The following is a 144,179-nucleotide window of genomic DNA, read 5'->3' on the forward strand; positions in this document are numbered from 1 at the left end:
GTCCGTTTATGGGGCGCCTGGGTGGCTCAGTGGGTTAAAGCTTCTGCCTTCGGCTCAGGTCATGATCTCAGGGTCCTGGGATCGAGCCCCACATCGGTCTTTCTGCTCAGCAGGGAGCCTGCTTCCTCCCTCTCTCTCTCTGCCTCTCTGCCTACTTGTGATCTCTGTCTGTCAAATGAATAAATAAAATATTTAATAAAAAGAAAAAAAATAGCTTAAAAAGAAAAAAAAAAACAAAGAAGTCCATTTATTTTATCTCTCCCAGCGGCTCTCAAGCACGGAGGACGTCCCGCACATACGGCTCAGGGCACTTGTGGAGTGTCCAGAGATGTTTCTGATGGTCGTGCCTGGGCGGAGGCGGAGTGGTTCTCTGAGATCTGCTGGCGGGAGGCATGGACGGGCTCCCCACTCTCCGACGCGCAGGACCGCCCCAGGACAATAATCTAGGCCAAAATGTCCACAGAGCGGACGTGGAGAAACAAGGCTAACGGAGAGCCATGACCAAATCAGAGCTCTCCACTGCCACCTCCGGGGTCAGAACCGCTCATGCTCAGATCCTGGGGTGGGTCTTCTTCCTCCCAAGTACAGGATTACAACAGTCACACGTCGGAACAGGGGACGTGTAGGGGCGCGTGATTGTGCTTCTTCCAGCCGAAGCATTGTCGTCCTGCTCACGGTGCCCCTGGCAGAGAAGGCAGCCCTTCACCACGCAGTGATCTGGGTGGGGAGAGTTCCAGAATGCGTACATGCCCGGGGGAGGGATATGCCTGAGAGAACTAACTTGGGCAGGACCTGCGCATGTCTTGGGCGAGCGTTCTGGAGGCCGACCTTCCTCCTTGCCTCCTCTGCTGCACTGCCTTGTGGGGGTCAGCGACCTTCCAGATGCCTTATCCTGTCCTGATTGGCAGCGGGCTCCTAAGAGAACAAAGGCCCCTCTTTAACCGCAGACACAGGCCGCAGGGACTGTGGAGTCTAGCGTGCGTCTGCAAGGAGAAGGGGTTCTGTATGTTTTTAAACTGTGGTGAAAGCAACAAAGAAAAAGTCCACTCAAAAAATACACATGTAAAAAAAGCCAAAATGCGGAACCACCCAAATATTCATCAGTGACGGCTGGTGAGCAAGAAAAGTCTGTCCATGTCACTTAGGATAGAGAGGACGAAAGATCTGACACACCGAGCCGTGTGAATGAGCCTGGAAAACGGGACATTACGCGAAAGAAACCAGACGCCGAGGCCGCGTGTTTTACGATTCAACTAATCTGAAATGTCCAGAGTATGCAAAGCAGATGAGACGGAAAGTGATCAGCGATCCCCAGGGACGGGTGAGCAGGCAATGGGCAGTGAGCGCTGACGGGTTACGGCTTCCCTTTGGGGCAATGAAAATATTCCTCAACGAGGTAGAGGTGACAGTTGTATGCACCGTCCGTGTACTAAAAGCCACTAAAGTGTCGACTTTGAAGTTGTTGAATGATAGATTTTATATTATACGAATTTATCCCAATTTCAAAAAATGAAACATGTTTTGGGACCCTTCACTTGGGAAAATCCGATGAAACGAGTTCTCTTGAACGGGAAGGACGTTAAGTAGGAAACACCATTCAGAGTCTGTTGACTTGTGAAGAATAAAGCCAAACAAACAGGAAAAAATGACCCCAATGCCAGGTGTTTGTGGATGGCAAATGACATCGTCCAGTCTGGGTGCTAGTTTTCCCAGTTCTGGGACAAGATCAAGGAACACATGTCAACAAACATGAGTCGGCCCTGATCAGCAGCCCCGGTTCAGCGGCCCGGCTCAGCGGCCCGGCCTGCTGTTCTGTCTCTTTCATTTGTCATTGCTCCCTGCAGCTTCTCTCACTGGTACTCTGAGGCCTGAGTGCAATCATGGTCATCCCACCTCTCCAAAGGTGACTGCCTGTCCACTGGGACCCTGAGGCCTCCCTCCTCAGCCCTGACTCCTCCACTGGTATCCATCAGTGCCCCACTCTGGAGCTGAAACCTTGTCTGCAGATGGTCCTGGGAGGAGACAGAGTGCCATGAGATGTCACCTGTGAAGTCGACACGACCTTCAGCAAAAAAAAAAAAAAAAAAAAAGCGTATGGGACAGATGGCCAGCAACTGAGTTGCCTAAACCACATTGTGCTTCCTACCAAAACCTGGGTCAGGCTGGAGACCCCAAGAGCTGGCACAGGCAGAAGACAAGATGGAGGCAGTTTTCAACAAAAAAAAGTAGGGACGGACGGGGAGGAAATTCCAAAGGCAGGTGGTGGAGCCCTGAAGGTCAGCTTCATTTTCTCCACCTGTCTGCAGGCCCCACCTTGAGCTCAGTCTCCCATCATCCTGTGGTTGGACCCGACTTTATCTACACACGCTAGCACCTTCTTTCTTTTCTGATATTGCCAGGAAAGGTAGACTTCAGGGTTCCAGGAAGTTCCAGCAATTTAACAATACCACAATCAAATTCACAAGGTTAGTCACTGGAAAAATGTGGAACCCACTTCAAGCAGGACATTCTTTGCAAAGGAGGACAGTCAGACTTCAGACATAGTTCCTCCTGCTCATTGGTATCCCTCAACTGCACATGTTTTTGGCATTTGGCAGTGTTAGAAAGTTAACTGAGGCCTATTAAAATTTTTAAGAATTTATTTGAGCAGAAATCCATTTAATACAGCAACACCCTATCTAGCCAGCTAAAAAGGAGATCCAAGGTCCTGTAAAAAATAAATAAATAAATATTTTTATAGGCAGAGTAAAGCATAAACAAAGAAGTTATACAACAAAAAATCTAAACAAACAAACAAATAAACAAAACCCAGGTTGGTTATTGCCAGGTCAATTTCCTTTAGGGGCTGGAAGGAGCCGTAGAAAAGGGAAAGAAATCTCTCTGCCCTCCAGAACTCTTCCAGCTGGTCTAGTAACTAGATTGACATGACAGAGATTATCAGGAGAAAAAAAAAGACACATAGTTTATTTTTTTCTAATATTTTTTATTTATTTGTTTGAGAGACAGAGATCATAAGTAGAGAGGCAGGCAGAGAGAGAGGAAGGGAAGCAGGCTCCCCGCTGAGCAGAGAGCCCGATGCGGGGCTCGATCCCAGGACCCTGAGATCATGACCTGAGCCGAAGGCAGCAGCTTAACCCACTGAGCCACCCAGGCGCCCCAAGACATACAGTTTTGTTATATGCACTCAGAGACCCACTAATGAAACTGAGACCCAAAGAAATGACCAAGGCAGATGGTTTTTATACTTTTTAGACAGACAATAAATCTGTGAGGAACTGTTAAGGCAAAAATAACTTAACTTTGGGAGCTTCAATTAGTAAGGAATTCTAAAGAGAATTTGGGTTTTTACTCTTAGTAAAAGGTAACAAGAGGTGCTTTTGTTTTCTTCTTTTTTTATTTAAATTCGCTTAGCCACTATATAGTACATCATTAGTTTTTGACACGATGTTCAATGACTCCTCAGTTGCGTATACAACAGGGCTCATCACCACGCGCGCCCTCCTTAAGACCCATCCCCCGGTAACCCCATCTCCCAGCCCCTCAGTTTGGTTCCCGGAGTCCAGAGTCTCTCATGGTTTGTCTCCATCTCTGATTTCTTCCCATTCCGTTTCCCCTCCCTGCCCTAGGGTCCTCCGTGCTATTCCTTATGTTCCACTGTGAGTGGCACCATGTGATAATCGTCTTGCTCTGCTGGGCTGACTCAGCGTCATCCCTCCGTGCCATCTACATTGACTCGAACGGTGGGCGTTCATCCTTCCTGATGGCTGAGTCATGTTCCACTGGCTCTATGGACCACATCGGCTTTATCCACTTGTCTGCTGAAGGGCATCCTGGCTCCTTCCACAAGGGGTGTTTGTACGGCCTTCTGGACTCCAAGTTCCGTATCTCTGAAGGAAAGGTTATCTCTTTATGTTCTGGTATCTTTCACACGGGACATTTTTTCCTGCTTTCTGGAAAGATTGAGGGTTAGAGTATTCTTTTTGTACTGGCTGCTTTTTTTTTTTTTTAAGATTTTATTTATTTATTTGGCAGGCAGAGATCACAAATAGGCAGAGCTGCAGGCAGAGAGAGGGGGAAGCAGGCTTCCTGCCGAGCAGAGAGCCCAATGCAGGGCTCAATCCCAGGACCCTGAGATCATGACCTGAGCCGAAGGCAGAGGCTTTAACCCACTGACCCACTCAGGCACCCTTTACTGGCTGTTATTAAGTATCTTTTAATTAAAAATAAATAATCACTATGTCAAAGTGGCAGTTTGGGGCAGGGCATTGGCCCCTATAGGGTGTGTCATGTCAGGCAGATCACTTGCCTCCTGCAGAAAAGAGGGCATCTGACTGACTCGGTTAAGCTTCCATTTCTGGGAGAGCCCAAACTCGGAGTCAGGTGGTCCTTGGTTCAGGAACGTAGGGCTGAGCGTAAGCAGCTCCACTGCGGGGTTGTTGTCTTGTGTTTAACCAGAGTCTGTGTTCTTTTTTCTGGCTTGGAGGAGGGCTTAGAAATTACCACAGCCCACTGGAAGCCATCCAGCCATTAGGAAAAGGTAGTTTCCATCTTAAGATGGTTTAAAATGTTAACATGGGTTTTGTTTTAAATATTCAAACAACAGCAGAAGGCCTTAATAAAACTGAAAAGAACAACAAACTGACTAAAATATAAAGTTTCAAAAATCATAAATCTCTTTAGGCTCCTCAGGTGTGTGCCCCATGCTTGTCTAAAAACACGCGGGGAGGGGCCACAGAGAGCCGCGTGTGCACCCGGCTGCTTCAGTGACAGGACGGTCACACACACACAGGCGGACAGCTTGCTCTGTGAAAGGCGCAGCCCCGTGTGCCCAGAGAACACAGCCGGGGGCACCCACCCTGCACACACCCCCTGCCTGCGTTCACACGGACCTGGACCCCTCCGTCTCCCTCACCTTCTCCTCGGCCACCTGGTCTGTCTTTAAGCCCGGGACCGAACACGCAGCTGTGTACTGGAACCGGGGTCAGAGCTGCTCCCCCAGGTCAGAGTACTGGACAGTGTCAGTGCCCGCACCCCGGCCCTGGCTGAGGGGGCGTCACCCCGCAGGGTCCCCCTCTGTGATGGGAGGACACCTGCGGCGCCGGGACCCGAAGGGAAGGGCATTGGCTCCGTGTAGGCTGCGGTTGACTCGGCTCCCAGGGTGCTCCTCCCTCTGAGCAAGCGGAAAGGAAGGCCAGCAGGGACTTTGGGGTGCAGGTGGGAGAATTTAAGGATTCCTTTATCCATTTGGAAGATGCATTCAGTGTGTGTGTGTGTGTGTGTGTGTTACACACACTCACGTGCATATACAAGCACACACAAAGACGGACATCTACGATAGAGTCGGCTACAGCTGCCACGCTAAGCACCACAGACCAGGCGGAATAAACAACAGAAATGTGTTTTGTCCCAGTTCTGGAGGCCGGAAGTGCAAGATCAAAGTGCCAACAGGGTTGGTACCTTCTGAGGTCTCAGGAAGAATCTGTTTCCCACCTGTCCCCTGACCTCTGGTTCATGGGTCATCTTTGGCTTTTGTTGGCTTGTGAACACATCACCAGGCTCTGCCTTCATCTCCCCTGTGTGCTGCCTGTGTTCAAATTGCTCCCCCCATTTTTTATAAAGACGCTAGTCCTGTTGGGTCAGGAGCCCACCTACTCCAAGATGCCTCATCTCAACTAAATACACCCTCAAGGACTCTAGTTTTCAATAAGGAAAATACACAATACACAATACACATTCTGAGGTAGTAGAGGTTACAATGTCAACATATGAATTTGGGGGAGGGGCACAATTCAACCCCTAACACCTCCCAACACAATCACATTCGGGCGCACACACATACTCAGGCTTACACACTCCGTGTCCTGTCTGCCGTTATTCTAAGGAGCATGTGTTCCCACCATGGGCATATATCTCTTTCTTCTTGACCCTCTCCGGGTCCCTGCGCTGTGGGACTACAAGGAGCAAATGTCACAGAGAAAGACGAACATGGATTAATCCAGAATACGCAACTCCCTTCTCGCTTTCTTTCCCACTGCCGTACCTCAGTGTGTAACGGTGTGACGCCATCCAAGCACCAGTCCCCGCGGAAACCCAACGAGCCTGGATCCCATGGAGATGGGGATAAGGAGAGCCAAGTTCCAGTATCAGGGCTCCCGCACTCATGCCCTTCCTCTGCTGTGAATTAATGTAAAGAGAGTCATGTTCTAACTTTGTGCTGTGGCTTCTTCTGAATCTTTATGCCTTGAATGGAATTCATTCATTCCTGCGTACATTTGAAAAGCTCTAACATGCTCCCTATCTTCCAGTCACCATGCGAAGAACTGGGCAAAGGGACCAAAGAGAAGCAGCCCTGGGGTCTTGGTCCTCCATCTGCCTTCTTTCTCTCAGACTCAGTAATTCTAAACTGGCTGACAACACGGGCTCACCATGTTTCTGGCCATGCTCCGTACAGTGGACCTGACCAGACGCATCCATGCTTTAAAGCCTGCAGAGATTTCTTTCTGTTCAAAGGCTGACCCAACAAACCAGCCCACACCCACATACCGTGCCAAGTTTGGACTCACTGGGTTGCAGAGAGGCAGGACAAAAGGCCAAGCGTGCCACAGTCCAGCCTCCTGGGCTCATGCTGCCGGCTGTCCACCAGCTTCCCCACCAGGCCCGCTGGGCTGTTGCAGCAGAGCTCCCTGGTCAGCAGGCTTCCCTTCAGTCTCAGCCTGAGGAGGCGCCAGCAGGAGACGAGAGGCAAGGAAAGAGAGGCTGTGTCTCCTCCATTTCCTGTTCCAGACCATGTTTCTGGCAGTGACTGGGGTCCCTTCTTCACCGCTCCCACTCCTGCTGAGTTCTCATAAAATCCTTTCCTCCTTTTCAGTAAAGGGAAAAATTATTCATGACCCTTGGTAAGATGGCAAGACAGACTTTATTCAGAGGGACTCTTCCAAGAGCTCCAGGAACCACCAGCCACAGCAGAGTTTGCAGTAGGAGAGGGAGGTTGGGCTCAACTCTGAATATGAGAAGGAAACGTGGGAGTTTATAAGCGAGGAGGGATTCCGGCTCAGCTGGCCTCTCAGGACTCTCGGTGAAGCGAGGCCCGGGTCCAGCGTCACCAGGACGGTGCGGCTGAGGTACCAGACCAGATATTGAGGGTGACCCTACTGTGCAGGGTGGGCGATTCTGGCTAAACCAACTTAGTGGGACTTTTGCTAAAATTGTGTGATGCCGAGACGGACAGAGAAGTCCAGAAGTCAGGGTCCAGTTGGGAAGGGGGCTCAGAGAGTCCTGACTGGAGTGCGGTGGAGGAGGGATGCTTCGCCACCCGACCCTCCAGGTCTGGGAGTAAAGGTAATTTTCCCTCATTCTTTCCTTCAGAGAAGCCCACGTGTCTGAGAACAAACCTCTTGTCAAGGTCTCCTGAACCATCTCACTCAGATTTTATCTTCTGCTGGGCCTGACGGACCCATGCCTGTGGGCCAGTCCTGTCCGCGGGCCCCACTGAAGTTGTCCTGGAGCCTAACGTGAGTTGCTGTTTTGTTTCTTGTGTCACCATTCAACAGAAATCGGAAGCTCTCCGAACAACAGACAAATCCCTCCTTCAAAATGGAGCATGTGAATCAGGGATGCTCCCCCGTGATTTCCCATGTGCTCTCGATGCCTCCCTAATGAGCGACTTGTGAATAGGGAAGATTTGTCACTGTCATCCCTGCTATTGAAAACAAGTCTGCAGCTCACATCAGAGCACCCCGGCTGTAGAGAGCAAAGTCAGACAAAATCGGACCCTGAAGACAGCTGGAGAGAGGCCTCCCCACCAGAGCTGGGCTTGCGCTCCTTCTTTCTCTCAGGAATGCTGATTGCCTTTAAAGAGAATCTGCTCTGCGCAGTGGTGTGCACACGTCCACTCTGAGCCTCTTTTGTCGCTGAGAACAATGCGAGCCATTAGCCCAGTGTGTGCAGTGACCCGTCTTGCCTTGCTGAGAAAAACCACCATGACACCAGGTTAGGTAAATCAGAATTGGATAAAATGTGGAGGTAGATGCTTGCTGCTTTTTCCACACTCGAAGAGTAAAATGATATCATTCTTCTGCTTATCTTCCTTCATTGACTCCAGAGACCAACAATAGCGGAACTAAGGTAAACACTTTGTATCATAGTTGTTCAAAAAGCAACCTTACAGGTGTGCCTGAGACAGGCTCCACAGTGTGAGAGCTTGGTGGGGCTCCTTCTCCACCCAAACTTAAAGAATACTTTTCCAGAGGATGTGACAGGGACCAAGGGCTTTCTCCAGCCTCTGGTCATTCCAGCTCCTCTTCCAGCCCCATCAGCCTTGTCCCCCGGGTGGCCTGGCTAGTTATGCTTCACTCTCTATAACTCAAAGCCCACCATCTCCCTGCTCTGTGATGACAGCCTCCCTGGTGTCCAGATGAGAAAGTTCTTAGCCCCCGTCCTTGAGCCCACAGAGTGAGACGATGGCCTGCAGAATCCATACTGAGCATCTGAAAGACACACCACCTTGAAAACAAAGACACTTGGAACCTCCTGAGGTTCCTCCATGTTCTAGAAATCCAACGCAAAGCTGAAAGATGTCTCCACTAATGGAAAAAAAAAAAAAAATGTGTTCAGTGGAAGGCTTACATGGATAAAAGCTTCTGGTTCTCAGCTGGAAGCACCGTGTTGGCTAGACGCTAATGCCCTCCCGCAAAGGCTGCCGGTGACCCAGCACTCACACGTCCACAGCGTCTGTGCACCAGACAACGTCGACCAGGTGACAGACCAGAGGCTGGCAAACTACAGCCCATAGTTGTCCCTTGAGTATTTCCACCTGTTTTAAACAATATCTGGTTTTGGTCTTTTGGAAAACTGGTCGAGCATATAGTAGCAGGTCCTGAGAACACGGTTTCTAGATGAAACCATGTTCCACTTACAGAACGTTTCCTCAGAACATAAACCCTATTAAATGTGAGGATGTCTACGGAAGCTTGGGATTTGCTCAGTAAACTACTTACAAATAAAATGTTTTTTGATATATGCTGTATTAGCTTCTCCAGAGAAACAGAATCATAGGATATGTATAGAGAGAGAAAGAGAGATTTATTTTAAGGAATTGGCTCATATAATTGTGAGACGTAGTTGGCCTGAAATCCTCAGGGAGCACTGTGGGCTGGAGACCCAGGGAACAGTTCACACTGCAGCTCAGGTCAGAAGGCCTTAGGCAGACCGCATTCCTTCTTCTTAAACTTCAGTCTTTCCTTCTAAGGCCTTCACCTGATTGGATGAGGCCCACCAATACGAAGTAAGAAAATTTGCTTTAATTAAATTTTACTATTCAAATGATAACTAATTCTAAAAAAGTACCTTAATAGGGGCATCTAGACTGGCCTTTGACTAAACACTGGGTATGGCACAGCCAAGCTGACACATTAAATTGCCAAATGCACATTCACACATATACCGAGGAATGGTTAGTAGTAAAGAATGTCCATGGAGCGAGCTAATTGTCTACCTGCGGGCAGCCATATACTGGAGTTTTCTGGGCTAAAATCCTATGAAATAAAATAAAAGTCAATAGCATTAGACATTCTTCATTCCTAAGAATAAATACCTCGATGGATCTAAGTTGTCCTTTCTGGAAACTGAGGTGATTCCGTTTGTGCAGGGTGCTTTAACAAAGTGGTGCAGTGCAAGACCCAGGGCACAGGTTTTAGACTCAGTCCGATCTGAGTTCACACCTTGGCTCCTTTCTAGGCTCCCTGCATAACCTTGGGCAACTGATGTAATCTCTTTGGGCTTGTTTCCCAACTTGTCCGGTGAGCACAGAAGCATGGAAGTCGCAGAGCAGCGTGAAGAGATGTGCATGAGACCCCGAAGGGAGTTCTCGGAGGCACACGATTGTGGCTTAACAAAGCAGGGCTCAACAAACCAGGGCTGTGAGAGCGAGCCAGAAAGGGCTTCAAATTACTGTCTACCATGTGCAAGATAACAAAGGCAGACTCACACGAAGGCCATAAGGTTACCTGAGCAGTAAAAATATCTGAGCTTCAAGACAGAAGGGGAATTGGCAGTGGCCAAGACTCTGCAGAGTTTCTAGGCAGGTGAGGACGTGGAAGATGCAGCCAGTTGGTCCAGGGCCAGGTGTAAGGGGATGACCGTCTCCATGCTGATTTCACAGGGCAATGAATAGCAGAAAACACAATCAGGTTGGCAGGGTATCTGAGTGTCTTGAACATTCTAGAGCAAAAATATTTCCACACTGTCATGAGAGCTGTCTTTTTTAACATGATCATGGCTACATAGAAGAAGATTGGCAGGAAGGTTTAATTGCTTTCCCATGTATTATATGCAAAATTTTGATGAAATAGATTTACCTAATAAATGGTTAAGATACTGCTGTACAGATGAGTTCAGCTCCACTAATACCAGACTAATCCTTCCCAATGAGAACAACCATAAAATCTGAGAAAATATTGTTGAAATGTATTTAAAATTGTCATAAAACTAATACAGCAATAAAAATAAATTATAAAACTGAGGTTTGAGAGAAAAATAAAACAGGTGAGTCTAACATTTGGGGACTTTTACCCCAGAAGCTTCTTCTCTTGCTGAAATGAGCAACAGAACACAAAGTGACGACCAGAGCCTTTGAGAGACTCCCAAGGATAGAGAAAAAACTGGATCTCAGGATACCCCAGGAACAGAGGGCCGCTCTATAAATATCTAGGCATCAAGTTGGAACATCAAAGAGGTAAAACTTAAGAATAAAGGGGGAGCACCTGGGGAGCACAGCCTGTTAAGCAGCTGACTCTTGATTTTGGCTCAGATCATGATCTCAGGGTCATGGAGATTGAGATCATTGAGATCTCAGGGATTGAGCCCCAAGTTGGGCTCCATGCTCAGTGGGGAGTCTGCCTGAGATTCCCTCCCTCTTCCTCTCTCCCTGCTTACATACTCTCTCTAAAATAAAAATAAATTAATCTTGAAAAAAAAAAACCCTAGGAATAAGGGTAAACTAGAAATAAACAGGCTTTCAAAAATAGACAACAATCAAGCATTGACCCACACCTGTCCCTAAGAGTCAAGGTAACCCCAACTTTGAATTCCTATGCCTAGTTAGGGTCGTCTATGTAGGAAGAGAGCATCACACTGAGTCTCAAATTATTTCTACAAGTTTTCAAATACAATGTCTGCACCAGTCAAAAATTATCATGCAAGAGGAGATAAGAAAACATTATTTAAAATACAGAAAAACCTCAACCCACAAGTGATCCAGACTATGGCATTGTCAGACACAGGCGGAAAGTAACAAGGCTCAATGTGCTTAAAGAAATAAAGGACAGGCGAGAAATTTTGCACAGAACTAGAAACTATTTTTGTAGAGAGCTACAAAGTATTTATAAAAGCCCAAGCAGCTCTTCAAGGACCAAAAATATAATGACACCATGTTAAATGAATTTAATAGAAAATTATGAAGAGCTGAAAACAGAATTAGCAAGCTGACAGGTTGGTCAGTAGGAATTACCCAGATAACATGACGAAGATGACAGAAAGAACACAGGAGAGGCAGGGATGTGGCAAGAAGGTCTCTATTACCTGCAACTGAAGACCCAGACACAAGGAGAAAAATAAAGAAGCAGAGGAAATTATGATAATTTTCCAAAACTAATGAAAGAACTAAAGCCATATGTTCAATCAGCTCCACAAACCCAAACAGGATAATTACAAAAACCCCCACTTACACACAACATCGGAAAATGCAGAAAAACAAGTGAGAAATCAGGCAGAGAGAAAAGAGGAGTGATTGCAGAGTGGTGTCAGTAAGAGTTATAGCTGACTGTTTTCTAGAAATGACAGAAGATAGGAGAGAACCAAGTTCTGACTTCAGAACTTCAGAACAGTAGCAACAAAAACAAGAATTTAAATTAAGATTCTAGGACAAATATATATGAAGAGTGAATGTAAAATTAAAAGATGTTGAGTCAAAAATGGACAGAATCCATCAGCATGAAGACCACTCTGAAGGAAAGGCTGAAGGAAGTCCTCCCAGGGGAAGAGAAATGAGTCCAGGTAAGACCTGAGACAAGAAAGAGAAGGGTAAACTTCAAACTTGCAAGCAAATCTACATAGAAGTGTCCACATCGAGTACAAAAAATACACAAAGTAAATGACAATAACACAAGCAGTGAGACAAGGCTACACACAGTCAGAGCAACCTATCGTTCCTGTTGTAGCTGGAAACTATTGGTAGGTCGGGGTGCCTGTTGCTTTCTCGAGGGTAATCACTGGCTTAAAAAGAGTACATAATGATGAAGATAATAAGAGTGGAGGATGGAACAAATCTTAACCAGTTTAATAAAAAAGGCAATCTTATAAAGAAAACCTATCTTCCAGATAACAGGGAAGTCATTCACCAAGGAACTATCAAGCACTGATCATAGAGCAGGTGTGTAACTGGCCCAGAAACCAGTACCTGGTAAGAAGACCCCATATCCCTCATATAATTGTACTCTGTCTCTTGACCTCTGCCACAGAAGGGTTGCATTGAACTGTGATGATGGTGTCAGATAATGATATATATGTATTATCTGCAGTACTATAAAGGCAGGGCCCAGGAAGTAGACAAAAGAACATGGGCTTTGAAGTCACAACAAATACAGTTTAGACCCAGTGCAACCATTAAATTACATTGTTTTGCCAGATCTTTTGACAAGAAAGATCTGGAAGAAAAAATGCAGAGTATTTATCATTTTTAAAAGTAAAATGAAACATTATAGTTTTATGACCTTACTCATAATATAGACTTTAAGTGAAATGTAGGCGGTCATATAGTCAGAAATCCCATGGGGTTGGAAGTGGATGAACCCCAGTAAAACGAAGACCTGATAAGGAATCAGGTGGTCAAATTCTCCCCAAGAACCCATCCCACATGGTGAATTTCTGAGATATTGGGAGAGTGTGAGGGTCCTCAGAGAGACAATGTAAACAGCCCCAACACATCTTGGAGCTCTAAGCTTTGAGAATAAGTGTGTAAGGTTGGTCCTCCTGGTATCTAGTCAGGAATCACTGCCCTGAGCTTGTGCGTCCTTCACTTTGGTCTGTCAGAAAAAGCTCTCTCCAGTTCAGGAAAGAGCAAAATCATGATAATCAATGACATGGTGCCTTAACACACACCTTCCTTGGGAACTCTGAGAGAGTCCATCTAACCGTGGACGGTGTAAGTGATATTCCTGGTGGAGGCCGGCCTATTCATCTTCCTCCATCTTCTCTCATCTTCCTCTGAGCACTTTGCCTCAGTTGCAACGTCTCACTTCATGGGGCCATCAGACAGGGATGGATGGCATCCTGATTTCAATACCACATGTGTGAGGATAGATCCATGAGAGGGCCCTTCTGTTATTCCTTATTATAATTTTTCCAAAAAAACTATCCCAAACAAGAGGTATAAAACTCCATTAAGGAGAGTTTCCAAATGTACTAACCAGGCTCATTATAATGACTAAATCCTAGGGCTTCAGGCTTAGATTAGATTTACTTAGAGGTAAGCACCTGAAACAGAGTAAGTTCTACAAACAATAGAATCACCATCATCATTCTTGTCATCATCATCTCTCCCATCCTTGTTCTCCATCAACATCCACACCATCATCACCACCATCTTCATTATCATCACCATCAACACCATCATTATCATCATCATCTTCACCACCATCATCACTATCACCATCACCATCATTATCACCATCATGATCATCATCACTATCACCATCACCACCATCATCACTATCACCATCACCGTCATCATCACTATCACGATCACTGCCATCATCACATCACCATCATTACCATCACCACCACTATCACCATCACCATCAACACCATCATCACCATCATGATCATCACCATCAACACCATCATCACCACCACCATCATCACATCACCATCATCGCTATCACCATCACCACCATCGTCACTATCACCATCACCGCCATCATCACATTACCATCATCACCATCACCATCATCACATCACCATCATCACCATCATCATCACATCATCATCCATGCCATCATCACCACCATCATTATCTATCATCATCATTACTATCATCATTATTCTGGAGCTGGAATATTATTTCTTCCCTCTTTGCTTTTCCAGTCTCCCACACTCCTGAGTGCTCCACCTCAGACCTCTGGAATGAAGTGCACCCAGCTATGCCCATATCAGAGGCACTGGCAAAGTGGCATGCTCCCCACTGACCACATGAAAATGGCAGGGATGCATGTCAACAGCCACCATGCACTGTGTGAACCAGGCACACCACAGACAAGCCTGGACACACGGCTTTGAGCTCAGTGGACACCGAGCAGGAGGACCCCAGTCCCAGGAAGTGGTATGACCAGATGGCTAAGAATAAAGATAGTGAGAAATTGGCTGCCTGTGATCTTGAGAGCACAACTGACTCATGGCCATGGGGAGCCTTTTTGGAGACTTTCACCTTGATGTTTTGAATAGAGCTCATTGTGATGCATGCCTGTTCTGCTTATTTATAGTGATGAGATAAAGCCCAGGTGAGTTCTTTGGCAGCAGGGAATGCTGCTGTTTTTAATCAAAGCAAATAAAAAGACAATCTCTTTATTGAAAAGATGTATCCTCAAGGCCTTTTACAGACTGCAGATGTGTGCACCTTAATCTTACATTCCTTTGAAAAATGAACGCTCTTGAAAAGCAATCTATATATTCCTAATTTCACAAGGAAATACTTGAATAGTTCTGCCTTTCTGAAACAGAAAAGAAAAGAAAGGGGTAAAAAGTAAGCCGGCTGTGATACAGGAACCATGCCATGTCACCAGCTTGAAGGCCACATGCTAGGGGAAAACAAAGTTCAAGGCCACCCAGCCTCCGGCTGCTAAGAAGCAAATTCGATTTTGCAATATAAACACGACAAGTCAAGACAATGACTGAAATATGAGGTTGCAAAGGATGAGCACAGCAGCAGAACCCAGACTCTCCGGGGTGATAGCTGCAGACGTACGTACTGTCAGAAGACACGTCACACCCACAGTGAACGGTGAGGCTGCACGTCACCCAGTGTCCCCTACATAACAACCACAGCTAGTGGGGTGTGTGGATCATCATGCTAAAATGCAATAAAGGACACATCAACCTCCGTGTGGAGGGGTCAGAGTTTGGGGGAGACCAGCATGTGCATGGCCCTGTGTCTCCTGCACGTGGTTTGCATTTGTTTGTCTCCAGCTGAGGCAAAGCCAACTTTGGTCTTGATGGAAATTTTATAGTTTCCTATAAAATTCCTATAGTTTCCTAGTTTTAACATCATCCAATCTCTTTGTATCATGTAGAAGGAAACTGAGGTCCAGCAAGGTGAGCTAGAGGCTCATTCAGGTGATGGTTCAGAGTCAAAGTGGGCGTTGTGATGTGCTCGTCCTGGGGAGGCCGATGGCCTGCTCAGTCACATCAGCCCAGAGGCCATGTCCACCCATTTGAACCAGCAGGTGTTTGGCATCTTGGAGTGCCGAAACCACACAGCCATTGGCATGAGAGTCCGCAGTCAGTCTGGCTGCCAGAGAGCAGTAGCCCCGGCTTTGGTCCCCTGCCTCTATCTGGCCATCCCATGGATCTGAGCCCATCTACTGGTGCAGGTCTGGCTGCCTCAAAGAGAGTGGGCGGCCCTTGCTGGAAAGGCAAAGGGTATGTAGCGGAAATGGAAGCTTTCCTAGTGGCTGGGCCAGATGCAGGCACGGGAGCATCCAGAGCTGTCCATTGCCTAGGGAGGCGGGCACAGAGCCATTGTGGCTACCAGTGCAGGACCAGAGGCTGTGTGCTTTGCCTCAGCTCTGCTCTTTATTCACTCACAGGAGCCTCAGCTCTGCTCTTCATTCACTCACGGGAGCCTGAGCAGGTCAATTTGCCTCCATCCCAGCTTCCTTACCAGATCAGAAGCCCACCTCTGGGCTCTAGTGAGATGTTCTAATGCAGTGCAGGCATGTGCTCAGGCCATTCCAATGCTGCCTGCCATCACGAGTACTTCACAACTGGTGGCTACTTTTAGGTATTATTATTATGTGTCCGGTCTTGTTTCTCTCTTCTGTTTTTCTTTAGGGAATTCCCTATACACTGGAAATACCGAAGATACAGACACGGAGAAGCTGAAGGCAGAAGCCTTCCCTTACAGAGCACACAGAGGGCCTTCTGTGGCCTAACCTGGTCTGTAGTTTCTGACCCCAACCCCCACAGTGGGCCAAGCCCAGTTCCCAAAAGAGCAGCTCTGTGGGGACAGGGACTCTTTCCCTTGGCCACACACGCTCTGGCTAGGCAGGCAAAGTCAGGACACACAGGCTCCAGGACAGCTCTCACCGAGAGAGGCCCTGGCTAGCGTCAGCATGTCCCCACTAGAAAGAGTTGGACTCTTTCCTCTGAGACTCACCCCATCAAAGGAGGAAACCTAGGCAGGGACCCTCATAATGGATGGGGCTGGGGGACAGGGAAGTGCTGATGCCCAGGCAGGGTAGGGCCTGGGTCAGCATGCTAGAACACAGCACTGGTGGTGTGCAGTGATGGGGGGCTTTGCACTCTGGGGTCCAGCGGGAGTCAGGGTGGGACCCTGTGCACACATAGCACAGTTCAGTCCTCAAATTTGCCAGCTACACCTGAGCCTTAAGATCTTTGCCTCTACTCTTTCCCCTGCCTGGGACACTCCCTCCCATCCCAGACAGCACCATGCCCAGCCTCTGGTCCCTCCCCTTCCTTCAGGGACAGGGGAGCTGGGCAGTCCTGGGGAGGTCTAGCTATCCTCGGGATATATGTTGAGGACACAACTCTCAAGATTTGCTGAGGGACAGGGATGTGGAAGATATGAGAAATCAGTGGCAATTACTCAGAGTTCCCTGGGCCCTCATAGTGGGCAGAATAGAGCTGCTGGGTTCCGTGATATAGATAGCAGGGGACAGGTAGTAAGGGAACACTGAGGGATTACATCTGAACATGTCACATCTAGGACACCCCTTGGACTCACTTGATAGCCAGCCACTTAGAGTTGAAAGTCTGGAGTCAATACATGGGTCATGGCTGGAGGCACAAATTGGGAACCAAAAGTGCATGTATGACATTTAAAATCAGAAGAATGAAGTGACAGCAGAGAAGGGAAGAGGCATTAAAGCTTGGAAAGCAAGGAGGGGAAGAGAACCCACCTGCCCTAATGGAGGACTGGAGCTCCACCAACCCCAAGAGGTGCAGAAAAACAAGCAAGTCCCCTCATTTCAACCACCCTGTGAAGTCTTATTCCTTTTTTAATTTGAGGAAATGGTTTGAGTAACTTGCCTGAGATCACTGAGCTGGAGAGATACTGATTTGGGATTCAAATCTAGGTCCTGCAGACCTGAGACACACTGGCTTTTCTACCACAGTAGAAACTTACTGCTCAATAAAGGATGGTGTATTCTGTATGGATATTATGCCGTGTGTCATAGGCATGGGGTTCCCTTGGCCACTGTATCAGTCACACCACTTCCAACTGCACTGATTTTTGTGGGTATTCTTTGTCTTTTCCAAAGTGCCTTGTTTACAGTTTTTTAAATTAAATATAAGAAAATGAGTCCAGATGTGTACAGTTAAACAAACATCACAAAGTGATAACCATCAATGAGCTTCTTGTATCTGTGAGTCAATATCCTTCATCAGGAGGACATTTGGGAAATTCTCAGCCATCACGTCTTTGAAGATATCTCTGATCCTCTCTTTTCCCACTGTATATTTTTTCCTGTTTTGTCAAAGATTATTTGCCCATAGAGTTGAGGGTCCATATCTGGGCTCCCTATGCTGTTCCACTGGTCTATGTGTCTGTTTTTATGCCAGTACCATGCTGTCTTGGTGATCACAGCTTTGTAGTAAAGCTTAAAATCAGGTAACGTGATGCCCCCAGTTTTATTTTTGTTTTTCAACATTTCCTTAGCAATTTGGGGTCTCTTCTGATTCCATACAAGTTTTATGATTATTTGCTCCAGCTCTTTGAAAAATATCAGTGGAATTTTGATCGGGATGGCATTAAAAGTATAGATTGCTCTAGAAAAAAGACAGTCTCTTCAATAAATGGTGCTGGGAAAACTGGACAGCTATACGTAGAAGAATGAAACTCAACCATTCTCTTACACTGTACACAAAGATAAACTCGAAATGGATAAAAGACCTCAATGTAAGACAGGAATCCCTCAGAATCCTAGAGGAGAACATAGGCAGTAACCTCTTTGATATCAGCCACAGCAACTTCTTACAAGATATGTCTCCAAAGGCAAAGGAAACAAAAGTGAAAATGAACATTTGGGACTTCATCAAGATCAAAAGCTTCTGCACAGCAAAGGAAACAGTCAACAAAACAAAGAGGCAACCCACGGAATGGGAGAAGATATTTGCAAATGACAGTACAGACAAAAGGTTGATATCCAGGATCTATAAAGAACTCCTCAAATTCAACACACACAAAACAGATAATCATATCAAAAAATGGGCAGAAGATATTTACAGACACTTCTCCAATGAAGACATGCAAATGGCTATCAGACACATGAAGAAATGTTCACCATCACTAGCCATCAGGGAGATTCAAATTAAAACCACATTGAGATACCACCTTACACCAGTTAGAATGGCCAAAATTAGCAAGACAGGAAACAACATGTGTTGGAGGGGATGTGGAGAAAGGGAAACCCTCTTACACTGTTGGTGGGAATGCAAATTGGTGCAGCCTCTTTGGAGAACAGTGTGGAGATTCCTCAAGAAATTAAAAATAGAGCTTCCCTATGACACTGTCATTGCACTACTGGGTATTTGCCCCAAAGATACAGATGTAGTGAACAGAAGGGCCATCTGTACCCCAATGTTTATAGCAGCAATGGCCATGGTCGCCAAACTGTGGAAAGAACCAAGATGCCCTTCAACGGACAAATGGATAAGGAAGATGTGGTCCATATACACTATGGAGTATGATGCCTCCATCAGAAAGGACGAATACCCAACTTTTGTTGCAACACGGATGGGACTGGAGGAGATGATGCTGAGTGAAATAAGTCAAGCAGAGAGAGTCAATTATCATATGGTTTCACTTATTTGTGGAGCATAACAAATAGCATGGAGAACAAGGGGAGATGAAGAGGAGAAGGGAGTTGAGGGAAATTGGAAGGGGAGGTGAACCATGAGAGACTGTGGACTCTGAAAAACAATCTGAGGGGTTTGAAGGGGCGGGGGGTAGGAGGTTGGGGGAACAAGGTGGTGGGTATTAGAGAGGGCACAGATTGCACGGAGCACTGGGTGTGGTGCAAAAACAATAAATACTGTTACACTGAAAAGAAATAAAAAATTTAAATAAATAAATAAAAGGAAAAAAAAGATATCTCTGATCCCTTCTCTGTTTTCTCACCTTTGGGCTGTCGATTCTATGAACATCCAACCTTTTCATTATGCTGCTCTGCCCGTTCTTTGCCATATTTTCCATCCCTTCCTCTTTCTGTGATTCAGTCTGGATATTTTCCTTCTCCTACCTCTGGTTCTCGGGAAAAACCTGACTTTTGATTCTTGAACATATTCATCACAATTATTTTAAGTCCGTGTCTGCTGATTCCAGTGTCTGGGTTTGGTTTGGTTCCTATTGTCTGGCTGATTTGTCTCACCCTGCTTGTTTCCATTTCACTAGCATTCTGTGGGGAAGGCTACCTCTCACCTTGGCCTAGTGGTCAGGGTTGGGAGAATGTGCAGTGGGGCTCCTTCCAAAGACCTAAATTGTTTCTGACTTAGTCCTTCTCTTACATACGATCTTGTAAGATTCTCACCTGAAACTCTGGGATAATTCCAAGGACTTCTTCAGGAAGGTGTCTGAGATCCTGTTTCTGTCCTCCGAGGCCCAAGAGACTGTTGAGAGCTCAGCAACCCCTCCGACGTTTGGTTACTACAGTATCTTCAGGGCAGAGTGGCACCTGACCTTAGGGTTTTTCAGCAGTCGTCATCCTGCCAGGGTCCTGGACCTCAAATCCTGTGGCCTTGAAATGCCCACAACCACAAACAGACTGGTCTCTTTCCTTTCTTCTGTGTTCAGTTTTTTTTTACCGTTTTGGATGAAAAGGTTGGTCTGCATTATCTAGACTTCATCACCAGAAATAGAAGTCTTTTCTTCGTTGCTTATAACAGGTTCACAAGGGTCCTTTCAGCTTCATAGTCCATCAGCATGGCAGAGTCCTAGAAAGACACAGTTCACTGGGCTGTCCCCACAGGTACAAACACAAATGACTTTATATAGTGCATTAAGCACACTCATTCAAGTAACCTCCTTAATGAAGCTTCTTTTTTTTCCCTGCCTCCTTTTGTGTCAGAAGGGGCTTAAAGAGTTCATTTTTTATGAAATTAGTAAATCTCTGTTGGGTTTCAGCATGTTGTGTTCTTAGAAACTGTCCACGTCTCATTAAAACATGTGGGTTATAAGTTTCCAAGTAGCAGTTGGGGCAGGATACAGTGTTTCAGGATGGACAACCTAACCTCAAACTTAATAAATATATTTTCAGGGGGAATAAGGAACTCTAATTAAGAAGAAAATGACAGATCAGAGAAAATAGCATCAGGCAAGTCTATCCTACATAGCCTAATTTATTATCCATTTCTTCTTCAGACACAGCATGCAGGATGAGAGCCAGTAATTAGTTTGAGCTGAAGCCTTGCTCACAGTCTGCCTTTGTGTATCCCCCAGACTCTGGGCCTTGTTACACTTGGGACCCCATCTCAAAGCCTGAGGCATGAGGGCTGGGCAAGGAGGCACAGAAGGGGAGCTCACTGTACAGAGTAGAGATGGGGTTGGGGGAGCTGCCCCCGTACAAATGGGCAAAGATATCCTCCCAGATGCAGGTGGGAAAGGAGGGGAGAAGGGCCCACACACCCCTTGCCTTATCACTATTTTAGGTCACTTAGAAAACATACTCCCTAAAAACCTTTATCTCCTGTTCCAAAGCTTACCAATGACCACCGTGTTGAGAAACATTCTGAGGTGGAATCCAGGTCAATGACAAAGGACACTAAGTGTCAGGCTTGCAGGGCACAGATGTTTCTGTATTTGCCACTTCTCCCATTAAAATGTGTGCAATGACCATTACTCCAGACTTGCTGTGGTATGTGAGGGTGCATCATTATTTTTTCTCTTGTTTCTAAATCAACCTCATGATATAGGTAAGGCAGGTATCATAAATCCTATTTACAAGTAAGAAAGAGGCAATATGGAATGTCCCAGGATTTGACCACATTACCCCCAGCTCCTTACTGACTGTTGCTCCCAGTTCTGTTCCACTTTCCCACCGTCGCAAGGAAGACAGCAGGTGCCTGATGACCAGGCATCACATTGGGAAAAAAAAAAAAAAAATGGATCAGGCAAAGATATTCACAACTTTGGTCTCAAAGAACACAGGAAATATTCTCTAAATAGAAAAGGAGTCTATCCTTTCATTTTTTTAAAGATTTATTTATTTATTTATTTGAAAGAGAGCAAGAGGTGAGAGAGAGCACACATGAGGGAGGGACAAAGGAAGAGGGAGAAGCAGACCCCCTGCCAAGCAGGAGCCCCACATGGGGCTGGATCTCACAACCCTGAGATGGTGACCTGAGCAGAAATCGGGAGTCGGAAGCTCCATCAGTGGAGTCGCCAGGCATCCCCTGCCTAGTCATGCCAACAAATTAAACACATAATTCAGAATTTATTATAAAACATAATTAAAATATAAAATTATGAATGATCATGAATATAGTCTTTTTTCTTATCACTGATGGAAGACCACACATGGTTAATGCTCCAAACATATAAGAAAATACAAAAAATGCCTTTAGGATTTAAAACTTTAGGTGCTAGTCATTGTGAATACCCCAAAACAAGGCAGGAAAACTGCAGTTCAATTCATTAAAATAAATATTTAATTGGACCATATGTAAAATGCATAGAATATACTAGAATATAATCTAATATGGATTGGATAAGTAAGTGTACAAATGACTATAATCTCAGACAAGATATGATACATGATGTTGGAGAGACACAGGGAAAATGCCAGGGAGGTCATCGAATCAGGAGATTTGGAAATAAGCATTCAGAATGATGACTAAAGGAGCATGAATTTCATTTTTATAAATATTTTAAATTTACTTTCAAATTCAAGAAGGAAAGAGGGAGAGAAGTATTTCTTTCAATTCTGTGGATTTAGTCCTCTCCTATTTTTTTTTTTCCTCTCCTGGAGTCCTTAGATGGATATGAACAAACCAGGCTGCTAATTATTCATGTTTATGCCCAGGAACCTTTGTAGGATTGTATATAATAAGCATCCAGTAATAAACCAATTTATCTCGGGACTTATGGCATGGCTTTTAATTTCTGCTTACAGATCTTCAAAGGTTAATAAAAGGGAAAACGGTGTCTATAAATGAACCATAGAAACCAAGAATTTGGTGTGATTCCTTCACCTTAAATAGAAATATCTTTAGACTATTCAACATGGACTATTATTACTTTATTTTGTAGCTCTCCTAGAAAGAAGATATGAGAACCCCTAGCGTCTGGTGTTCTGACACTAAAGCCCCTTTGAGTTGTGAGTTGCTCTCTGAAGGCTGGGCACATTTGCACCAGACACATGGGGAGAGACCACAGAGCGGCATGACAGATCCACGGGCAGGCCTCCACAGCGGCATCTCTGTGCTGTTGTCTCCCCTCAGACTGTCCCCTCAAGTCAGGCAGGCCTGTGACTGCTTCAGTCAGTCGATACTGTGGAAACAACACCGCCTGACTTTGGAAGGAAGGTCACAGAAGTCAGGCAGCCTCCACGTGGCCTCATGGAGAGCCACTGCGCCAGCCCTCTCCTCACTGTCCTGTCAGAGCCCAGCCTTCAAGCCACCGCAGTGCAGGCACAGGATGTCTCAGTGAAGAAGCTGCCAGATGCGTCCTGTCCCCAACTCAAGTCACCCCAGCCATTCGAGTCTTTCCAGATGAGACCCCAGACCTTCTACACCCTGTAGAGACTCCAGCCCCGCGGGATCTGCGAACATGATGAATGACTGCTGCTTTAGGCCACTAAGCTGCGGGTTCTTTGTTACACAGCACTCGTAGCTCCTGCACCCACCATGGTTCTGGCCACATCACTGCAACGTGTGCGGTGGCCACGTCACAGTCCTTCTCTTTCCTGAGCTCATGGTCTCTGTCCGTCCTTACGCCACTTTCCCATCTTACCACTTACCCAGTTGTCACTATATTTCTCACGGTCATATTTTGGTGCATTTACTTCCATTTTTAAAGATTTTATGTATTTATTTATTTATGTGCTTATTTATTTACTTATTTTCAAGAGGGGAGAGAAAGCACATGAGAGCAGGGAGAGGGGCAGAGAGAGAAGCTCAAACAGACTCCACACCAAGTGTGGCACCCAACTCGGGGCTCAATCTCATGACCCTGAAAACATGACCTGAGCTGAAATCAAAAGTCAGTCGCTTAACCAACGGAGTCACTCAGGTACCCTTATTTCCATTTTTAAAACCATCCCAATATTTCGTGTAGATTTTTTTTTTTCCATTGGATGCACTAAGGGGTGATTCTATCATGAATAGCTTTGTGTGTGATTTTGTGCTTGAGTGTGGGATTGGTTTTATAAGACAGATTTTCAGAAGTCCAATTACTAGGTTAAAGAGGATTAATGACTTAAGGCTCTGGAGGCATCCTGTCAGATTTATTTTCAAAGAGTTATAACGATTTAGGATGACACCAATAATATATGAGCATGTCCGTATGGCTGTACCCTCACCAGCTAAATTAAGTTTTAAAATTAAGAAAAATATTCATCTAAAGCATCACACGCACTGATTAATTTCTCTCCCAAACACGTAGACCTGGAACAACACGAGCAGCTAGAACAATAGGCACGTTGCCGTGTGGGCGGAAAACCAGCTGAAGCAGGATTTGGAAGTGAGAAAATGAAACAAACAAACAGAAATCGTAGCTGTCAGACCTGAGGGAGCACGGGAAGGCAAGAGGGAAAAATGCAGCAGGAGGGATACTCAGAGCCTGGCCAAACCTCGGTGCGCAGAAAGGGAGAGAGACAGAAACAGAGAGCGCTAAGCAGCTGGGGGCACCATGTGTCTGGTGGGTTTCTGAGGCTCCATGAAAGTCGCTGGGGCTGAGTGTCGGGGCATATGCTGGAGGCGACTCCGTGTCAGTGGGTTTTCAGGACTGCGGGCTCTGCGGAGCAGACCAGGTATTGGAGACACCCAGACAGGGGTTCTTAAGAGAAGGAGGGAAAAAAGTGCTGACTCCTGGCGTCCCTAGAATGGAATTCCCTCCCGGTTTATCACCCTGTGGTTTCCTCCGAGGGCAACTAGACGTTAGAACACAAGGTTTAGACAAATAGCATTAGGGAAAAAATTACCAGAAAAAAATAACAATTTGGAATGCGAGTGCCTTTGGCCCAAAATTGGATTCAAATACTCTTACCATTGTTTTCCAGCCAACAGCGCTCCTCCGTTCAGATAAGGGCTGCTCCTAGAATGAAGATGTTCATGAGATGATTCACAACGGCATTCTAAGGAGGGTGTTTCTTGAAATCCCACTGTTTCACGGTCAGCGTGCTATGCTGTCCTATTTTTTACCGGATACCAAGGGTTTGTGATTAAAAAAAAAAAAAAAAATCTGGTCTATGGGAGCTGGGTTGTGGCAGTAGCACATTATGGAAATCAATACCTGCTTAAGATGCATCACGCCATTGCAGCTGGTGCCGTAGCTACCCTGTTTTCCAAGAACAATATGAAATAAACTGCCAATTAAGCCTCCTCAACAGGAGGGGAACAACAGCACAGTCCCTTCTTCCGGGCTCTGCCTGGTGCTGCCGTCCAGCACCCGGTAATTCGGGACTCCTGCACTTGCAGAAAGAAATGCATCTTCCCCCAGATCACATTCACCTGCGAGGCACAGACATCTCATGTATACAAAATAATCAAAAGTTGGTTTTCTGCATGGCCAGGAAATGGGTAAATTAAATATTCTAGTTTATGATGTGAGCTTTATTTATAGATCAGGTGTGTGCGGATGGTCCATGACCAAAGATCACTTATATTTGTATACTGACCTGTGGTATGCATGGTAATTTCCCGTGTAGTATCCCATTTCGTTAGCACGATTTGACAAAAACAAAACAATGCTAAACTAAACTAAACTAAACTATTAATGTCTCCACTTTTCAAAACTCTGGTCCTGGATGGGTCTTGCCTCCATGTGGACAGCCAGTGAAAAGGGCAGAAATCATACTAGCACCAAAGAATGTGCTTTCAAATATGTGTTCTCCTGTGTACTTGAGCTGTGAGGCCCTTCACCACACCTGGGCCCCCAGACTCCCACCACGCCTGGGCCCTGAGATTCCAGCCTCACCTGGGTCTTTAGACCACCAGGCCTGAGCCCGAGTGGACTCCAGCCTCAGCACCGATTCTGGGCTCTGCCTGAAAGCCCACCTGGGTCCTGCAGCCCTCACCCACTTCTCCACTATAATTATCAGGTGCCCCTATGGGTTCTACCACCTGTAGTTTTCACGGTGAACCTAACACGGGCCCATGATGAATAAAAGAACTTTTAAGGTCCTAGGGGGTCTGAGGACAACCTTCGACATCATTTTCTGGAGAATTCTCCGGTTTACATGGACACTCCTAATGGAACAGAAAGTCCTCTCTCTCAGTCCAGAGCTTTTTGCAGAGATGACTGGTGTTATCCCACCAGCTTTCTGCGCAGGTAGAGAGCATTCATTGTTGGGGAAGCATTGGTTGCCTTTGTGGGCCTTTGAAAAGAAGGGAAAACAACATGGTGGCTTTGAATGCTGTTTGGTGGGAACTCTGAGAGGTGCTGACTGGCGCCAGGCCCCCAGCTGGTCCTTCAAGGGGCCGTTAGAGCATCTCTCCCAGCACCTCAGCAGACTTGCACTGTAGGACCAGAAATGTGACCACATATGGAAGGGGCAGCAGGACAAAGGACAGAGCAGCAGAGTGGTTTCAATCCAGAGTCCCCTTCTTGGAGCTGGACAGCCTTTGGTGATGTGTCCAATTGGGGTCTTGAAAAGCAGACCTAGACAAGGAAGGATGTGCATGTGATAGGAGGAAGGCCATGTGCAAAACAGTGCCAGGGTCAGAGCTGGACAAGGACAGGAAGGAAGCCAAGCGAGGGGTGATGTCCGCAGAGTCCTTCAAGTGCAGTTCAGCTGACCCCACAGGGAGCTCTGGGCATGAGCTCTGCCTTCTCAGAAAAGGCAGCCAGTGCCAGGCGCCCACACGCAGGGACACAGTCAGCAGTCACCTCTAAACTCCCAGCACTTCCGCTCTGTGCAGAAGGGAGGACAGGTCCAGCAGCCCAGGTCAGAGCCTCGAGGAAGAGCCCAGCTGCTCGCACTGAATGGGCAGGGAGAGGGGAGCAGACCGGCTCCAAACAGACTGGTCCCCTGACGACTCACTGCTGAGTTTCTGGGACTAATCCCACGGCTTCTCCTCTCCGCATCCCTCCCATTCATCACCTGCCTTCCTCGGAGCCTCCTGCTGCCGCCTCTCCAAACTGCAGAGCACTTGACTTTGCCTGAGCCACAAGGCACCTCCAGATCCCCCGGGAGCCTCAGCAGACTGCCCAGAGCATGGCACTTCCCCAACGCCAACACCACTGACCTCCTCCCACCTCTGGCACCACCACCACTTTCCAGAACTGGTTGCCCCGGGGACATGCAATCTCATCAATTCCAGCAGTTGCCCCGGGGACATGCAATCTCATCAACTTGGGGGATGTTTGCCAGTATCAGTCAGGATAAAAAAGACCACAACTTTCTCCTCTTTTCTCCTTCCTGTGGTGGTTTTGCCTGGAGCCATCCTGCAGAGCAGGTTCGCCTGTGCACACCTAACTGGCCGCGGCTCTCCCTGGCTCCACTTCCCACCTGCTGTGAACTGACTGTGTTCCCCCAATTCATATGCTGAAGCCTAACCCCAGTGAGATGGTATATGGAGATGGGCTCCTCAAGAGGTAACGAGGTCTCCACAAGGTAATAAAGGTGGAACTGGCATGATGGGATTTGTGTCCTCATAAGAGAAGTCACTAGAGGGATCACTTCTTCTGTGCTCTCTCTGACATGCAAGGATGCAGCAAGAAGACAGCAGTCTGCAGACTTGGAGCAGACCTCCCTGAGTTTCCTAGCACCTTGATCTCCAGACTGATAAGAAATAAATATGTGTCATTTAAGCGGTCCAGTCTGTGGTCGTTTGTCATGGCAGCCTGAGCAGATGAAAACAGCACCCCTGGTGCCTCACGCTCCTCCCTCACTCCCCAACACACATAATTCAGCAGCACATAATCCTTTCCCCAGGCTCTGCTTTCTGGAGAATGAAGGTTTGGTCTCAAGTATTTCATTTGTTTGTTTGTTTGTTTGTTTAAATAGAGACTGGAAGGCTTGCTGTGAGAATGGAATCAAACGTGAAGAAGCCATCATTTCTCATGCATTAGCCACCTCTTGATATGGTGCTAAACTTCCTACAAACAGGATTCTCAGTCCTCAAACAACCTGTGGAGGCAGTCCTGCTTCATGGAGGAGGAAAGTGATGCAGAGAAATTTGCAGAGATTTGGTCAAGGTCAAATTGTGGGGTCAGGGGCTCCCCAGGGCTCCACACTTGCCATTCCAGCCCTGCGACAACACTTTCTTTACCACTGTATGGGATCTGGAAAGCCAGGAGTGGTTAGTAGGTGATAACTTTCCTGCCCCTCCAGCTGTGTTTACCATTATGATAGAACACCAGCTTTCTTTAGTTCAACATTATTTTGTAACATGATCATCCCCAGACGTGTGTTTCTAGCTCTGGAGACCACCATCCGCATGACATCTCCTATAAGCACTGCTACAACATTGGGAATTGAGTCTCAGAAAAAGCAAAGTGAATGGACTATTGAAAGGATGCCATAAAATTACTCTGCACAATCCTTAAACACGCACAAGTAGCCATTTAATAAATATGTATTCCCGGGAGCTGTGTTATTGCTGAAACTACTCGCAGCATATTGATTCTTATCGTAGTACTGAAAAGTTATTCAATTTTATTATATTTGGTTCTTTTTGACTTAATGATTTTGCGAATAACTCTTTGATTCCAGGGAAACAGATGAATTAGAAGTCAACAATCGGGATCGAGTCACGCTTGAGTCCAGAGCCCCTTGTGTTCCTTCTCCGTATTCTCCGCCGCGCACAGCACAAGGGTCGCACGTTGAGCCTGTCCTCTCACCTCTTTCCTTTCAGCCATAGAGGAAATTTGTTACCACTCACGGGAAGCCGGCCTGGTATGCTACTGCCAGATAGTTGGAGAAATCGATGCCGACTACTTTCCGTGTTCTTGTGCAGCTTTTAGGCACAAGCCTAGCCCCGGGACCGGTGGAGAGTGGCAGATCGAAGAAGGAAGCGGCCAAGGGTCTTCGTGCCCGAGCGAAGGGCGAAGGGCAGAGTCTGGGCAGCGAGGGAACCTCCTCAGGAAGGCTGCAGGGGGTGAGGCTTCCGTTGTTGAAATGCATGGTACTTGTCCAAGAGTCTGAAGGGAAGGAAATCCCAGATACAGGTAACATGAGCCAAGCCATGGGGGACAGAAGTGTATCCAGCTGATGTTCACAGTGCACAGTGGTGTGTGAGAAGAGGCTGTGGAAGCAAGGGGCCAGTCATGCCGGTTCCCCATGGGGCCACCAAGTAGCCTGGGTGGCAGGTGAGTGGAAGCAGGTGCCCTGTCAACGCAGTGGAATTAGCGTCCTCACGACCAGCGGGGGAAAATGATTCAAGCCTGGAAGGAGTCTGAGGACTCCCTGTGTGTCATCTCCAAGGCGAGGGGTGCTAGGGGACGGACAGGCTTCCTGGCCTCACCCAAAAGGAGAGGAAGGAGAGGAGCTGGGGCGCCAGGGATAGGACTGAGTGTACCGATCCGGAGAACGGCAAGGTCGCGTCCGTCATGGTCTGAAGCTGGGTGATTTCGTGTCCCTAAGAGGAGCTGGGAGATCGGGTACTGTTGAACTGCTTCTTTCTAAGCTCCCAGGCCTTACCTTCCTTCTGCTCTGGAACTGGTGGCCTATCTCAGTTTGGAGGCAACTGTCTTCTTCAACTCTGTGCTGATGACACCCTGTGCCATGGGATACAGTGAGGGCCACAGGCTGCAGCTGGGCCCCCTCATGGGATTCTGCAGTCCACCTGAGCACCCCATGGGAGACAGAATATGGTGTGGCTCTCAAGGGGCAGTGGTGGGACTATGGAAAGGAGCTGCTGCACTGGGATTAGAAGCAAAGGGCCTCATACACCCTAAGGGGAGGGGAGGCGGCGAGAGGCTGTGAGGGTGAGTGGGACTGCCTGCAGGCCTTGTGTTGGCGTGGACCAGGGTGACAGGGTGCAGGCGGGGTCGACAAAGCTCCCATACCCATCCACTCCATGGTTCCCGTCACAGTCGAGCACTTAAGCCTGTGACGAATGTGAGAACCGACGTTTGCCCACCCGGTGTACTCACCTAGGATAACCCACAACGCACTGCTCTCAGAAGAAAGGAGCACCTGGTGACTGAAACCCTTGCAGCCTCGAGACGGAGAGATTACAGTTCAACCAGTTTTCAGCCAACCTCCGCTTTTCACTGAGGAAACAATGCACAGGTGCATCGTGAAGGAGTTTGTGACCAGCAATTACGCACACTGTTTTAGGGAATCTGGATTCAGAAATATGAAGGCCCCTTTCTCCAAACATGCCAGCCTGAAGATCCCCTTGTCAATCACTTCAAGAACGTTTCCTTCCAGATAAATCACTTTTCACACTAGGTGACCTGCTTCCTCCAAAATGGGATGCTGTGCTGGTGTGTTAGTGTGGGTTCTCCAGAGGCACAGACCAATAGGACATTAGTAATGAGTACATCATTTTCCTCTTTCTGGAGAACCCTGATATCACGGATGGATGGATAGATGATAGGTAGATAGATCTTTATAAATCCATAGATACATAGATAGATTCTCTCTATAATTTACCTATCTACCTATTTATATAATATCAGTCCAGGTTCTTTAGAGACAGAGGACCAATAAGACATATATTAGGAATATGTAATTCTGTGTCTCTGGAGAACCCTGACTAATGCACTGTAGGTAGATAAGAAAAAGACAACAGATATATATTAGTTTCAGACATATGTAGATATGCTATCTCTATATAGCTATACAGCTATTTATGTGAATAGATATAGACAGATTCTGTCTACCTATATACATATCTAAACCTATATATCAGGATGCCTGGGTGGCTCATGGGTTAATCCTCTGCCTTTGGCTCAGGTCATGATCTCAGGGTCCTGGAATCGAGCCCCGCATCAGACTCTCTGCTCAGTGGGGAGCCTGCTTTTTTTTGGAAAAAAAAAAAAACCTATATATCTATGGTAGATGTTAATCACATTTGGAAAGTTCCTTCACAGCAACATCTGTTGGACCAAACATCTGAGTGCCACAGCCCTGCCAAACCGTATAGTATAGAGCTAACCAACCTAGCTGGCATGGATTTCCTTCCCTCTAGAACTTCCACGGGGCAGGAACAGTCATCCTTCCCCAGAGAACACACACGCTGCTGAGTCCATCAGCCCTACATGAGGAAGCAGAGAGCTGAGGTGATAGGAAACCAGGGAGGGTGGAGGGCCTGGGGGAGGGCAGGTAGAGCCAGCTCTTCTACGGGTGTTCTCAAGATCTGCTCCTTTCTCCCCACAAGAAATCTCCCTGAAGTCCACTTAACATTTCAGCTTTGCTCTCTCAGTCTCAGGGGTAGCAATAGTACCCAATTTCACACCAGGAAAAACCATTTTTAATGGATTTTACACACACTGAAATGCTCAGATGTGAACTGTTCCATGAGGTTCTGCGAATCTCCACTGAGGCACACAGCACTTCCCTGAGCAGAAAGTTGTCTTGCTCCTTCCCCAGACAATTTCTCAGTCTTTGAGGCAAGCACTGATCTGATTTCTACCACCACAGGTCTCTTTTGCTTATTCTGGCAATTTGTATCTAAGGAATTACACAGGTTATATATTTTTGTGTTTTGTTTTTCACTCATCCTATTATTTTCGAGACACATAGTGTGTGCATGTGTAGTTCATTTCTTCTCATTGCTGAATAATGTTCAACTGTGTGAACAAAGCATGGCTTATCCATTCTGTGGATCAATAATTCAGGTGTGACTACTATAAATATCCTATTAAGGGCTTTTCTTGGACACACACGTTTATTTTGTACAAATACCTAAGAGTGGGATTACCGTGTCATAAGAACTGACAGTTTGAGAAAGTGGTTATATTCCTGCCAAAAACATGCGAGAGTTCTGGTGTCCTTTATCTCTTCCAGTCTCTGCTGTGGTCAGCCCTATGCATTCAGACATTCTGGCACAGCATGTATATCATTAATACCATCACATCATATCATAGCCAATATTGCACTGGGTTTCTAATGTCTAATTTTCTTGATGATTAATAAAGCTGAATACTTTTTCATGTGCTTATTAACCATTGTGTGTGTGTGTGTGTGTGTGTGAAGTGACTATTTGCCTTTAACACTTTGACACTGTGTTGCCTTATTATTGAATTCAGGAGGTCTTTATATATTCTAGATACAAACACGTTGTCTTGTGAATATATCCTCACAGTCTATGACTTGCTCATTTAGTTTAGTTTAGTTTAGTTTATTGACAGTGTTTAACTTTTTTTTTTTTTCAAATTTTTGGGGGGGGTGATTTTTTTAATTTAATTTCTTTTCAGTGTAACAGAATTCATTATTTATGGACCACACCCAGAGCTCCATGCAATACACACCCTCCATAATACCCACAACCAGGCTCCCCCAACCTCCCACTCCCTGCCCCTTCAAAACCCTCAGATTGTTTTTCAGAGTCCATAGTCTCTCATGGTTCACCTCCCCTTCCAATTTACCCCAACTCCCTTCTCCTCTCCATCTCCCCTTGTCCTCCGTGTTATTCCTTATTCTCCACAAATAAGCGAAACCATATAATATTTGACTCTCTCTGCTTGACTTATTTCACTCAGCATAATCTTCTCCAGTCCCGTCCATGTTGCTACAATAGTTGGGGATTCATCCTTTCTGATGGAGGCATCATACTCCATAGTGGAGTATGGACCACATCTTCCTTATCCATTCATCCGTTGAAGGGCATCTTGGCTCTTTCCACAGTTTGGCGACCATTGCCTTTGCTGCTATGAACATTGGGGTACAGATGGCCCTTCTGTTCACTACATCTGTATCTTTGGGGTAAATACCCAGTAGTGCAACTGCAGGGTCATAGGGAAGCTCTATTTTTAATTTCTTAAGGAATCTCTACACTGTTCTCCAAATTGGCAGCACCAACTTGAATTCACACTAACAATGTAAGAGAGTTCCTCTTTCTCCACATCCTCTCCAACACATGTTGTTTCCTGTCTTGCTAATTTTGGCCATTCTAACTGGTGTAAGGTGATATCTCAATGTGGCTTTAATTTGAATCTCCCTGATGGCTAGTGATGATGAACAGTTTTTCCTGTGTCTGATAGCCATTTGTATGTCTTCATTGGAGAAGTGTCTGTTCATGTCTTCTGCCCATTTTTGGCATGATTATCAGTTTTGTGTGTGTTGCGTTTGAGAAGTTCTTTATAGATCCTGGATATCAGCCCTTTGTCTGGAGTGTCATTTGTGAGTATCGTGGGTTGCCTCTTTGTTTTGTTGACTGTTTCCTTTGCTGTGCAGAAGCTTTTGATCTTGAAGAAGTCCCAAAAGTTCATTTTCACTTTTGTTTCCTTTGCCTTTGGAGACATATCTTGTATGAAGTTGCTGTGGCTGATATCAAAGAGGTTATTGCCAATGTTTTCCTCTAGGATTCTGATGGATTCCTGTCTCACATTGAGGTCTTTTATCCATTTCGAGTTTATCTTTGTGTACGGTGTAAGAGAATGGTCGTGTTTCATTCTTCTACATATAGCTGTCCAGTTTTCCCAGCACCATTTATTGAAGAGACTGTCTTTTTAGTTTTATGAAATTTAATTTACCAGTTTTTAAATTTTATGAACTCGCCTTTTGTCTTATAAGAAATCTTAGTTTATCCTAAGCTCAAAAATATGGTCTTCTATGTTTTCCTTTTTTCTTGTTTGAGCCTTTACATTTTACAAAATCTCAAATAGGATTTTGTTTGGAGTGAATTTGTGATTGAGGTTTCTTTTTTTAAAAATGTACCTCATGCAGTGGCACCTGGGTGGCTCAGTCAGTTGAGCATCTGACTCTTGATTTTGGCTCAGGTCATGATCTCAGGATGGTTAGATCTAGCCCCGCTTCAAGCTCTGTGCTGAGTGTGGAGCCTGCTTGGATTCTCTCTCTCCCCCTCTCCTTCTCCCTATCCCTCTGTGCTCTCGCTCTCTAAAAAAAAAAAAAAAAAAAAAAAAAAAAAGATCTTGTGCAAAGCACATTTTAAAAACTGAAATACAAGGTATTAATATAGAGCAATTAATATTCTCTTTCATCAATTTGGCAATTAGCAAAGATGTTGACAACTGGCTTTCATACACCTGGGGGCAATGGTCCACTGAGGTCTGCCTGCCCTTCTTGTCTGTCCAGCTTCTCTTGAGTGCCACTCAGACCTACCAACCACACTTGTTTACCACTGTCTCCTTGTCATCAAAAGAATGTTTTCTTCCATCCCTCCATTGTTTAGCACAGTGCACACAGACTGGCAGTCTCCAGATGATTCACCTCCCCTGATTTCTTCCTCCGTCTACTTGGAACACACATGCACACTTAAAACGTTTCCTATATTTATACAAATATGTACATTTTCTGGTGCTCTTCATTGCTTCCTACAGATTTGGAATTGGAGTTGACATATTTCTTTAGCCTGAAAAAATTATTTTAGTGTTTCTTAGGGAAATTTAATAGAAAGAAATATGCTTAGTTTTATCATCTCAAAATGTATTTTGCTCCAATTTTTAAGTTTCTTTTTATTTTGAGAGAATATTTGCTCCACAGGCAGTTTTAAGAAACAGGGAGATCCCATGTATGCTTTACTCAATTTCTTTCAACGATAACATCTTACCAAAGCTGTCTACACTACCACAGCCAGGATATTGATACTGGTTCGGTCAAGATACAGAACGTCCATTCTATAAGAATCTACTATGGCATTCTCTGTAGTAACACCTCACACTCTCCATCCCCTAACAGTGACCCCTGGAAACCACTAATCTGTGTCCCATTTCTGTAATGTTGCCATTTCATGAATGAAAATAGGATGTAACAATTTGAGATTGCCTTCGCTTCATTTTTTAAGCCTATTTTTAAGGATATAGAATTTCAGGATATAGAATTTTCAGGATATAGATACAGTTGATAGTCGTGTGTGTGTGTGTGTGTGTGTGTATCCTCTGTATATTTCCTGATTGGCTTTTTCTGAGAATTTTGGAATTGTTGGTTGATGTCTTTCATCAATTTTAGACCATTCAGAGCAAATGTTTCATTAATTACTTATTGTTTCTTATTCTCTTTTCTCCTTAAATTTCAGTTACACACTTGCTGGACCATTTGATATTATCCCACAAATTAAAACACTCTTATCTAATCTGTTTTTTGTGTGTGTGTATATACACACACACATTTTATATATATATATATATATATATAAATAAATTTTTTTCCTCTTTATATTTTTGTTTGGATACTTCTAAGTGACCTGTCCTCAAGTTTACTGATTATTTCCTCTGCTGAGTCACTCTGTTATTAAACCCAATAAAATATTTATTTCTGATTTGCTATTTCTTATATCTACTGGATTCGTTTTTATAGTTTCTGTGTGTCCGCTAAAATTCACCATCTTTTCATAGCTATTGTATACTTTTCCTGGTAGACCATTTAGCATATTTCTAGTTATTTTAAAGTTTTTGTCAAATAATTCCAATATCTAGGCCACTTACGGGTCTACTTCTAATTTACCATTTCTTTTCTTGATTATTATATATGAGAACAGTAGAGACTGAAGTAAGTAATATTCCCCTTTAGGCACTTCTCTTTTGGTTTAGCCACTGGCTTGGAGCAATCAAGTAAATGGTTTGTTTTACAGTTAAGCTACCTCTGAGCTTCTTGGCAAGTTTAGTTAATTCACCACTATCTTCAATTATTTTGAGACTGGGCTTAGGATTTTCTATTCTGCAGTGCTTGGGGTCTGGGCAGCAGCAAGACTTCCCAAATTTCTTAATTTACCCAAAACACCAGTTTTCCACACCATGAGATCTTTCTGGTTTGTAAGTCAACCAATAGGTCTGTACCATCGTCAGGGTGCTCTCTTTGCTCTCTGGGGCAGCCGCAGGCCTTGGGGTATGGGCGGAGATCTTGTTCTGCCTGGAGTGGGTGGATGGGGGACATTCTCCAGCTTTCTGTGCAGCTCTGATCCTGAGCACTTGATTAAGGCATGTGGGAAAGACTTGCTCTGTGACTTGGGGGGGGGGGGTCCTCAGAATTCTAATCTGTTAGCCTTGTGTGGCTGTTAAAAGGTTGTTAAAATTCATGCCCACTTCTTATCCCCACCTAGGGCAGAATCCTTTTTTCTTGCATCTGCACCAGGAACGAGAGTAGCTGGAGGTCTCTTCTTACCTCTGAATACCTTGCCATTTTCTGGAGTTCAGTTCCTGATGGGATTTTTTTTTACATCCTAAACTCTGTGATTGGTTTAGAAAGACTAGGATTTTGCAGGTTATACATCTTGTTTGGATTACTGAGAGCGAGAGACTCTTAGGAGACATTTTCTGAGTCTCTTACCTTCTGTTTTCTACCATTTTTGTTTGAGTTGTCTTCTGTAATTATGTACAGAGCCATCTTAAACCAATATCTCATCATTTGTAATTAATCTGCTTATATCGTGCCTTCTATAAACCAATAACTCATCATTTGTAATTCATATGCTTATATCCTGCCTTCTAGCTTTATATTTTCAAATATATACATGTGTATGTCTCTATCTTTGTTTTTAGAAGTTTTACTTTGTTCTTCACATCTGTTGACTGACGAGTCTCCCTAATCTCTTCTCCTATTATACTTTCATATTCCCATCCAATTTCTTTAAGATACAAAATACCATTATTGCATGTAGCCTAAATCTGAGAAATAAGACATACACAAACTCCATAAATCCAAAAAAAAATCTACTTTGTTGTCTCTGGAAGTTCCCACTCATGGGATGGGTTTTATTTTCTCATCTGTTAAGTAATTTCATGGGTATGAGTAAGAATTCATGTTCCTTGGAAATTGATCTATGGAAATTCTTTAAAGACTGGGCTTAAAAATACCTTTCTTCTGTAAGGATTGACATTTAACTCAGGTGCTTTAAGCTCCCAAATAACTAAATTGGGATCGCTGTGAATGAATCTGGAGGGCAGGGGGCCATACAAGTCGTGTACATTCCTGCCCATGTTCACTTGGGTGCAGGATTTGGGGTAGAAATTATTGTGCAAGATACTGGTGTGTGTGCGTGTGCGCACGTGCGTGCGTGTCTGTGTGTTTTCCTTGTTCCAGCCATAACTAGGATTAACCGGGAGTTCCATCCTTACCTTCTCCTTCTGTGGGATTTTTTTCTTGGCTTGACCCAGAGTTTCATCTCTACCTGTGTCCTGGCTTCATGGGACATGGTTGGTTGTCACTGGTGGACCTCCTGCTCTTCTGGCTCTAGGTCTTGTCATCTTTACCCTTCTCTGCAGCCTGCAAACCTCAACCTGATTGCCGTCTGAGCCTGGCTGACTGCATCCCTTTCTCCCCCAGGCAGATTCGGATCCCTCCCTTTGTGGATTTCAGCTTCCTTGTCCTCTCACCTTCAGGAGATTTTCCGGTTTTCTGCCACCTCGACAGTGCACTAGGTTTTCATGTTGTATTCAGCATTTTTCAGTTGTGCTCCTTGTCTGCGCTTCTGCAGGGTTCCCTCTTTATCTTTCACTTCTACCGGGCTCACCTGACAACTAGTGTGCAAGTCTGTCGTTTCCAGCGGCACTCAGGAGCCATTTCATTCATTCATTCATTCACGCATGCATGCATGCACGCATTCTAGAGAGAGTGGGGAGGGGCAGAGAGAGGAAGAGAATTTTAAGCAGATTCCACACCCATCGTGGAGACCACTGAGGCCTCAAACTTACGACCCTGAGATCAAGACCTGAGCTGAAACCAAGAGTCAGACGCTTAGCCAACTGAGCCTCGCAGGAACCCTGGGAGCTGTATTTTTAAAGCACACATTGGGATTTGGGTAAGTGTGGGTAACTGTGTGTACTTGTCAGATAAGGCAGCCACACACTCATCCAGATACCCACCTTACAGAGCTTCTGAAGGGGAAAGCCTGCTTCTTTCTAAGTCCACCAGCCCGTTTGGATTTTTAAAATATTGGGTTAAAGTGACTTTTATATTAGTTTAAAAGTAAGTCTAAGAGTATCACCACAAACTTACTTTCAGTCAAATTAAATTTCAAACAAGCCCTTATGAGTTTTAAAAAATGCTTAACAATCATTTCTAATTTTAAATTAATCATTGGGCAGAAATACACACTTCTAAATGATGACTAGAAATTGTCTGGTGTTAACTGCTCTTAGAGATTTTCTGGAGTGAAAGGTGGAGTAAGTCTGTGCAAGCTCAGTAAAAGGAAGTACATAACCAAATCTGGAACTACACAGACATGCTGTGGGCCAGTCCAGGGTAACAGTGCAATCAGTCTTGGAATTCTTAATATGCTTTCCTGTCCTGCAGAGAAGAAACACTTTACGTGTGGGCACAAGCTGGGGGCAGACACAGTGGGCATTAGAAACTGCAGGTTCTTGGGGCAGCTGGGGGTATCAGCCAGTTAAGCTTCTGCCTTAGGCTCAGGTCATGATCTCAGGGTCCTGGGATCGAGTCCTGCATTGGGCTCTCTGCTCAGAGGGAAGCCTGCTTTTCCCTCTCCCTCTGCTGCTCCCACTGCTTGTGCTCTCTCTCACTCAGGAGGTTAAATGAAATCTAAGGAAAAAAGGAAGAAAGGAAGAAAAGGCAGGTTCTAGACTGAAGCCACAGAGACTCGACTCGGACGCCATCTCTGCCTCCCCATGGCTGGGTCTTGGGGCAATGGGGTTGACATTCACCTGCCTCGTGCGGTGCAGTGGCCATCCTGCCTTTTTGGTTGGGGCACATCTGCAGCTCCCTTCTTCCAAGAGACATCAAGAGACAATGGGAGGGTCACCTTGGTGGCTCAGTTGTTGGGCGCCTGCCTTTTGCTCAGGTCATGACCCCAGGATCCTGGGATCAAGCCCTGCATTGGGCTCCCTGCTCAGCGGGAAGCTTGCTTCTCCCTCTCCCACTCACTGTGCTTGTGTTCCCTCTCTCATTGTGTCTCTGTCAAATGAATAACTAAAATCTTTAAAATTAAAAAAGAGAGAAAGAGAGAGAGAATGGGAAAGACCATAAACCAAGTCTGACCTTTCTGACCCCTTATGTTATGCTTTGCTCAGTCCACCTGGTGAAACCCAGGATCTGGGATGCAGGAAACACCTTATCCATGGACACGGACAATTCACAAACCAGCAACAAGTTCCTGCAATTCTGTCTAGGGCTAGCCCGTATCGTCACTAATGTCAAGGAGTCCTACCCTGCCTGCCCTCAGCTCTGGGAGCAGCTACAGTGATGGCCGTAGCTGAGTTTTAAATGGCCTCAACGGAAGAAAGAGATATATAACATTCCTCTGTTTTAATAAAAGTAGCTTGCCTTGAAAAACCCCCTACCAAGCAAAAAATTCAAAAGTTTAATCAATTGAAATTAGTGGCACTTAATTACTTCAATAGCTAACAAAGAATATTGTGATATTTGGATATAAACTTGAACATTTAAAGCAAATCTCCCACCCCACCCCCCAAAAATCAGAATCAACAAGAAAACAATAAAGGTAAAAGAAAGCCATCAAAACAACTCCATTCCAATGGTGCAAGATTACCAGCTGCAATCACCAGGCCACCAGGACCGTGGCAGAAGACTATCAGAGCTTTGGTGGGCTGTGCTAGTGAGAAGTGATGTCTCCTGAGCTCAGATTCTCAAGATCTGAATGGACATTTTTGGGGGACACCGTGCTTTCTATAGAACAGTTTTGAGCCCCACCAAAATCTCTTGGGTGACTCTTAGAAGGATATGACTTAGAGTGTGCACCAGTGATGGCTGCACCAAGACAGAAGACCCATCCCAAGGATGCCAGGAGCCTCGAGAAGCACCAAAGACTCAAGACGTTGTCCCCTCCAACTCCGCCTGAGAAACAGCACGCATCCCTGGCCCTGCTTCCAGCCCCAGGGTTCCAGGGAAGCCGCCTTGGGATTGGGTTAATGGGGAAGAGCTTGGTCTCCAAAGCCCCTTGCTTGAAGCCCTTTTCCAGGCCCTTCAGGAGCCCCGCCAACACCAGCCCCTGCGTCTGTGCTTCCGCAGTAGGTCATCCCCGGAACACACCCGGGGGGCACATCTGGGCTCACCTGCGATACGCATGAGGTCCTTTTTGGTCTATGCCCTTCTGAGCCTGGGACCTTGCGGCTGGGCCGGCCTGAGGGGTTCTGCAGGCTGCGGACCAGGTGCAGCGCGCCCCTACCGGGCAGACCTGGCACCACGCCTGTCACAGACCCCGCCTGCCCCAGATGGTTTTGAAATCCTGGGCAGGAGAGTCTTCTTACTCTAAGATTTTTCTTCTCTCTCTCCTTTCTCCCCACTTGGCCACACTGTGGAACGTTTGTGAAAAGGAATTGCCAGGTAAAGGGCCACATGTAAAAACAAACCATGCACCATAACCTCTCCCTTGTCTGGGGTGCACTGAGAAAACGGGGGTGGGCAGCTGGAGAAAGCCAAAGATAAAGCCACGTGAGCGAACAGTTGCCACTTGTATTTATCTTAATTCGTTTTTTTCAGCGCCAGTGTTTCTATTTGGAAATGAAAGTTATAGGTTTCACAGTTGCACCAGAATCCAGAGAGCTCATTTCCTCATCACTAGACAAACAGGCTTTATGAACAAAGACATCTGAAGACATTACTCTGGACGACCGCCACCAGGTCCAGAGCCTGTGTCAGGGCCTGTGTTGGTCCCCTCAAAAATACAAATTCGGAAAGGTCAGGAGTGAGCGCTTTCAAAACTACTTCCCATTCCAGTGCCAGGTAACACACAGATTTCCCAGCTGCAAACAAAGGCTGGCTCTTGGGTGTAGACAGAGGAGAGGTGGTCTGCACAGCCCCTGGGCCTGGGTCTCACCCCTGCTTCCACTGCAAGAGGGCTCCCCAGGGACTGTCCCTGGGGACCCAGCTGCAGATGCTCCGCACAGGGACTCCTCCCACTTCGTAAAGCAGCTCTTTTGCATTTGAAGGTGGAGGCCAGGGTCCTGTTTGGTTTTCTCAATTGGTCTCTCCCTGGATTCTCCAAAAGAGACAGGACTCTTGAGTACTTGCTGCCACCATGAAGGACCCCAACTCTGCCTTTCTAGAAGTTTCCACACTCATAAGGCTCCAGAATTAGTAAACGCTCTGCAAGAGGCAGGTCCTCCGCACGTGGGGTGTCTCTCTCCCTCTTGTCCCCCACACCCCCGGGGTGACGTGCTTGCAGATGCTCCAGACGAAATCACAAGAACATTTGAATCATTGATGGGGGCGCCCCCTGCTCTGGGCAGGGCAGCTATGGGGGCTGGCAGCGTTCTGTGGAACACAAGAAACCCCTGTAGGATAAATGCCTTTTTTTTTTTTTTAAACACTCTACACTTTTTCTCCACAAACTCATTTTTTTTTTCCAGACGGAGAAGCATTGTTAAAAAACTACAGAGATACAGGTCAGGAAGAGCTTTCTGCCTGCGCTGGCACACTCAGCACTTACCCAGTCTTCCTGCCAAAGAAGTTTCTGCAGGTCAGATTCGGGTTGTCCAAACACTGGCAAACAGGACTGTTCATGATTAAAAGAAAACGAGTGCCGCATTATCTCTGCTCGTGACTGATGAGCAGGTCGAGGTGGTTCCCAGGTCCCTGGGGACATGTGGAAAAGGTGCAGGGACCAGGCAGAGTGCCTGACATCTGAGGCCTCGGCCATTCTGCCAATGGTTCACTAACCTCTTGTCCCCTTCCATTAGTCCATACGATTGAGGGGCCTTAAATACAGCACGGAACAAAGCAGGTGTAAACAGATGCTGACTTGGTTAACTCCACGTCATACAACATACTCCTTGCCTCTAGATTCCAACTCCCAAAACATTACTAGGTGGTCATTTTTGAATGATTGTCACAACAGCTTAAATACCATTCCTCAGAAGGCAGAATGGTTCCTTCACTTCGGGGTTTGCTACCTATTTATTAGGTTGTTTGCAAGAATCTGACTGGTGTTGCCTTGGACATCAGGCGATCATAGAAGTCACCCACCCGAGACAAGGGTTCAGATGCATGAGCTGTCTGGGTGAAAGCTGGGTTCAGGCCGCCACACGCCCCTGCTCACCAGCCCTCCCCTTCCGCCAGCGGGCTCCGGCAGTGCTCCCCACCCTTCAGGGTGAGCAAGAGCCTCAGTGGGAGCTCCGAATCCTGAGGCTGGAACAAAGGGACAGCCTCCAGACCCCCTGGCACCTTCTGCTTCAGAGCATGCCCACTTCCAACAGCTCAACATGATTCAGCTCTCTTGGTCACCCCAGGCCCTCCCGTCCCCATGCCTTCCACCAAAGGGACAGCTTCCCCAGAGGACCCAGTTCCCCATGGGCAGGAGAATCTGCAGCTCAGCTGTTGGTGACCTCTGGGGTCTGTGGCAGACAGGGAGGACAAGGGCATGTAGCCCCTGATACTGGCCTTAGGACACCACCTGTGGATATGGAAGGAAGCCCAGGAGCCCGGGCGGGGAGCTGTGGGCCCAGAAAGCAGGGCTGGAGGAACGGGGCTGGTGGGAGACTGATGGGCCAGTGTGTGACCTGCTTTCATTTTTAATTTATGACATGCACACAGTACAAAATCAACATGGAAATTAAATAAAAAATACACCATATCCCAATTAGACGATTAAAATGGGTCTATAATAATACATATTTACAGGCAGCAACAGGACAATGGAGCGGAGCAGCTCCCATGAATGCAAAGGCGCGCTGGGCTCAGGGCTTACATACTCGATCCCTAGCTTTCCTTCTCTGAGGCTGTACACTCTTGATTTAGGGCAGATTATCCTGGAGCAGCCAATTAATGACTGTTTGTTAAGAAAAAAATTAACACTCTTAGAGACTCCGCAAACAACTGAAAACAAAGAAGGATGGTTCTCGGTGGTGGGAAGAGAGTAACGGGCCCCTCCTCTTCCTCTCCCGTTGCCCCCACACTGAAGCAGGACAAGGGGGGCTCAGCCGAGTGGCTGGGAGGGCAGAGGTAGCACCCAGGGACCCCCGCTGCTGGAGCTGTGCACCTGGCCCGCAGGATCGCTACGCACAACCTGGACAGCCCCACTCTGGGACTCAACGGGTGTGGGGGGAAGTCATGCCCTCTGAGAACCAGGATCTGGGGATTGGTCCGCCCGGCGCCCCCCAGGGTCCCCTCCCTGGGCACAGAGCCCTTGGAAAGGCTGGGCAGGGCCAGCTTTCTGGTCCAGTAGGAGAGTCAGAGGTCCACCTGGGGGAGGCAAGGCTCCGAGTGTGGGCATGGACACGCGGGGGCACGTGTGCCAGGAAGCCCTGATTGTAGCGTTGTTCGCAAACCCCCAAGGTCCTCCACAGAACGTGGACGCTGTCGCTTCCCTGCAGCTGGAGCGCGCCACCTCCCGCTGGCACGTCACTCACAGCTCGGTCGTTGACCACACTGCACGAACATACTGGCTCAGTACGGGACCGCTCTGGACCTCACACAAATGACCCCTGCACATAAAGACAGAATGTGGCACCATACATGTAGGTCCCTCCTCGGGAGTCTCGAGGCAGGAACACGAATGGTTTGAAAACCATGCACTGAATTTCTCGGAGAAAGTGCCCGGCAAACAGAAGGATGAAAGGGAGGAAGGCTTTAAGTTAGTGGCTGTGTCTTCCTTCTGAAGCACTTCCCCTGTGTTTCCAGAACATTCCACACTGAAGCCTGTGTGGCTTCTTCAGTCTTCACGAGGCACGGTTAGACGTACACTTCTGGGCTCTCTGCACACTAGGTTCCTGACAATACCGTGCGACACGAGAGGACACATGAGGAATGTGACCTGGAGGAGCGGGGAATGCTCCGTATGGGCAGGCTGGCGTCACACGCCTGGCTAACCGTGGGAGCGCTCACACAGCCTTCCCCCCCACAGCGCCACCACTGACGCACCTGGCCGCCTTATTTACTCTTCGTTTTGTCAAAGCATTCCACTCTAAGGTCATTAAAGAATATCCAGAAAAGAACCCAACAAACAGGCAAAATCTGCATCTGCAGTTGGCGGGGAGGGGAGGAGTGCTCCCCAACGCCGCGGTCTCCCACGTTACCTCCACGCGTCCCTCCCGTTCACTGTTGGGGAGAACGCACTCCGCTCAAGGCCCAACACGCGCGCAGAAGGAGGTCTCCCTGGGTGACAGGCGCGGGGAGGGTGACGTGCACTCGGCCTGCATCCCGGCCTGCATCCCAGCGAAGGTGCCCTCCGTGTCCCGGTGGTGCGGTCCATGGGCGAGGCTGCAGCGCCCCCTAACGGCCACGGCGCGACTCTTTCCATTCCCGAGCTCGCACACAGTTTCCGGCTCTCCACATCCAGGCTGAGCTCCACAGTCACATCCTGTCTTGAGAGAGAGAAATGACAGCCTGAAGTATCACACGCCAGTGGATTTTGTGTTTGGGATGAAAGGCTGGGGCTTTCTCAGGAAAGTTCACGGGCACAGGGCTCAGAAGTGAGCTCAGATCATGGGCCACACTGCTCACTGCCCCTCCTCTCCGGCGCCATCCCGGGGGCAGCTCCTCAGGATCCTGCGCCCTTTGTGTCCAGCAGCCCAGCCTGGAGCGTGTGGCCCCATGTGAGCGTCATCGCAGGAGCGGAGGAGCAGATGGCCAGGCTTGTCCTGGCTGCTCAGCTTGGGCCACCCAGAGCCCGTGTGCTTCCCGGGCGCCCTGGACCCTCCCCATTCACTCCGGCTGCAAGTGCTCACTCACCTGCTGACACGCTCGTTTAAATCCTACACCGCACAGCCCAGGGGTCTGCTTGGATACCAGAAATTCAGTCTAACCATAGCTTAGAACTGCTTCACAGCCCGAGGGTGCCAGAGCGCTCCAGGGGACGTCGGGTCTGTCCAATAGGCCACAACACCGAACGGACACTGACAAGTGAGCTCCACACACCTGGTGACCAGAGCTCAACAACCAATGGAAAAAGTCTGGGGTTCCCTATCCTCTGCCAATTAAAAACACATAAGCCTACTGAGGCTATAAAACTATGATCAACCCATTCACCAGAAATTCCCCTACAAGCCACCTGCAAACCTAATCTCTTTGCCTTAACATGCTTACCTTTGGGAAATGCTCCCCAAGGTCACTGCCACCCACTGAAGACAAAATGCACTCATCACCTCGCCTGACCCGTGGCACAAGTGGCCGCCTGCCTGCCTCCCCGCCTTCTTAGCTATGGCCAAGAAACAACCATCAAGGGACCACACCACTGCCTCCAGCCCCTGCAACTTCAAGTCACAAGGAGGTACTTGTTGGCAAGGTCTTCTCCCTTGTGACTTCACATGTGCATGCACGCGCATACACACACACACACATGCACACAGGTACACAGCTTTTAAATAGTCTCCCCACGATGTCAACTCCCCAACTTCTGCCCGATTTATTCTACTTCCATACTTTTGCCTATAAAAATTATGCTCGTGATTCCCACATCCTGAAAGCACACTTAGTATTTGTGATTCCAACCACCAAACCTATGCCCATCCCCAACCCCTGGTGCCTAACCCAGTAACCTCGGAGTCTCGACTTCTACCTGGCCCGTTCCCCAGTGCGTGAATTTAGCAGGGAACCTCCAAGAAAGATTTGAAACCCATGTACCCTTTATCTTCTACGGCCACCCTGGGCTCTCCCCAGACTTCCTAAGCGGTCTTGGTGCCCCCTCTTGCCCTGCTCCCATCCTGTGGGCCCAGAATGGCCCTACTAAAATGTGATCTCGCATAGGAGACCTCTGCTCAAACCATCCAACCACCACCAAGCCTGGAGCTGCCCAGGTCCAAGAGACGGCAGTCACCTGCATGACGGACCAAACGCTCGTCTCCCTCAACAGCGTGTCCGGGCTATACCAGCCCCTTCCCACATGTAACGGGCTCCTCCCCCTCAGAGCCAGTCACCGGTCCAGGACGGTCACTGGTCTCCTCTCGGGGCTGGCTCCCGCCTCCCAGGCCCTAGCTCACCTGCTGCCTCCTCAGAGGGACCCTCCTTGCCCAATACACAGAAAGAGAGGAGTCACCCCTACTCTGTGCACAGCTCCACGCTTCCTTCATGCCCTTACTACAATTTCTGACTGCTCATTCACTGGGGTGGGGGGTAGGATTTTCTCTCCCAGCAGGTCAGAGGTCTTTGCCAACTGGGCCCTGGCTTTCTGCTCTCTGGCTCCTCCCAGCGAGGCCCCTAGCGCGAGCACATACTCAGCAAACACTGCAAGAAAGAACAACACACCAACAAAGAGCTTCCAAAGGGCAATGAAGAGTTACTTATAAATCTCAATTATGTTTGTTATAATTACTTTAAAAACACGAGGCAGGAATAGCAAAATAGTTGTCAAATGTAATTTTTAAAGGGCAGCAGTACTTGTAAGTAAACAAACCCAATCATGGGGGCCAATCAGTATGTAATCATCCGGTTTCCAATGGCACTAAGAGCATCTCGGAGAAACCCACTAGACAATGGTAATGTAGCATGTTTCTACCACTTGGAATGGCCGTTTTATCTTTGGTTAGAGTGGAGAATTTTCCGTCTTTGGTTAGAGTAGAAGTAATGCCAAGTGTCACTCTTCACTGATCAGAACAATCATGTGCATGGCTTACTTTTAATTTTTTATTATAAAAAACACATACAAGAATTTTAAGAAATGATGAATATAAGACAAATCAGAACCACGGTGAGTTATTAAACCCATTTTCTATGTACAAATACTAAAATTCCGAAAGTGGAATATCATCAAATGTGAAGCACATCATAGCACGGTCCATATATACACGGCACACACAGAGACCTGCCTGTGCGTCTCTGAATTGTCTATGTACAGGTCGCTGACACAAAGCCTGCAAGTGAACGTCTACTCTTCAGCCCTCCTCATCCTGATACAGTGACAGTTTGAAGGGCCTGCAGAGATAGGAAGATGATGCACTAGAGCGGGTCTCTAAGGTTCTCTTGGGTTCTCCTCTGACCAGTCGCGCACTATACCTTGAGAAACAATTTGAAGCCCATTTCCAGCTGAGACAGCCGAATAGTCTTCTAGCTCTTTCTCAGCCAGCTTATTTTTCTCTAGTCAATCATTTCAGCGCAAAGTTCAAAATTAGCCTGGGAACCAAATCACTGCTTTTATATTAAATTCATTATAAAATGCCACTCAATTTTAAAAAGCGACTAAAGGACACTTTCTGCAGCAAAAAAGGGCTAAGTTCAAGTTTTGTTGTTTGACCAAGACACAATAATACAACCCACATGTCATGGAATCACAACAGCCTTAAGTGAAATGTATGCGGATTAGGGAAAGGCAGCCCTGCCACGGCCGGCTTCTGTCTCCTCACCACAGTGAGGAGAGCCTCTGGGCATTTTCTCTCTTCGATGTCTTTCCTTTTGAAACCTCAGTTTGTGCTCCGCGAGCTGACTCATCTATTTGTACTCGAGATATGTAAAGGCACTTCTCTAGACACCGGGAGCGGGGTGGCTTAGCCGACTTCCTCCGCGCACAGTGAGCTGACTTCCTCCAGGCAGCTGAGCACCGCGGAGGGCACGCTGTGCGCGGTCTCTTGGCGCCAGGCCTCCAGGATCTTGGATATTTCCGCTGGATTGCTGGGACTCAAATCACAGAGTGCGTACACAGCCGCCAGCTGGATGCCCCACGGGATATCTGCAAGGAATTTTCATATCCGTCATTACACAAGAAGATGCTTGTGATTCAAAATGTTCATGCTGCCCTCCACTGAATCACTATTCACATACAGGACACCCGCTGCCGGCATGAAAAATATGAAAGAAAAGTCCTGCAATGAAACAATGGGTGAAGCACACATCTGCAGATGGGAAGAAACAGAAGAGCAGCGGAGCAGAAGGGCTGTGGGCAGGCCCCAGTGCTGGCCTGGCCCCCAGCCCTGGCAGAGCCAGCACAGGCCATGAGGCCAAAAAGCTCCCAGCCTCGTGTGACCCACGCCAACGCTTCCCGGAGCAGCTCTGGAAGGATCACACTCCATTCCAGAGTCTCCATAAAATGTGGATCCCAAAGCATTTGGCAAAGTGGTGAGCCCACTGGCTATTCAGTGGGAGTTTTACACGTTGCTCTGAACACGAGGAACGCAGCCCTGCGGGGAGCTTAGCCCGCCCCGCCCTGCACACCACAGTGCACCACCGGAGCAGCAGCCGGGGCCACCGGACCGCAGCCAGGCCCAAGACCCTGCCGTGAGGGCCTTCTCATTTCGCAGAAGGCTTTTCAGAAGTTATTTAACTAAAATCAGCTAAATTTTAGTTAAATTGTAATTCAAACCACACACCAGAAAACCCACAACAGCTCCCACGCGGGGCGCGCAGGCCGAGCGGCCACAGGCCGATCCCCGCAAGCGCGCAGCAGTGAGGGGGGCACCGAGCACCGCGCGCAGGAAAGACACAGATGCGGTGTACGGGAGGAACGCGCGGGACTCAAAAGCCACTTCAATCAACAAAGGTTTTACCTTCGTCCCGGGCGTGCTGGATGAACATGCCGATAACGGAGCTGATGTTCTTCACAGCGGACGGGAAGCCCTCCTTCAAGCCCAGCTGGCCTAGGCGACCTGAGGACACAAGGAAACCAAAACGCGAGCCACCTTCAGTGAAGTGTGAACTTCTCGTAAAGCTCTAAAATTCTGGTTTCCTTCCTTTAACACCGTGTACGTTAAGGATCCTGAAGTTCAAATGGGAACATGTTTCTTACATGAAAACAGGTTAAAAGGTGAGGCACCAGGACCCCACAGAGCGCCATGTATCTTACTGGGGGCGGTGGGGACCGAGGCGACCAACCACCCTGCTCTCACTCACACGCGGGACACGACAGCACCTGGCTGTCTCAGCAAAGGTATCACAAGGAGTGGAACTTGGGAGAAAGACTGGCTGCCGCAGGCTCACTGGGAAATGGTGGACTTCTGTGAGGTTCCAGGAAGCCCCGCACAGCTGCCCAGCAGGCCTGGCTTTGGTCCGACCCACAGCCGTTCTGACCCAGCCGAGAAGCACAGCGGCACTTGAGTGTGGTTCGCAGACCCCCAGAGTCCTCAGGGTCAAAACAATTTTCACACCACCAGCACTTTCACTCAGGAGTGACCTGCCTTCTTCCCAGGGCTCAGCCCAGACGGACGGCACGAAAGCCGGGGCCCCAGGGGCTGGGAGCTGCTGGCACGGGGAGGGAACCAGGACGCTCCCCAAGCAACACCCACATCTCCCTGAAAGAATGACTGACTGACTACAGCTCTTCAGACCAAGACAGACACTTTCTCAAAAATGAATAAAGTGAACCTAGTCACTGCAAGGAAATTTATCGCTGTTGTCCAAGATAAAATGTGAGCTCTTAAGCAAAACCAGAATTTTGGAAAACCTTCCATCAGCCACACAGAGCTTGACAGCTTCAAAAATCTGATGAGATCAGTGACGACATTAATGCCTGTTTTCTCGATACTGTTGGTATTTGGAAGACCTGTGCAAGTCAGTACTTTCCAAGTGCGCGGAGCAAGTCACAGAATCACGACTGGGCAGAAGGCCACCTCCACGCACTGCGAGAGCCCCAGGCCGCTCAGCGGAGACTCCCTGGGGAGGCTCAGACTTTAAGCTGCATCCAGCCTTCCGGAGGTCCCCCTTGTGGAAGTTCACCACAGTGTCGAAGAACATCCACACTGATCTGAAGAGGCTATTAAAATACTCCTCTCCCTTTATCAGCTCCGCACAAAACTGTATTATCTTCACACACTTCAACCAAAACAACGTCCTGCAAGAGCCTGAGTGCAGAGCAGAGAGGCCCCCGAGCCAGACAGTGAAGAGGTCTGCGACAGGATAAACGCCCGCGACGGGATAAACGCCCGCAACGGGATAAACGCCCGCGACGGGATAAACGCCCGCGACGGGATAAACGCCCGCGACGGGATAAATGCCGTCCTCCTCACCGCTGTCGTCGCTGGGCAAATCCTGCCCACGGAGAATGTCGTCTATGTTAACAATGGTTTATCGTTATTAATGTTAAATGAAGAGCTACATGTTATTTTCAATCCTGAACATGTTAACACCTGGTAGGTACGACCTGGAGTGACAGAAGCTCCGGGGTTTCTCGCTGGGGGCAGCGAACGCCAACTGAAGGCTAACGCAAACAAGAGGAGGCCACACAGCTAGTTCCCACTCACCCGGTCCTTCCTTCATTCCCAGGATCCGGGGACTCGAGCTTGCTTCAAAGCAGAGGCCCCATTCTCTGTCTCATGGGGAGAAGACTCTGGGACACGCCCGGATGCACTCGTACCACCTTTCTCCTGGGTTCTTACGACAGGCCCCTGCGATCTCTCAGTTCTGCACCCACGTGTTCTCAGTACCACACACATTCTCGGGTCTGTATGTGAACCCAGGCCCTCAGCTGCATCTCCTTCTCCAATATGGAGAAACAGGCCAAGGACACTACACAGACCTTTACTACTTACTATCCCAGAGAAAAACCAACTTAGTGCTGGTTACATGCACCCTAAATGCTATGACAGAGAGCAAACGCTCCATAAATTCCTACTGATGGATGAATGCCTGGAAAATTTCAAATCCAGGATGAAACTATAAATATCTGGATAATTTCTGGTAAATCTTCCACTGAGGCTGAAAAGTATTGTACTTCAGGGATCAGGAACTTCACTTACTGATCACTCAATAGCAGATAATTATCTGCTTCCAATCGGATCAGACTGGTAATGGTATGTCCCCAGATCTGTCCTGCAAGACAATCTACCAGGGGGGTTCAACCCGTTAGTGACAGCAGAGATAGGAACGGGCGTGTGCCAAACACAGATGTGGGCTCATCCATAGGATGTGAGTGTAATCTCAGGTAATAGAGAACTCTATGAAAATGGCTTCTGTTCTTTCAATTAAAAATGCTTAATGAATTGGATTTTGTAAGTGATTTAAATTAATGGAGCTATCAGGGTTATAGTAAGAGGAAGTCATAACTCAGAGGTAGGTGGCTTAGGGGAAAAAACTTACATACATGATGACAAAGATGATGGACAAATTTGCTCACTACATGGGAAGAAAAGTCCTCCTACAGAAGGAATGTGAGTCCAGGGTGGCCCAGCCACATTAAAACATAACAAGTAAGAGATGTGGCCTTAACCTCCAAGTCTAAGGACTGCCCAGCATCCAGGGAAGCGTGAGGAGGGCAGCTGGGGGCCAGCCGGGAAGGTGCCTGTGTAGCCACCCGGGTTTTCATTCAAGAGTGCAGATACAGACATCCCGAGGGAAAAGTGTGCTGAGATAATTTCAAAAAAGGAACAAGCCCAAGAAGAGACTGGGTTCAAATCAACAATGGTTACTTCAGCTGGCCCCACAAAAAACTGCTGTGCGAAATGGCGTTCTCCTAGCTTCTAGGATCCAGTCAAGACCAGATGGGCCAGGGGTAGTTCACGAGCTCTCTGGGGGCAGAAAAGGTACCACGTAGCCCTGCACTCAACGTGATCCAGCAGCATGCCAACTGCGGTCCCCGCTCTGCCACTCCCCATGGTGTGGCCCCAGAAACAAGGGCTGAGCCTTTCCAAGCTCATGTCTGCCCGACAGAGGTAGGTTCTTCCACTTCTCATGGCCCCCTGAACCTACAGCAATGCACTCTACAAAATGTGCTAACACGTCATCGTTGAAGATGTCAGACCCTGTTCTCATAATCCTACACTCGCCAAGAGCAATCTTCACACCCCTATCCAGCACCAGACAACACAGAACTGCTCTGACAGAAAGCGTCTTTTATTTCCCATGGAGTGAAAATCCAGTTAGGGTTTTGCAAATCTAGAAATAAAAATAAACATAACTCCTTTATTTTATGAATGATTAGTGATTTTGGTCATTATTAAATCACAGCCCAGCAATTTAATTACTTGCTAAATTCTTCAGTGTCAGCTTCAGAAACCGCAAGAAGTTCTCCAACGGACTATCTTCTTAGAAACAGTTCCAACTCCCAAGTCTGACAGGTGTGCAGACGGGCCCACGCACATCCGACCCTGACATGACTCCTCAGAACTCTGCCAGCAGGCCTCGCCTGTCTCTGTCCCCCACCCTCGCCATCCACCCGCATCCCGCCCCGTCACCCGGGAATATCGCTTCGGTGGACAGCCAGCCAGAGCAGGCAAAGCTGAGCCGCCACTGGCCAGCCCCAGCCCGCAGAACCATGGCCAGCCCGGCTGTCCCAGCGGCCCTCTCCTGTCTACAGAACTAACGAGGCTCCCAGGCCTGCCTCTGCTCTCACTTTCACCATCGCCACCTCCTAGCTATCCACCCTCTGGATCACATTCGATATTTATATGTTAACATTTTATCCCACAATACTGGTAACTATGTATTGTCAATTATTCCTGTAATATACGACTATGTATGACTTTAATTATGTCAGTATCCACACACACATCTTCTAAAAAGCTTTTCAGGCACTTTGGACATCCAGCCAAATGTGGAAGACTCCTGAAAGCCCACTGTAGGGGAGATTCATGCATGAGGCTGACGCTCTGCCACGGACGCCCAGGGACTGTGAGAAGTTACCAGACGTGACCAGCAGCCGTCCGCTCTCCCACACCCGTCCCCTCTCCTGTTAACGGCCAACACATATGTGTATGTAAACAACAGCAAAAATCACACCATATTTCCTAAGTGTGACTTCAAAAAGTTTATCATGTCTTTTCAAGATTCCAAAGATACTTTATCTAGATCAATAGATCTATTTAAGGATTTAACAACATCTCCCAATTTTTTAAATTTTCAAATAGGTTCTATAATTTAAAATGTCATTTCCAAGTATGAACATTTTTCTTGAATCCTGGAGAGAAGACGCTATGGAAAGCAGAGTGCGACGTCCAGATGCCAGTGCACGGCTGAGAACATGTCCCTAGCCCTGCTCCGTCCGTACTGCTTCCGGGGAGGGCGGAGATGGTTTCTCAGGGCTTCCTGAAATAAGGGACTCTGCACACTGTGTTTTGAGACGGCCCCCCAGGGAGCAGTTCGTCCACTTCCACACCTCAAGCTGTCTTTGGAGGCGTCTCTTCGAATTCCCCTACCGCCTCCAGCAATCACTTGGCCCACAGGCTCTCTTTCTGGTAACTTCCCCCAAGGTGTACTTCTGGCTCTCTCCAGAGGAAGGAGATGTCTTCCCTAAGAGCAGGCTGCTGCTTGGACCATTTTGCACATTCACTTAGCACCACGTGCTTCAGAGCAGCAATGCCTGTTTACTGGGACGGCAACCTAACTAGCTGTTATATACACGTCACAGACGATCTAGTTATGGGACTTACTTAGGTAACTTAAATATTTGCAAACCTTACTTCAAGTGATACTATCTTGAAGCTCTAACTAATTAAACTCCAAAGATCCTTAAAAGTCATGGTGAGTATGTTCTAGGATCTGAGGGGCTACAACACTGGTATCAGATGAGCCTTGATGGTGTGGCTCAGGGGGCAAGACTATGTGTTAGAGATGGAGAAGTCCGTTCAAAGTAAGAAGAGCCTTCCCAAAATTAACCGATCTCATCAGTGATAACTCTGCACGGTCTGGAGAGCAACTCATCAAAGATGATGCAAGGAGGAAAAAATATGTAAAAATAAAAAATAAAAAAGTATGGGCGACAGGGAGTAGAACCAAAAACCCCAGAGATCCTGCTTACCCACGATGGAAAAGCATCTATGTCCCATTTAAAATCTATTTAAGCAAGATTTTAATTTCTGATATGGGCCTGGAGGAGAACAAGGCTAGTAGTCCCTAGTCATGGAGTTGTATGATGTGACCCTGCCCGGGCCAGCAGAGAACGTGGTACACGAGCAGGACACAGCATGTTACAGACACCGAATGAGTCCCGAGCATCACAGGCTGCAATTCCATGTGCTGCTGGGCACGTGGGCATGTGCGTGTCCCAGGAGGAACCAAGCAGCACACGTTCAATCACATGTCCAGTGGGCCGCGTGAAGATCATCTCTGACAAAGTCAGAGCAAACAGCGATTTATAAAGAAAGGGTCTGAACGAGGAGAAGGAAGTGAGAACGCATCTGATGCGGCGGTGGCAGAAATCCGTCACTAGGGGGGTCTGGTCAGCGACCGTTACTACACTTATTCTCATTATTACACTTATTCTCCCACATATAATATGTGATCAGTAACAATAAACATTTTATTAAAACAGACAACTCACCGATCAGCCTCAGTATCGACGCTATAATAATATCAGGAGTATATGCAATGTTCGCATGTCCTTTTCTGTATTTTATCCACTTATCCATTACAGGCCACAGCTCTTTACTAAAAAACAACAGAATATATATATACATACACATGTATATACATACACGAATGTGGAAAGCTTGCATGCTCACCGTCACTCAAAGATCAACAACTTCAAAATGGTCCATAAGACACAGACAATTGATAAAGAAGGACTTTTCTTTTTAATTTACTTATTTTAAAGTAGGCTCCATGCCCAACGTGGAGCTCAAACTCACAACCGTGAGATCAGGAATTGCAGGCTCTCCTAAGCCAGTCAGGCACCCCAGAACAAGGTCTTCTGAAGATGTAACCTTTTAGGTTAAAAAGAGACCAGACACAGGAAGCTCACACAGTCTCCAACCATTCAGATACTTGGGTCCACACTGACTAAAAAGAAGCTGCAAGTACCTGTAGGCTTGGACCTTTATTCTGTTTCCACCCCTTCTACAAGGCTTTGAATAGGGACGCTAGACAATGTCCCCAAGTCACAGAACTGGAAGAGGTGGGAATCTGGATTTTCACTGGGGACATTACAGACGTGCATGTGGCACCTGAGTTCTAGAAGCCTCTGCCATGTCCTCGGAGGAGCGTGGAGCTCAGAGGCAGCAATCAAACCACACCTTACAAACTCTCTACTGACTGAAAACAGTGCCAGCTCCTCTTTGCTTTCCCTTCCTTCCAAAGTCTATTTACTCCTTACATAGTATTCATAGTATTAAAAAGTTAAATGCCAACACACAGAAAAAAAGGCAAATTAAAAGCACCTCAAATTAAGACATTTTCAGATAACATTACTCAACTAATTCTGGACTTTTCTTTCCCTGTACTTCTCTAGGCACACAAGTATAAATCCAGTGAAGGTGACCACAGCACTCGGGGCTCCGGGTGTGGCACTGGCTCAGGCACAGATCCCGCTCTTCAACACTCTGTCCTCGCCCCCAGCAGGGGTGCCCAGAACCACCTGTGGTGGACTTACTTGTCACCCTGCCTGCTGGGCTCCTCTGAGTCAGGAGACGAGGCCCACAGGAGGCGCTCACATCTTCATACGGACAGTGCTAGACGTGCCGCACCGTCACTCCCTTAGCCAGCAAAGCATGGGAGCTACTTCCATGTCAGTATCTACACACCCACTTACAGCGATGACTTTAATGTGGCAGTACCATAATTTAATTCCCTATCATTTGACATTTAGACATATAATCTGTCCCTAGTGTTAAGGAGGAACAGTTTTCCACAGAACACATTCAAGTACCTCCAGGATACGGACTATTAATCCTTTGCGAATCCTCTATAATGCCACAGACTCCTTTAAATCAGTCTTTCTCAGTCAGGCTTCCAAGAAAATTAAGACCGACGGAGCGATCACCTGAATGACGACCTCCTGTCCTTCCGGAGACAGCACACGGCTAGTGTCAGAATTCTCCGTGCACAGAGAAGAGCAAATTCATGCATAAAACAGATGCCTGAGACTAAGCTCCCTCCTGAAAGCCAGGTGAGAAGAGCTGCTAACACGGCATTCTTCCTATGTCTGTTCACATGGGTTTCCCAAGTATCTGAATGTTAAGATCTGATCATGGCACGTTCCCCTACACCAGTCATGGAGGGCTGCCTTTCTGGGCACTGCTCTATGAGTTGGGGATGTTCCAGTGAACCCAAACCCCTCCTTCACAGGGGTCACCGCTCCTTGGGAGAGAGAAAGTAGTAACAGAATATAAGTAAGTTACAGCCACCACAAAAACAAAGCAAGGGGATGTAACAATAATACATGTCTTTTAATGAGAGTTTTACCAATTTTTACCCAAATCAAATGTTGCTTGTAAAATGTTTCAGCAACCTTCAAGAGCAAAACCAATTCAAACCACAATTCAGCAACCATGTGACAGCCTACCTTCCAATTCAAGAACCCAACTTTCAGTTAGCACAACAGCCTTGTACCTTATAATGTTATCATGTGTCCAAATCCACTTCTGATGGCAGCAGAGCAGGTCGATAGCAAATATGTACTCCCAAGTGTTATCACTTAAGTCTTCCCCAAATTTTTCACTGGACTGAAACTCCGTTTTGGGACACAACTGTATGGTCAACAGCAGCTTAGAAACCATGAAACCCACATCCACAGGAGCATTCTAGCAAATGCAAAAGAAAAAAGAAAATTTAGAGTTTCAAATATAACACATCTTATGTTAGTCATCTCCTAAGTAAGAACGTAATAAGCATTAGGTGAATAATCATTTAATTTTAAAAAACATTTATTCAAAGTTGTATTTGAAAAGGAACTCTATTTATCGTAGTCCTATACTATTTGCCCTAAGATGATTATAAGCACAGAGACTGCTAGGCCAGATAAGAAAACTCCAGGCAGGGGGCACCTGGGTGGCTCAGTTGGTTACGCACGCCATCTCTTGGTTTTGGCTCTGGTCATGATCTCAAGGTCCTGAGGTCGAACCTGGGGGCTCCATGTTCCAGACTCTCCCTCTGGCCCTGCCCCAGGGAAGAGGCTTACTCACTTGTGCTTTCTAAAATAAATCAATAAAATATTTAAAAAAAAAAAAAGCCTCCAGGCAGAAAGCAGAATCTAATCAGGCAGAAAGGAGGTAAGCGGCAATACAGACAGAAATGCAGATTTATTTTACCTCAAATCAGAGAAGAAAAGTTGTAACTTTTTTAAACTTTGAAAAAGTTCTTCCAGTTCTATCATCCTCTGACCCTCAATATCAGTCTTTTTACAAAAACTCATAAACTCGAGTCAGCCAGCACCAGACTCCTCACCCGGCATCTTTCACACCTGTGCACATTTGATGCTATACGTCCCGGGAGCCCGAACAGTCGTTTCTGCAGCTGAATGTTATCCTTTATGTGAGGGACCAGTCTGCTTACGCACTCACCGCGACACACATCCCCACTATCCAGCCCAGGTTACCCGTGAAATGCTGTGAGCATGCATATAACCTGTCTTTATGTGGACATTAATTTGACATGTCTCGGATAAACACCTAGCAATGGATTTGTAATTGTTTTCCTTTCTTATGCCTTTTTTTACTGGGTTCTGTTACTAAAAATAAACAGGGGGTGCCTGGGTGGCTCAGTCGGTTAAATGTCTGATTCTTGATCTCAGGGTCATGAGTTCAAGCCCTGTGTTGGGCTCCACAATAGGCGCGGAGTCTACATTAAAAAAAAATAATTCAATAAGTAAAAAATAAACTTGCAAAACATACTAGCAAAAGACTGGAATTACTGGGTTCTTCAGAAAACTAGCCAAAATTCAGTGGAATCTACACATGCTTTTTATACAGTAAACTATACATCAACATTTCCACCTCTTTTGTGACAACTGAAAACAACTGATTTATCAAGCATTCCACCTCTAAAACCAAGTTTGGTCATTTTTATTTTGCTAAGAAAGCATCCTCAGCTTCCGGCCTGTCACTACAAAGCTGCAGGTGGTGGGCTTCTCAACCTCTCTCCCACATCTGGAGTCTATTTTCTTTCTCATTTTTGAAATCCTCGATATTTTCTATTTTCTCTTTTTTCATTAATCTGATCTGGGAGCTCTACGTTTTGCTACTATTTCTTAAAGGCAATGAGTTCTTTTTCTACGTGTTTTTTCCTTCTCTGTTTCATTACTGTTACCTTTAAACTCTATTCCTTTTTTCCTAGATCCCTTCTAGGATCTCAGATATTTAATTTCTAAGATGACAATCAGCCATTCTATTATCTAATATTAAAACATTTAAACTACCTTAATGAGTATAAGTTTTATAACAACTAGAGCTCTTTGGTATGGAATGTTTTCCTTCTCAATGACTTTTACAACATTTGTCTTACTTTTGAGTTCCTGTTTATTCCCAGGTTGTCCAGGACCACGTATGCCAACTTTCAAGTAGTGTTTATGGAATCTCTGAACTACTTATAGAGGATTTCATGGAATTACTACCAAAGAATTTTGTGTATGGAATCTTTACTTTTTAGGAATTAAAGTTTTTATGTGGCCAAATTCATCACTGGTTTTATAAATGTGCCACAGACATGCAAATAAATATATATTCTTTCCAGTTTACTTGTCGTATTACTGAATTCCACTGTTCCACTCATTTTTGTCTATCTGATCTGTTGAATTCTGTGAGAGAAAATCTCGAAGCCTTACAATGGTATTTTTATCTCAAGTATTACTCACTTTTTATACTTTTGATTTTATATTTTTATTTGATATGATACAGAACAAACACACTTGGTGAAAGTCTATTTTCTTTATAATGTCTTTGATCATCACACGACCACGTCTGGTTTCACCCCGACCAGGCCACCAGGAGGCGCCAGTGTACAGCAGGAGGACCACGCAGGGGCTCCCGGCCGGCCGGAATCTGGGAGGACGCCGCATGACTGAGGCAGGTCAGCGGCATGAGGTGGAAGGGCTCTTCTGACTAAGCTGCTGACCTGAGTCCGATGGTGTCTCCCAAGATGACACTCATTTCTCTAGACGAGTTGCTGGAAAGATGATTACAGTCTTGCTCTTTAATGTTTCCTTAACTTCTGTTTACCAATATTCCTTTCCTCTATTTCTTACAAGAAAATAGAAGTCGGGGCACCTGGGTGGTTCAACCAGTTGGGTGTTGGGACTCTGGATTTCAGCTCAGGTTAGGATCTTCGGGTTGTGAGCTTGAGCCCGGCATCAGGCTCTCTGCTCAGCATGGAGTCGGCTTGGGATGCTCTCTCTCCCTCTCTCCTGTGTCCCTCCCGTGCTCTCGCTCTCTCTTTAAAAAAAGAGAAAAATTCTCTCTCCCCCTCCCTCTGCCCCCACTCATGCTCTTAAAAAAACAAAGAAAATAAAAAAGCCTAATGAATATTAATATCAAAAAGCACAAAAATGGAAAGCAAAATGACATATAAAACTGCACTACACACATAAGCCAGGATAACTTCAAGAGGAAATTAATACACGGTCATTTAAAAACAAACCAAGGCTGGGACTCCGGGGTGGCTCAATTAAGTGTCCAACCCTTGATTTAGGCTCAGGTCATGATCTCAGTTTCATGAGTTCAAGCCCTGAATTAGGCTCTCCGCTCAGCACAGAATCTGCTTGGGATTTTCTCTCTCCCTCTCCCCTGTGCCCCTCCTGCACTCTCTCTCTCTCTCTTAAAAACAAACAAACAAAAAAAAACCCAAAAACAGAGAGATTCTCTCCCTCTGCCACTCCTCCCACACACATGTGCACACTTTCTCTAAATAAATAAAAAATAAAAAACAAAGATCAACCTCTCACTGAATTCTACATTGCTTCTTAGAGTTTACCACTGTCAATTCAGCCTCCAGAGAGTCTCACTAGACCACATCTGTAACATAAAAGAACACTAATCTAGATGGTATATTAGCACTCAGTTACCAAAGAAAATCAAAAAAAAGAGGAAAAGAACACGTAAGAACTAAGTATTTAAATAAAAATTCCATCAATCAAAAAGAAAAACACAATATTTAGATTTTAAAAAGTCAGGACAGGAATGAGTTGCAATGCCATTTTTCAGTTCTCCAAGTGCCCATCACAGAAGCCAATGCTATGCAGCTCCTATGAACCAACCCCTACATACACATTCCACATGATCATCAGTCATAAATTAGTGAATGAAAGAAAATTTTTGGAAATTACCAAAACGCCTACAGCTCCAATCCTTCCCAAAGTGCCTCATGCGCATTTCCTGAACTAAATGCATAAGCTTAGGCTAAAATGGTATTTTAAATGATTCAATAGGAAGAGTCCTGTTCCTGAAATGCCTATGAACTAATTCAACACGAAACACAAAACTGAGTAAGGACATTCATAGGAGATCTACAAGTAAGGTCTGACAATTGAGAAATAAAAACAAACCTTACCTTTTCCCAGTTGAGAAAGGCTCTCAAACAGTTCCGGACCTCTCCTTTAGCACGTTGCCTGGCAACCAACTGCATCGCCTTATTAATCACCGATTGGGAAATAAATATATCATGCCACATATTTGCAATGAACAAAGTCAGTTTCTCTGACTCTGGAAAATCTATGAGGAAAAAACAAAACAAAACAAAAAAACCTTTATGTCTAATCAAGTGAATAAATTACAAGCTAAGAACCAATTTTAATAATTTCACTTGTGCCTTGCAGGGTCTCCTACCACTGAAGGCGGGTGCCCGAGGAGGCCCTGCTTTGTGCAAATCTGCTTGTTTCTACCCCAACCTTTTCCCTTTGGCAAACCTTCCTTAAGTAGATTTGAAACCGAATACCTGGACAATATACAGCACTGTCTCATGAAAAGAGCCATCAAATCCAGACACGAAGCAAAGGCAAGCCTCTCTCTTCAGACTTCTGAAACCCTAGAACCTCCCCATTTGAGAAGTGTCACTTCAGGCTATTTCTTATGCACTGGGAAGACAGAACTCACCTGCGCAACACATGAAAGGCTTCTGATATGGAGATGTTTTTATACATCACGGATGAAAACCTTCTACTGTGCATGCTTCCCCACAGTTGGCTTTGTTTCCTCAACCTAACCCACACACCGCTCACACACAATGAAACACACTCTTAAGCACCGTCTGATGGATTCTAATGAGTGAACATGTACGTATAACCCCCACCACAGCCAACACATAGAACATTTCCACCCTCCCAAACCCCATGGCCTGCACCCGTCCGGTGCCTCCCTTCGCCCCCGACACAGACGACCCCGACCCGCTCCCCGACACTGCAGGTTAGCTCTTTCCTCCGCTGTCCGTCGGCGCGCTCGGACAGCGCGACTCTTTTCTGCCCGGCTCCCTGACTCAGCAGAATGCTTCCGCGACCCACTGTGCTGCCACCACCACAGCAGCCCCTCACTTTGTGTGGCCAAGCCGTACTAAGCTGCTTGAGACCCCACTCCCGTCCTTCCTTCAGCTAACAGACGTCCGCGTCCGGCGCCGGGCGGCTGCCCGGGAGGATCTGCGGGTGCGTGAGCACCAGTCTAGGGGAGGTATGGCTCCACGTCTGCTAGATAAGGACCTGCGAGTGGGATTTCTGGGTCATACGACCAATGAAGATTTTGATCTTGTGAGAAACCGTCCGTGTTTTGCAACTTGGTTGAACCAGTCGACACAGATTTTTACCGTTTGGCAGGAAGCCACATCTTGCGTTTCCAGAGCAAGTAAGTCAAAGCAGACGCTCACAGTCTATTCTGACCTGCTGTTTCGGAGACGGAAAATCCTCCCACCCCAGGACCTCTCTCCACATGCGGCGCCATCTGCCCGGCATCTTCTCCCTCGTTTTTTAGTTTTGTTTTTTTAAGATTTATTTATTTATCAGAGAGACACAGCCAGAGAGCGGACACAAGCAGGGGGAGAGGGAGAGGGAGAAGCAGGCTTCCCACTGAGCAGGGAGCCCGATTCGGGGCTTGATCCCAGGACCCTGGGGTCATGACCTGAGCCCAAGGCAGACGTTAACCGACTGAGGCCCTCAGGCGCCCCCTCCCTCACATTTCTGAGAGGCAGTCGCTGGTGTCTTCACACCTCCAGTTCGGAAGCCGCTCTGACAAGGCGAGCTTCTGTGACCCCTCAGTCTCACAAATCCCCCTCCACGGCACAGCCCCTCAAGCAACAGATCCTCAATGTCTGCGAACAATGCATCCTTGAGGGGTAGGGGTACGTAGGGACAAGACAGAATCCCTGCCCTGACAGAGCACACAATGTGGTAAGCGGAGACAGCAAACAGAAGCGTTCGGGATACAAGGCCAGGGGGGTAAGCACCGTGAAGAAAAAGCCAGGAGCCTGCAGGAGGAAGGCCATGGGAGTCCCGACAACAGGGGGGATCGCTTCTGAGGGAGAGACCTGCTCCCCACGAGCCTGACAGAAAGGGGGCTGGCGGTGTTTGACAAGAACAGAACCTCGCGGGGGCCTAGCGGAGTCCACGCCGCTCGCCTCGCTAGTACCCAACACTGCGGGAGCCCCACGTGCGCCGGGGCCACGTGACCAGCAAACACGGGCCTCAGCACTCGGGCGTGTGTGCGTCTGGTTCCAGTCACCGTCCGGGCCCTAACACCTAGGGAGCACACCGTGAACTACTGCGGAGTCCACCGACGACTGCAAGAGGAAACCAAGAAAGGCAGAGGGCCGCAGACGGCAGCCTCGCTCACAGATGTACACACGCCGGGCACCTTCCATTCCCAGCTTCACAAGCCCTGTGCACTCCCTAAGAAGGATGAAAAACCCTATCGAGCTCGGACTTTCTGACAGGAAACTGAGCTGCATTTGTTTATCATTACTCTGTTTACAAATGTTCCCACTGAGGACGTCCTATTACAGAGGCGGACTCCTGATCCGCCCCGTGAGCGGGGAGCGAGGCGGAGGAAAGGAAAAGCGGCCTGGAGAGCCCGCCTTCCCCGCCCTCTGCCCCTCCTCCTGCTCCGGGCTCGCTGCACTGCCGGAGAGTCGGCCTTCTCCAGCTTCCGATGCAGCACGGGGGTCTGTCCCTGACTTTACAGTCATTCCCTTACCTCGTGTTGCCAGCATCTGACTCTTCAGTAACTACACCAGGAGACAAACACGCAGCGATGAGAGACCCTGAATTATGCGCCAGTGCACATGTATGTGTTGACAGAAGCACATGTATGTCACGTCAACTCTCCCACTGAAAACCAGGCAGGGCGTGGGACAGCGCAGGCTCTTCATGGCCTCTGATAAATGCCCAAACATTAACACTATTTTGAAAGATACACCGCAAACACTTAGCTGCAAACACGGATCCAAGCGTAACAATGAGGTAAAAAGGCAGAAGTGGGCTTCCAACACAGAAATGTCACTACCTAAACGTACCTTCCTTAAGTAGGCTGTAGCAAAACAAACGAGCTCTTTCCAAGTCCCCAAGTTGCCGACAGATGCCCACATACACTCTGCAGAGGGCGTGAATGTAATTGCGCTCCATGGAGGTCTTCTGAGTTTTCAGTTCTGAGAGAATAGAGTGCAGCAAGCACTCTGCTAAATGCTAGGTTTGAGAAAAAGAAGAAAAAAGAAAAGGTAATGTACACTTGAATTGCTTCTGTCTACTAAATAGCTCAAGTTACAAAACTGAAATAGGGCCATAAATCTCGCACTCGAGCAGCCAGCAGAAAAGAGCGGTCACTGTGGCAAACCACCTGCTTTTACTCAGCCCAGTGACCCACCTCCCGTCCCCTCGCTGGTGTGGGGGGCAAGAGGTCCAAACCTGCAGGCTGCCTGCAGGGACTAGGGGCCCTGGCCAAGCACATCCGTCTGCCTGCGGCCGCGCCAAACAAGTATTCTTCCTTGTTTGGGATAAAATAATTCAGTGTGTGCGCTGCGCACACTCTGCGCACTCTGCATTCTTCTCCCGTTCTTGTCTTCTGAATTCTGGTGTGCCTACACATTCATCCTGTTTAGGTCTTAAAAATACTGGGCAACCATTTTCCTACGTAAGAAGAAGGGCATTAAATAATTCGATCCATTTGTTCATTTGAAAATAAAATTATCTTTTCAAAGTGACATGTATTACTTTCTCTACTTTCTGAAAGTAAGCAATCTACACAAGACACATCCGTATTGTTCCCACCATGGCTCTCAGGGTGTGCAGGAAACCAACACGGCGCGATCCAGGAGACACTGGAAAGAATCCACACAAGGTGTCGACATGGAAACTTGGAAAATACAACCCTAGAGAAGTCCTAAAACACCAGTTGTGTGAATCTGCACAGTATTCCCACTTTAACTGTCCCTATCTTGAAACCAAGATCGGTTCCTATTTCATAGGTGACAGATACGATAAAGGAGGCACAGGGGAACCCCTTGCTCTCTTTCTGGAAGGTGCTTAGACTCAAATGTGTGCGTACTGTTCACAGAAAAGAGAGGCTCCATTACAGGAAAATAATTTGATATTTTGGAGCAAATCATTTTGAGCTTTTAATCATGCCAGAATTGATGGGAAATATGCAACTGTAGTCCTGACAATCACTTTTATTTCTTTAAAATTTTAAGGTATTTGATGAATACAAATGATCAGATCCCCAGTGTCTTTTTCCAACTCAAGTACACAAAATGCTGACTAGAAACTAAGTGTAGGTCACAATGTTTATATGGATATCTGTCTATCTCTGAAATCAAGTTTCTGTTCAGGGTCATCTACCACTTTGCTGAGAGCAGAGAGCCTGTCTCTGAGGACATGTAATTCCTAGCGCTCCTACAGAAGAGCAACCACGTACCTTTTTGGTTGTGCTAAATTCATGAACAACTTCCTTCTCTTGATCTCTCATGACAGGCTTTTTGGAGATATTTCCTACATACACGTGACTTCGAATGACAGGTAAGAGATCAAAAGACGACTCTGCGATCTTCTTCAGCGCATCGGCTATGGCTTTGTCATGGGACTCTACAGTTTCTTTTGGGTTTGGAGGCAACTGTGAAACGGCACTGATGGTCAGAGAACTTTCTTCCTCTGCCGCCACAGCTTCAGTTTGAGGGAGGCTCCTCCGGAGGGCCTTGCTGACTCCTTCTGTAGTGGCGCCCCCAGTTTCTGGTTCTGGGGACCCGCTGTCCAGCCGCAGTCTTTTGGCACTCCTCAGTGTAGATGCAGACAACGTCCTTTTCCCCCCTGCATCCTGGCGAGTCCCCCCGTCTCTGGACTTCTCCTGATTACAGTCACTCCCTGAGCTGCCCCCTGTCTTAACAAAGGCGGTGGATGTTGAGGTGATTGCCTTGAAGCCTGTGATAGCACTGACAGGCCCCGCTAAGCTCTTACGGTCTGCAGGAGGACCTCGAGTGAGCTGAATGTTCCCTTTGAGAATGTTGAGGGTACGGGCCCTGGCAGACAGTTCTGGGTACATGGTGTCGAGGATTTTAACGGAATTCTCTTGGGGTCCAGCCACAGCCGGGTGGGCTGATGCCAGAGGCGGGAGGCGGCCAGGCACAGGGAGGGCATGCTTTGGGGTGGCAGCACAAAATTGCAAGGGTGAGGACAATATCCTCTCGCCGGCCGGTGCAGCAGATGGGGACGGAGATGTGCATGGGGGAGAGAGGCCTCCCGGCCCTTCCGGCAAAGGAGACATCACAGGAGGCACAGGGAGTTCACACAAGGGAGAAATCTGGCCAAGAGGAGAGGTAGGTGAGGAGGGAGAAGAAGTTGCTAGCAGCGGAGAAACTGGCTGCGAAGTCCTTGGAGGTGTAGCAACCAGAGGAGCAAGCAAGGGTGGCAGAGGGGGCCCCACCTCCCGCCGGATTTTACTCAGCGTGTCAGAACCATCTGTAGGGGTTGATGTGTCAGCATTGGCGAGGATGGTCTGAGTTTGAGTTCTCTGAGTTTTTGTGTTCTCTCTCTCCTCTGAAAATGACTGAGAACCTTCATTCTGATTAGTGTCAACTCGGCTTGATGCCAAAGCCTTTGCCGACTTGTTTGATTGATCTTTGTTTGAAATCTTTGATCGATTCTTATTTTTGCTGAACGGCTCTAGTTTCGAGTTAAAGTACGTGTGATCAGATGCGATGGTCTGAGACTCAAAGTTCTGATCATAGATCTCAGAACTAATCCTTACGCTAGGTTTGACAGGCCTGTTACGCAGACGGCTTTTATCAAAGTTGGTGCTCTGGCTACTGCTGGAAATTTCCTCTTGCGCACATGATAGGTTGCTGCCGCACTGGGGCTCTGGAAACGGAGGGTCAGGGTGACCGGTCTCTGGAGACTTCTCCATGGAAGTAAGGGAAATGAAGCCAGCTCCCAGGCCTCCTCCATCTGGGGAAACAGGGGTGTCTTCAGGAGTGTCACACAGTATGACCTGGTCCACATCTGGCATGAGAGCTACCCCATTTATGATGGTCCAGTGGTCCCCCTTTTCAATGACAAGATTTTGATCCTTATTGATGAGCACGTTTATGACTTCGGAGGTCACTGTGGATATCTGGCACTGAAACGTTGTTTCTGCCCCCTCCTCAGCACTGCCTTCTATGATCTGCCCCGCCACGGAGTCAGAGCCCTGGGGGGAAGGCGCTGCCCCACCTCCGATCGGGCTGCTCACACTGGGAACACCCTCAGGACTGCCAGGAGTGACGTCATGACTCAACGAGCCGCTAGCAGAAGGGCCCTTGCCAGTCATGCTGGCTACTGGAGGGGATGAACCTGAAGGGTGTGGCGGGAAGCCACTCGCCCCCTGAGGGGGGACGTGCTCTCTGCCAGGCTCACCGGTCACGCCACCGTGCGTATTTGAGAGCACTAAGTCAGCAGCGTCTTTTCTAGGAGAGCTCTCGCAGCCGGCCTGAAGCTCCCGTCCAAACCTGGTGAGCACCTCGGACAGCGCTTCCAAGGAGCGCCGAGTGAGCCGCCCTGTGCTCTTCAGAGCACCGTCCTCGTCCTCCGATTCAATCCACTCTTCGGAGGTTTCCAGGGTTTCTTCCTCACAGAGCTGCTTTCTATACTTTCCTCCTAAGAGGTCACCTGGCTTTGAGTCTTTGTTCATTTCTTTATGCAGGGTTCCTTTGCTAGAACATTCTGAAACAGAGTCCCCTGAACTGTAATCTCTTAACTGACAACTTTCAAGAAACATCACGACCTCTGACGTAGAGAGCCCGTCGATCTCAGAAAGAGTACTGATGTTGAAGTCCTGCAGCGCAGAGGTCAGACGGCCCACCTCGATGGAAGGCCGGGTCTCGGCTGCGCCAGCACCCGGGGCTCCTAAACCCCTTCTGGAGGCACGGGCAGCGCCCTGCACTCGGTCTCCCAGCGCGGCTTCGGGCTCACTCTCCCACTCGCTGCCGCTAGGCGCCTCACTCTCCTCCACCTCCGTGTCGCCACCTCCTCCCTCCCGAATGCCCGAGTAACAACACAGAGGCCCAGCGAGAGCACTCGCGGGGACAGCACGCGTCTCTTCATCTTTTCTGAGAATCGCCGACGGGAGAGCCGTCCCTGTGGTGCCTGGACCTTCAGGTGAAGCCCCGCCAGGAGTCTGAGACGGCAGCTCTGGGGACTCCTGCAGGCTTGGGCGGACACGGGGAGAGCCCTCCGGGATGGCCAGAGCCTCGCTACCGGACCTGCCCGTGCCCCCATAGGGCACTCTGTCAACAGCGAAACTTCTCGACACTGGCACTTCTGGAGCGGGACGGAGTCGGTCCCCATCCAGCCCAGGGGAGTCCAGACTCGCGGCATGAAGGAGCAGACTTTGCTTCGGCGCTGCCTCCTGTGCTGAGGCTTCGGTTGTGGCGCCTTGGTTTGGGACAGGGGTGTTTTTAGGAGAGAAAGACGGTCTGCTATTTGTGGAACAATGAGAACTTCCGACTGGTGAAGAACCACTGGGAAAACTGAAATTTGATTTTCTCCACGAGGCAGAAACTTGTGGCGAGGTCCCTTCCTTAGTAGCCGCTCCCTGGGCAGCCCACGCCGTGTCCTCTCTTTCTCCGCCACGTCTGGCTACAGAGGACGTGGCAACAGCCCCAGGATCGGCGTGTGCTGCCACGAAGGGAGGCTCAGTCCTCTGCTGCCTCCAGGGTTCCAGTCTAGCGCTCTGCTCTCTGTCGGGCCGGGCCTGCTTAGTGATCACGGACACTTGGTTAGGCAACAGTGACGTAGGAACCCTGAGCCCCATGGGGTTATTTTCTGAGGCAAGTTCAGGCTTCGATGTGGACCGTCTACTTTCTAAGGATGATGCTGCCTGTTGTACCTGATGGTTAGTCTTCTGTTCGGGTTCTGACTTAGCCCTTAGCCTTTCTTCCCCACCTCTCCGTAACACATCACTATGGTGCCACGAAGGGCTTTTAAAAACAAACCCACCCTTGGTCAAGCTACGCTGAGACGCTAGCAATGGTGTAGAATCCGCCCTAGTCACGGGGAGCTCAGCGCTGGGACCCTGGCTTCTGCACTGTGCCTCTTTCATAGCTTGTATAAATACTGACTGTGCAAGTGAACAGACTTTGGGAATGCCTTTCAAAACGTCTCTGGACTTGACCTCACTGTCGCTCTCATTATTAAAATGTGATGCTCCCAACTCAGGGCTCAAAGCACACAAGCTCTTCTCCAGATGGTTCTCTCCGGCAGGACACTCTGGGGGCGCAGGCTGCAGATCTAGCACGTTCAAGATTTCAGCTTGTAGCTTCTGTTCTGAGTGGTGCAGTTCCATCGCGGTAACTTTAGCAGGAATATGTGGGTCATGAGCGTACTTTAATCCAGAGGAAGATGGGGAGTCACTGCAGACAGACGATGCTCCCGAGGTAGAAGAGGAAGAAAGGCTGGCATCACCATGGAGCCCTGGGGCACCCGCTGCCTCACCTGCATCGTCCTCTGGCTCAGGCGATGCTCCTAAAATGAAGCCTTGAACATCTCGCTTCTTTCCGAATACGCTACACATTCCCTGCAAGTGGTCAGAGATTGACAGACGATCTGATTCAAGAGGGATTTCATTAGTTAATGTCCACTTAGTAAACTGTGATTTGGGGGATCCTATCATTTTGGATAGTAGGGTTTCTCCTTCAGATTCCATGAATTCACTGAATGGCCTCTTGCCGAGGGGAGAGGAGCCCACATCAGACTTCCGGAGGGCCGCTCCGCTGCCCTGGGCCTGGCTGCCAGACGACATCTCAGCACACACGTTTCTGATGGGTTCATGAAGTGTGTTCTCGGTCTGCACCGACTTATCCGCCTCCCTGACTGCTCTCTGTCCTTGTGCCTCATCCGAAACGGCTCTTCTCCCGTCCCTCGCGGACTCACGTGACACCATCCAGTGTTTCTCGCAAGCTCCGGGGTACGCAGCTGAAGGCTCTCTCAGCGTCGCTGTGAACGTCCCAAACCCGACAGTTGTCACTTCATTTACTTCCAACGTAGTCAGAGCCTGGGTGGCTTCATGTGATTTGAGCTTTTCCTCCCAGGTACCAACACTTCCTTTACTTTTTCTGGATGAACCAAAATACTGTGATTCAGATGTCTCATCTTCTGAAACAGACTCAGCAGAATTTCTATGTTGGGACAATTCATTATCACTGGAATCTGTATACTCTCCGAAGTACGTTTCCTTAAAAACGAATGAGTTATTCTTATTAGTTAAATGTTAACTAAAACGACTAAACATACCCAACAATTAAATGCCTTAAAAAGCGATTCTTAAGAAAGACTAACTGGACCGACTGCGTCTAACTATCAATCAAATGCATTCCTGAAGAACCCTTTCAGACACAGCCAGGAAAGGGGGAGGAAAGGGGAGCCCCATCCGGAAGCTGCCAGCAGGGAGCCGAGCTGTGGCAGAGCAGCCCCTGCCACCATTACGGGCCTCCCCGAGCCCCCCCACCCCCACACTCCCACCGCAAGCTCCTCCCACAACAGACAGGGCCAGCGTTAGTCTATCCTCCAAAGGGCCAAACATTCCTACTCTCTGGCTCTTCCTCCCCGTTTCCGGGCCCAGAACATGTCCAACTCCAGCTGCACAGCCTTCCACCCCCCGCTTCCAGGTCACTCCTCTGCAGGCGTCCAGCTCCAGCAGAGCGGAACTGGCCACCACTCCGGGAAGCGACCTCCACGTACCTCCTGCAGACATGTCCTCATGCCTGGGCTGCATCTGGGCTGCTGTTACCAAGTGAAGGAGCTCTACCTCTTTCAACAGTATGCACACCCACACTGCTCCTTCCCGCTCAGCCCCTCCCCATCTCTGCTCCAGAAACCCCCCACACCCCAGGGCAGCCCCTGCTGCTTTGGCTGAACTGCCCCCATCACACGGCGCAGCAGGAGAGCTGGCTCCTCCATCGCCACCACGCTCCACCATGCTCGTGGCTCTAAAATCCTAGTGCCCGGGTCCCCTGCAAGCCCCGTGCTCGCCCCGCACCCCCGCACCCCCCGCTGACACTGAGCGCGCCCCTCCCCTCCCCGGAGCAGGGCCGCTGCTTTCCTTCGCTATTTTGCAGCATCCCCGCCTCTTCCACCTCCGCAACCACCACACTAAAAACCTCACCAAATGCTGCTCATCAGCCTCCTAACGTTTCTCAAACCAGCCCCAGCTCTTGGACCCCAGTGCTGCTGCGGGGAAGAGGTGTGGAGAACGCTGGAAGCTGCTGATTCCGGCCGGGATACCCCCCTACGCTCTTACCTTGTCCAGATTATCCCCAGTCCCTACGCCATCACACAGAGGCTAAAGGGAAACTTGCAACTGAACGTCTATCTTTAAATCCACTTCCCAGATCCACCAAGGACTTCCTACTGCCCTCACGATAAAATGGAAAGTCCTAAGGACACAGACGGCCTCTGCTGACCTGGTAAGCGTGAATGTTCTCTGGCACAAGCTCACCTTCGGTCCCATGACCCTGTGTAAGAGGGCCTCCACCGGAAGCACCCCACCCTCTTGAACACTCAGCTGGGCCTGTCTTCCCAGAGCATCCCTGCCCTCCCTGGCCTCCCTCAGGAGCCTGGGTCCTCTCCAGCTGGTGTGCCCCCAGCCCGGCAGTCTCTATCCCAGCTGTACGATCACCTGCTCCCTCCCCCGCCCAACTGCCACACAAGATCCAGCCAAGTGGTAACCACAGACTAAGTCACATCCGTGTTCCTAGGCCGAGCGCGGCCCTGGAACAGAAGAGATGTACACTGCTTCCTGAAGAAAGGGAGTGACTCAAAGCAATGCCTTTATTTGCTCCTTAAGCCAAAAAGCATACAAATCTGCTTCATCAAGACTTAACTCCCTAAGTCTTCATCAAGACTTAACTCCCTAAGAATTTGCAGAACCATTCTGCAAACACATGAAAAGGTGATGAAGTCATCAAACGGAAGCAGGGAATCTGGCAAACAGAGGTTAATGGGCATGTGTGTTACGTACATGGATTCCCCATCTCTGAAAAGCTCCAGGCCTGCAACCATACCTTAATGCATTCACTGCGCTAGGTTCCAGGCAGCAGAGAGAACAACAACTAGAACACGGTCCTCCCACAGGGGAATGTGAATTAGGGTGAGTATAAAGACACACAGAATGCAACCTTAAGTGAACATGTCATGGGCTCCACGTTCTTGTAAAGAGCGTGGGCATGCCCTCGTCAATGCGCACATCTGCCCCAAGCAAGTCTGGTTTGAATATCACTGAGCAGCAACCCCCTGAACATAGCCAGCGTGCCCGCAGGGGCAGCGCGCCCACAGGAGAACTCAAATGCCAAGTACAGACTCACAGGCGCCAGTGAAGACGGTAACGTGCTCAGGGGTGGTAGGGACACCAAAGGGGGTGACGGCACCGGAGACAACAGAGGAGGAGGACGTCTGAAGAAGTCAACTGCAGCCTGGAGGTCTTCGTCGAAACAGCGATCACGATCAGAGAAGTCAGCATTGTCCTCATCAGTCCTTGGCGTCTCGCGCTCAGGACGCAGGCCCTCGTCAGCTGCGCGGTCACTGCAGGGCGCGGGTCCGCCGTCCTCGCGTCTCCCCACGTGTCTACATGCAGAGAAGTCGCCCTCTATTTCCATGGATAGTTCTGCCAGGCACGTCTGCACGGCTGTGGCTTGCAGTGGCCTGCCTCCTGCCGGAGGGGGCACACCATCGTCCCTGGACTCTGTGGGCCCGGGGTTTTCTTTGGCAGGTTTCTCTGTGGGAGAAAAAAAGTAAGTATCAAACATATGTAACATTAAGAAAACTTTAAAAATTACCCTAAGTATTCAAAATGCCTGCTTTATTGAAGAAACCCAAAAAACAACAACATTTTTTAAAAGACACCCATTCCCTTTCTAGTGAATAATCACTCTGTAAAACCTAAACACATTTCATGTCGGTACACTTCCCTCACTATACGCAGGACCAGGAGAAGGGCAGGTGGGTGGAGATGATGCCCTGGGGCCCATGGGCCTCAGCGCGCACAGGTGGAAAAGCATCACGGGGGCGGGAACGGGCCTCGTGGGCACACTCCCCTTTTCAGTAACTGTCTTTCCACACAACCAGCAGCATTCGGAGACACATCTTTGTGCAGAGAGACTGACAGGGAACACAATTTCCTCTGTCTGTAAAACAATAAAAAATCAGCCAATGATCAAGCCTACCCAATAACCACATTCATACAATGCTGTGATGAAGAACCTCAACTAGGTCACATACATACATCGCATTACAGTGCAACGGGAAAGTTACTATAAAAAGCCAGTGATTTGGGGGTCTTGATTTTGATGAACTGCCGTGGTGCTAATTATCAGTGAAGATATTTGTGTCCTGGGAAATAACCACAAATAACCATTTTTCATACTTGAAAGCTGTACATAAAGACTCAAGGCTCCCTGGAGAAGTGACTGACTATAAGGCTGGGGAGTGGAAAATACAAACAGGGCCTGAAACATCTTGCAGAGCCAGAAAGAAGTTCTCAAAACAGGCTGGGGTATGCCTCAAGGGCCCAGGAGTCAACCCAAAAACAGTCCCAACAACCAAAGCTGGAGCAATATGAATGATGAAATAAACAAAAGTTATGAAGTACAGGCAGAGAATAAAGAGTTCCATTTAATGAATGTAGAAGGAACAGAGAACTACAAAATCACTAGCAGACCAGGCAGTAATGGTACCATGCAGGCTTCATCGGCAGATGCTAGACTCAGCGGGCCAGAGCGGGGAGAAAGTGACTGACTGCAGAGCATCCACGTGTCTCTCTCAAGATAATTCACGGTAACTTAACACTGGAGAAGCCCGGCAGATACCACCTTAAACAAGCACTTCCGCTGTCACCCCAAGTCATCCATTCCTCCAATCCCTTGCCGGTACAATGTCCCGGACAGAGCACAAGGAAACCACGGCAGAGTTCTTGCTGGAAAGAGTCGAACTTCACTTAATATGAGAAAACAGCACACGAGACAAAACTGACAGGTTTCCTATGAAATGATGCTTCCTCTCTGAAAGTAGGAAGACAGGAGACAAAGAGACACGACACGGATGAACCGCCAGACCTGGGGGCCGAAAGGCAGAAGGCTGCTAGGTGCAAGGTGGGCTCCGGGGACCAACACGCGCCCACACATCCATGTGAGCTTTCACTGAGCTTAACCGTCTTGCACCAAGGGTTAAATTTAGGGGAATCTGGATTCGGAGTCTAAGAGAATTCCCTGCACTATTTTTGTAAACCTTCTCATATAAAAACAAAAACAAAGAGAGTATGTTTTAAGACTGAAGATTCCAGGGCACCAAAAAAAAAAAAAAAAAAAAAAAAAGATTCCAGGGCGCCTGGGTGGCTCAGTGGGTTAAACCTCTGCCTTCAGCTCAGATCATGGTCTCAGGGTCCTGGCATCGAGCCCCACACCAGGCTCTCTGCTCAGCAGGGAGGCTGCTTCCCCTCCCTCTGCCTGTAGTATCTATCTGTGACAAATAAATAAAATCTTTAAAAAAAAAAAAAAAAAGATTAAATAGGGAGCCCTTTTAATAACATCTTAAACAACATAAAATCAAGTGTTTAGAATAAAACACGGCAACTAGCTGATGAAGCTGACTGAGAAAAGGCCCAGGCTACTTCTGCCCAAGCAGATGAGGACTTGGACTATGAGCCTCGGAGGCTGGCTCAGGAGACCCAGGTGCCACCTGCTTGTATCAGCAGGGTCCCCACACAGCGCGTGACAACTGACTGAACAGCGCCCCATCCAACAGGCCTCTCTCCAACTCACGAAACCTCACGGAGTCAAGCACAAATGAGAATCAGCAACTTGCCTGGTAACACTTTTCTGAGGGAACTCTGCCTTCTGGAGCCTGAGAGAGAAAACTAGGTACACGCCTCTACAGACTCAGATCCTCAGCAATCTGTGAACTCATAGCAGCGAATCATAAGAAACCAGTATAATGGGGGGGGGGGGGGAGTTAAGTAAGGAGCATTTTAATCTTATGCATGACAGCTAACTTCTCCCCATCTACTCTGGGATAACTAATACCTATATCCAAAGCTTAAATCCTAAGTAGGGTGTAACTGAGAACGTGGCAGAAGGCCTCCACAGTTTTGCCTGCAGATCAAGACAGCCCACAGATGAAGCCACACCTGAAAATGAGCGGACAGCACTGCAGAGTGCTAATCTGATATGACAGCATGGAAGGAAACCACTGCTTATCGGACACCACCAGTATTCTAAAGGACACAGTGCATGTACAGCAGACAGCTCAACCAAAGGAACTGCTTACAAAAGTAAATCCAATGAGGCTGCTACTGGACAGAGGACACCGAGAAATGATTCGGGAAGCACCAGGCCGCCCCAGTACTCTGCATGTTCCCGCCACACGCACTCCACTAGGTGCCCTTCCGGCTGCCCTGCACACCCTCTGACGGAAGCCACCATTGGAAGAGTACAAGCCAAATGCACTTACTGAGACAAGAAGCCACGCTGAAGGGGAAGGAGCTCTGTAACTGAAAGTACCCATTCCAATTTATCTTATTCTTTCAATGTCAGATTCAGGAGGCAGCAAAGGCTGAAGGCACATAATGCCCATGGTAAACATTTCTACTTCCGTGCATGAAATGTACTTCTGGAAGCTTCTCTCTCACCTGTGATGCATCGGCTGCCTTCACCAGGTAGTCTGTGTGTTGTGTTTATGCAGAGCCAGAGCTCCTTCAGAAGTAGCTTTACTTTTCCTGCACAAAAGAGCAGAGTATTAAAGACATGTCATATGGCTCAATCCACAAAAGGCCGACACACACTCCTGGGAAATCAGGATTTCTTAGGGGCTGGGGAAACAGCTAGGGACCAAGACTTCTTCCCCAAATCAACCACTGTGCATAAACAGCTAAGCTGCTGATGGGAAGGCCTGCAACGCTCCAGCTGAACGATGATGAGGGCAGGCTTGTTTTTTCCCTAGGGGTGAGGGGAATGGGAGGGCATAAGACTCCTAAGACCAAATCTACTTGCTGGTAAAAGTCTTTATCACCTATTTGTATGAATGGACCATACACATTTTTGGCACTTTCTACAGAAAGTGGTGAGAGATAAGGGACAGAAGCACAGATATAATGTCTGATACAGGAAACGCTGGCTCTCCGTTTACTGCAAACAATAGCAGAAAACACCCCTCAGTGACACGAGGGGGTCAGAAAACTCATCAGAACTGACCATGCTGGGTAGAGTGTCCAATTCATGATCTCAAGGTTGTGAGTTCAAGCCCCACGCTGATGTAGAGATTACTTTAAAAATCTTAAAAGACAAAAATCAAAAGACAAAAAAACTGACCATGTTGTAACTAACCTGGGGGCTTTGTGGAGAATAGGACTCATTAACAGTCTTAAGGGGTTAACAGGGTGGAAGACAGAAACGTGTGTGTATATAAACACGTGGAAAGGAGATTATCGCACAAACAGGCAGACTCACAGAGAAACATAAGCTTTTAAAAGGGAAGTGAAAGCCTTGGAATTTTTATACATTTTCAAAAGGATTAGGATTCCTAGAATAGTTAAGAACCATTGGTTCAGGTTGAGTACACATTTCTACAGATTTAGATCCTCGATCATCTGTGAATTCAGATCGTTTTAAATACAGCAAACCTAATGAAATTCATATAACTAAGAAGTGACGCTATGGTTTTATAGTGAGTTTAACATTAATACGTATATATATTCCCAAAAAACTCCCAGAACAAAAAATATTCATAAAAATTTAAGTATGACTAGCTTGTGGCCAAATATGCATAAAAAGACCAACCGTGCTAATAAAAATTCAACTAAAAAAAAGCTTTAAGTATTAGATAATTTCAGGCCTCCTCAAGTTCTATTATAATTTCCCTTAAGTTCTTAAATTGGCCTGAAGCATTTATTGAAAATACTGAAATCTTTAATCCAGTTCTAGAGAAGATGAAAGACCAACCTTTTAACCCAAAATATCTGCAAGAACTCACATATTTTGAAATAGGTCAGCCCTATTTAAGCTGGCCAGCTGCATCACTCCACAAAGAGCGCTGTCCCCAGAAGAGCGGGCTAGGCTAAGTGGTGAGGACACAGTAACAAGGCAAGCTTAAAAGTTTCCCATTTCCAACCTCTCTGAAGCCCATCGACTTCTGACTGTCACCGTGTATGAGGCACACCCATTCTCGAGTTTGAAAATTCCGTGATCAGGTAACTTATCCACATTGTGATTTAACCTACCCAAAGGCCTGCTTCCAAATACTGTAATCCCCTTTGCTTAAATGACCTGACCAGGAGCCCTGCTTATTACGTATACCCAAAGCAGCAAACAAGGAACCTTAAAAAAAAAGAGAAAAAGTTACTTTTCTATTCCTATGGAAGCTATTAAGCAGAGCTATGCCTTTTCTGAGCACTCGTTCACTACCTCTAATCTCACAAAACAGAACTATCCGTTCCCAATAAAGCAGGAAAACACAAGCACACACCCCTCCAAAAAAACCGCACACTGTGGCTTCATTACTTAGCTGTGAAGAGAAAAGCTCATTATGTTGAACCGCACACCTTCCACCAACCCCCAGATCAAACCTAAGTATCAACCTGCCCGTATCAAAACCTAAGGCGTCCATGCGTGTCTCTGTACTTGTCTGCTCCGCTGACCTGTCCGGCGTCACGCGAACACCACGCTCTCACAGTGACACCGTCACAACTGTGTTTTACAATCTGGGCACACATGAGCCTCACTCAGGTTTTTCCTTTTCAAAAACCTGATTATTCCAAACATCTATTATTCTACCCTGATAAAACTAAATTTACCATCTGCTTGCCCTTTCCCATCTAAAACTCAGTGGGATTTGAGTAAGGCTGGATCCTTAGAAATACGTCTGGGGAAACTTTCCATCTTTATGCTGTGAGCCTCTGACCCAGTAACAACGTCCGCTCCCATGTCTGGGCTTTCACACTCTTCCGCAGCTTTACAGGCTTCTTCACAGAGGCCTTGCACACTGCTTGTCGATTTTTCTCTTCCTAGACACGTTGGTCCCACTGCCTTAACAGGTGGTTCTCACTCCGTCCTGATTCCGATAGGCTGAGGACAGTGCATTCGATGTGCCCGAAGCTTATGTCACCACTCTGCCAAACTCGGATACTTGTTTTCCAACTGAGTCTACTGAGACGGTCTCGTCATTTGAAACCATGACAATTCTGCCGTGACAACTTACAGCCCCCGCTCTTCCGTGAGGGCTCTGCTGCACAGCTCAGCGGGGCCCCCAGTGCATACTAAAGAACGGAGGTAACCAGAAGCACCCGTGCCCGCTTCTGACAGGCTCTTCAGCTTCCACCTTTCTCAGTTTCCAAACGTGTTTTTCAACCATTACCTCACCAAATATTTTTTTTATGAAAAAATGAATTGAGATGATCGTATCATTTTTCTCTTAGCCAGTGGTAGTGGTCTTCCTGAGATAAACCCTTAAATCATAATGAGTCCATATATTCTTTTACCCCGAGAATGGAGTTCTCAGAATTTCATTTGGTATTTCTGCAGCTTTATTCCCAACTGACAGCACGTGTGTGAGTGCGTGTGTGCGTGCGTGCGTGCGTGCGTGCGTGTGTGTGACTCTTAGCTGGTTCTGGTACAGGCCTATTTGAGTCTAAGACAATGACATGGAAAGAAGTCTATATTTTTCTAAGTTCTCAGACACAAAGAAGACATTAGATTTACTCACTGAAGCCTTTATAGAACTCACTTGCAAGTCATTTGGATCTTGTATGGTATTAGATCTTTAACTAATTTTTTAAATTATTTTTGCATTATTTTTCTGTTCAGGTTTCCAACAACCATCCCAAGTCAATCTGAGCATGCTTCCCTTGAAAATTGTTCATTTCACAAACAAGATTCAATCGGAATATAAATGTGTGAATTTGGAAATTTTCTCATTGTGGCTTTTTTGTAGCTTTCCCAGCCGTGAGGCCTTTGTGTTTCTGTTCCTTCCTTTCTTGATCAGACTTGCCGAAAAACTGTCCGTTTCAACAGCCCTACGAGGTTCCAGCTGTTTGTTCTAATGGGCCCAAATCAACAACTTCTCCTTCTTTCCATTTTCCTCATTTCTGTTGCATTTTCTTACTTTCCTGTCATTCTTGCTTTCTAAAACAATCACGTAAGATCACTCATTCCAGTGAATACCACACTGACAATATCTCAGAGACTTTAATACTGCCCTACAGTTGTTTCAGTTTTTATGTTCTCTGCTACCCAAAAGGAGTTGGTTTATGTTAACGCATGCTCACTTATCAGACAGACATGGAAAGTTGTGGGGTTCTGGAGGGTTCGGGGGGAGAGAGAGATTTTTATTAATATCTTATTAAATTTCAGTATCATAATAGTATCTCATATTAGGATGGAGTTTCTGCTGTCTAGCAAACAGATTTCATATATGTCTGAAAGGATTTTAAAGAATCCTAGGTTTGTGGTTTAAGAGTTAGATGTAAATCATCAATCCTGAAATTACAAATCCAATTCCACCCCTTCTGTCTGCTTTTACAGACGACAGCATCTGAGAAACACACTAAAGCCTCTCACGGAAACAGGCGACTACTCCCTCTAGCATTTCCAGGCATTTTAACACAGAGTCTCACATTCCTAGTCTATGACAGCGCCATCTCCTTGGTGAACTGCACCTAACCTGGATATTTCCTTTCAATCCATGTAAACTCATTTCTAGGCTTAAATTACTTTTTGCCTGGTTACTACTTTCAAGTCAGCATTGGCTCCAAATTTCACTATCCATCTCCCTACATTCGATCTTTCCACTTCAGTTGATTTTAAAAATACTTCCTACTAACATGCCAGAAATAAAGACCATACACAAAAGTCATGCTCAACACCTGACAGGCCTTTCTAACAGAAATACTGCATGTGCGTCCTGCTCTGAGATGTGTCCTCCAGTCACTTCTTGCTGACCTCTTCCGCAGGGCTCTGGCCTCCCCTTGGAGAGGTCCTGATAGGTGACCAGTGCAACGTGTATGATCCTGTTTTCCCACTGGCTCAATTTCACTGCAGCAGGAGATTCTCTAAGGGCTCTAACTCTATTTTTAATATTTTCTTCCCTCCCGTTCGTGATTTAATACCATCTCCTCAGGGTTTTTTCCTTGGCACCCTTCTTCCCCGTGACTGCTGCTTCTCAGTTCTAGATGAAAGCTGAGGCCGGCCATCTCTGAGAGCCAGCGTGCACTTCTTCAGCCTACAGTCCTCTGGCAATACATGAAGGTGCTCACTTCACGGACCTGTAGGGCCTGCCTCCGGGGGCAGGGATGCAGAGTGAAGCAGTTCCGAGGGTTTATACGGAGAACCTAAGTATCTCACCTTCTGCGGACAGGAGCGGCTACCCTTCAAAGCTGGTGTAATTACCCAATTTTCTGAGTTTCTTATATCCACACCCACTCAGAGTGCCTCCTATGTCGCAAATGACACTTCACAGAACTAAACTTCAGGCCACAACGTGTGGATAAATGCCAGCAACTGTTTCTGAAACCAGAAGGCTATACATGTATTTTTCAACCTGCATCCACTACGTGACAAACCACTAATGTCCTGCTCCATCTCCCACGCCCTGCACCTCTGATCTTAAGAAATGCAGGGCTTCTACAATCAAATTTGTTTTTTGAAGCCTGCTATTTTTGCTGTAATTTTGGGTTTCATCACCAACTGATACCATCTGCTTTATATTTTCCTCCACTGGTAGTAAACTTTTTAACTCTAAACAAGAGTTTTTTGTTGTTTTTTGTTTTGTTTTGTTTTGTTTTTTTGGTATTGTTTATTTTCTGACATCTCTAATGGATTGAGAAAGAAGGAAAGGCAAATGTGGCATTCAGGTGGCCTTTCAAAAAGTGAAGTCAACCCAATACACTTTCTCACTTGTGAATCTCTTTCAAAAGTACAGATGAGCCTTGAACATAGAGGTCAGAGGCGCTGACCCCCTGCAGAATTGAAAATCCATCTGTAACTCTGACTCCCCTAAAACCTAACTACTAATAGCTCAGTGTGAACCAGAACCTTTCCTGATAACACAAAATGCAATAATATGTATTTTATACACCATGTGCATCATATACTATATTTTTACAGTGAATAAGCTAGAAAAAAGAAACCTGTTAAAAAACCGTAAGAGAGAGAAAATACATTCACGTGAGAAAACACATGCACTGTATTTATAGGAGAATACCCGCACAGAAGTGGATATGCATGCGGTTCAACTCAGCGCTGGTGAAGGGTCAACTATATGGGAGAAAAGTATTAAAAATATGCTTAGTAATTAGGAATTAAATCCCCCAATGTCCACAGGTAAATAATTAACAGATTCCTAAAGCCTTCGTGTATTTACCTGGAAGAAGTAAAATGTAGAGCAGACAACACTCACCCTCTTGGTGAGGGCAGAGAAAACAGAGTGCGGGGGTAGAGAGCAATTCTGAGGACACAGTGGGAGGGTCCGGTTTTGAATAGCAAGGACTGAGAACAGTCAAATCCTAAAACAAACCCGTCAGCCCAAAAGAGAAGAGGACAAAAGCAGCTGACCACTGGCTGGGACAACCGAGCCCCGCGAGCCCTCCGCTTCCCTGGGCAGCACTTAGAACTCAGAGACTAGCCTTCCACAGGCAGGGCGAGGAAAAGAGGGTTGAAGCGCATCCCATGAAGCAGCGACTGTGGCAAACAGCAAACAGCGCCCAGGCAACGGAAAGGTGTTAACTACTAAAGCCTTTAGTCCAAGAAAAGGTGATCTTGTGTTCTGAATTAAAAACAAAAGGGACAGGATGAAGAGAAAGGGTAAAGGAGGCTTGTAGAGAGACGTTATATCCTTGTAGGAACAATGGAAGTGGTTTCAGTAATCTCCACTTAGAGGAAAAATAACACACTGGTGACATAAAAATACCATTATTTCCTTATTTATCATTTGAATTTTATCTCTACCAAGAAAGTCAGACAGGTAGAGCAGAAACCCATATCTCCTTTTTAAAAATAGAGAATGAAGTGCAGAGAAGTAAATGGCCAAGGATCACACAACTAATGAAGAGAAATATTAGAGCAAACGCTTCAACTTCTCAGCACCCAGTGCTGTATCTTCTCGCCTGCAAGAAAACACGCTGCATGACAAAACAAAGACCGAAGCGTCTGTGACTCCCCGTTCCACAACTACTGTCTTTCGTCCCCAGAACACTTGGCCTTCCCTCCAAAAATACACTGGAGGGCTTTGATTCCAGTTTTCCTGCTTGACTTTAACAATTTTTATATACTTGGCACCCACGAAATTTTATAAATTAAACTGGCAAACTGTAACCTAATAAAAAAAAACTATACTTACTTATTGAAAAGTATGGAGATTATACCACAGACTGGTTTCCCTTTCCCAAGCAATATTGCTTGTTGACTCTCATTCATCGGATTATTTGACCAGACAACACGGTGATATCATACATACAACAGATCACACAAAGATGCAAAATGGGTTATGACTTCTCTAACACAAACATCTGCTAAACCCTAGAAGTTCTGCAATCACAGGTAAGAGCAACAAGCAACCTCCCGGCCCACAAGTAAGGCACAGAAATTCATAAGAAATCTGTAATATACTCACTTTTATCTATGCTTCCGTAAGAATCACTTGAAATTTGTGTTCCAATATGCCTCAACTCTAAAATCATGGGGAGAAATACAGTTAATAAAGAATATTGCATATCAAAACAGAATTTTCAAGCAGTATGTGAACACTCACCCTTTTCATTTTTCTGTTTAGAAAATTCATCGAGCTGTTCCTGTGGAAACAAAGCGCTGACAGGGTTTGAAAGGGGCAGGGAGTGCAGGCATCACATGCCCAATGTAATGGGGTGGGGGGGTCGCTTCCACCAGGTGGCCCAGTTCCTGACTCCCGCATGACAAGGGACGCTATGGAGCCCTGAGGCCACAAGCGTCACTTGGGTGCACACTATTATCTATTACCTGCGTCTTCTTAAATTCCTTTTCAAGTATTTTCTTCTCGTTCCTCAGTTGCTTGAAGTCCTGTGTCTGCTTGACAGCAGCCTCTTTAAAGACACAGTGAACAAGAGACACAGCAATAATTTACCGACTTCACAGCTACCACTAAGAAAATACTCAAAATATCATCTACTGAGAGCTTTTCTCTTTTCATAAAACTTTGAAACAATTTTGTAAAAAGTTACTGTCCCTTTAGCACTTCCTCAGTCAGGGATAAATGAAGGAACACAGTTTGTTTAAATTATTAAACATAAAACCACTGACTTGGCAGAGGCCCCAAGACGCCTTTGCAATCCCAGCACAAGCCAGCCCGAGCCTTCTGGTCAAACAAGAACCCAACACACATGACCTCTCTAGGAGGGCACTGTTCCCTCCTGCTCTTCAGCAATAAGCAACATTCATGTTTCAGAGATTTTAGAGCTGTGGTTTCATCTCAGAATACAGTCAATACTTCCCTCTGTACTGGGGAAGTGGACAATCTTCTCCATGCTTCTTATATTGGAATTCCCATCAACAAGCTGATAGTTCCAGCTGCTAATACCTTTGTTCTAGATCTACTTTTAAGGTATTGCTTTAGTTCTTCTCTGGATCTTCAGCAAATTCTTCAGTCTGGTTTTTGACTCTGAAGCTCACGGTCCAAATATATTAGTAAGAATCTAACCAGCATTAACTTTGCCCAGTACATTCAGACATAAGTGCCATGAAAACTAAAATCCCATAAAATACCACAGTAACAGTTCTTTCCTGACTCCTCTACTGAGCTGGACTGTTTCTTTACCTGATTATTACGCCACATCACTCACTAGGGAGAAATATTCTTGTCACATGAGAAGTAAAGGTTGTACTTCCCTTCAAAGGAAATCTGTCCTAAAAGTTGCACAGAGTCTGAAACACACAGGCACCTCAGATCTCTTTAAAACACTTCCTCAGACACTTATCTCCACACACCAGCAAGAGAAAGCCATATTCAAAAAGAACACAGTGATGCCACATTTACTGCCGTATTGTGCTTGTGCAAACACCAAATCAGAGGAAAAATTGCTAACAAAATATCTGTACAGTTTAAATCTAAAAACCTGGGCTCAATCTAGGTAAATTCAAGCCCGGAAGCATTTTGAGCAAGTTCCTGTCTATATGCCCCACCTAGCTAAATTTAAACTTGCACCAATGATCTGTGCAAAGACCAGTGGCTTCCATAGCTAGATAACAACAGTGCCTGTTACCTTCCAGCTTCTTCACCTTGGCTTCTAGTTTCTTCTTCCTGAGAAAACAATTTTATAAATAGTAAAAACACATATATGTTATATATATATATACACATATACATTAACATATATATGTGGGTGTATATACAGTATATACACACAATTTGTGGTACATTTTTTAAAATTAAATTTTTTTTAATTAGTAAAATTGATATAACAACGAAATGTTGGTCATGGTGGGCACGGTGCATCAACCACTGAAATCGTCAGCAGCTGTTCTGAGGTAGAGTCAACTAAGAGAGAACAGTACACCATTTAGTTTATAACATTTCTAGAAAGAAATCTGTATCTTTCTGTCATGCCACATCTGGGAGTCTCCCTGAGCCACAATGGCCTCATGTCCAGGCTAAGCTGATGCCCCCCCACTGGCCTACAACCAGTCCAGCATGGCCACTGTCACTCTTGGGAGCATGCGTGGTGGCAGAGATCACAATTCCATCTTATGGGAAGAAGAGGCTGGAGAGCTGCACCAGTTTTCAGACAGAGTTTTGGGTCAAAGAAGGCAGGTAATTCTGAGAAACTCTCTGAGGTACCATGACATCACGTCTACATCAGACTACTATGTGTGTAGCTCACAAACTCTGTGAATTATGTGACTATCATCACTTGGATGCTTGCAAACAGCTTTTTATTAATGGTAACAAAGACACCCATTCCACAGCACACCTGCTGAAGTCCCGGTACAGAGGACGGAGCTGACGATCATGTTTGAAAACACACAGACATGTACACACGCGTGCATATGTACAGACATAAAACACTTCCCATGGAGTTCTTCCTTTGTGCAGCTTTTTAACTTACCAAGACTTATCGATCCTCCTTGTAATCCTCCAGGGGAGGTCTAATTTCCACTTGACAGACCTCTAGACTAATGCTGCGTGCCTAACTAGTTTAAGCTCCCAGTTACAGCCCATAACCCAAAGACAGAGAGGAGAGAGCACTGATCTAAGAACTACCCATTTTCAGACATGAAAACCGAATGTCGACAGGCATTTTAGAACTTACTGAGCATCAGTTTTCAAGCATTCTTCTTTTACACGTGCATATTCCTGGTGAGTATCTTGGTACAACTTGAGAGAACTCTAAGAAAAAGATAGCTGTTGTCAATTTGAAAGTCATTGACCATCGGTGAGAATCTACTTGGAACTTTGACCTTGATAAGTGAAATTATTACCATTTTTACCAGTAAGAAAATCAACCAAATGAGTACATTATTAATAGACAGGAAACCAAAGCATATTCTTTGAATATTTTAATAGAGATAATCAGATGCTTAACAGATGTAATATGATTAACAGTCTCATCAAACAAAGCTACGCAAGTTAAAATGTACTAATTTTAGGGCAACTCCAAATCTTCCTAAGACTGAATAGCCAATATTTTCCTTAACCAGTTAAAATTCAACAAAATCTAAAGAAATTCTAGAGCTCAACAAATATAAGCTATCATTACTTGTACACAAAAATATAAAACAAATCATTATATTTAACGATCACTAAGGAAAATGTGCTACTGTCACTCAGCTGGTACCTCCTGATAGCCACCACGGGACAGGAAAGAATCTGTTGCCAAGCACTGTATCCTACTACAATGTGCATATGATAGGTCTTTAACGGCCACCGACCAGATGGACTTTATGACCCCCTTTTATAGATGAGATATCTGAGGATCCAGAAGCTGACTTATTTTTCCAAAGTCACAGAGAACGAGTGACTAATCAGCATTTCACATTGAGTCTGACTACAGTGTTCATGCTTCCTCTCAGACAGAGCTGACAATACTGTTATATATTGGAAGCAGACAAAATTCAATGTTGTGGTTGTTTCTGTTTAATCTTCTTCAAGTAGTTACATATACAATGAAGACTTTCTACAGAAGGAGGAAAGCCAATCGCTGCTCAGGTACACCGTAAGACCTCAGCCCGGTGCACAGCATTACACAAACAGCACCTGTCGATGACTGAGAGCCAGACTCCACCATGAAAAGCGCTCACTGAACCGGCTGAGAGGCAGGCATCATTCCAGCTTAGATAGGATATGTCTCATGACCAACTAACTTCATTGGCCTTTGAATTATGTTATCTGTAAAAGCTATGAATTCTCTCCTAAGACTCCTGAAAAGAGTAAACCGAAATTTATAACAAGCAAGTTTATAGCATTTTTTTTTGTACTGCCCCAAGCATAGCATTTTAAATAACTGTGTTACTGCAACTTGCTTTTGAAACAGAGAACATGATCTCTCCACCTTTAAGTTTAAATTTTTGCAGATTCTTTCACACTTACAGCAAGACCAATGTGAAAAGGCAACCAACGCAGGACACACAGAGCCCTAAAAATTCCCAGCCAGAAGGTTCCTCTGCAGAATCTCAAAGACCACATAAGCAACTAACACAGCATCAGAGAGCTAGTAATTACTGTGAGGACCAAGCCATTAATTAACAAGTTCGATGTTCTCTAAATAGAGGCATACACTTAGTGATTCTTGAGTACCCCTTGTTTCTTCTGTTAAGACATAAAATACCCCCTCATACCAATGACAGTGAATAAACAGATGTTAATTTATGGAAGATAAACTTTTGTAGGAAAATTCCTCTCAGTACCTTCTTCTCTTCCAGCTCTGCTTTTAAAGACCCCAATTCTTCCTGACATTTCTGCAGAGGAGAAATTTTTTGAAGCATCTGTTCCACTTGGTGATGCAGGGTACTATTCTCTCTAAAAATGGACAAGATATTAGCATTATTATACAGAAGCACCTACAACGATTTATTAAATATGTCGACTGCTGCTATTCTATTTTTTCTAACTTGGAAGAAAAAAGGAATAAAAGAATCTCTCTTTTTAATGCCTTCCTTTTATACCAACATGATTTTCACACTGCTCTTTATTCTTTGACATTATAATCCGCTTCTAATAAAAGTACATGAAAACCTCCTTGAGAAGCAGATTCTCAGTCTGACAGACAATATATGAAAGGACAATACGCCAAAAAGTAGTATTAATAATAATTATGTTTTTCCAACCTTAAACTCAATCCCCATTTATCCAAATTAAATGACAGGCAATTTGTGATCTGGTTTATAACAATGTTTTGCTTTTTTCTAGGAGATGAATGTATTCAGAATATGAAACACCACTAAATTTTCATTCCATTTTAAATTGTTTAAAATACACATGATAACCACCTTATTAATCCAATTCACGCAGACAACAATAAGCTACATTTCAATGGCCACGCCATCAGTAAAACTAACAACTTAAATACCAGGCTGTAATTTAAGACCTTGGTAAGAAATTCATTTGGGTAATTTAATAGTAAGGAAAATATAAATCTTTTATGATGACCATCTAAGCAACATTCTATATGATGGGTCAATCCTATGCAGCGCTTTGACTATTTATAAATCTAGTCTGATCAGGGTCCACCCCCCAACCCACCATGCAGACATGTACTTACCTTCTTGCAAACTGCAGCTGTAAAACTTGTTAAAGAAAACTCTCAGTTTTATCTGATACTTGTCAGAAGATTAAACTCACTTAAAAACACCTGTAAAAATCTCTGTTCAATGTGCAAGTTCACAATTCCTAAAAAACAATTTTCCAAGGTCCATTTATAAAAGTGTTAAAAATTTTTACTAAGTTACTCTATTTACCATAATATATACCTAAAGTTAAAATATCTACTTCTCTAAATTAAAAGGCATTCAATTACATCAATGATTAACACTGAGTTCGGAGAATAAATACAAAGCAACATTCAACTAATGGAACACTACTTTGGATCCTATAAATAACAAAATCCCCAAAAACCCTAACCTGAATTTCTCAAATAGTCCAGAGCATAATTCCAACAAACAAGAGTCAGATACTAAGGAGAACCAGATATCACTATACTCAATGAGTACAGAAAAAAGAAACAGGGGCGCCTGGGTGGCTCAGGGGGTTAAAGCCTCTGCCTTCGGCTCAGGTCGTGATCTCAGGGTCCTGGGATCGAGCCCCACATCGGGCTCTCTGCTCGGCGGGGAGCCTGCTTCCTCCTCTCTCTCTGTCTGCCTCTCTGCCTACTTGTGATCTCTGTCAAATAAATAAATAAAATCTTAAAAAAAAAAAAAGAAACACATAAAATCTAGATAACCTCTCACTTTCACAATTTACACAATATGGTAACTTCATTTCTTATCTCATGCTGCCAGTGAAAACAATTATCCTTTTAAATTTCACCTCCTCCAAGTTTCTATGCATACACCATGAGGTGGCAAATGTCTGTAACAACATGTCTCTGTAACAACACGCCTCAGAATACAAATACAGACTTCTCCAGATTAGGGATTATACTCACCCTGAATTATCAGTCCTTGTAAAAAAGAGAAGTTCAAAAATACCTGATGAAATAAAATGTATCCTCTCCTTCCGAAAAAGGAAATAATAAACTTAACAGAACAGTCAGAATTACACAAAAAGGTAAGAAATCAAGGGGTGCCTGGGTTGCTTCGTCACTTAAGCATCTATCTGACTCCTGGTTTTGGCTCAGGCTATGATCTCAAGATCATGAGATGGAGCCCCTCGTGGGGCTCACTGCTCAGCGGGGTGTCTGCTGGAGAGTCTCCCTCTCCCTCTGCTCCTCCCTCTGGCTCTCTCTCTCTCTCTCTCCAATAAAATCTCTAAAAAAAAAAGGGTAAAAAATCAAGTTACATAACAAACCCATTTAAACCGGCACCTTTAGCACCTTCGGTTGGAAGAGCAAAGTACTACACACCTAAGGTACAAAAAATACATATTTGGAGTAAACAACAAATGTGTTAAAAAAAAAAAAAAAAGAATCAATATTTACTTGTACCCAAGGCTGAAGATTACCATATCACCGAATGGGTATTCCACCATAATTCCAAGGTTTATCAATTTTTAATAAACTATTTTAATGGTTTTGATTTAAAAATTTTATAATTTTTTTTTTAAAGATTTTATTTATTTATTTGACAGAGAGAAATCACAAGTAGTCGGAGAGGCAGGCAGAGAGAGAGAGAGAGGGAAGCAGGCTCCCCACTGAACAGAGAGCCCGATGCGGGACTCGATCCCAGGACCCCGAGGTCATGACCTGAGCCAAAGGCAGCGGCTTAACCCACTGAGCCACCCAGGTGCCCCTATAAATTTTTAAAAGTAAACCAATTTCCCTGCTAGATTACATGTGTAATTACCTCATAAAGTTTATGCTAAAAAGGATATAATGAAAGTACGCTGTCCTGACACTGGAATTCATTGGCTACCTATCTCCTATTTAGCTAATTAAAATACTTATAATAACTGTTTCTGTACGGGTCTCATAATCAGAGATATTATTCTTGTGATAATATACGTTTATAGTTTAACAGACTGAGAATTTAAACAAATGAAATACAAATATTCACTGACCTAAATTTTTTAATGTAAAAATTCAGTACTAAAAATAAATCTAAGTGTTAGGCTTTGATTTTATCACTGTAATCAGACAATCAGACATGACTGCACCAACACAAACAAGTCATCAGTGGCCACGCGTAAGTTCTAGGAGGCCAGAACTCTTATCGCCGCAGGCCTGGGGTTCCTGCCGAAGTGGAAGAGCAGCATCTGTCCCAAGACCTAGGCTGAAGCGGCACTTCAGTGAATGCCTGAAAATACATCCATGCTCATTTTCATGGGAGATTTCATTCACGGTGTTTTCACCAAGAAATGCAGAAAAGTCAATTACACACACTGTTTTCACCCTATCAATAACATATCTCCCAGAGGCCAACTACACTACAGGTGTACTGAATGGTTACTGAACAAATGCTCACCAAACTTGTCTTGTAAATACAAAACCACACTGTGATTACGGAGATCGATCTATCCATCCGCCTATCTACTATCTACCTCATTCTCTACAAATCATAAAGCGAATTAACGGAAGTCCTTTTTCCACTATTCCGAATATTCCTACACTGCAGGCTTTACAAAAATCCTGAGAAATTCTCACCATACACTATTCAGCTTCACTTTATTCCTGAGCCTGAAGAAGCTGTCATGTCTTGAGTACAAATGAAAAAGACCTACCCACTAAAAAGTTAGAAGACCTGAAGAAAATGAAAATCGGTGACAAAAACAGAATATTCTAAAACAGAGACCATCATGAATCATGTGCTCACAGGAAAAAACTCCTGTTCACTGCGCTGCTCAGAAGGGTTCCCTCCTTAGAGGCTGTAAACAGTACCTTCAACTGACAATTCCCATGGTTCTTCTAAGAAACTACAAATAAGTAAATTTAAAAACTCAAAGGAAAAAGCTAATAAAAGGATATCATCACATTTCTTCTGATATTCTGTTAATAAATTACTGCAACAAAGAAAAGAATTATGTTACTTTTTTGATCTAGAAAATACTGTTGATATCACGTTTCAAAATATGCCAGGCCCCTTTCTTCCCAGGCCTCCTGCAACAAAACATGTTTAATTAATTAAATATGTATACACACACACACACATACACCACCTTCAATTCTTTTAAAGCATTGCAATGATATATGAACTTTAAAAAAATAATAAATCTCCTACCGTGGCTATGAAATACTGTGAGGAAATCTGAGCTCCAGTCCTAAAGCTAAGGAAGCTTTAAAGATAGAAAACAGCTTTAAAATAATTGCCACCTTAGGAAAAATCACTTCCTGACCCGCAGGCCTGCTGTAAAGGGCTTTGGACCAACAACACAGGCTTCAGCCTGCGGACAAAGCCCACCAGGGTTCCACCATGACCCACAGCCCAGTGGCCCAGGTGAGAGACTGAAGGCCTAATACACCACCCGCTCTGGCTTATCTGTCAGGTTCACAAAGTTCAACAAAGCACAGGAAAACATACTCACTCTGTATTAATAATTTTCTGCTTCAAGGTAATTAATGCTTCAACATACTCATTTAAATTCTGAAAGAAAAAAAAAAAGCCACAGTCAGCTACTTATTTCTGTAATATGAATGATTATAAGTATACTTTCCATACCATGTGACTTACTGTAAAACATGAACATATTTACTCTCACATAAACATACAAATACATACAGGTATTATTTACGTTGCAGAAGAACACAGATCAACTGTTTGATCTTGAACCCATGCTGTACCTCTCTGAATCTTGCTTTAGGTGAACGGCGCTCTCTCTGACAGTAAGGGGGTGTGCAGACTCTCTCTCTGACTGTGTGCTCTTAGTGGGAATCTGGTATGTATTTACTATTTTTAGTTCACCAATTACCAGTAATCATCAGTCTACAACTCACTCTGCACTGTCTCTGAAAGGATTTAAGACACCAAAAAGTCACATACATCATTTAAAAAAAAATAACATGGGAAGAACAAATAAAAAACTTAAAATAGGGAGGAAATTCAATGAAAAATTCATTTTAAAAGGATCTATATATATTTTAGAGACCAACCACAAATCTGGCTCTAAATTACTAACAATTCAACAGGGAAAAGATCATTAGTAACACCACTCAAAACATTACTAAGATTTAAAAACGTATTTTTTTTCTTTCAAGGCACTATGAAGAAATATCTTCATATTTCTTTAGTAAATACTTCAGAAGAACTTATTTTTCACTGATTATGCTAAAGCATCTTTTTCTAGATAATCCAAATGATTTTGAGAATTACAGAAATATTTCCCTTTATAGTAGTCTGGGCCTATCCTTTGCAGTCAGACATGTAACGTAGCAGTTAAAAGTAAAAAAGGTCCACACAGAAATACGTAAATGAGAAGTCTTAGTTTGGGGTGCGTAGGTGACTCAGTCAGTTGGGCAACTCGGGTTTCAAAAAACTCCTGGTTTCAGCTCGGGTCCTGATCAGGGCCTGGATGCCCACTGATGCTCAGCTCGAGTCTCTGGGTCCCTTTCTTTTTTCTCCATTCCCTGCCCCCTGCCCCAGGGCAAGCGTGCAAGCACAGGCTCGCGCGCGCGCCCACACACACACACACTCTACACAGGCTCTCTTATAGACAAATAAAATCTTAAAAACAAACAAACAAACAAACACTTTGTCTTCTTTTACTGCCACCAGCAATGAAAAATCTCTATTCCCTCGCGGCTCTCCTCTCCGAAGGGTTCCTGCGCACGTAAAGGGCAGCTGCGTGTGCTCAGCCGGCCACTCACCACTGAGGGCCACTCGGGCTCTTCTGTCCCCACCAACCGCATACCGCCATCACCGTCCCTGCCCGTTCCTGTGAGACACTTACTTCCCTAGGATCAAGTCCAAATAGGCTTCCTGAGTAGTCATGAGCTTTGAAAATCTTAGAGCCATATTTTTCCACTTATATTTCTGTAGGAGTGTGACTGAGAAATCTCTTGCCGTTCAGTTTCTCTCTACTAATAGTTCCTTAACTCTGCTCGCTGGTATGGCTGCACTTTCCTAGGAGCTGCGATACTTGAATAGCAACATTTCATTAAATGTTACAAATATACACATAATGTCTGTCACTTGCTCACTAAAATACAACCACATAGGTAGGCATGAAGAAATTCTAAATATTCAGAGCTGAGGGATGCCTGCTGAGCCGAGTCCCTTAAGCGTCTGCCTTCGGCTCAGCCGAGTCCCTTAAGCGTCTGCCTTCAGCTCAGGTCATGATTCCGGAGCCCTGGTCAGGCTTCCTGCTCCGTGGGGAGCCTGCTTCTCCCTCTCCCTCTCCCTCTGCCCCTCCTCCTGCTCGTGCTCTCTCCCGCACCCTCGCTCTCTCAAATAAGTAAATAACATTTTAAAAAATATATGTATTCAGGGTCACCTGGGTGGATCAGTGGGTTAAAGCCTCTGCCTTTGGCTCAGGTCCTGATCCCAGGATCCTGGGATCAAGCCCTCCATCGGGCTCTCTGGTCAGCGGGGAGCCTGATTCCCTCTCTCTCTGCCTGCCTCTCTGCCTAATTATGTTCTGCCTGTCAAATAAATAAATAAAATCTTAAAATATATATATATGTGTGTATATATATATATATATATATGTATATATATACACACACACACACATATTTCAGAGCCAAATCTTTCACTTTTTAAATGTTTTGGTTTCCTGATATATTTAGAAAATTCTATTGCACCCAAGATGCTAAGGTAAAAGGATTCTTCTCTATGTTATTCTACTACTTCTGTGCTTTTGTTTTGTGTTTTTGTATCTTTAACCATTCTAATATTCGATACAGTAAACTCTAAACATAGTAAGTCAAAAGGACAATTAGTGGACCATTCCATATTTGTATTTAATGTATATTTTGCTTTCCACATTCAAAAACAACCTTTCATTATATAAAAATAAATTTCACGTAACAAGAGATTTCTGGGCCCTTTGACTCCCTCCCTAAAAGGCAGCTAAAACTGAAGCCAGGAAACTTTTTCCCCAAAGGCAAAACCCACAAAGATGAAAGCCGACTAAAACACAAATGGAAACTGGAAAGCAGATTCAAGATACTGACTTAAGAGGCTACAGAAAGTGGGAGAGGTGGGAAGAGGGGAGAGTCTGTGACCCTGGGCTGCTCTGAGACAGGAGGCAGGGGCAGCACTAACAGGACTGGTGGCAAGCTTCCTTACAGGAGTTAAATCCTCAAATTCCCACCTCTCTGCCACCCCACCATCCAGCAAAAGGTCTGCTGTTTAAAGAATTCTCTGCCTGGGATACTGTGACCGCTGTGCCAAAAACAAAGGGACAAGGCAACCCTGTGCACGCTAACCTGACCCTGACCACCTGCTTGTCCCCATTTCACTCCCAGACAGTGGCAGCCAATCCTTTGCCCTCTAGGCACGAGACAGAAAGTGCTTTCTCTGAGGACATCCAACCAACACTGCCGGGATATCCTTCCAATAAACGGCCCACCAGACCTTCTGCAACGAAGCTCAGACTTCAGAAGCCCCACACGCTCAGCATTTCCAGTCAACATATTAGCCAACAGTTTTAACAGGAACAATCATGGACTTCCACGTATCAGAGAAAAACCTGTAACACCAAAGTGAGACCAGAACAAGAGAAAGCAACTTGGAGTAAACAAAACCGAGAAGAAAACTTCAAAAAGTAATATGGTTAGAGATAAATGTTATATTCACAAAGCAACAATATTTCTGAAAGGGATATACAGAGTTCCTAGAAATTTTTTTTTAAAAGCTCTTAAAAATTAAAAATATCCACACCCCGAGGATGGCTGAAACCAAAATGGCAGATGACACGCATCCGTGAGGACGCGGAGAAATGGGCCTTGGATTCTGTCCCGGACCGAGGCTGGCATGGAGTGGCCGCAGCGCACAGCAGTCTGGTAACTTCTTCGAATGTCCGACACAGTTCACCCCGTCATCCAGCAATTCCACTCCAAGGACCCTGCCCAGGAGAACCGAAAACACACACCCATGCCGAACTTGAACTCTGTGACTCAGAGCATTAGCCACACTGGCCAAAAGCAGAAATACGCTAAAGGTGCACCGAATGACGAAGGAGTAAATGAGATCTCACACAGCCACACCGCGTGGTTACTTGGCAGTGGAAACGAATGAATGCCCCTGCAAGGACAGGGACGAGCCTGGACAACGCTGCGCTACATGCAAGGGGCCGGTCGCAAGGGGCTACAGGCCACACGAGTCCATTCATACGGACTGTCCGCACCAGGCAAATCTGAAGACAGAAGTAGACTGGTGGCTGCCAGAGACTGGGAGTGAGGGAGACAGGGAATGACTCCTACTGCCTCAGAGGGCTCCTGGCAGGGGCACCGTGAGGGCGATGGAGAGGAACGTGTCTGACAATTACAAAATGGGGACAGAGTTGCATAACGATGACTGCACTAAAACCCACGGAATTGTACACATAAAAAGGATGAATTTTATGTGTATTATATCTAAAACTGCAGATCTAAATTAAAGACAAGGAAGAAAAATAAAAGCCTCAAAAGATTTGATGATTAAAAAAAACAAAGTTCCTCCAAATAACGCAAAACACAGACATGAGAAAGTACAAGGACAAATAAAAACAGGGGGACTGGTGTGAGATCCTCGCATGCCCAACACTATGAGTTCCACAAAGAAAGGAAGAGACAAGACAGTCAAAGAAACTGTGATACTCTTCAAATCTCAGAACTGAAGCCAGAAGTTTCCAAACTGAAAGGTCCCAGCACATAAACAGAAATAGCATCCAAATCATGGAACATCAGCACCAAATTTCAGAGCATCAGAGGCAGGCAAAGACCCTACAGAAATCCCAAGAGAAAAATAAAACCAAAACATCATATACAAAGAATCTGGGAATCAGAGTGGTTTAGGCCTTCAACAACCATCTAGGACCTAGAAAACAAGTCTTTAAGATTTTGAAGGAAAGTGAATTCCAAGATAAAATCTGTACAAGCTACCAATCGATTGCGAGGGTAAAACAGACATTTTTAAATCTGCAGAATTCCTACAAATTGACTTCCCAGACATCCGTACTTAGGAAGGTACTAAAGGATGCAAACACGATCCACCAAAAGCATGGAAGTCAACCCAGAGAAGATGATGCAGCATCCAAAAGAGAGGTAAGGGGAATCCAGGAAGGGAGCTGCGCCCCAGAATTCAGCAGATACAAAGGCTCAGGAGGGAATTTTTTTCCCTTAAGAAAGCGCTAGAATATCTGGTGGCACGAAAGCAGTAAGAGGACATTTCTACCTAACTGGCAGAGAATTCCAAGTAAAACTCAGCATGCACTTAAATCATGACTGTGTAAGTACAAGTGACCCCCCCCCAACCTTCTTCCAGTGGCTAGTTGGCCTCCTTGTCTCCACCGTGCCTCCAGATGCCGGTCCGCAACATTAAGTGCTATGCAAGAAACATTCCAGAAACCGGACTCCAGAGTCACACACAGCGGGATGCAAATTCCTGTCCCACCTCTTTCTGGCTGAGCGAACCTTGAGCAAATTTGTTTAGCCTCCCCCTGCCGCAGGACCCTTTCCAAGTCTATAGATAAGTGGACTGAAACGCTGGGAGGGCCGAGTGGGCCAGCTCTAGGGAGGACACGGGACAAGCCCCAGGAAGGGTTTAACCCAGTTCCTAGCATATGGTAAATAGTCCTTAACATTATGCAGATGAGCAATTGAATCAAGGATATCATCATACATCAGGGGAAACAAGAAAACACACGGGAAAGGAAAAATAATCATAATTTACTCCAGAGTAGAGCTCTGAATAACACAGAGTGATAACATCCACTCTGAGTAATAACTTAAGCAAAACCCTATGCAGGCTAAGAAGACGGGGGTGGGGGTGGGGGTGGGGCGTAACAGGAGGGATGCTCAGGTGGGTGGGGTACAGAGTGGAAGGGGAGTTCAGTCTGCACCTTCCAAAGGCAGAAATCGAATATGCCCTACACTAAAGAACAAGAAGTAGCAATACGAGGCTATTATTTCACGATACTAGAGCTCATCACAGAACACACAGTGCAGGTCAAAGCGAAGGGGGGAGGTGCAGCAGGGAACTGACGGCCGGCTTCACACGTCTTGCACATCTAGCTACCTCTGAACTGTGTTCACGTATATTCGATAAAGAGAGGAATTTAAGAGCACAAAGCATGACACAGGAAAAACCGGAGACGGAGGACCGACGGAGTCTCAGCTTCCTACAGAATTCCAGGTCCTGATTTTTTCCTCAGAGCTCAAATTCGGGCAGATAGCACAGCACCCTAACAACACAGTCTCTTGTTCTTCTCCATTCTGGTCCAAATGCTATTGACCAGGGCTGCAACCATTTCTAACGCATCTCGGAAGCGTCGGAGTGCAGCAGGCTGGGTCTCAGCAGCCTGGGTCCGTTTATGGGGACACCCTGCACCCCACTGCCACCCAGCCTCTGGGAGGAAGCGAGGTGCAGGGTGCACCCCCCGGGAGAGCTCAAAGCGACGTGCTTCCTCGGACTGCTGTTTCTCCCCTCGCGGCCTTGCTCTTCTGGAACGCCTCCTCCAATGCTCAGGCTTCCTCCCAGTCGCCTCCCCTAACCACCATCTATCTTTCTTCTTTCTCTGGCTTCTGGCCTGGTCCCTCAAGCTGCACTTTATGCAGCTAATACAATTCCCAGAGCAGCACGTTCTATGACTTTCCATTCCCCAGTTGCTCCTTTTCTAAAGCATACTCTTTTAATTTTATTCACACAATATCCTCCGGAATGTCGCTGTGAACATTTTAGCACTTGGGGAAAAGAAATCCAGGCTATGTTTCTGTTCCCTCCCTTCTCAGAGAAGTGGAATCAACACAGTGGCTGAGCACACAGGGCGAGGAGGGGGCAGCAGGATAACCTTGGCCAAGGGGCAAGCCAGGGTTCATGGGGCAGAGGTGGGGAGAGGGGATGCCAGCACGCTTGGGAAAATGGCAATACTAAAGGAGTCAGCACAGTGTGCAGATACGAGCTGATAAATACAGGTGGTAACAGGACAAGCACACTGCCAAAGTCAACCTCAACACTAACATTATAGGCTGGAGGATTCTTATTTGTGGTGGCTCTCCTGTGCCCCGTGCAAACGTTCGGCAGCGTCTCTGGCCTCTACTAACCAGGTGGCCAGAGCACTCCCTCAACCACTAAGGTGTACATGCAGAGTTAACACAGCAGGTCTGAGATACTGTCCCTGGAAAGGCCTGCTAGGAAGGTGGGCCCTTGGTGGTGTCTGGGAACTTGGATTTCTAGAGGTTTCCCACCATTCTTCCAATGCTAAGAGAGGTTCCCTGTGCTTAACTACATGATGTGCTTTATGCTGAAACTTGCTTTCCTTCTGGGAGCCTGGAATTTGGGTAAGTTCTAGGTAGGCATATGGGACCAGTGCCCAAGAGACACTGCACCATGTCATAGCACACTACTGGAGAACTTCAGTGAGTCCACTCACCCTCACTGGGCTTCCTCAGGGTCCCAGCCCATGGCCTTTTCTCCTGGCGGATGTAGCTTTGTACGCTCTCACTATAATCAGCCATTTGGAGAGCAGGACAACACTGAAACTGGGAGTGGGTCTGGGAACACCTGATACAGCGTGACCTCCCAGTGTCTCCACACCTCCCCAAGGAGAATACAAGAATGTGCTCTTCAAGCTTTCAGGTACGTGAAAGGCAGAGAAAGTCTTCGTTGGAGGCGGCTGAACAGACGCGACAGTGCTCTACGACACACATGCCCAACCAGACCTGGAACCAGCAAGGCAGGCGGGATTCCTGGGCCCACAAGCAATACCCGCAGGGCCGGGGGGATGGCACGGAGCGGCACCGACGTTCATGTCCAGACTGAAGGACTGAAGGCTCATCCAGTTGGAAAGTGTTCAGATTGCGGGAAACACACCCTGCGGCGTGTGGGGCAAAGCAAGCATGTGTGTGCCTATCAATGACACCGCAAAGGAGGAGACATCTGAACACCTGGTGAATGGGGTGAAGAGAATACCAGAGTGTTTGGTACTATTCTGTGATTTCCTTGTAAGTTCTTAGTTATTTCAAAAGAAATTATTTTTAAAAATCATACCAATGCCACTAATTGCTCTGCTGGGGGAGATCGGCTCCCTGTTCAGCTTGAATCCTCTCTGATACGCGACATTTCCTCCTCCTACTTGTTAACTCGTTATTCACTGCTCTTAGGTAAAGTCTACACCGATCTGCATCAGAGCTGAGTGTATCTCTGTATCTCCCGAGCTGTGCTCAAGAACCCCCATGGGACATCCTCTGCAGAGTGGACTGGAACAAGGCAGGAGGTTGCGAACCCCTCCTCCGCCACCACTAACTCCAGTCTGGGAACTTTTCCACCAAACCAGGTGAGAGGCTCCGCCTCCTGGGAAGGCAGGCCCCAGTCTCACATGCATGGTCTTCAGCTGCCCTGACCGCACACATCATGCCTCCTCCAGCACAAACTACCTTCTCCCACCCCGGTCTCTGCACGTGGCGCCCCTCTGTCCACAACACGTTTCTTCCATCTCTTCCTCTTACTCAACTAAGAACCATCCTTCAGACAGACCTCAATTCAGATTCACCTCCTCCAGAGCCTTCCTCTGTCCCTGCTAGGTGCTCCCAGGCTCCCTTGGGTGCCCCCCAGCATGGTACTTATTTCATATACTCCTTCTGGGGTAGTTTTCTCACCATCTGTCACCCTGACTAGATCTCGAGCCCCAAGCCTCTTGTCCATGACCATATTCCAAAACAAGGCATGGCATCCTAGACCCAGAGATGCCCAAGAAATGTTTACTCACTGAATGAATTACAATTCTGTGAGCCTTCTTTGTCATATAATCATTTACAGATCAGTGCATCTAAGAGAAATCATGATTTAGGTTCCAGATGATCAAGTTCAAACCACTGGCAATATCACTGGGAGTCCAACACAAGTTCAAATAAGTAACAGGCTCAAATCTGCAGCGAGGGCAGCTGAACACCACCTATTCTGAATCTACTGCAGTGGTATGAGCTCCGCAGTGGTATGAACTCTCACCAGGGTTCCCAAGCGCTAAACTGTTTAGCTCTGCAGTGGAGGATGCTTGTGAAGAGGGGGCTTTCCTCCACCAGAACAGCCTGTGCCACTGGACTGAAAGCAACTCAGCTTTAGAAGTGTGTAAGTGCACACGGCCCCTGCAGGAAGGACCCGCGCTGCTCCGACGGGACCGCTCAAGTCCAGCAACACGTAGGGACCTTGGACTGGAGCTCAGGGACCCACCATCCCCATCACTCAGCGGCCACAGACAGGAGGTGAACTGAGGGGCTACAGAGCAAAGGCTACCAAACAGGCGCTAACCCTTCGAACGGAGCGACCCATCGCAGACATGGTGCCCATTTGTCAACACGGATGCACAGACGACAGGGAGAAAGTTCCAGCAAGAAGACGAGACGGCTCCATTCAAGAGAGACAGCTTCCTGCTGCGGTTCCGAACCAGCCCAGCGTGGCCGCGACCACCTCCAGCGGGGAGACACCTGCAGCCGGCCTGCCCATTTCCGGTAGGTGTGAAGTGCCCATGTGAAACCACCCAGCCGCCACCTCCGTGCAGGGCACCCGCCAGGCTCGCGGACACAAGCGTCTCTCAGGGAGGGAAGCCAGCAGCCTGTCCTAAGGCGATGTGCGGTGACGGACACCTGCTCCGCCCTCCGTCTTCCGCACCCTCATTCCTGAGCGAGCTTCCCGAGTTCCTTTCTCACCACGCCTCGGCCACCTTCCGTCAGTCGCCAGCTTTCCCCTCAACGACGCCTGAGGACGGCACCTCGTCTCATCATGTGCCACAAAGGTTCTCAGTCTCTCTGAAGGACAGAACGTGCTCACCCGTGCTCCTACCACCATCTCTCCCCCTAAAACTTCTCCCAAGGAACTCCGCGCCAACCCACCCAGGCCTCTGCTCCATCTCAGCAGGCCGTCACACGCTCTGGGGGCCCAGGTCCCACCAACGGCAACTGTGAAAGCAGCGGAAAATGCCGACTCTGACCTCATTCCAGAACTTCAATCCCACATTTCCAACACCTCTTGTCTTGGTTTCCACTTCTCTTCCCTCTAACAGCTCTCGGTCACTCTGGTTTTAATCTCTGGATCCTTTCGTCCCCAGATCTGAAATCCATCTCCCCTTGGTAGTTTCTCACACCGAAACCCTTTCGCTTTCTATTCCCATTCCTGGGAAGCTTCCCACCCAGGCCACTGTCCCCAGCAGTGCGCACTTGGAAAATACCATTCTGAGCTAGCTGTACCTCCTCCGACCCAACCTGTAAACCACCACCTGCTATCTTTACCCAAAACACAGCTCTTATGTGCTAATGTGCAAAATCTGTCTCTACACCATAACCCTGGAAAAATAAGTATAAAACTTAAATGTGGTTAGCATTCAAGATCTTCGATGATCTGCCACAAACCAATTTTTTCAGCCTGCCTTTGCAAAATTTAAGATTCATTTGAGACTCTACATGTAACGAATCATCCTCTTCCCCTAAAAAGATGTTCAAGCAGAAACCCAAATGCAAGTATTCTGACCTAGGAAAGAGATCTGAAAAAGGCAGGGTCTGCTTTTGTAAATCCAGTTCCCCTGGAGCCCAGCCAGGCCCACCCGTTTACTGCTGCCTGCTCTGCTTGTTCCCTGTCCAAGCAGGTAGACGACCTATGAACAATGGGCACACCACAAGACCTACATCTTGAGGATCTTGCCCCTCGCAGAACAAGTCTGCAGACCCTGGACGGCAGGACTTAACGGGATTCCTCCCACTGATGCTCTGAGAACAGGAGGAATGAGGCAAGGGTGGAAGAGGAGGCGTCCTCAGGAGACTGGAGCCAGAACCTCCAGGCCAGAGAGCACACTGGTTCCAGGACTGGAAGCAGCAGCAACCAGTGAGGAGGGAGTGAGTCATGGAGGTGGTCAGGATGTTAGAGAAAGACAGGAACCAAGGAAGACACCTATAGTTTCCCGCCAGGTGCCACCTTTAGCGAAGATGAGGACTGCCATGGGCAGATCAGGCTTTTGGAGAAAGACCAGATCCACAACTGAAAAGCATCACTGACGCCAGCTGTTCTCCTGCAGAGGCACCTCCAACAACTCACTAGCCTTTCGGAGTAAAAGCCCAAATCCCTGCAATGGTGTCTGAGGGCCCACACAATCCCACCCTTCTTTTACTGATGTCATGGGACTTCCTGACTGCTATACCTGTTTTTCTGCCCCCCCCCCCCAATTCGTATGCTAGGACACCTTTGGGAAGTGATCCGGTCATAAGAGCAGAGCCCCCATGAATGGAATTAGTGCCCTTTAAAAAAGACCTCACAAAGCTTGGCTTTCCCATGAGATGACCCACCAGGTGACAGGGCAAGTAAACAGCGGAATCAGGCCCTCTCAGACACCAAATCTGCCCAGGCCTCATTGATCTAGGACTTGCCGGTGAACAGAACTCTAAGGGATAAAGTCCTATTGCTCAGAAGCCACCAGTCTATGCCCTTTTGTTAGAGCAGCCCAGAATAGAGCCAGAGCTCTACATTCACTCCGCCCCAGCTACAGTGGCCGCCTCCTCTTCCCAAACACATCAAGCACGGCTGCATCAGGCCTCCACACCTGACCTTCCCACTGTATGGGACGCTCTCCTCCTCAAGTATGTCCAGAGCTGCTTCTCTCTCCGCCTTGGCTCAAATATAACCTTCTCAGAAAGGCTTTTCGAGGACTTCCCACATGAATCCCACTGGCCAGTACCCCTTCCTTGCCCATCTACCCTTTCCACCCTCTTTGCTTAATTTTTCTCTCCTGTATTATCTTCTCATGTAACTTGCTTAATCTGTCTCCTCCCCCTCCTTGAAGCTCCTTGAAGCTCCAAGACATCAAGGATGTTTGCCTTTTTTCCTGCTGCTACAATCACATTGCCTACAACACAGCATGTGACCTATAAATACTTATAGGATGAAACTGGCACAAAGAATAAATACAATTTATTATAGATCCAAGAGAACTTCACTCATGCTCCTGGGGTTTTAAGGGGAAAATAAAAATGCACGTACACACGCCTCCACAGTGCTGCTCAACTCAAACAATGACTTAACTGTTTCCCTTCCATCCAGAATGCAGTGCACAATCCCTTCCTCTCTCCCCTGTTCTCAACACTTAAAACATCTGGGATCACTACGCACAGATAATGCACTTTTAAAAAAAAAAAAAAAAAAAAAAAGGCAGCTTATCTCGATAGCCTGTAGCCTACATTCCTTTCTGGTCTCCTCACCACAGCCACTCTGCCCTCTGCACCGAGCTCATGTCAAGCAGACACTGGTCCGCTTCTTAAAGGCACCCTGCTCCTTCCCCCTCGTATCCTTCCCACCTGTTAGTCCCTCCACGGAGCAAGTTCCTCCCACATCTCTGCTGCTCGACATTCAGATCGCCCCATCTCACCTCCCCAAAAACGTCCTGCCCACCAACCCAGCCAAGAGACAAGACCACCATTCCAATTCCTCCTTTATTTTCGGAATATTTAAAATACTCTACGGTCGTACTTGGACACGTGTCTTACTTTTACGAGCAGATCATCTATTTTGTTCACCACTGTGACCCTGCTGTCTAGAACACTAGGAAGAAAGGGTGATAATTTAATTCAATCTAGGAGGGAGGGCGTGTCCTACTTTGCCATTAGAGGCACTGACCCTAGAAGCTAAGAAACTCTCGATATCGGACAACGAAGAGGATCTGCTCGGAAGTAAGTACCCGGGACTATTTCCACTACCTCGCAGGACTCGGGAGTCGGACCCCAGGAACGCCTCTTCTGTCACCGCAGAGAACAGGCCATTGTGCTGCTAGAAACGTCCAGTATCTGCAAGCCTTTAACTGACGAACGACCCTCCCAGCCAGCCCGCACGTCGCGCCTCCAGGCAAAAAATACCTCAGGGCGGACCAGAGCCGTCGAAAACCTCATCCCTCCGAGACCGAGCTTCCCTCCGCACTTCGCCCATCACTCGCCACGCGAGGTCAGCCCCGGCGAGCCCTGAGACCGGTAAGCGAAGGAAGGGCCTCCAGATCGCGCTCACCGCCCCCCGCCCCGCATCCCGGCACACGAGTCCTGGGCTGCAAGCCTAAATACAGCGAGAGAGGCGGGTCCCCCAAACAACTGCAGTAGAAGGGGAGCGGGGAGGGGAGGAGGGGCAGCTTCCGCCGCGGAGCGGGCGCCGCGCGCGGGGGCGCAGCCTGCGCCGCCAGACCCCCAGCCCCGCGCCCTGGCCGGCCGGCTGGGCTCCTCCGTGCCCGGGGCCCGGGAAGGCGCCGCACCTGCTGCAGGGAGGCGCAGCCCTGACACCGCGAGAGGTCCGCCGCCGTCCCGGGCGCCGCCGAGTGGGTCTCGCCCGGCATCATGGTGCCAACGCCGGGCCCTGTGGGCCCGCGCGCCTCAGGGACCCGCGGCCTCGGCCCTGTCCTCCCTCTGCTGACGCCGCCGGGGCCGCCGCCTGCCAGGCCGCTTCCCGCCGGGTCCGGGCGGGTCCATCCGTGCACAGAGGTCCCCGTGGAGCTGGCGAAAGGCTCTCCCGAAAGGAGCCGCCTCGGGCAGTAGAGAGAAACGCGACCCGGCGCGGCCCCCGAACGCGACACCGCTCAGCCAGGACCCCGCCCCGCCCTTGGTCGCCCCGCCCCTCGCCGCGGCGTGGGGCTGCCCGCAGTGCTGCCTGAGCAAAATGGGAAGGGGGCTCGGGCCGAGGCGACGGCAGAGACACCAGCCAAAGAAGAGTCAGGTCGATCCGAGGCACCGGAGTGCACTCCTTGCGCCGTGTAGCGGGTTCGTCTTTTATTGCCAGCTTGCTGTGGGACAGACTTTCCATAGACACCTAAAGCCTTCAGCGAGGGGGCGGGGACCCCCGTGATGACGTCACGCAGGCGCCCGCTAGACTGGAAGGACCCGCACCCGGACGGGCAGGTGTGCGATCTGTGACCGGAGGGAACCGCTCCGTGCGAGTCCGGCCGGTTCCCGGAGGAGCCGGAGGACTACGGCTCCCGACGCCCCGCGCGGCGGACGCCCCGGGCGATCCTGAGGCCGTGCCGGGTGCCCTTGAGCGCCTCGCCGCGGCCTTCGCGACGGCGGCCCGTCCTTCCCGGCCGCTCGCGGCGGCGGCCCGTTCGTCGGCTCGCAGGCCCGGCCGCGGCCCGAAGCGCAGTCGGAGCGCGGCCCGCCGCCGCCGGCTCCCGGTTCACGCGTCTTCGGAGGGCAAGTTCGGAGTGCGGTCCCGCGGCTGGGGTTCAGCCGGGCTGCGAGCCGCTCCTCGAGCTCTTCCACCCCCCGCCGCCACGATGCGCTTCTCCGCGGCCGCTGCCTCGCGCGGAGCCTGGCCGAGCCCCGCGGCGTCTGGCGACCGAGTCCGAGTTCGTGGCGTTCGGCCCGCGCGGAGGGACGCGCGGAGGGACGTGCGGGCCGCGCCAGCTCCTGCGCAGCGTGGCGCGCGGACCCGCGGCGGGCTCGGCCCTTCGGGGAGAGCGGCCGGTCCTGCCCCTGAGCGCAGACCCTGCGGCGGCACGTGCTGCGGCCTGGGGCCCGCGGCGCTCCTCGTCCCTGACGCCTCCGACGGCGCCTGGCAGAGCCGCTTGGACGGGTCCCTCCACCCGAGAGCGGGGACGAAGCCGGGCGTCGAGGGAAGGGCGGAGCGCGGCGCGGCCCCGCGGGAAGCGGACGCGCCGGGGGAGACCCCCAGCCCGCCGCGGGGCCGCGGAGGGAGCGGGCAGGGGGCCGTGCGCGCTGATGGTTTCCGCCGCGGGCTGCGCGTCCCAGACAAAGGGGTTTGCAGTGACTTCGCGTTTATTTACGGGTTCCCAAGTGGGCGTTGTGTGTTGTCTCCAGGTTACTTCGGTGGGACACCGGCGTAGCCCTCGGCCTGTTCTCGGGGCGCTGCGCCCGCGCCCACCGCGCACGCCCCGTCGCGGCGCGCACAGCTCTCCGCGGCCTTCCCGCCTCTGTCTCTGCGCGGAGCGCGGTCCCCCGCGCGGTCCCCCGCGCCGCCGGCTGCAGTCAGAGCGCGTCCTTCCGGCGCCCGAGTTTGACCTCCGCCACCCGACTACTCACACCTGCCTTTTCTGCACTCTTTTTTTTTCTTTTTGGTAACAAAACTTTTTGACTAGGGTCACGGTGACTTTCGTGTCCTCTAAGAGCTCTCCGTTTTTCTTCCAAACCCTGTGGAGTGCTGTGCGCAGTCGCTGTTCGGGAACGTCAGCGCGGACCCAATTTGCTGCAGCTAATTGAAGGTGAAAACGAAAAAGCACTCGTTCAGGAGTGAAAGTGCATTTGTTTCTCCTTCCGCCTATCTCAAACCGTCCTTACGGCATTTAGAGAAAGAAACAAAAGTCTTGTTTGTGTAATGCAGCGTCAGCAAATTCTCTGTAAAGGGCCACATGGTAACCGTTTCAGGCTTTGGGGGCACTACGGATCGCCCTTCATATTTGTCATTAGCTTTTGGTTCGTAAAGAACCATCTAAAAACATAAAACTTGGGCTCCTGCCTGGCTCTGTGAGTGGAGCATGTGACTCTTGATCTCAGGGTTGTGAATTTGAGCCCCAAGTTAGGTGTAGAGATGACTTAAAATCTTTTAAAAAGTGTAGAACTCATTTTTCCAGGCTATACAAAAACACGTCGTAGGTAATAATGGGAATTGATATAGGCCACTCATTGAGGAATCCTGAAAATTGGGTTTTTCCTCCCATACCTGTTCGTCATTGTGATGGAAACAAGCAAGTGTGTACACGGCAGAGAGCCGTGAACAGTGAATTTAGAACCATACACCTGACTGTAAATTCTCAAGTGAGTGGCCTGTTTGAGTTGGTATTCCCTTACAGAGCATTAGCTGTCATGTAAGTGAAAGGTGACCAGGACAGGACCAAATGCACAAGATCTGCTATGCAGAGAGTAGTTCATAACAAGCCATCGATGGCGTGATCCACTTGGGAAAACAAACACATCTTTACCTTACTCACAGAAAAAATAGTAGGTGGTTTTGGTTTTCGTTTTGGGGTGTTGCTCTTTTTTTTTTTTTGTAAATCATTTTTCTTATCAAATTTCCAAGAAAAATGTTGCCCTTTTGTGTCCGTGTCACCAGACCTGGAGGGATGTCTAGAGTCTGGCTTCTGATGCGGGAGCTTCCTGGTGGCCATGGGGTCCGGTCCTCTGTTCCGAGAATCTCACTCTGAAAGTCACAGTCCTTGCCTCACGACCTCCCAGATGCTTATTTATTAACATGTGCTTCCACCGAAATGGCTGATAGATTATCATCATATGAACTCAAAGTGAAAAGTGATTTGTTCTCTGGAAGTTCCTATATTTTGCTTCATAAAGAGCATTCTTTCATTTGATGCACTTACCGTAATGAAAATAAACCGTGTACATTATTTCCTTTAAAAACGCCTAGGTGTGTTTTATGAAGTCCGTGGCGGCTCTAACAGTTGATTCGATTCCGTGACAGTATCCGATGAAGTTCGATGCATTTTCCGCTCCGAGATGTAGTGCTGACAAATAGCCACAAGATGCCAGTCTTGCCCTGCGTCCTAGAGACAAAGGGCCTTTTCCAACAGATTTCTGCTCTCTTCTTCGAGTCCCAGGGGGAGGCACTCTGCAGGGTGCCTGTGCCCCTTCACTGTCCCCCACACGTGGTCCTAAGTTACCTTTGCTCCAGTGTTTCTTACTGTCCTGGGTTAGGCCGTGATCTGTCCCTGTGGGCAGCAGAGGCCCTGGACCCTCGCTTAGAGCCCAGCTTCCACCCTGGAAGTGATACAGAGCTGGGGGGGAAAGAAGGGTGCTCCCTGATAGGTTAAGCTCACTCAGCAAGCAGAAGAATCCATTTCCGAAAGCAAGCATCGTTTGCAATAGAGAACGGAGCCGACACGACGGTTACTAACAAGCACAGTTTTAAAGGACTCACAGTTGTGCGACAATCTTCAGGGGAATAGGGGATCACTCCTTTGTGGGGTATCTTGTGAACACCAGGCAGCTGTAACAGCTTGTCTCCTAAGACGCTTCCGGTGGCTCCGGGGATTTGGAGGAGGGAGGTGGCTGGCAGTCTCAGAGGGGCAGGGGGGAGAAGATGCTGTTCGGGTTGGTGGTGGGTGTGGGGCAACCACCTCCAAGAAGAGGGCAGGAGAGGGAGGAGGGACAGGGAGTGTGGGGTGAACCCCTCCAAGCTCGACCTGTGCCCCAGCATGACTCCATGGGAACTGGGAAGGCCATTGGGGTGGAAGATGCCCGAGCCTGTGGGGAGTGGGGCAGGGAGCGCTGGGAGCAAGAGGCACTTCGGCATGGGACAAAGGAAGGGTTTTGGGTTTGTTTGTTTGTTTTTTTAAAGATTTTACTTATTTGACAGAAAGATCACAAGTAGGCAGAGAGAGAGGAGGAAGCAGGCTCCCCGCCGAGCAGAGAGCCCGATGTGGGGCTCGATCCCAGGACCCAGGCAGAGGCTTTAACCCACTAAGCCACCCAGGCGCCCAAGGAAGGGTTTTCTGTGCACTAGGTACTGTGGGCCTCTGGGTGGAAGCAGTCCAGGGACCCAAGAGCTCAGCCAGGAGGCAGGTAAGATGCCTGGCCAGTGTTCTAGATGCCCAGGGCCGAAGCAGAGTGGAAGCACGCAGCTGGAAGTAAAATGTGGAAAGCCACACTGAGTGTGGCTTTCCACCCACCACTGGAAAATGTGGCTTCCAGTGCTGCTGGAAAGGGCCAGCTCTGGTCGCCTAGGTGAGCTACCAGCCGCAGATCGTGTCAGGTGCTCAGCAAAGTCTGTTTCCGTTTCTCCAAGGCATTCAAGAACTCCCCGGCCCTCCTCACGGCAGTCATGCAGCTCTGTTCTGGTTGAATGTCAGCAGCAGGGGCCCAGCTTATAAGGCCCTTTCATGCTCTTTAGTGTCTACCCGTGAGAGCCGAACCCCAGGACACAGTTGGCGATGAAGCTACTGTCTCTCAACCCCAAACCTCCCCTTGTGTATCCTGCCTTGTGATACTGAGACCGTACGGTCTCGCGTCCACCTTGCCTACTGGGGTCCCACAGACTCTGCTAACAGGCAGTGCTCTTTGTTCACAGTGTTGGGAGGAGGGGGAAGGGCCTCGATTCTCCTCCCATCAGATTCCACGTCCTGTCCGCGTCGCTTGGACCGCTGCTGGGATGTCTGAACTTGAGCTCCAGCAGGCGTGCCCTTCAAGTATCCTTGCTCTGCTCATCCTAGCCTTTTCCCTAGGTTGTCTTAAGCCAGCACAGAAGGTCCCTGCACCAACAGAAGGAGGGTCTCACCCCAACAGCAAGTTCATCAGGCTCACACTCTGGTCCGAGCGGGTCGTGAACTCAAGTCACAGCAAAGTAGCCCTGAGAGAGGGGGTCTTTGTCTCCGGGTCCCCTCTCCTCCCAGCCCCACCCTGGAGGGGCTGCACACTGCCTGGGGCTGTTGGAGCGAAGCCTGAACGCCTTCTGCCTCCCCCACCCCTCCTGCTGGCGTCAGATACCAGACCAGAGACCTCCAAGATGGGAGAAGCTCCAAGCTGAAGACAGGAGATGAGGGGCCGTAAGTCATACTGGACTTGTGTTGCAGGAGGACATCTGCGCAGCTCCAGGCCCCAGATATGGTCTAGAGTAAGGGAGGCCCTAGAGAGCCAGTCGCAGGGACGCTGACTGGGAAATCAGTGGTGCGGCTTCACGAGGGCTGTGTGTTAGGGGTGTGTGCGCCGTGTGGCGCTCCTTCCCACACCCGCCTTGCTGCGCCTCGCTGTGGGCACCGAGCATCTGGCAAGGCCCAGCTCCATGGCCCGCACACCCCGCCACTCTAGGACCCCGCTCGGAGTGGTGGCAGTCGGCATCCCCGGTGCTACAACCTGCAGTTCAAGCCTCGTGCCCGCACACCTCCTGTGGGTATCTCCTGGTCTTGCTCTACTGGTCTCATTGTTTTAAAGATTTATCTATTTATCGGGGATGGGGGAAGGGACAGAGGGAGAGGCAGTGAGAATCTTAATCGAGTTTCACACTGAGCGCAGAGCCTGACGCAGGGGGCTCCATCCCTTGACCCTGAGATGATGACCTGAGCGGAAGTCAGACACTCAACCAACGTGCCACCGGGCACCCCCACACATCTCCTGTTATTGTCTTCATATCATTCCTGCTCTTCCTTTTCCCTCTCCACTCTGCACAGCTGAGCATCCTCAGACCCTGTGGGGACCGTGTCTCCAGCTGTCCACCCGCCCCGTGCCTATAGCCGCCACTACCCTCCAGGAACACCAGGTCCTGGATGGCCTGGGAGCCCCTCACAGCGAGCTCCAGCCCTTTGCCACCAGCATGGGTGGCGTCCAGGAGCTCATGACGGCGACACAGCCAAGAGAAGAGACGTGGACAGGCTCCGGATTCGCTGCTTCGCCTCCGCTGCTGTAGAAACAAGGTTGGGACCTCCGTCTACGGCCAGCAAGGCTCCCCTGGATCTGGTCCGTGCCCCGCTTCGTACATGCACCCCACTGTCCTCCAGACCGTCTGGGGCCGGCTTGCTCCCCCGCTCCGGATCTCAGCCCATGTGCCCCTCACGTGTGGCTCTTGCTTTTGCTTCCCAACAATTCCCTGCTTCTCCCAGGAAGAAGGTAAATGTGACAGTGTGAGGGGCCGCACTTGATGCAAGCCTCGCCTTGTCTCCTGTCCTCCCCAGATGGGAGCGGGGCAGCGGCCACCCGCTCGGCTTGTGTTTCCCAGACTTGGAGCCAAAAGGAGCGTGGACACCTGGGGCACCTGGCCCTCGAGGGGACAAGTGCGCTGCCTCAGCAGCTGCGCGGGGATGTTAGTTTACAGAGTGAGACTCAGAGCCGTGAAGTGGCTTGTCTCCCATGTCACTGGGAGGAGGTGACATGGGGGCCTCCTCGGGGTCACACAGCCACCAGTGCCTGCCTCCACGTCCCATGTTGGCCTGCCTGGCTCTTCTCTGGACTTGGCCGGAGTATCCCATCACCCCCCGCCTGCAGGCTCTCCGGGGCTCTCCCCGCCTCCACCCGGTGCCCTCCTGCGTATCCCCCGTCCACCTGGGATCCACTAGGGTCTTTGCAGTAGGATCTTTGTACTGCAGTTATGTGGTAGCATAGGCCTGCTTCCTGCTCACAGTGTGCTCAGCAGGACCAGGCACAGAGGCCACATTTCATTCACCTTCTCGCGTCTTCCCCAGCGCTCATTCACAGCGCAGCAGATGCTGCTGGATGAGAACGTGTGCTGGCGACTGTCGTGGGAACGTGGGAAGCCTCAGCGAGGGGACGTGGGATGCACATCGCTGCCGCCCGGCAGCTTGTCCTCCCCCGTCCCCAGCCACTTTGTCTGTTTGGACCAACCTCACCAGGCTTGCTTCTTAAAAGCACCTGTGCTGCAGGCCCAGCCAGCTTCTAGCTCCTTCCAGCACCAAGCCTGACTACACAACTTGTAGGACCCAGTGCAAGATGAAAAAGCCAGGCCCTCCATTCAAAACTTATGCAGGCTTTTAAGATGCCAGCAGCAAAGCCTGAGACCAGGAGTTCGGTGGTGAGAACGCTTGGCACACCTGGGCCCTGGCTCCCTCCCAGCCCGACCTGCTCCCAGCCCCCACGAGATCCCACTTCTTCGAGGGCCACAGTCACGGCCAACCCACGCTGGATTTCAGAATCTGGGCACTGTAAGGGAGCTTTGCCCCATCTCCGCAGCCCTGCTCCCCACTCTAGCCACCGCCGTCTGGCCAGTCCAACGGCACTGACCGATTTCTCACCATCACCAAGCTCTGGTTCCAGGTCTCGTGCTTGTCCTTTCTAACTGTCCAGGCCCTTCACAATTCTGACTACAAAGGACCCTCCCGCCCATGCTGTACGGTACTCCTCTCTCCTGGGGCCTGGCTGAAGATTCCAGGGGGCTCTGGGGCAGCTGCTGGGTGACCCAGGGAGAAGCTTAAGAAGGGGACACTTTTTCTTTTAAATTTAATGGACATAGAGTATGCTATTAGTTTCAGAGGTAGAAGTAAGTGATTCATCTGTTGTATGTAACACCCCGTGCTCATGATGTAAAGAATGGAACATTTCTAAGAGCGAACATCAGGGGCATAGGGCTTCGGGCAAAACTGACCTCACAGGATTTTTGCTGGAGGCAGCCAGCCCGACCAGATGACCAGTTGTCTCTGGGGAACAGTGGATTAGATTCAGGAGGATCAGATATCGAGGGTGTGGGGTCCTGGTTAGACTGACTCAGTGGGACTCTGGGTAAGACTGGATGATGCAGACATGAGCACAGAAGCCCAGGAGTCAGGGCCTCGTTGAGAAGAGAGCTCAGAGCGTCACCAACATTGGGTCAGGAAAGACCGTCAGAGCAAGAGACAGCTACTGTCCCCTCATGCCCACTTTTCCCGGAGCAAATCAGCCACTGGGCTTCCTCCAATATGCCCTCTCAAGGAGAGATCTCACTTCCAGAAGAAACGGTGTCCTCTGCCAGAGTTGGAGCCGGGGCCAGGTGAGGGGGGCTCTCCTCCTAGGAGTCCACCAGGACATTTCCAGATCAGATGCCTTATAAAGAACCTTCCAGTGTGACCACCTCAAGAGAGTGGGTTCCTGTACCCAGTGAGGGGAGCAAGGCAGACAGCATGAGAGATCCACGCTAAGAGCTACCCTGACCTTCAGGCCGTCTCCTGGCACCTGTCCACAGGCTACATGTGACCCCCCAATCCTTGTAGGAGGGCTCTCTAATGGGCACGGTCTGAGGCCAGTGATGCTCCTTTAAGACGGGCTCCCCTGCTCTCTTCCATGTGAGTCACAGCCACTGCAGAGAAGCAGCCGCACCAGGACCAGGGAAACTGTCCCGGGCCGGGAGCCCCGCCTGGAAGTGCTGCCTGCTTGTCCGTTTAACTAACACATCTCCCCGGAAGTCAACACTAAACAATGGTTCACCGTCCTCTTTTTGTTATTAGACATTGAGGTCTGGGGAACCCCCTTTGACGCTTGACACAAGCCGGCCCCTTGGTGTCCCCAGTCCCATGCAGGGACATACTTTCATGGATTTGTGAGCTTGGCCTAGGCCATTCCCCTGGGCTCTGCCAGCAGGGCCTGGAGTGGGTGGCTACTCCTGGTGGGTCTGCTGGGGCTCTCAGAAACTGGGGATCGGGCCGGGGGGCTGTCCTGAGCCCCCTGCAGCCGTGTCCTTCCCGCGCCTCCCACCAGGGTCAGGAGCACCCTGGCCCGGCGCCACCGAGATCATGGACACTCTTGGCTTTGCCTCGTGTCCTTGTTGCGGGGGGGTAGTGGCAGGGGGCAGAAGAACACCGCTCTCCATCTTAGCAGTTGCTTTTGAAGTTTTTCTGGTGGCTGGAAGGGGGACTGTGGAGTCAAGGGAGAGACTAATTTATTTTATCTGTGTATTTGTGCCTGGAAAAGGATCTCATGCAACTTGTCTGTGAGCTTCATCACAGTGTAAGCCCAAGGAACGCCTCTTGTGTCATTCCGAATGTTGGACCTCCTCCTCGGAGTAAAATACAGACCCTTTCCAGGGACCCAGAAGGCCCTGCAAGAGTTGTCCCGAGTCCCAAGGGGCAGATTGATGAGGCTGGGGGCACACATGTTGGCCTCAAGCTGCTGTCCAGCAGGACTCAGCAGCCTTTGTCACGGCTCTGTCACTCTTCCTCCTGACCCCATGAGCTCAGGGCCTTGGACGCTCTGGCTGGACGTCCCCCCACCCCCCGGCCCCAGGCTGCTTCCTCCCAGCTCTCTCGATGGTCCCTCTGCCCCTTCTGCATCTCCAGCCCTGACGAGGGAGTGCTCTGGAGCTCAGCTCCAGCCCTGACGAGGGAGTGCTCTGGAGCTCAGCCCTTGACCCCCTCTACCCCCTCCCCCCCAACCCCAGCCACGTGACACAGAGTGACCAGTTTTAGCCTGGGTCTCTGGCCGAGGCGCTAGAGGCAGGTGCTCAGGGGCCCGTGCACTCTCTCCCTCAGTGTGTGGCAGGAATCCGGAGCATTCCCCCGCTCGCTGCGTTGCAGGGCAGCACATTCTGCACGTGCAGAGTCCAGAGCTGGGGAGACTCCCTCGCCCCTCGTCCGGCTCTCCACCAGCTGGGCCATCCAAGCACCTGCGTCCCCAGAGCTCCAGCCCTGTGCATCACGTACTCATGCAGATGATGCTTCCAGACGTAAACCAGAGTAGGTTCCTCTGTGGACCAAGAGAAGGGAAAGTCTCAGCCCTCCTGGAAGACCTGTCTTCCTTCCCACCCCACTTCTCCATGTAACGCCATCATGGCCCGGGGTCTCTGGGCTGGAGAGGGTCACTAGACACCCCCTGCCTCTTTGTGTTGCTCTTCCTTCTCAGAATGCTCTTCTGTCCAAAACCTGCCGGCCTCTCTCCTTACCCCGTTCTTGTCTCTGTTGCAAGGTCATGTGACCACAGATCTACCCAAAGCAGTGAGTTTGGGTGATCTCTGTCCCTTTCCCTGGCCCCTTGTCTTCTGAGCTCTCAGTAGCAGCTGCCATCACCCATTTGCAGAGGGCCTCCCTCCAGTGAAACCCACACTTCTGTGGAAGAGATACCCAACCTTAGCTAATTTCCTTCTCCCTCTGCCCCACCCCAGTACCTAGATCCTGCCTCGCATGTGCCAGGTAGTGGACAAATAGTTGTTGAAAGGACCGCTGGGGGGTAAATAAATGGATGGTCGTCTGAATCAGAGTGTAAAGCTAGTGGGATTCAGAAGCCCTCCAGCAGTCACACACTTTGGTATTTAACCAAATGAGTTAAAAACTTTTTGCCACACGAAAGCCTGCACACACCTTCATAGCAGCTTTATTAAAGTGGCCAAAACATGGGCGCTTGTCGTTCACCGTCTGCCTTCAGCTCAGCTCATGATCCCAGGGTCCTGGGATCGAGCCCCATATTGGGCTCCCTGCTCAGTGGGAAGCCTGCTTCTCCCTCTCTAGCTCCCTCGTGCTTGTGTTCCCTCTCTTGCTGTGTCTCTCTCTGTCATAAACAAAATCTTAAAAAAAAAATGCCCAAAACTTGGAGGCAACCAAGATGTCCTTCAGTAGGTAACAGATAACTCGGGGTCCATCCAGACAGTGGGATATGATTCAGGCCTACAACGAAATGACTTATGAAGCCATGAGAAGACACAGAGGAAGCTGAAATGCATATTCTTAATGGACGGAAGCCAGGCTGACAAGGCTCCATATTGTAGGATTCCAACTCTGTGCATTCTGGGAAAGGCGAAACCATAAAGACAGTAAGACAATCGGGTTGTCAGGGTTGGGGGAGGGAGGAGAGATGAGCGGCTGGTGCAGAGAGGACGCTCCGCACAGTGAAAGTGTTCCGTAATCACAGACATGTCCGTGTACGTGTGCTCAAATCCATGGGCTGTCCAGCACCAAGGGTGACCCCTAATGCAAACCATGGACTCGAGTGATGACGACCTGTCAGCATAGGTTTGTCCGCAGTAACAAATGTACCCCGCCCTGTGCTGACTGTGACAGAGGCTATGCACCGTGCGGGGACAGGGCCTTGTGGGGACTCGGGACCTTCCACTTTATTTTGCTGTGAACATAAAACTGCTCTAAAAAAATAAAGTCTATTTAAAAAAAAAAAAAAAAGATCAAAAAGTTGCAGGCAGTGGGGATAACAATAAAAAGTCTCCAAGTCAGGAGTGAATTTAGCCCATCAAAGCATCAGAAATCAGCTTTCGGGGGCACCTGGGTGGCTCAGTGGATTAAGCCCCTGCCTTTGGCTCAAGTCATGATCTCAGGGTCCTGGGATCGAGTCCCGCATCGGGCTCTCTGCTCTGCAGGGAGCCTGCTTCCCCCCACACCTCTCTCTGCCTACTCTCTCTGTCAAATAAATAAACAAAATCTTTAAAATAAATAAATAAATAATAGATAGATAGATAAATCAGCTCTGGGTCTGGAGTCTAGTGAGTTACTCCAGGAGCCAAGCTGGCACAGACCCATAGCACAGGGTCTCCTAAGCCAGAGTAGAAGTAATTTAGATTTTAAGTGCTCAAAGCAGCCATTAAGGAGTTCTAAGAAATGGAAAGAAATTATCTGATTTGCATTAAAACCTTTAGTTTTGGCTGTCATATGGAAGCAGAGTGGGACAGTGGCTGTCATCTCCGCACTAGGGAAGGAAGCAGCAGCAGTGGGCAGGAAGTCAACGATGTGCCCATTCATACATGTATGTAACTTAAAAGAGGCTGTTGACCTTTTTTTTTTTTTTAATTTTTTATTTTTTATAAACATATGTTTTTATCCCCAGGGGTACAGGTCTGTGAATCACCAGGTTTACACACTTCACAGCACTCACCAAAGCCCATACCCTCCCCAATGTCCATAATCCCACCCCCTTCTCCCAAACCCCCTCCCCCCAGCAACCCTCAGTTTGTTTTGTGAGATTAAGAGTCACTTATGGTTTGTCTCCCTCCCAATCCCATCTTGTTTCATTGATTCTTCTCCTACCCACTTAAGCCCCCATGTTGCATCACCACTTCCTCATATCAGGGAGATCATATGATAGTTGTCTTTCTCTGCTTGACTTATTTCGCTAAGCATGATACCTTTTTTCTGGGAAAAAGCCCACAATAAAACCACCTGCACCCCAATGTCAGGAAGTTTTTGAAAAGCAATGTTTTGCGTTTCTTACTGGTTTTAAGAAGCCGTGATTCTCAGAACTTCCTTATTTCTGAAATTGATGTTTCAGATTGTGAGTTGGAAAGGTTTTATTCTAAGATCGTGAGAACATAGTACATTCTGTCATTTATCCAGGCAGAAAATTACTGCCAAGTGGTGGTGGGGGGTGTCTTTCATTTAGAATAAGGGTCTAGCAGTTGTTTGAATTTCTAGACAAAATGATACCAAGCATCTTTTGGCCAGAATTTTTCCTTTGGGCTCATCTTCAAACCGTGCCGTAAAGAAAAACAGTGTTATGCTTGAACAGTACATTCCAGATCTGTTGCGGGTGCTCCAAGAATCGGAGACCATCATTCAACTTATACTAGAATGAAAAAAAAAAAAAAAAAAAGCCAGAGCTTAGCATAATGTTCTTCATTGAAAAAGGATAGGGAAGTATGACCCCCAAATATCTCTTGGATGTATCCTGCTGAATTTGTTGTTATATTTGGAATTTCTGTTAGAGAAGAGACTTTCTATCCAGTGGGGCATTTTATGGTTGATGGTGGGAAAAAATCAAATATATAAGCACAGGCTTGCTTCGTTCTTCTGTCCTGCAGGGAAGACAGAATCACTTCTCATTTGTATGAAGGACAAATCCGTTACGTTGGGCACGACCATTGGCTGGTGTGTGCAGATTCTGATTCAGGCTGCGTTGGCAGACGGGCAATCAAGGTCCATTCAAGACTCTTTCCAAAGTGCCCACCAGAGGTCCACGGTTGACACCGCATTTCGATCCTCCCATTCTAGCTGCCTTCTGCGTGTGCCTTAGCTTCCGAGAAGGAGCCACCATCACAGGCACGCTGTCAGGCTGGAGACGGGGCACCCAGCTCACGGCCACCTTGGCGGTCACGGCTGACACATGCAGGACCGAGATGCTGAGTTTCTGCAGCCCCTGTCTCGGGCCTCGGCTGCTGCACCGCCAGGGCAGCTTTCTGGTGTCTGGGTGCAGCTAGGGCTGCATGTTCCTGACGCAGGCTTCCAGCGGTGGCCTCACCCTGCCTCGTCTTCCTCTGCAGCCCGGGGTACAGACCTCTCCTCCTTCTGACCCTAATGGAAGCACACAGTTTCCTGCATTAAATCTGTTTAAAATAGTTGAGGATTCCTGCTGCTTGCTTGTTAATGTGATGGGGCTCTGGAGGCAGGAATACCAGCTACTCCTGAGCCCCATGCCCAAGCCCAAGGTTCCCTGCTCAGCTTCATGATTTCTCACCATCAGCCTGTACCTGGCCTGCTCCCTTGCTCCCGCGTCTGCTTCCCTGCCTTGCCTCTCATCACAACCAAGTGTGCCCCTGTGTGTCTGCTGACTCTCAGCGCCACACTGGATCCTTCCACGCCCCTCTTACTACTTTACATACTAGTTCTCTCAAAGACTTTCTTTTTTTTAAAGAAAGTTACTCTCTTGTCCTAAAAACTGTCACTAAAGTAACCCACAAGAGAACGCCTTGCTGCCAGAGAAGGAGGTTAACATCACCCGTTCTCGCCCTCCCCTGGCCTTCTGGAAGTTCTTTGAAGCTCAGTTATCAATTAGAACATTAAATCAACCCTCAGACTCCCAGTCACGCCTTGGATGATCTCACCTTTCGTTCCGAACCTCTCCCTCCCACCCATAACTTCATCCAAGTGCTGCTGCCTTTGACTTCCTGCCCCAGTCCCGTGGGATGGGGGCGGGGGGCTGCCTCCCTAATTCATCTAGTCCGGAACAGCACTCGACCCCGTCCCTCTGAGCCCCGTGCTAAATGCTGCACTGCCTTGCATCGAGAGTTCCTCTTGGGCAGCCCAGCACTCGTCAGTGAGGAGGGCAGAGGTCCTTGGAACCCTGTAGTGTCACTGTCCTCCACAATGCCTAGGGCAGATCAGCTCATAAGCAGGCTTTAACCTGTAGCCACGCAAGGGGTATGGGCACTTGAGAAGGACAGGCGGCAAGGACATCTCGTGTGACCAACTCTAGGTGCTGGTGGTAAATAGTTTGTGTCTACCATCAACTTGGCTGTGCGTTTCTTGTGTGTGTGGGTTTTTTTTTTTTTTTTTTTGCTTGTGTTTCAGATTTTCTGTCCCAAAGCGGGGGCTGTATACTGACTCACTTAATAGGAATCCTGTAAAGCGCAGAGTTGTTTATGAAGTACCTTGTTTCCCGTTGATAAATAGCCACACATAGAGGACAGTGTAATTTGCTTTATGAAGTCTGTTTAAGTCACAGATCTAAAATTTGGGGAAAGCAAAAGGAATTCAATAAATCTTAGACTTGACAAACATGATCTATTGTCTTTGAACCCAAGTGGTACTAATTTATCAAAGAAGACCAAAAAATCCTTGTTTCTGCCAGAGTTTATGTTTTTAATTCACTTATCTGAGAGTCTTTCCTCTTCTTTTGGGAGTGGAATTCCTACTTTGCACGGGGGTTGATGATGCCACCATATGTTCGAGGAGCAGGAGGCTTTCCTCCTATAAACAGCCCCCCCCCCCCACCATCAAGAGCTCACCTCTGTCTGCCCTGCATTTGCTCCTGAGTCGTGCAGACTGAGCGTGTGCTCATCTGGGGCACTGCTGTGGGCTCGGAGGTGCTGGCGCTGTGCTCCTGGCCTCCTAAGCACTCTGGAGCTGAGACGCTCAGCCCGAGCGTAACAGAGACACGGAGAGGTTCCGCAGGGTCCAAGAGGAATCTCCCTGTATATCCAGGAAAGCTGCACGGAGGAGACGAGCCCAGGATTTTGAGGTGGACCCTAAGAAAGGATTTTGTCGAGAACAGAGCCACAAGGTCTAGGGCATTCCTGGCGGAGGGACGGCTTTGGAGGAGACGCTGGCTTCAGGAGGGGCACTGAATGGTGGCACGAAGCTAGGAAGAAGGTCGTGCCGCAGCAGAGACGACGGGCTCCACGAAGATGGGCCGCAGGGCGCCCTGAGCCCCAGAAACAGAAGTCGGGCACCAAAGACACGCACTCTGTGGGGAGTAGAGGAGGAGCAGGGTTTTGAAGGACAATCCGGACTTCCAAGGAAGAGAGGGTCTTTGGAAGAGACTCTTCTTTTCTACGGGACAGAAAGAAACACGCACATGGAAGGCGTGTTGACTCATGCCGACATGGACATTCATGATCCGGAGAGCATGGCAGCAGGCGTCACCGTGGCTTTCTGGAAATGCCAGGGGACAGTACGGCATCGTGCAGGAGCTAAGAGTTTCAGGTTCAGCTCACCGTGTGGCCTCGCCAGACAGCCTCGGGGAGGGTTTCTTCGCGCCGCTGTAAGATGGGGCAACAGCACACTTCTTTGTGCTGACTCAGTTGCATATATAATGTGCCTGGTCAGCAAGTAGGTACTTAGGAAGTGACAGATGCTGAGCTATGAGGACACATCATGTTCCTCGTAAGTTCAGTACTCGTAAAATCTCTCTCCGCCGCTTTGCTCCAGGCTGCCGTCTCCCTGTAAACAGGTCTGCACGCCTGCAGACACGCTCCTTGTGTTCTTCGACATGATGAGAGGGGCTCGCCCTTTGTCAACATTCGAACTCACCGCAACATTTGACCGCTGGCACCCCTTCTCCCCAGTGCAGAAAGCATGCTCCGTGGTTAGGTGGCAGGCGGCACAGGTCTGTGGCCGGGCTGCTGCAGAGGCCCTTGTCCCTTACAGAGTTTGTCCCCCTTCTGTCTCAGCTCCACACTTTCTGTCATTCGAACTCACCCTTGGAAGTTATTCAGGGTTTGGGTTTTGGAAGTCATGCAGAGAAAGTGTTCTGCTCTGACAGCTGCCTTCCTTGTGACAACCAGGTGACACCTTCCTGTCCTCACCACTGAACTTCCTCAGTGTTCATTCAGGGGTGACTTCAGGGTTTTCTGTGCAGTACGGGCCTCCAGAGGCGTGCTCTGCTTAATTTGATTCAGGAATTTTTGGTGGGCCGAGTATCGAGAACCAAAGCATCTATAGCCACGTCACTGGCCATCAACAGTACCCCACTGTCTTAATCGATCTGACCACACTACTCCAGATAGCTCTTGCCCAGGAAGATAAAACTTGCAAATAACTTTATTGCTAATTTCAGGGACTTCCCCAATATTAATTTAAATGGGTGCCAGGCCCCTCAATTTACAATGAACAACAGTGCCTGGCGATACGCCCTCAAGGTTCTCTGAGTCTGTTTCTCCTAAACTGCAGGTGACACTTGGACAACACAGCGGTTAGGGTGCCAATGCCCCTCACGGGGGAAATCCCTTGTATGACTCGGACTCCTGCAAACCCTCGCTACTCGTAGCCCGCTGTTGACTGGAAGCCTTGCTGATAACATAAACAGGGAACTGACGTGTATTTTGTGTGTTACAGGTATTATGTGCTTTGTTATTACAATAAAGTTAGCCAGAGAAAAAATGTTAAGGAAGAGAAAATACATTTAAAACACTCTACTGTATTTATTTATTTTTAAAGATTTTATTTTGGGGAGAGAGAGAGAGCTCAAGTAAGAGGAGGGCAAGGGGAGGGGGAAGCAGGCTCCGGCGGAGCAGAGAGCCCGAGGCTGGGCTCCCTCCCAGGACCCCTGGATCATGACCTGAGCTGAAGTCAGATGCTTAACCAACTGAGCCCCCCCAGGCGCCTCTATTTTATTTATTGAAAAAAATCCACGTGTAAGTGAACTTATATGGGTCAAACCCATGTTGTTCAAGGGCCAGCTAGATTATATTGTGGATCTGAACCAGTCGTAATCTGAACCTACTTCCATTTGGAGGACTGGCCTCGAACCAAACATTAGAAACTTCATAAACGTGTCATTTTTTCCAAACCCCTCGTAGACAAATCTAACACGACCAGGTAGTCCCGGCAAAGAGGAGCCGCCATGTGAAGGGGCCAAGCGCAGAGTCAGGTGCTGTGAAGACAGCAGGAGAGGCCGGGAGCCGGGGAGAACAGGTGGCCTGAGGCTGAAAAAGGCAGGAAAAGGAAGTTCCTGGCGCCTCCCGAAGGACCTCTTCCCGCCGCCCCCTCGCTGTTGGCCTGCTTGTGGGCTTGTGCCCTCCAGGCTGTAAGGGGATAAATTTGTGCTGTTTTGAGCCACTGAGCTGTGGTTATTCATCACAGCAGCCGCAGGAAAGGAATGAACGCACTTGGTTTTCTCGTGTTTAAAGGGCGTTAGAGCTAGAACCTGTCTCCGGGGGCTTGTACAGGGTTCGCAGAGTCAGTTGCTACAAAGGACCTAGGTCAGTGTCACACAGTAAATACCGCATCTGTTGTATCTCTATCTAAAACCACGTATCCTGTTACATCTGCAAAGCTGTCTGTGGGCAGGACGTCTGTGCGTTCCAGCTCTGGGACACAGAGGCCGGCAGAGCTGCTGTAATTATTCGCTGACCATCAGGCCACTGAATGGTGTTCTGCTTTCTGTCATTCCAGATGCTCAGCCCTTAAGATGCTCAGTTCGTGAAAGAAAGCAACGGCACAGACGATTCCAAACACTACGAGGCTCTCGGTGGTTTCCGAGTTCGTTACGGAGTGGTAGTGGCCACAGAACCATGTCCTTCAATTTGTCTTGGTCTTCCGGAACTGATTTTCCCTGGACGTGTAACCCAGTGATAGAAGAGATGGTCTGGGTTGGCACTGAGTGGAAGGGTCCCAAAGAATCGAGGAAGGGAAGGGGCCAGATGTGGACACTTAGCTGATGGAGATGGAGAAGTAATTCAGCTGTCCCACCTGTGGTCGTGGAAGTCTGAGGAATACAGGGTCCTCCAGAAAAACAGAACCAAGAGGAGATGATGGACAGAGGGATAGATGGACAGAGTGATGGATAGATGGATAGAAGGTTGGGTGGGTTCACACATGCCTACTACATACATGCGTACACACATGCGTATACACATGCGTACGTACATGCGTACAAACATGCGTACATACATGCGTACATACATACTATTGGGAGGGAGGGCAGGACAGAGAGGGATTTTGAGGAATCAGCTGATGTGGTTCTGGGATTGCATGTCACAATAACTCTCAGCTAGAAGGTGGGAAGAACAGAGTGAGGCCAATGTTCTCTGATTTAAAAGCCACAGCCACTCCCATTTGCCAGGGCAGAGGGGCATTTAGTCAGGTGTGTGGTTTGACAGGGCTCCTTGCCTGTGTCCAGACTGATTTCCCAGGGGTCTTCACTTTGTTCTGCACAACTGTGCCCACAGAGGGACCTTCTGTGACGCTGGTGCTCTGAGACACAGTTTAACCTCAGCAGGTGCGCGAGCATGGCCGAGGGTGCCAGGAGTCTGCCAGCGCCTGGAGGCCACTCTTCTCTTCCGATGTATTCATAGGTTCTGATCCGTCGGAACTGGATAATTAAGGGCTCACTATTCCCTCTTTATAGAGGCAGCTGTAGTACTTAAGAGCATTTTTTGGCTCATGTGTTTTCAAAGGAGAATCTATTGCTGCCTAATGAATCACCACAGACTTAGTGACTTACAACCACACGCGTTAATCATCTCCTACTCTGTGCTGCTCAGATATCCGGGCACGGCCCAGCTGGGTTCTCTGGTTTGGGTCTCTTCAGGCTGCAGGCAGGACTTGGGCAGGGGCAGGGTCTCAGCAGAGGCCCGAGTGGGGAAAGATCAGCTTCCAAGCTGTTTGCGGTGGTTGGCTGGGCTTGCAGGACCGAAGTCCCCATCCTGTGGCTGGCTGTCACTTGGAGACCACTCTCAGCTCCTGGAGGACTCAGTCACATGGCCTCCTCGCAGGTGTCCACACAAAATGACAGCTCACTTCCTCAAAGGCAGCAGAGGGTCTCTCTTCCTCAAAGCCTTATACAACCTATAACACGGATGTGACCGCTGATCACCTCTGCCATATCCTATCATCCAAAGTAATTCACAGACCCCACTCATTCTCAAGGGGTGGGAATTATACAAGACATCAGTCTCACTGGGGAGGGTCACCTCATGGTATGTCTACCACATCACCGAAGAGTCTATTAAATAGCTATGTGAACCTTTCCATTTCTTAAGCACTGAAAAACTACAAAAGGAATGAATATAGAAAACGCAGATGACATGAATAAATCCAAAGAGGGAAATAAAATCATTCCTCGTTCTTACTATTTCTACCATGAAGAGATAGTCCCTTAGGACACTTGAGTGTCATGGCTTCCTTCAGTCATGACTTACCACTCAGTGTGACTAAGGCCTCTTCACAAATACAGTCAGGGGCCAGTCCCTGCAGGGCACAGAGAGGACAGGTCCATCTTCCCTGGGCAGAGAAGCTTCTGGAGCTCCTTCTCCACCTGCTAGTGGAAGCCTTTGGCCAACTGGGTCAGTAGAGCCCCAGGCAATGACATTTTTGAATTTCTGATTATCACACTGTTCGGGTGGAAGGGGGGCTCCTGGTGTCGAGGGGTTGGAGCCCAGGGATGCCGAGGAAAACGCACAACACACAGCATTGTCCCACCTCACACAGCCGTGGTGCCCAGGCTAAGAACACCTGGTCTCAATCCTTCCATGAGAGCGTGAAGCAGGCGATGCTCCTGGGCAGGGAGGGTGTTTACAGACAGAGATGGTTCTTTCTCTCTCCATCACGCCTCCTCGGAGCACAACCCGATGGAAAGAGTGACTGGCAGCTGGTTGCAAAGCCCCTAGCGAGCTCTGCACGTTTTAAATCCCACAGCAATCTGGGGTAGACATTCACACTCAGTAGACAATGAGGCAAAAATTTTAATGCTGCAGAGTGGGAAAAGATTTATTGGGCCTTAAGGAATAAAAGGAAAATTAGGTTACCGAATGATCGATCAGAACCAACCCCAAACTGGAAAATGCACGAGAGTCAGCCTCCTCCACTGCCTGCTTCCCCAGGGAGCCGGAGGGCTAGCTGGCCCTCTGGATTGCTAGGCTCACATCACAGACCTTGAGAATGCTTTGTAGGAAGACATTTCTTTGGGACATTTGGGGCCCAGCACTTGGACAGAGATTTACCTCAATTCTCCGCCCCTGTGTCTGCGATCATGCAAAAGTAACAGGAGAAAGCTGTCAAGTGAGGGGGTGATTTCAACAGACCCGTCAGCAGCAATGACGTAAACCATTCGTTCGTTGCGAAACCGGAGGACGGACCCAAGATGAAGAACTCAGAACCAGAGCACTGAGAACACCCTGGAGCCAGCCGGGTGGAGGCACTCGTTCTGCAAATGAGGAGCCTGGATCAGAGGCCGAGCCAGGGCTGGAGGCCAGATCTGGGGGACACGGTCCTGTGTCCCCCGCTTTCCCATGCCTTCTGCTGTCAGGCCGACGCAGTGAGTGCACACACAGGGCTGGCCTCCGGGAAGGCAGCAGGAAGGCCTCAGCTCTTCCCGTGCTGCTCAGAGCTGGACCCTTTTTGGGAGCCACTCGGAGGGCCTGTCCTCGCTCATGGCCACACCTGTCTGCCCCTCAGGGCGGTGCTGAGTGATGGGCAGGCCAGCCGATCCAATCAGGTGTTTCATAGGGAGGGCGCCCGGCTGATAAGTCAGTGGACCATCTCCCACTGACACACGCGTTATCACAGACTTAACGGTGTCTTCTCTTAGAGAGAAGACCCCTTGATGGCGGGACCCCAGGCATCAACACACCATAGAAGAAAGCTCAAGTAGAGAGAGAGAGAGAAATTGGAAAAGGTATAGAAGAATAAATAGTATTACATGTGTGTATATTACATATATTTTTTCTTTCATACTTTCTATAGAGATCTATAAAAATACATTCTATGAAAAATATGAAATAATATTCTATAAATATGCGTATATTCTATTAATATATTTATTTTTTCTAGCCATGTGACTGTCACAAATATAATTTAAGAACCATTTTTTCACTTAATGCAGAGCTCTAAGCATCAGCATGAATAAGTTTTTCCCTGATGGTTGCAAAACATTCCACTTCATCCACTCGAACTCGTCTCTACAGCTGAGGACTTTGGACAGAGTGCACTTGGGGCTCTCGGGTCTAGATCACCGGGTGTGGTGGACGGTCCCGTGCCCAGCATCAGGAAGCATCTTTGGCCTCTGTCCCCTGGACGCTGGGAGCAACCCTTTCCAGTGGGACCATCACAGCTGTCTGTATCCAGGGCTGAATGTCCCCCAAGAGTAGAGTCACCCAAGTTTGAGAACCGCAGATGTCAGTTGTTTTTTGCTTGTTTTAATTTTTTTGAGCCCAGTGATGGGTATTAAGGAGGGCACGTATTACAAGGACCCCTGGGTGTTATACCCAAACAATGAATCATGGAACACGACATCAAAAGCTAATGGTGTACTATATGGTGACTTACATAATAGAAAATTATAAAAAATTAAAAAATAAAGATTTTATTTATTTTTTAGGAGGGGGGAGGAGCAGAGAAAGAGGGAGAAGCAGACAGTGCTGAGTGTGGAGCCCAATGAGGGGCTCAATCCCACGACCCTGGGACCATGACCTGAGCTGAAACCAAGAGTCAGACCCTTAACTGATGAGCCACCCAGGCACCCACATTTAAATATATTTTTTTAAGATTTTGTTTATTTTTTAGAAAGGGCATAAGTTGTTTTATTTTGTTTTTGCTTTGACATTCATTGCACAAAGCTTCCCGAATCTCTTTACAGCCCTCTTTCTGCTTCCATCCAAGCACACCTGGAGGGAACCATCCTAGAGGCTGAATTACTATTGCAGAGAAGGAGCAACCATGGAGAACTCTAGCCCATTTTTTACCAAAGTTTGATCCAAGTGTCACTTTCAAAAAGTTAAAAGCACAGCCTCGGTCACCTATCTAGGGAGCCTATGTCAAAGAATTCTTTGTGTCGTTCAGTGAGACTCGTCGCAGCTGCGAAGGCTGGGTTGGGAGGAAGCATGGAGAAGGTGCCCCAAAGCGTGGTGAAAAGTCCGCAGGGAGTTGTTCAATCACAGGCACACGGAGGGTCTGACTATGGGCTGTGTCCTCTGCGAGGCTCCGGAACATGGGTCGTCTGCATGGCGCTCAGACCTCCTTGTGTCAGCGCAGGCCTGAAACACGCAAATCAGTGCAAAGGACAAGTCAAAGCAAACATGGCTACTCCTGACGACTCAGATGGCTCCTGGGAGCTTGACGCACACCCCGTGTGTCCTTGCAAAGACAGAGCCATCTTCTTGCCTATTTCTGCGTTTTGATCTTTTTCTGTCTTACCATCACCTTGCTGACGTTGTGCAAATGCTCCTCTCCCTCTGACTGCAAGGCTCCCCCGCCCCAGCCACCAGCAGGGGAGAGGGGCGTTCCTTTCCCGCCGCAGCCATCACCAGGGGCAGGGGTCTCCTGTCCTCACTCGCGCTCCGTCACTGCTGTGAGCTCCGGGATTCCTCACACGTCCCGGGCCATTCCCGCTCGGATTCACTCTGCCTGCGTGTCCTGGATCAGTTTTCTCTATGGAGAGTCCCACTTCCCTCCTCTACTCGCAACCCGATTATCTATGCATCCTTTGTCTCTTAGAAACACTAGAACTCTTCTTTCCAAATTTCCCTTGAATAAAGACTGATACAGAGTGTGGCTCCCCTGTATCTGCCTTCATGGGTTCCCATCTGAGATTTTAGCAAGCAAGTCTTTTTTTTTTTTTTTTTTAAGATTTTATGTATTTATTTGACAGACAGAGATCACAAGTAGGCAGAGAGGTAGAGAGAGAGGAGGAAGCAGGCTCCCCGCTGAGCAGAGAGCCCGATGCGGGACTCGATCCCGGGACCCCAAGATCATGACCTGAGCCTAAGGCAGCGGCTTAACCCACTGAGCCACCCAGGCGCCCCCCATCTGAGATTTTAGGTTGAGAAGCCCTTTCTTAGCCCTGGAATTCCGTCTTCACCTGTGCTCTTCCCTCAAATATATTTAGAAATTATTACTTTATACTTAAGTTTGTGTTCCACACGAAGCCCCTTTCTAAACGATGAGAGTTGGATACGACAATTTTTTTTCCCCAGTTTTCCTGGCTCTGTTGAATTATTCATGTTTTCAAGTCCGATTGCTCAGATGCGAAGTCCCCGTGCGAAGAATCTGTTCCTGGATGGCCTGTTCTACTCTCTCGATCCGCCTGCCGTCCTGGCCCCAGGCCGCAACATATAACTCAGGACTGACACATCATACACTTCTTTCTCTGCCAGAGCAGGTCTCATTCCAAATGTCCCAGTTTTATTTGCAAATGGTAGAGTGACTCTTTGTCTAGAATTTAGATACGTAAAAAGGTGTTCTTTTTGTTCTTTATTATGGACAGCGGGTCTTTGTTCTCTCACCGAACCAACCATTCTCCTATTAAAGAGGTATTTCACTTCTCTGTGAACCCTTGGAGGGCATGGAATTTCCCTGTGTGGAGTGAAAGGCCGTGTCATTTGTCTTAATGTTTTTACCAGGCATGCTTTCCCCATGCCTGTGTGTCTGGGAAGGTTTCGGCCCAGGATCGCAGTGGGATGCGCAGAAATCGGCTGAGGGAGGACATCTGGGTATGAGGGCGCAGACGCTCCTGTGCTCGTCACACGCATAGCCAGGGGCTTGCAAGGGGGTGGGTCAGCAGCTCTCTATGCATTTGCTTGTTTGTTTGTTTTTATTAACCTCTGAAGCAGTTTTCTCAAACAGGGCGCCTCCAAGCCCATGACACTTGTCAGAGAAGCTGGAGAAAAGTTCTTTCAGAAAAGGAGGGTTAGAAAATGCTCTGTGACACCATGTGGAGAAAGGTTCTCTGCAGCAGGACTTCTCAGGACCTTTAATCTGTTCATATCCTGGGACTCTCCAGGACTGTGGCGGTTATTAGACCTTGGCATCTTTCGCCGAGATCTCAGTCAACACTAGGCTGTCTGTACTCGGAAGCCTGGCGAGCACCATTTCCCAGATACTATTATTTTTCAGGCAAAGCTGAAAAAGACAAAATGTCGCCAGCAGAGTGAAAGAAAACAGCCATAATTAATGGTAATCATGGACAAAAGAACATGATCCACTCTATCTTTGGTGGCGGTTTCCGTTTTCCCGAGTGAGTTCTGTACGTGTTCTTGGCAGCCCTCCCCGCGCCCCAGTGAGGAGTGCAGGATACGATTTATCGTCCCTCTTTGCCCAGAAGGCTGATGTCCTGTGGCCGTGGGACAGTGGCGCCCACGCAAGAGCCTGCATCTGTTGATTGCACAGCAGATTTTGTTCGTTTTCCTTTGCTGCGTAAAGGGACAGAGCTTAATGGAATAGACCAATAGCCACGTGTTAGCTTACAGTCCTCCGGGTCAGAAATCCAGCACAGCACGCTGGGTCCTCTGCTCAGGGGCTCATGCAGTGAAATCAGGGTTGGCTGCACTTCCTTCCTTTCTGGAGACTCAAGGGAAGACTCAGCTTCCAGCTCATGTGGGCTCTTGGCAGAATTCATTTCCTCGTGGTCGTAGGACTGAGGACTCCAGGTCCTAGGGGCCGTGCACTCTCCTGGCCGTGGGATCCCTCATCTCCCGAGGCAGCAACAGGGAATCTCCCTCATATTAACACCCCCCCCCCCCCACGCACGCTTCCTTCAAGTCGCTGCTTCAGGAAGAGCTCCATCCCTTTTATGGGCTCACCTGATTAGGTCAGGCATACCCAGGAGAATCTCCGGTCTTGAAGTCAGTTTGTTTTGGATCTTAATCCCATCTACAAGATCCAGGCACAGCAGTACCTAGATTAGCATTGATCGCATATCTGGGAGGCAATCTGTGAACACAGTAGGGCTGGGGAAAGTGGTGCGAGTCTGGGAAGGCCTGTGAGAATTCTGCCTGCTGCCTCCCCTTCCTACAGTGTGGGGCACCTGGACTGCACCCGCTTTAGGAAGTTTCTATGCTGCTAAGATGGTCCATGTGTGTTTGGGGAAATAAAATAATGAGCCAGAAGAGATTTGATCTCACTTAGACTTAGTAGAACATGTGAGATGTCCAGAGAGGCTCCCAGGAAGCAGAAGCTGACAACCAGGCCACGTTCTTCCCGGGTCTGGCAAAACCACTTCCCTCCGTGCTGCCTGCCCCTTCCGCCCTAGGCACGGAGAGCATCTGCACAGTGCTTCATTGGTCACCTTTTAATGAATATTTTAAAAAGACTCTACTTTAAGCTCCATTTGTTGTCTGTGGCTGAAATAATGCTCAGTGTTTTGGGGGCAATCACATCATTCCAGTTAATGCCACTGTTGTTCTTTATAAGACGTTAAAATCATCCTGGTTTTGTTGGTCCTTGACCATCAGTCAACAGAGATCATCTTGCCCTGTGCAAGCCCCCACGCTGAGACTGTGTGACAGGAGTGTCAGATCCTTGCCCTCCTGGCTTTCCTCAGCGCACCTGCCCTCACCTGCCGAGTTCCTCATCGGAAGTCTGTAAACATCACTCTACATGCTCGGTGAAAGTTAGCAGTGAAAACATTTAGCCAAACCAGACTCCACAGGGGAACCCTGATCCGCTGGTCACAGCTCCCCACTACAGCCAGTGCTGGGGGTGGGAGGGCCTGGGGCTGCTGAAGGGACAGCCCCTCTGCGCCCTTGCCACGGTGCCGCTGCAGAACCGTCCGCTCTCCCCTCCCCCGACTTCCCACCTACTGGAGGAAGCTGCCATGGATTTCCTGTTACAACACTAGTAAGCCTCCCCTGGGGGTGTGTGCGCAAGCCCCCCCCCCCCCCCGCCACAATGTGCCCCTGCTCTGTCCCTTCCGAGCTCTGATGTCATAGGTACCACGGACCCAGGGAGTGGGGCGGGCTGGGTTTCTCAAGCAGGCAACGCCAATATCATTAAGCGGCCTGGTTTTAATTTGCAACCACTTCCCAGCTGTCTACTTAGACGTGTTTAAAGCCAAACTCGTTCACTCTTTCCACCATTTACTGGTGATTGGAGAAATTTAATGATTGTCTTGCGAGGAGGAGGAAGGGACCCAGATCAGGCGCAGGCCGAGAGTGATGAGGAAGAAGAATTATAAGCTGGAAGAGAAATGCAAGATAATAAAAGTGTAATTTAAGACATCATACTTGTACAATTACCGTAGTGTGTCACGCTTAGCAGGGAGTCTAAATTTATCTCACTGCTGATAGTCCACTGTGAGAAATAAAATGGTACGGAAATCTGGGGGGCGTTCCAGAATTTCTCAACAACTTTATCTAACGGTTCAGCGTGTGGGCAGGAGGGGGTAGACCTCAGGGCCTTCCTTGGTGCTCAGCTGCAGCGAGCCTGCTGTCGAGAGGAGCCCCCCGAGCCTGCAGAGTCCCCTTCCGGGGGCACAGTACAAGCTCGCTGCAGCTCCACTCCGCAGGCCGTGCCTTGTCCTGGCTGAAAACAGGGGCAGTGGCTGGGTGAGATCAGTTACTCTGGACACCTCCTCCCTTCCACGTGCCCACAGAGATGCCCCGTGGGTGTGGATGGCGCACACCCCTCCCCGTGTCCCCCTCAGCAGGCTGCAGCCCCCTGCCCATCAGCAGCCCCCTGCCCCTCATACCTTACTCATGAGATGGTACTGGCTTTCTCCTGTGTTCTCAGAGCTCAGATCCCATGACAGGATATCCTCCTGGACACCCTCTTGTCCTGCGTCCCTCTGCCTGCCCCCTGCAGTCGGGCTCCATCTCAGCCACAGACCACTGGGAGGGATCCCACCCCAGTACCTCGTGTGCTCACCGAACCAGGGGAATGGGTTCCAAACCCAAATAGCATTGCTTTGTACCCCCGCCTGCTCGAGCCCTCCAACAGCTGCCCATCTTGTTTAAGCTGAAATTCAAATACGACCGTGCAGGCAGTCGGCTTTCTCTGTGCTACCTCTTCCCCCGCTGGCCTCCAAGAGGGGCTGCTCCTTTCTGCCCGTTTGGGTCCCACCCGTCTACCTGGAGCACCCAGGCCTCTGCTCAGACGTCTGCTGTCCGGAGAGCTCCCGCCTTCCCACCGTAGGATGAGAGCCCCGAGGGGCAGGAGTGCCCAAGGCAAGAGCGAACCTGGCTTGTGCAGGGCTGTCCCACTGACACCTAGAAAAGGAAGAAATGATGATGTGTCACTTCCCTGGTATCTTGGAAGGTTTAACTCTTTTAAAGCAAGAGCCAAGATGGTTTCTCCTCCTAAGCTGAGTTCAGTTCAGGACTAAATACTCCATTCCAAGCAGTGTGACAGCTTCCGGAGCTGAGCCGTCCAGTCTGGGAGTGGTCAGCTGCATGTGACTATGGAGATACACATTTAATCGACGTAGGGTAGCCGACAGGAGGTATTCAGTCCCTCAGTCACACTCTACGTGTTGAAGAGCTCTGCAGCCACACGCGGCTCGTGGACTAAATGTTCTCTCATTTCATGTTGAGACCCTAGCCCCAGGGAGATGGCATTTGGGGGCAGGGCCCTTGGGAGGTGAGTAGGATTACATAAAGTCCTGGGGTGGGGTTCCACCTTATAAGGAGTGCCACGTGGGCGCACACAGGAGGTGGGCACACAGCCGCTGGACGGCACCTGCTTCTTAGGTCTGCGGCCCCCGCACACTGCGCAGCGCTTGTGTTTCCAGCAGTCTTGTCTGCGGTGCTTGGTCACGACAGCCTGGGCCACCGAAGACCTTAGAATCCAGCTCCCAGACACGTTTGTGCCGCTCCCCGGGACAGATGTGGAGCTCCCGTGTCTCTGCCGGAGGCCTTCTGCCCAGGGCGCCCTCACCCCGTGGCAGGAAGGCCTCTGTCCTGCTCTCGGAAGGAGCGCAGAGTCTGCTTCAGGAGGACGGATGAGCAGATGGGATCCGGTGAGTCCCTGGGGGTGAACACACAGGGGCCGAGCCCTCCGCACCAAGACAGCGGAGGGCCCAGCGGGTGCCGACCCTGAGCCCGGTTCTCAAGGAGAAGCAGCAGCCACCAGGCAGAGCAGAGTGTGACCCATCGGGGTCGACCCTACCAGGTCTCTGAAGAATAAATATAAATGTTCCCAGGTGTAAAACCTCCAGCATGTGTCCACTTACCCATTAGCCCACCACTTACTTATGCATCCTGCTTCCAAGACAAGAGCGTGTCACTAGTGTCCCTGGCAAGATTAGCATATACAGAGAGGCCCAGCCCGGCCCAAATGCTGGGGGTGTTGAGACATGCCACTCCGTGTGAAAGGAGCTTAACTAGTGTCCGTGAGATAGAAGAGTTAACCTGAGATCACGGGAGGTGCAGAATGTCATGCGGACAAAACGCCTCGAGGTAAGACCATCAGGGCCATGGGAGTCCACACCTCCCTCAGACCAAGCACCTCGTGGGAGCAGTGACCGCTGCTGGGGAGCGGGGTTCATCCGCACGGGGGCCCCCACTCACAGAGCCCCCCCCCCCCGGAGGAAACTGATTCAGCCTTCTCTCTGCTCGCACGGTACAGTTCCTTTCTGCTGGGGAAGTTGGATACCAGTTTGCCCAACAACCAGGAGTTTCAACTGCATGTGCTGTCCTGCTGTGACTTTGCTTCTGTGCTGTCCAAGTGCCGGCAAAGTGCGGGCAACCATCTGCTGCCCTGGTCTCCCCCACCCCCTGCCTGCCCAGTGCTTCTTTCCTTCCCAGATGCTCCCTGGTGGCAGACACCTGCCGTGGGAACCCACACCTTTTTGGAGGTAAGCGGACGGCAGCCTTCCCGGCTCTGCACCCGCTCTCCGCTGGGGGCTGGCCTTGCCCTGGTCCTCCTGAACCCCATCCACCAGGACTGTGGGGACCAGGGAAATAAGACTGAGGACTTGAGATTCCCTGAGACGCTCCCGAGGGAACCTGTGGTAGTTCAGCAAGGATCTCCAGGGATCCGGGAGAGGAGAGCCAGCCCGGGGGGAAGGGGCAGCAAGCTGGATGCTGTGTGTCTTGGGGCTGGTGGATGGGATGAGGGGGCACACACGGCACGGACTCTGAGGCCGCTCACCCAGAGCGCGAGGTCTGCGTCCGACTCCCAGGGATGTCTGTGCTGCGCCGGGAGGTTGGTGGCCGTCGCCGTGTGCTGACCCAGATACACAGGCTTCTCCTTGCCTGCTCTGCGCGGGCCATTCGGCAGAGCTTCCGGAGGCTGTGATGGCCGCCACTCTATGGTGTGAGCGTGGTGTTGAATAAATGTTGGCAGCCACACCAGCTTTAAGTGGACATGAATGTCAGGGTTGGTTTTGTAGTTTTCCTGAAGGCTTTAGCAACAATAGACCAAGGCAAGCTCACGGTACCTGAACCCGATCAAGCCCGCATTTTTCTGATGTGTATTTAATTTGGTCTTGGCACAGAGTCCCTGTTTTTCTTGGGTTTTACATCATTTATGAGGTTGCATGGATACACTCTAACAAAACATCATCTATAATCAAACGAGGCTCACAGAAGAAAGAAGTGCATGCCAATTCCGACTAATCTTAGCCTTTATGGGAATAGCTGTTTGCTCTGAATGATTAGCCAAACATCTGTGTCAACACTTTCTGAGCTGGACAGCAAGATGTTAATCACCGCATTTACGATGATATTTCTAGTTCAGAGGGGAAGTGCGCATCATAAACGAAAGTCTCCACTAAGCTCTTCTGAGTGAAATCGCCTCTCCTAATTAACTATAACAATTAAAGGCACAGCTATTTGCAAGGGGGCGTGTGAGTGTGTATGGGGCAAAACCCATATGCCTGGCCTCACGCTAGACTTTCTAAGAAGAGGACCTCCAGTCATCCTACAAAGACATCTCAGGAAGAAAGCGTTTCCTTCTCTGCATGAGACAGAGGAGTGTTGCCTCACCTCCATCTCCCAACCAGGCATCACTCAGCACTTTCGGGGTTGATAAAAAGACATATGTGCTCGTCAAGTTTGGTTTATGTGATTAAGGATGACCAAAGAATGTCGATAATTGAATCCACTGTGAAACATCTCCAAGAGTCAACATCTGCTTTGCCGTTGTGCACACACAGGGCCCGGCTCGGGGTTTGCTGTGGGGAACACGTGTCTCCTGGTGATCGCAAGCACACAGCTGCAGACCAAACACACACTTGCTGTCCTGGGGGGGATGGCGGGGCTTGGGTGGGCTATACGGCAGGGGAGGGTGTCTCCTGTTCTGCCCTTGGCTTTGCCTCCAGGGCTGGGGTGCACTGGGCTGCCGTCGACTCTGCTCCTCCGTGACATCCGTTCGTGTCGCCCTTCCGCAGAGTGGACACAGAAGAAAGGGACACGGGGAGGAAGTGAGATCTGCCGACATGCGGCAGCTGGGTCAGCTTCTCAATTCAGAGGGAGTCATAGATGTGGCCGATGAAGAACCAGGACACTGTTGCTAGCCTGGGGCGAGGTTCATGCTTCTCTGTTTCCCTGCACCCAGAGGGCTCAGTGCAAGTGGGGCATTTCCACCCCATCTGAGCCCACGGGAAGTGCCCATGGATGAGCAGCTAAGCCCCGTCTCTGTTTTATCAGCTGCGTCCTCTGTGGGCACTCGAGGCTTTCCCAAGCCCTCAGAGGAGGCCAGCACGAAACCTTTGAGTCACGGGATCAACTCTCTAAACCTAGAGACAAATTCCTTGAGTTTAATAAAATATAGTCTTAAATAAAATGAGGCTTTTTTTCTTCAATGTCTTGTCCCTATTGAATTTGGCTTCTTCTTAAGCCCCTGAACGACCGACAGTACAGAGGCGTGAGTGATGGAAATAGAGCAGCCTGACATCCTTAAGTCTCTGATTCCAGCGGGTTCTTTGAATTAATCACGCCAGCTGGATGGAACCTGGTTTCGGATTTGATCTCACTCTGAACAAGCAGGTTTATCTTTTTGTTTCCTGCAGTCTGCCTTTTGTTGACCGAGGAGGCAAGTTACCCTGCAGCACAAGTAGGAAACCGCAGCCCAGACACAGCCAGGTGAATGCCGTGAGGCTCGACAGTCTCTTTCCAGACTGTTCTGGCGTACTCCAAGAACACGCCGGCTGTGACCGAAGTCATGCATCTGTGGCTTCGCGATCAGCTGTCCCGACATCATAGAGCTTTCATCTGGCCCTCTGGGTTTTCCTCAACTTGAGTTCATTAAAAACCCTCATATTATTCTGGTTTCTACCAATTTAACCTTTTATCAACCTTCATCAACAAGTCGAAAGCAGACAGGTGAGAAGATTGGGTTTTCTTTTGTTTCAAGGTTGCCCAGTCAGGAGGCTGGGAGACAGGGCGTATTTCAAGGTTGAGGGAACCCTGACCTCTGGTCCAAAAGCCAACATCACCGATGGCCCCGAGCCCTGCACTCCTGCCTGGGAATTCAAATGCTGAGCAGAAACTCGGTCCAATATGTCTTCATGGAAGCAGACTGATGCATCAGCACCAAATCGGCAAGGGGGCAAAACCTAGCTGGAGAGGATGCCCAGGTGTTCGAATGCGTTTCACGAAGACGGAAGTGCTTCCTGTTTTCTGAGCAATTTCATCATGCCCCCTCCAGGTCCTTCCCACTCCTCTCCATGGGTGAATCTGTGACTGCTGCAAGGTAGCGGGCAGCCTGCACCAGACGGCAGCCGCCTTCAGGATGTGCCTAAGGACAGGATGATTGTGAAGCTACACTGTGGTTCAAAGCCCCACCTCCCGCTCCCCCCCCTTCTCAGGTTCTCAGAAGATCAGAGCCTTGGACACCCACACCCGCTGTCCATTTAGCACACCACTATTTCCAAATCCCTTGGTTTTGAAAATACGATTCATTGCTAACAGGTTCGAGCAGTGACCCTCCTACTGTTGAAGTCCGCAGAACCCAACAGCTCAGTGTGGCACTTTCTTCTTGAAACAAGTTGCTTTTGAGTCAAATTTACGCCAGGCCCCGACCTCCCGATGGGCTGCTCACCTGTTCCGAAGCTCCCAAAAGGAAGCAGGGGGAGGCGAGACCACACATCCAGCCAAGGTCCCCCGGGATCTTCTGTGTCTCCCCCGACAACCTTGCCGACGATGCAGTATTGGCACGAAGACAAAAGGGGAACCCCACGAGCTACTTACTAAACTTACTTATTTGCAGGAAAGATTCCAATTTTACGGAAGTCTGCTTCTAGCATTTGGACTAAATTTTGAATGTTTTAAACCAATTAATTGGAGTCATTCAAGACATCATCGTTCACTCCATTTCCTCCCAAAATGTCCCCTTTTCAACAAATCAGTTACGTGTAGAGTTGGAGTGACTGAAAACCAGCCCAATGAACTCACAGGGGCTGTATTTCTAGTTTAAGTATTTTGCTTTGAGATAAAGAAATATTTGAAAATGTGAATCTTTGAAGCTTGTCGTCTAGAAGTTTCAGTGGTTTCTTTTCCTTGAGACGTTGTTCTTAATTCCTGACTCAAAAGGGCTGGCCAACCATGTTTTCAATAATACCTTAATGATTTTATCACCGTCCAGCAATAAATGGAAAAGATCAGTAAGTAGGAAAATTGTTGATGAGGCTTTTCTGCCTTCAGGGGCTGTTGGTTCTGGAAATGCGTCTGGGGAGAAAGGGCTGTCAGGAGGGACTGAGGAAGGGCAGGGAGGAGGGAACGCTAGACCACCAACAGATCTACAATGACGGACAGAACGACCACTAGGATAACTGAGAAGGGCTTCGGGTCCTGGGACCGGGCTTGCAGGGGCTTGGGCTTGAGCAGGGTGGGTCCCTCTTCTCTGAGCATGTAGAGGGGGCTGATGGCAGAGGGAGGAGAAGAATCAGCAGGGGAAGGGGGTTGAAATGAGCATCCCAGGCCAGGAGACAACATTTGTTTGTGGATCTACTTTACCTTGGACCCAAGTCCGTAACCCTCCATCTAGGAAATAACTGGGGTCTGGCCATGTCCTCAAGCCCTCTGAGCCTCGCCCTGTGAGCCAGCTGCAGGGATGCTGTGGGCCGGCATCATTCAGCACACTCCCTGATCTCCCAGAAGATGTGGCTGCCCTGTCCTTGGTCTCCCCATCGCCCGCTGGCACACCTGCTCCCACCACATGCCGTTGGCAGTGTGAAGCCTGCCAGCCTGTCATGTGGCCACATCTCTCTTCTTCCACACTGAGTTTCAATGCCTCCCCCAGGCAGCGTCCTCTGCATTCACCAGAGTTTAGCCTCTAGCAGGTGCTTAGCAGACGTCAACTGAGTGAGTGGAAGAGACCCACCAGACCGCCTCTCATTAAGTCTCAAGGGGTGGGGAAGAGATGTGAGTTTGTCCACCCTCGTCCCGGGAAAGGAAAACCTTGTCAAGATGAGAACTCAACATCTCAGTAGCCCCTTCATTAAAATAACCCAGTATTTTATTTTTAACATATACATTTTTAAAAAGATTTTATTTACTTGATAGACAGATATCACAGTAGGCAGAGAGGCAGGCAGAGAGAGAGGAGGAAGCAGGCTCCCCGCTGAGCAGAGAGCCCGATGCGGGGCTCGATCCCAGGACCCTGGGATCATGACCTGAGCCTAAGGCAGAGGCTTGACCCATTGAGCCATCCAGGTGCCCCGTAACATATACTTTTTAACTGAAGTCCTCTCTACCTCCAACTTGGGGCTCGAACGCACGAGTCTGAGATTAAGAGTCGCATGCCCTTCCGACTGAGCCAGCCAGGTGTCCCAAACCAAAGATTTTAAAACTGACTCATTTTACCAGGGATTTCTTTTTATTAGCCCCTTTTCTGGAAACGAAATATAACTCGCTTCTGTTGGACACGAGCAGCCCGTCCTGTCTCTGCTGGTTTTCTCTTCTCCCCGGGCACAGGGTGCTCCGCGTCCGCTCACATCGCCCTTCCCTGGAATCATAAAGTCTCCGTCTCTCCGTCTCTCCGTCTCTCCGTCTCTCCGTCTCTCCGCTTCTGCCTGACATTCCCCTCCCATCCCGATCCACAAACACACTTGCGCACCTTCCCATGCTGCTCCCACTCCCTCCCCACTCCCCATGACAGCCGGACGGGGACAGCTCACAGTCTGGGAGATTAGGTCACTGTGGCTTGTCTATACAGCTGTGTTTCTGGCAGGCTCGGGAACCGCTGATCCCATCTCTCGTGGTGGGGCCCGTAGTTCAGTCTCAGGATACTCATACTCCTGGAAACATGACACATTCTTAATAAAGTCAAAACACGAGTCACCTAGCCCTGTAGCCCAGCTCCATTTCCAAATATCTTCCTGCAGCTTCTGTGAGCAGGGAGACCTTCGGACGCAGGGAGACCCTCCTAACAGCGGCTGCTGTTAGGACTACGGTGGCTGGTGATGGTGTGGTCTGAGGACACGGGGCGGGCTCTTCTTGAGATGGTAAGACAGTGGTTGCTGTTTCAGTGTGGAAGAGGCCTGGCATGCTGGCCTCACGCCGGCCACTCCTTGTAACGGCCCCAGGCACATCTCGTTTGGAATTTGATGGGTGAAACAGGACCTGTAGATTGGGTCCAAGCCAGAAGAATGTGAGTGGCACACCAGAAGGGAGTTGGGAATTAAGAAATAGGGTGGGAAAGGGGCTAGCCCGCAACAGGACTCTCTGTGCATCTGCGGTCACCAACAGTCATGGCTGGCTGAGGTCTATGTGAAGGTAAGGCCACCATCATCAAAACGATGACGCTGGTCAGACACAGACCACACAATCCCCCCGGAGGTGGAAGTGTCTTTCAAGCTAGTCTACGACCCACAAGGTCAGGGCAGTTGCCCGAGTCACCAAATTCCCTCCCTCCCAGTGACCTTTCCTCCATTTGTTTAAACACCACAGTGCAGGGACACCTGGGTGGCCGTCGTCAAGTGTCCTGCTCTTGGTTTGGGCACAGGTCACGATCTCAGGGTCGTGAGGCTGAGCCCTGCTCCGCACTCAGCGCAGAGTCTGAGTGAGTTTCTTTCTTCCTCCCCATCTTGAAATCGAAAAATTAAAAAAAAAAAAATAGATCAACGCCACAGTGCAGACAGGAGAATGTAACACAAGGAGGTGAGGTGGGCTTCTACTCTGATGCCGTCACTGCTACTACAGGGTAGGTATATGGTTTTGTAGTCGCTGGAAACTTTACATTCCAACATCACTTAGAAGAAAGAAAATAATTCATCTGCATCACTGGAGAATAGTGAGCCGAAATTCAACCAGCCATTCTCGTGTCTGCCCAATGCTCCCTGGCCTCCTTTTCTGCCGCCTTCACTCAGAAGTTGTCCTGTTCTTGTATGAGCTCATCGCCAGGTCCCCTTGATTTATCCTGGTTCTGCTGTTTAGAGGAAGGGGTCCGGGCTCACGCTTCCCGTGGAGGGTAGGCTGACAGCAGCTATGTCCAGGGGTGAGCACCCCGTGGGTTGAGAAGCACTGCCCAATTCTGGGGGCTGGATGTTCACCCTTTCCTTGGATTCTGCCAGCCAATTAATCAATTTTTTCCTAGTGCTCATTCACAGGTTTTCTATTTCCTTTTTTTTTTTTTCCCACCAAAGGGGTTCTTTTAGACTAGTAGCATTGCACTCTACAGTCTAATTGCCTTTTAAAGAAAACTCTTGTAGCACTGAGGTAAACCCGGTAGATATATCAAACGCCTTATTTGAGTCATAAAATTGGCAGATGCTCGATAGGGGCAGAGAGAGCAGAAGACGAACATGGAAGCTTTCATTGTGTCAGAAAGTAAGACACACTAGAAAGGGGGAGGGGGTCTTATGACAAGGACAGAGGAGCTGCTAAAAGGAGCCCCGGGTCGCCAACCTGCGACTATTTGCATTTCAGTGTATTTAAGGATGTCATTGATTTTCTGCAAGGAATCCCTGAGTCCATGTCCGTAATAAGGAGATGGCCTCCGGCTTGCAGCAGAATGCCGGGTCAGGCTGGTAGCTGTGCCGGGTGTGCTGGGTAGGAAACTCCCCCGGGCAGCCATCGTGGTACAGAGAGCCTCAGCCAAGAACCCTCAGGCAACCCCCAGTCTACTTGGGAGCGGGGCTGGGCTTCTGTGCGGAGCAGGATGTAGCCATATCTTAGGGCACCTCTTCCCAGATTCCTTACTAGATGCAAGGGAAAAAGTAGTCCGTGCAGAGCGGAGAAATGGGACCACAGCCTGTGCTCCGGGCACAACCAGACACCAGTCCTATGTGAGCAACACCTCTGAGAACACATTCTGTGAGAACAAGTTGGGCCAGATTCCTAAATTTTGTCTCCAGTTTTGTGGTTATTTCAAAACAAACTGCTAAAGACAACAGCAGAAGCAGAGCGATCTATTCCCCGAGAAGGGTCCCCAGCCCTGCCTGGGGGTCACACCCACACTGGGGCACCCACGTTTGGGACTTTTGCTGTTCACACTTAGTAACGGTGCAACCGTCCCCTCGCTTTTCTGCCACGTGTCTGGGGACTTTCTCCTTTCTAGGATGTTTGTTTCGGGTACCCTGAAGGTAGCAGAGGGTAGAGAACACCCAGCTGTGCGCCAACAGGAAGGCCTGGCTTTCCTGTAGCCCCAGAAACCCTGTAACGAAACCAGAATGCAGGGGGTGTCATCTGATCTGGAAAAGGGTAGTTAACTGCTCCGGGATGTTGGAAACAAAAAGTAGTTTAAATACCACAGGGCGTTCAGGAGTTATTTAAAGGATGTAATTCTGCTTGATATTAGCTGACATTAATTGGGAGTAAACCGTACCTAAACACTAAAATCCCAGATGTCAGAGGAAGAATTAAAGAAGCCGGCATCTTCAGCCCCAAAGCTTCAGGGATCCTTGGGTTTAGGAACATTCTTAGGATCAGCCTCTGTGCAAACACCGTGGAGCCCCGTGTGACTCATCAGCCCCCCCTCACGCATTACTTCCCTCGTTACCAGGATGTCTGGAGTCGCGAGGGCTGTAGAATCGTGTGGTCGGGCTGAAGGGATGACGTTGGGGGTTCGCAGGGAGGGGTTCCCTGGACTATGTCATCGGCATCAGTGGGGGAATTGGAGAAAAGTGTATGATGGGCCCCACCCAGACCTGCCCTATCTGAGCTGTGGGTAGATTTTAAGAAGCCCTTGGGCCCCTTCTGAGGCCACTAGGGTTGGTAATCACTGGGCTACTTTCCCCCGTGTTTACTTGTGTGGGAATGTCACCTGCTCGAGGAGATAGGCTTTCATCTGCTGCCTGGAACCCTGGGCCCATCCAGTTAAATCACTGGGCTTCTGGGAATTCAGGGAATTTGTTCAGATGGCTTCTGTTTTCCTCGATTCACAATCATATCACACTGGACTTCAACTAATGCAGAGGGATTTTCAACCTTCCTGCAACATGACCGGCGAAAAACTTGTTCTTCTATTGACCTCTCAACAGACCCGCGGTCATGGGGCATGTCGGATTTCTCTTTGACCGACACATGCCGTTGTGTCTGGGGGCTGCTCGTTGGGACATTTCTGACTATGGCAGGAAGGACTCAGCTGAGTGGAGCTGGGACTTGGGACACAAACGTGCCCTGTGCTGCTCGGTTTCTCTGTTTATGGCCTTGTGAATGAGGCTTCCTTCCACCCACTCTGGCTTGAGTTAATTGTATGTTTTGTTTCACTCGGGACAAGACGGCTTGTAGGATAAGCTGAGGGAAGTGATAGCCCCTGGTTTATACTTAACCGGATGTGTCTGGTTCTTCCTGGCAGCATGTCCTCCTGCCCACACGTCCCTCTCCCCGGGATGCTGGGCTCCCATGCACGCCAGCTCGCCACCTTGTTTCATACCCCAGTGAGAAGGGCACACAGTAGGTGCCCAATAAATGCACGTGCATGAGTCCGTGCCCTAGAGGTAAGGTGTCATTCTCCTGCTTCCGTGGGGAAAGGAGCACGTAAGTGTGAAATGACGTAGGACTTAAGGTAGAGACATTTTCAGAGCCCTCGACCTTCCTGGGGATGCCGTACCCCGCCCCAAAGTCACAGCCAACAGGGAAGGGAGGAGGACACGGTAGAGCAGCGGCCCCGGACGGGCCACACCTGCCATCAGACCACACCCTTACAGAGCCTGGTGGCAGACGTCAGCAGGGGGCTTTGCACGGCCTCAGGAGCCAGGGCCAGAATCAAGGTCAGAAATTAGTGTGTGCGTTTATGCGGATCTCCACTCCAGCTGGCTGGAGGTAACACCGGTGTCACACACTCCTTATAAAACACGTGTTTCTTCACCCCTCAGTTGTCACCTTTGATTTTCTTCCACGCTAAATTTATGTGGTTCCTCTCTCCATGGTGCCAGAGCAGGGGTGACGCAAGAACAGGTCAGCAGCGGGAGAGCGGGGGAAACGCCCACTCACGGCGGCGCCAGGGGGCACAGCAGGCCAATGTGCTCAGGAAGCGGCCTCCGTGGGAGGGGATGGCACGTTGTAGGCTGACCCACGGGGGCAGCTCCAGAGCCACACAGCAGAACACGAGAGCTTTCTGTACGTAGAGTTAACCTCAGGCTGCTCTCCGTCCCTCAAAACGGACAAGTTTACTGATGGAAAAATACATATTCACAAAAAAAGAAACAGGAGGGAAATGGATCATGGGCTTAGAGAAAAAGAATCTTGGATGTATCCCGGCTCTGAAAAAGGTGGGAGTGAAAGCCAGTTGTGCATAGAAGAGATTGTGTGTGTGTATACGTGTGTGTGGATGTGGATGTGTGTGGATGTATATGTGTGTGCATGGGTGAGAGTGTGCACATGTGTACACATGTATGCTCATGATGTGTGCCTGTGTGTGTGCATGGGTGAGAGTGTGCATGTGTGCATGGTTAAGAGCGTGTACTTGTGTGTGCTCGTGATGCATGTACATATGTGTGCATGTGTGTACACGGTTGAGAGTGTGTACATGTGTGTGTGGGTACACACGTGTGCCTGTGACATAGGGAATGCATATGTGGCACATGCAAGCATGCACCATAGAACATGTGTGGTGTGTGAGTGCACACGAGTGTGCATGTACATGTGTGAATGTGTGTGTACTCTCCTTGCAACTGTCAAACACACACAGTCTTTTTTTTTCTTCACACACATAGTCTTAGTGGTTGCTTTCAAATAGGAAGCAAGAGGGCAGCGAGGTGGGCAAGAGGAGGGGGCACGGCAGGACAGCCCCCAGGCACCGGCCTGCTGTGGTGACTGATCAGGCTGCCCAGGTACGCTGTCCGGGGTCGACGGCTGGGGTACAATGTTTGCTTGTCTCTTCTGACTTTGTTCTGCTCTATTTTTGTAGAGGATGGACACCGTGATTGGACAGATGTTGTCAGGGAAGAAAGAAAACATTTATTTATGCTTGCAGGGAGGGAACTCCTTTAGATGAGTCACGTGGCTCGAGTGTATACGTTGGTTGTAAACTATACACCTTCCAGGTCAGACCGGACTAAGCTGCGGAGATAAAGACAGGAGATCTGGTAGAGCGGCCGTCGCTATCTTTTTATTAGTATTTATTATTATTATTATTATTTTTTTTACTTGAAGGAAATCTTAAGATTTTTTTTCTTTTAACGCTGCAAATAACCACCATCTGAGATGGTCACAGGAGATCAATGGTTTTAGAGCAAAACCAACCCACAAGACGCTAAAAAGAAGCCAGTTCCCTATTCAGTTGGATGTGGTTATTTATCATTTTTTAAATGACGTTTTGGACATGGAATCTCCAGCCTCGGGGCTTCTTGTTGGCTGAGAGTGTCTCCGATGATTCTCACTCTCTGTTCAGTGTCCTCCACGATATGTCAATCCCCCCTTGACAGAGGCCCTGGACTCGCCAGGAGTCGGGGATCCGAATGCGTGGTGAGCAGGGCGCGGCGGGAGCAGAGGGACTGAAGGTGAACCCCACCCCTGCCTTAGCTGCGGACATCCCAAGCCGACCTGACGGCAGGTGTCAACTCTCGGACCTCCAACCCTGTCTCTGTCCCCGAGTTCCAGGTGACCGCCCCCGACAGAGACCTCCGCCTCTCTGGGCAGAGGAAGGAGATTAAGTTTTGTGGGACCGCACCTTCTGTGCATGGCCAGCTCCTCCTGCCAACCGCGCCTGGTCCCCCTGGTGAGGCTTTTGTCTCCTGCACACACACAATCACACAATGAGCTCTCTGAATGCTTTCACTTACCCCTTTACATAGGCAAAACTACAAGAATGTGCCATTTAAAAGTTGGTGTTTGAAACATCTAAACTGGAATATGAGGTTTGTAGAGACGTCTTACAGAGACGTCAGGGGTCTGGGGAATGGCGATCAGGCAATTCTTTCTTCTGTTGGTCATTTTCCATCAAATGCGACAGTGGGACTCAGCTTGATCTTAAAAGTCCAGACAGTCCCCGGTGGGACAAGAGCCCTCTGCAAGCCCACCGACCCCACGGTGTCCACTGTCTTGGGAGTAGGATGAAGCCCCCACGGAGGCCTGCTGTCAGCAAGGCAGGCTCACGTGGGGCTCAGGAGGCAAGAATATGCGGAGCTTAGAGATGTGGTTCTTAGTGCAGTTCTACCCATCAGCCCGACAGACCCGCCCGGCAGGGTCATGTTTCTGTGGCCTTGAGCAGGCCCCCTTGGCACACGCCAGAGCCACGTACCCCCTCAGTGCCGCACCTGCAGCCTCCTCTCTCCTCTATAGCCGTCCTCAGGCCGCCCGCAGCCTCTCTCCTGCACACCTCCCGCTTTCCACGGTGGACCTGGGGGCTGGGGCTGCCACCATGGTGAGCCCCAACCCCTCTCCCTCCGCAGGGGAGGTGCCCGGGGAGGGGGCACCGGGTCACCCCTGGGGGACCTTCCTACCCTTCCTTTGCCTTCCCTTCCTCTCACTCTCCCGGCCTCAGCCCTGTGAAGTCCCCGCTACTCCCTGCCTCTCTGCCGTCTTCACTGGTGCCGCGATCGAAACCAGATCTGCGAGAGGCACACGGTGTGTGGCGGTGGGCGAGACGCCTGCTGGGAATTTATGTGGCGTTGGCACGTCCGGAACCCTGGGGTCTGGATCCTGCGCCCAGACGGCACAGGGAGGAGCGCAGACGCGAAGTGAGAGCGTCGGTGCTAACAGCCCTGCTGAGTAGGCTCTCAGCCTGGACATCCTAGTAGCTACAACTCACAACCTAACCGTTGGTTTTCCCTGTCAAGAACCAAGCACATAGAAGGAAAATCCCATGGAGTTGTGGACTGAATGTTTCTGTCTTCTCAAATTCATATGCTGAAATCTCCATCCCACTGTGCTGGTTGGGAGGTGATTAGGTCAGGAGGGTACAGCCTAACGAGTGGGATTCATGTCCTTAGAAAAGAGACCCCAGCGAGCTCCCTAGCCCCCTCGGCCATGGAGTTAAGCGGTGTGCCAGAGTTTTCCCCCACCAGTTATCTTAATTCCCTCTTAAATATGGCCGTGAACCTGCCAGTCGTTAGTAGAAAGGACAGCAGCCAGGCTGTCTAATCACACATGGTGATCCAGCTGCTCGAACTGACCTGACGAGGCAAATCAACATTTTCTAAAAGGCAGCTGGAAACACTAAGAACCCAAAATAATCACAATCACTCCATACACGTCCTTTTAAAAAAATCTCTCCTTGGAATGTCAGAGAATGTGGCCATTTCATCATGTGTGACTTGAAAGGAATCGTGCGTTTGTCAGGGTCATCAAAACGTTTTGTGTTGATGGGGCAGCTCGACTCTGCGCCGTCTAGGTCTTTACACCCATGCGGTGTCGGACCAGATGCTTCAG

General features: G+C 48.6%; 1 protein-coding gene across 3 annotated transcripts; it reads right to left on the reverse strand.

The window, feature by feature from the left end:
• Window positions 1-46,025: 46,025 nt before the first annotated feature.
• Window positions 46,026-102,773, reverse strand: ICE1 (interactor of little elongation complex ELL subunit 1). 3 transcript variants are annotated; one of them, XM_032337816.1, is made up of 19 exons: window positions 102,442-102,773; window positions 89,614-89,672; window positions 89,057-89,091; window positions 86,201-86,219; window positions 85,347-85,458; window positions 83,753-83,829; window positions 82,706-82,743; window positions 81,447-81,529; window positions 81,223-81,262; window positions 81,085-81,141; window positions 74,114-74,200; window positions 70,797-71,206; window positions 63,884-68,668; window positions 62,487-62,655; window positions 59,544-59,704; window positions 55,614-55,804; window positions 53,608-53,714; window positions 47,906-48,004; window positions 46,026-47,091 (listed from the first exon to the last, which is right to left on the reverse strand). In XM_032337816.1, the coding sequence occupies exons 1-19, from the start codon at window positions 102,523-102,525 to the stop codon at window positions 46,910-46,912; spliced, it is 6,795 nt and encodes a 2,264-aa protein (XP_032193707.1). In that variant the 5' UTR covers window positions 102,526-102,773; the 3' UTR covers window positions 46,026-46,909. The 3 variants fall into 3 exon arrangements, with proteins under 3 accessions (XP_032193707.1, XP_032193709.1, XP_032193708.1); XM_032337817.1 differs by lacking the exon at window positions 46,026-47,091 and adding an exon at window positions 47,722-47,831 and having other exon boundaries at window positions 47,871-48,004; XM_032337818.1 differs by lacking the exon at window positions 63,884-68,668.
• Window positions 102,774-144,179: the final 41,406 nt, after the last annotated feature.

The sequence above is a fragment of the Mustela erminea genome, chromosome 3, assembly GCF_009829155.1.
Source record: "Mustela erminea isolate mMusErm1 chromosome 3, mMusErm1.Pri, whole genome shotgun sequence".
Lineage (NCBI taxonomy): Eukaryota > Metazoa > Chordata > Mammalia > Carnivora > Mustelidae > Mustela > Mustela erminea.

Excerpts from the sequence above, each read along its gene's own strand:
- ICE1 (XM_032337816.1), bottom strand. The coding sequence starts at position 102,525 with ATGATGCCGGGCGAGACCCACTCGGCGGCGCCCGGGACGGCGGCGGAC. Across the intron at positions 62,656-63,883 it reads AATTTAGCACAACCAAAAAG|CATTTAGCAGAGTGCTTGCT; the intron begins GTACGTGGTTGC and ends TCTCAAACCTAG. Across the intron at positions 47,092-47,905 it reads CCAGCACGCCCGGGACGAAG|ATATCCCGTGGGGCATCCAG; the intron begins GTAAAACCTTTG and ends AATTCCTTGCAG.